Consider the following 144,179-nt stretch of genomic DNA (forward strand, 5'->3'; position numbering starts at 1 on the left):
CTATCTAAGTGGGAGTTCTTAAGTAATATGATTAATTGAACTTTAATTTATCATGAACTTAGTCCTGATAGTATTTTGCAAATAATGTTATAGATCAATAGCTCGCGTTGTTGCTTCCCTATGTTTTATATATGTTCCTAGAGAAAACTAAGTTGAAAGATGATAGTAGCAATGATGCGGACTGGGTCCGTGATCTAAGGTTTATCCTCATTGCTGCACAGAAGAATTATGTCCTTGATGCACCGCTAGGTGATAGAACTATTGCAGGAGCAGATGCAGACGTTTTGAACATTTTGACAAAAGCTCGGTATGATAACTACTTGATAGTTTAGTGCACCATGCTTTACGGCTTAAAACCGGGACTTCAAAAATGTTTTGAACGCCACGGAGCATATAAGATGTTCCAAGAGTTGAAATTGGTATTTCATACTCATGCCCATGTCGAGAGGTATGAGACCCCTGACAGTACTTTGCCTACAAGATGGAGGAGAATAGCTCAACCAGTGAGCATGTGCTCAGATTGTCTGGGCACTACTGGAATCAGCTAATTTGCCATCTGCTAGCTCTTTGCCGTCTGCTAGCTGACGGCAAAGAAGCTCTTTGCCATCAGCTACCCAAAAGGAGACGGCAAAGAAACGGCAGACGACAAAACAGGCCTTTGCCATCCGCCGGCTCTTTGCCGTCAGCGAGCTGACGGCAAAGAGAGAGGTGGCCCCCACCCCCCGCCCGTTTAGAAAAACTTAACGCCCCACCTCTTTGTCGTATGCTAGCAGACGGCAAAGAGAGATAAAGGCGGATGGCAAAGATTGGCAGACGGCAAAGAAGCTCTCTAACTAACGGCCCCCACCCCCCCCCCCCCCCCGCCCGTTACTCTCTCTTCTCTCCCTCTCTCCTCCCCGACGTGCCCCGCCACGAGATCCAACGTCCACCGCCGCCCGCCGCCCTCGCCCCGCACCCGCTTGGCACGTCGCCCCACCACCCCTCCGCCCCCACCCCACCCGCCGACGCCCCGTCGCCCCGCCGCCCGGCGCCCGGCGCCGCCCCCGGCACCGCCCCCGCCACCGCCTCCGACGCCCCGCCGCCCGGCGCCTCCCCCGCCGCCCAGCGGCGCCCCCACCGCCCCCGCCGACCGTCCCATTGCTCCGGTGAGGGACTACTTCTTTTTTTTCTGTTTTTTCATTTTTTCTGTTTAATTGTTAGTGCTAGATTGTGTTAGTGTTAGTGTTAGAAAAGAATGAGAAGAAGTAGAAGTACTAGAAGAAGTAGAAGAAGAAGAAAAGAGAAGAAGTAGAAAAAAGATGAAAAAAGAAAAAGAAGAAAAGAAGTAGAAGAAGAAGAATGGAAGAAAAGAAAAGAAGTACAAAAAAGATGTAAAAAGAAGAAGAAGAAAAGAAGTAGAAGAAGTAGAAGAAGAAGAAAGGAAGAAACGAAAAGAAGTAAAAAAGTAGAAAAAAGATGAAAGAAGAAGAAGAAAGGAAAGAAGAAGAAGAAGAAGAAGAAGAAGAAGAAGAAGAAGAAGAAGAAGAAGAGAAAGAAAGAAGAAGAAGGATAGAAGGAAACACCCCGACCCCTTGACCCCGACACCCTGACCCCGACACCCCGACCCCGACACCACACGACGACCCCGACAAGACACCCCGACCCCCTGACCCCTGACCCCGACACCTCGACTCCGACACCACACCCCGACACCCCGACCCCGACACGACACCCCGACACCCGACCCCCCGACCCCCTGACCCCCTGACCCCGACACCCCGACTCTGACACCACACCCCGACACCCCGACCCCGACACGACACCCCGACACTCGACCCCCTGACCCTCTGACCCCCCAACCCCGACACCACACCCCGACACCCGACCCCGACTCCACCCCGACACCCGACCCCCTAACCCCCTGACCCCGACACGACACCCCGACCCCCCGACCCCGAAACAGCACCCCGACCCCGACACGGCACCCCGACACCGACACGACACCCCGACCCCGACACGGCACCCCGACACCGACACGACACCCCGACCCCCGACACCTCCCGAAAAGGTGTTCTTTGGCCTTGCAGAGGCCGATGGGGTCATATATTTGTGAATTATTAGTTAGGTCATATGTTTTTCAATTTTTTTATGAAAACATCATATATAATTGTGTTGATCGGGTAGATTTAAATGTGCAGTTGTTTCATCGCTGCGAGGTTTGGTGGTCGACGACCTCGCCGTGCGTTTGACGAGCTCTGCCCCTTTGTTCGTGGGTGAGCACAAATGACATGTCCTCCTCCCCCATTAATTATTTGCTCTGTTCCGGTGTTCATGCCAATGAAACTTGATAGCTAGCTATATATGTGTCTTGAATCATTAGTATGCGTAACCATGTGTGTCTCCCATTCGAAAGCGTCATAGTTATAAATATGCATGCATTTGCATATTTATAACCTTGATTCTTTCGAATTATCCAACGCTATCCATGGACAGCCCGAGTATGTTTAGATTGGGTTCGTTTTCCCATATGCTTTGCTCCGGATCTGACGCATAAGTTCGTCAGTGCCTCCCCTGTTGTTCTCCGGGTACACATCCTCTCTGTTTATTGCAGAGACGTGTATCAGGAGAACAGCGGGGAGGTGCTGCCGAAATTTTGCGTAGGATCCGGAGCATAGCATGGGAAAATGAACCCAATCTAAACATACTCGGGTGGGATTAGGACCTATCATTACCTATTAGAGTGTAGGTTGCATGGACGTAATAAAATTGACAAAGTAGATCAACTGATGAATATATACATGGTGAATTATATATATATATTTGTTGTGTGTCTAGTAGCTCTGAAAGTCAAGATGAGTGATCGTGCGTGGATGTACACCGGTCACACTGGTCAGAACAAATGGAGCACTGAATGGTTCACAAAAACCAAGGGGTTTGTGCAAGCCGCATTTGCAAATGGCCAGAGGAAAACCTGGTGCCCCTGTTTACGGTGCGGCAATTGGGAAAAGAGGACAGAGGCTGAAATGGGCAAACACCTGCAGAAGAGTGGTTTTACGCCCGATTATACGGTGTGGACATTTCATGGTGAGTCTGCCCAACGTGACCGAGCTGAGGTGGATCGTCGTCGCACCGACGAGCATGGTACCGGGATGGAAAACATGGTGCAAGACTTCGATGATGCTCGGGATTCGGACGAGGAGATGGAGGAATCTGCAAAGGCCTTCAATGAAATGTTGGAGTCTTCAAAACGTCCGCTCCATGAGCACACTGAGCTTTGTCAGTTGGATGCCATCTCACAAGTAATGGCTCTGAAGGCTCAGTTCAACTTGGGCAGAGAATGCTACGATGCAATGATGACAGTATTTGGACGCTTTCTACCCAAAGGCCATGTAATGCCTGCAAACCTGTACCAGTCGGACAAAATCCTCCGTGCACTGAAGATGCCCTATGAGAAGATACATGCCTGTGAGAAAGGATGTGTCTTGTTTAGGCTTGACTATGCGGACTTGAACTATTGTCCCATTTGCAAGTCTTCCAGGTATGTTGTGGTAGACAACGGTATGGGTGAGAAGACACAGACCAAAATCCCCGTTAGTGTTCTTCGGTATATGCCAATCGTACCAAGACTTCAACGTCTTTTCATGGTCGAAGAGACGGCCAGACAGATGACATGGCACAAAACGGGCAAAAGAACCGAACTAGATGCAGATGGGAATCTGATGATCGTACACACATCGGATGGTGTTGCGTGGAAAAAGTTTGATGAATTACATGCTGACAAAGCGGCAGATCCGAGGCATCCTCGAGTCGGCATCAGCACGGATGGGTTCAGTGTGTTTGGTATGACGGCAGCCCAATACAGTTGTTGGCCCGTATTTGTCTTTCCACTCAATCTCCCCCCCGGACAGATTATGCAAAGAAAGAACATTTTCCTGACGTTGATAATTCCAGGGCCCAACTATCCGGGGAAAAATATGAATGTGTACATGCAGCCGCTTAAGGACGAATTGCAAGAAGCCTGGGATAATGGGTTCAAGACATACGACGCCTATAGCAAACGGAACTTCATAATGCGTGTCTGGTACATGTACTCGACGCATGACTTGCCGGCGTATGCGCTATTCGTTGGCTGGTGTGTGCATGGAAGGTTCCCGTGCCCCACATGCAAGGGAGCTCTTGAGTTTCGTTGGCTTCAGGCCGGTCGCAAGTTTTCTTGCTTCGACATGCATAGACAGTTCCTGAATCCTCGCCATAAGTTCAGGAAAGACAAGAAGAACTTCATCAGAGGTAGAGTTGTCAAAAACTCTGCACCACCTGCATTGACAGGCCAACAGACCCTGGATCAGTTAAACGCTCTCGAGCCAGATCCAGAGCGTCCAGGGTACTTCAAGGGGTATAATTCTAAGCACGCCTGGACTCACAAAACATGCTTATGGGATCTGCCTTACTTCAAAGACCTCCTTTGCCCACACAACATCGACGTGATGCACACTGAGAAGAATATCGCCGAGGCACTTTTTGGTACATTGTTCGGCATAGATGGGAAGTCAAAGGATAATACTAAGGCTAGAGTCGATCTGGAGGCGCTATGTGATAGGCCGTTACAAAACATGAAAGAACCGAAAGGAAAGCAGAACTGGACGAAGCCAAAGGCATGGTTCAATCTTGGAAGGCCAGCTATGAGGGAAATTATCTTGTGGGTGAAAATGCAGTTGATGTTCCCCGATGGGTATGTAGCGAATCTAAAGAGGGGAGCCAGTCTTGATAAATTGAAGATATTTGGTCTCAAGAGTCATGATTGGCACATATGGATTGAGCGGGTAATGCCGGTGATGTTGCGTGGCTTCATCCCTGAGGATGAATGGCTAGTACTGGCAGAACTCAGCTATTTCTTCCGTGTTCTTTGTGCGAAAGAACTATCGCCTGGCGTGCTAGAAGAAATGGAAGAGTTGGCGCCGGAGTTGATCTGCAAGTTAGAGAAGATCTTTCCACCGGGCTTCTTTAATCCAATGCAGCATTTGATTTTGCATCTCCCGACCGAGGCAAGATTGGGGGGGGGCCCGTGCAAAATCGTTCGTGCTACCCAACTGAGAGGATGCAGAAGACGCTTCGACAAAAATGTAAAAATAAACGTAGAATTGAAGCATCGATGGCTGAGGCATTCATCACTGAGGAGGCGGCAAACTTCGTGACAGCACACTACGAAGCCAAAAATCGTCATTTGCATAATCCGAAGCCTCGGTACAATGCTGACGACCCTAAAAAGGGTGGATCCAACCTCAGCCTATTCAAAGGGAATCTCGCACCAGCCAGTGTTTCAAATCCAGTATCTTTGGATAACGAAGAATGGCGGACCATTTCGTTGTATATCTTCAACAACCTGATAGAAGTGCGGCCGTACATCGAGTAAGTTCTCGGTACATTGTTTCGCAACTTCTATTTCCTTTGAACTGCTCTTATTCCTGGATATTTCATACAGTCGATACGTCGCCTTATTCTCGTATGGAGCGGTGATCCAAAAGGATTCTTCGAAGAGTATGAGCTTCTCGCAAAGCAAGGAGGCGGCTATCCCGGTTTCATCTCTTGGTTCAAACAAACGGTAATTTCTATTAGACAATTTCATTTCATTCGCTAATTTGTGCGTAATGCAACAATCCTTTCATATTAAACTTGTAGGCTAATTCAGAGTCTATGGACGCCGAATTGAGACAAGTCGCTAATGGTTTTGACTATAAGGTCCGTTCATTTGACAAATACGACATCAACGGGTATCGCTTTCGTACCTATGGCAAAGAGCTATCTATGGCCGACCGAAAGTCTACAAATTGTTGTGTATCTGCTATCGGCGAAGGAGGTACCGAGTATTATGGGAGAGTTGAAGCAATTTATGAACTTCTATTCTATGGTGAAAACCCACCGAATGTCGTAGTCTTCAAATGTTATTGGTTTCAGCCGAAGGAGACTAGAAGGACTCATGAACATATAGGGCTAGTTGAAATCAACCAAAGCACCCATTTAGATGTTCCTGATGTCTATATTACGGCTCAACAGGCGACCCAAGTATTCTATCTACCGTGGGCCTGCCAAACTAATCCAAATCTGAAAGGTTGGGATGTCGTTTATGAAGTGTCGCCACGTGCTAGACTATCTCCCCCAAAGGAAGAGGATTATGAACCTCACATTAACCCAGACACATATGAAGGAGAATTCTTCCAAGAGACACGTCTTTCCAAAAAGCGTTTCAAGAACTGCTATACTTCACCCCAAAACATTGAAGTAGACAGCGACGGTGAATCCGACATCACCCCAGAGGAGGAACAAGAAGAGCCGGAACAAGAAGAGGTTACTGCTGCGGATGACCTGTCATTGCTTGACCGGTTACGTCAAGGTGGCCTTCCACATGTTGATGCCACTGAACCCTATGAGACCGTCATTGATTATAGTGATGATGATGATTATGCATTTATTGGTGATACTGATCGAGATTATTAGTAGTGTTAGGTATTAAAGTTTTTTATGTTGTACTTGATGATGATACACTTAAGTGATACACATATTATTATTCATGTCGGTCTTTTTTTTATGTTGTACTAATTTCGTTTACTGTTTGTCACGCCAAGGCCCCTTCTTCGTCGGCGCGTGGTATGAGGTCTTCCATTCCACACGCACCTCTCCGCCGAGCGTTGCTGGACAGTATGGCGACACCGCCGGGCCCTTCTTCATCGACCGCGGTGCCCAGCAGGGGACGAGGTAGGAAGAGAGGAGGTGGGGCACGTGGTCGCGGGAGAGGAGGTAGGGTGACTACTACGGCGCCTTCCTCGCCGCCACCCCCAGCTGTTTCACCCGAGCACGTGACTGCTAGGGTGGACTCGTCCGAGGAGGAGGCTACACGGACTCCGGTCCACGAGCCTCCGGTCCACGGGTCTTGGGCCCACGAGCCTCGGGTCGACGGGCCTTCGGCCCACGAGAGTTCGCCCACGGACCCGGAGGAGCACACGTCTGGATGGGGTACCTGGCCGGATCAGCCCGAGGAGCCGAGTGGCCATGCTGATGATGGCGGGGAGCCGACTGATATTGAGGAGGAGGGGGGCACCGTCTACCAGCGTGGTGCTACACGGCTCCCGTCCGTGCCGGCGACCCGCGAGCAGAGGTGGTTGATTTTCCCTGATGGGGAGAGGTAAGTGCATTTAATATTTTTGTACCTTCTGCATTCACGTTTCTTCAAATAACTAATGCGTTGGCCTTGTCATGCTGCAGGGGTTGGGACCACCATCATAGTGTCCGCCGGCCCAACTCCGTCCTTGGAGTTCTTTGCGGCAAAACTTCCCGGGGTTTGTCACGTTGCCTGGTGAGGGTCGGCTTCCAGAGCTTGGATTGAGCTGGGAGCACTACTTGGCTGCCCCGGCCCCGCCGGATGAGATTATCGACGGTGTCTTGTGCGACACGAGGGCAGACGTGGTGATCAGAAAGTTCTGGGTAATTTCTCCTTTACACATTTAAAAATCTTCAACTAGCTAGTTATTAATTGTACTAATCAATATTGTCTCATTTGATTGCAGACATTCTACAGGTGTGAGGAGGGATACGAGGAGGACGCGGCACATGTTATCGAGAACGTCTGCAAGCGCCTACTACAGAACTTACGGCACGAGGCTCGGGTGCAGGCTGTTCGAGACTACTACGCCTTGCGTGGTATCAAGAAGACCAAGCCGGCGTGCCGCGATAAGTTCCTGAGTAAGGAGCAGTACATGAAGGTAATTCTTAAGGCCTTCTACTTAAGTTCCTTCATTTAGTAATTCTTAGCCGTAGCGCTCAAGTTTCTATTTGCTAACTTAGGCGGATCGGATGGATTGTTGGGAGGTGTTGGTCAATGAGTGGTGCTCAAAAGAATGGCTAGCCCTCCACAACGAGGCCAAGGACAAACGTGCCCAAATGGAAGGTGTGCCACACCATCAAGGCAGCTCCAACTTATATCAGTTCGGGCGGAACTGGGTATGTGGTTTGCTTCATGATTCATGCAATTCATTCATCATGCTAGCTTGAGCCCTTTAATTACTAATTTACATTGTTTCTATCTTTCAGGCACGCTACAATAAGGTGGATAAGGTGCCAGAGGTGTACGACCTGTATGCCATGGCCCACACTGCCTCTTTCAAGAAAGTCAAGGCATTCTCTCCGTCTGACCTCGATGATGCAAACAACTTCACCAACATCTCCTCCCACAACAAGCTCGTGAGATATAGAGATGAGGGGAAGGCGAGGAAAGGGGAGGACTTTAACCCGAGCCAGGGTCCCATTGATCCAGAGCTGGTGATGATATCTGGTGGCGGGAGGTCCCATGGCTCCATAGCCATTGGAGATGGACTTATCCGTTGTCCTAGCACTCTCCCGGAGATCAAGGCGCGCCAGTCGAGCTCCGCTCCTGAGATAAGGCCTCGTGAACGGCCAGTCCAACTCGCCATCAAGGTTAGTGATACGTACTCAGCTATCTTTCTCCATTACATTGTGTGCGCTTCCATCAATGATTACAAATGGTCATGTGAGTGGTGTTGCAGGCTGCTATACAGAGTGAGAGAGATAGAACGGAGAAACTTCTGGCGGAGGCGGCGGAGAGGCAGCGGGAGTTGGAGGAGAGGACGACAAAGATGTTGGAGGAGGAGAGGGCACGGAATGACATGCAGGCAAGGGCCATGTACGAGCTCCTTGTGGTAAGTTTCTTCTGCAGATTAGCCAAAACATTCATGTAGTGTTTGTCTCATTACTAACTAGTATGACTGAGTCGTCAAAACCAAATGTGCAGTCTGTGTGCGAGAAGACCGGTCAGACCGCTCCGCCGATGCCAGTGATTGCTCCTGGGACCACGGTGAGTTTAATTTGAATGGACATTACTTGCTAGTCTTAACATTTGAGTGTCATCATGCTAACAAGACATTGGAAATGATCTTTGGTGCAGCGTAACTCCAGACAAGCATCGCACGATCCTTCTCCAGCTACCGACACGAGCCAGCCCGCTCCTACACCTCCTGGATCATGGTAAGTTTATCTAGTGTTTTGCTTAACACATGCATAAAGACCTAGACTTAGCTTTATTTCGTCCAATGCTTACCATAATGACCTAGACTTAGCTTCTTCTCCTCCAAAATGACTTAATAAGCTTACTGACCTCCAAAACCATCCATTTTACCTAAGTTAGCTCTAAAACGATCTGTACTTAGCTTACTTATGTCAAAAATTGCATAATTAGCTTAGTTAGCTCATAAACGATCCATTTTACCTAAGTTAGCTCTAAAATGACCCATTTTACCTTGGTTAGCTTATAAATGATCCAGTTCATCCAAGTTAGCTCAAAAATGATCCATTTTACCTAGATTAGCTCCTAAATGATCCATTTTACCTACGTTAGCTTTAAAATGACCCATTTCACCTAGGTTAGCTCCAAAATAACCCATCTTACCTAGGTTATCTCATAAACGATCCATTTCAACTAATTTAGCTCATAAACCCATTTCACAAAGTTAGCTCAAAAACGATCCATTTCACCTAAATTAGCTCTTAAATGATCCATTTCACCTAAGTTAGCTCAAAAAGATCCATTTCAACTAAATTAGCTCATAAATGATCCATTTCACCTAAGTTAGCTCAAAAACGATCCATTTCAACTAAGTTAGCTCATAAATGATCCATTTCGCCTAAGTTAGCTAAAAAACGATCCATTTCACCTTAATTACCTAAAAACGATCCATTTGACCTTAGTTAGCTCATAAACGACCCATTTCAACTAAGTTAGCTCATAAATGATCCATTTCACCTTAGCTAGCTCATAAACGACCCATTTCAACTTAGTTAGCTCATATATGATCCATTTCACGTAAGTTAGCTCATAAATGACATATACTTCTTGTTCTAGTCTTCTTCTTGTTCTACTCTTCTTGTTCTAGTCTTCTTATTCTAGTCACCTATTTCTAACTTTCTTATTTTGCCATTTTGCAGATTTCATTATGTGCTGGATGGAGTGCTTGTTCTACTCTTCTTGTTCTAGTCTTCTTATTCTAGTCACCTTAGCTATGGAGTGCTTGTTTATGTATGGATGGAACTTGCTTATGTATGAATGGATGGATGGAACTTGCTTATGTAATATGTATGGATGGAACTTGCTTATGTATGAATGGATGGAACTTGCTTATGTATGAATGGATGGAACTTATGTGCTGGATATATGTGATATGTTTGCTGTTAAATAGGCCTGTGAAATATATCTATATATGTCATATATATTTGCTGTGAAAATTGTTGGATTTAATAAAAAACAGAAAAAAGAGCCAATATGCAGGCTCTTTGCCGTCTGCCACCGACGGCAACGGGCTCTTTGCCGTCAGCCGCAGACGGCAAAGAAGCCACGTGGCAGCCAACTGTGCTTCCTGGGAGCTGACCCATTTGGTCAGTTTGCCTACAGTGGCAGACGGCAAAGACACTAGAAAGTTTGCCTACAGTGGCAGACGGCAAAGACACTAGAAAGTTTGCCATCAGTGGCAGACGGCAAAGACTTGCTGTCAGCGGCGGACAGCAAAGGCCTGCCGTTAGCCACTTAACGGACTGACAGCGCAATTATTGCCGTCTACTCTCTTTGTCGTCCGCTGCAGATGGCAAAGGCCCTTTGCCGTCAGCCGCCCGGAAGCAGACGGCAAAGTAGCTCTTTGCCGGACCTTACTTTGCCGGAGCCTTTTGCCGTCCGCGGCTGACAGCAAAGGCCTTTGCCGTCCGCCGTTCATGCCTTTGCCGTCCGCCGTGGCAGACGGCAAAATAGCTGATTCCTGTAGTGGGGTACTACAATTGCTTGAATCAAGTGGGAGTTAATCTTCCAGATAAGATAGTAATTGACAAAGTTCTCTAGTCACTATCACCAAGTTACTAGAACTTCGTGATGAACTATAATATGCAAGGGATGACAAAAACAATTCCCAAGCTCTTCGCGATGCTAAAATCGGTGAAGGTAGAAATCAAGAAAAACATCAAGTGTTGATGGTTGACAAGAACACTAGTTTCAAGAAAAAGGGCAAAGGGAAGAAGGGGAACTTCAAGAAGAACGGCAAGCAAGTTGATGCTCAAGTGAATAAGCCCAAGTCTGGATCTAAGCCTGAGACTAAGTGCTTCTACTGCAAAGGGACTGGTCACTGGAAGCGGAACTACCCCAAGTATTTGGCGGATAAGAAGGATGGCAAAGTGAACAATGCTATATTTGATATACATGTTATTGATGTGTACTTTACTAGTGTTTATAGCAACCCCTCGGTATTTGATATTGGTTCAGTTGCTAAGAGTAGTAACTCGAAACGGGAGTTGCAGAATGAACAGAGACTAGTTAAGGGTGAAGTGACGATGTGTGTTGGAAGTGGTTCCAAGATTGATATGATCATCATCGCACACTCCCTATACTTTCGGGATTAGTGTTAAACCTAAATAAATGTTATTTGGTGTTTTCCTTGAACATGAATATGATTTGATCATGTTTATTGCAATACGGTTATTCATTTAAGTTAGAGAATAATTGTTGTTCTGTTTACATGAATAAAACCTTCTATGGTCATACACCCAATGAAAATGGTTCGTTGGATCTCGATTGTAGTAATACACATATTCATAATATTGAAGCCAAAAGATGCAAAGTTAATAATGATAGTGCAACTTATTTGTGGCACTGCCGTTTAGGTCATATTGGTGTAAAGCGCATGAAGAAACTCCATGCTGATGGGCTTTTGGAATCACTTGATTATGAATCATTTTGATGCTTGCGAACCATGCCTCATGGGCAAGATGACTAATACTTCGTTCTCCGTAACAATGGAGCGAGCCACTGACTTATTGGAAATAATACATATCGATGTATGCGGTCCAATGAGTGTTGAGACTCACGGCAGGTATTATTGTTTTCTGACCTTCACAGATGATTTGAGCAGATATGTGTATATCTACTTGATGAAACACAAGTCTGAAACAATTGAAAAGTGCAAAGAATTTCAGAGTGAAGTAGAGAATCATCGTAACAAGAAAATAAAGTTTCTACGATCTGATCATAGAATCAAATATTTGAGTTACGAGTTTGGCCTTCAATTAAAACAATGTGGAATAGTTTCACAAACTCATGCCACCTGGAACACCACAACATAATGGTGTGTCCGAACGTCATAACCGTACTTTATTGGATATAGTGCAATCTATGATGTCTCTTACCGATTTACCACTATCGTTTTGGGGTTCTGCATTAGAGACAGCTGCATTCACGTTAAAAAGGGCACCATCTAAATCTATTGAGACGACACCGTATGAACTGTGGTTTGGCAAGAACCCAAAGTTGTCGTTTCTTAAAATTTGGGGTTGCGATGCTTATGTGAAAAAGTTTCATCCTGATAAGCTCAAACCCAAATCGGAGAAATGTGTCTTCATAGGATACCCAAAGGAGACAGTTGGGTACACCTTCTATCACAGATCCAAAGGCAAGACATTCGTTGCTAAGAATGGATCCTTTCTAGAGAAGGAGTTTCTCTTGAAAGAAGTGAGTGGGAGGAAAGTAGAACTTGATGAGGTAACTGTACATGCTCCCTTATTGGAAAGTAGTTCATCACAGAAATCTGTTCCTGTGACTCCTACACCAATTAGTGAGGAAGCTAATGATGATGATCATGTAATTTCAGATCAACTTACTACCGAACCTCGTAGGTCTACCAGAGTGAGATCCGCACCAGAGTGGTACGGTAATCCTGTTCTGGAGGTCATGTTACTTGACCATGACGAACCTACGAACTATGAGAAGCGATGATGAGCCCAGATTCCGTGAAATGGCTTGAGGCCATGAAATCTGAGATGGGATCCATGTATGAGAACAAAGTGTGGACTTTGGTTGACTTGCCCGATGATCGGCAAGCCATAGAAAATAAATGGATCTTCAAGAGGAAGACGGACGCCGATAGTAGTGTTACTATCTACAAAGCTAGACTTGTCGAAAAAGGTTTTGACAAAGTTCAAGGTGTTGACTACGATGAGATTTTCTCACTCATAGCGATGCTTAAGTCTGTCCGAATCATGTTAGCAAATTGCCACATTTTATGAAATCTGACAAATGGATGTCAAAACTACATTCCTTAATGGATTTCTTAAAGAAGAGTTGTATATGATGCAACCAGAAGGTTTTGTCGATCCTAAAAGTGCTAACAAAATGTGCAAGCTCCAGCGATCCATCTATGGACTGGTGCAAGCATCTCGGAGTTGGAATGTACACTTTGATGCGTTGATCAAAGCATATAGTTTTATACAGACTTGCGGTGAAGCCTGTATTTACAAGAAAGTGAGTGGGAGCACTACAGCATTTCTGATAAGTATATATGAATGACATATTGTTGATCGAAAATAATGTAGAATTTTCTGGAAAGCATAAAGGAGTATTTGAAAGGAGTTTTTCAAATAAAGACCTCGGTGAAGCTGCTTACATATTGAGCATCAAGATCTATAGAGATAGATCAAGATGTTTGATAAGTTTTTTCAATGAGTACATACCTTGACAAGATTTTGAAGTAGTTCAAAATGGAACAGTCAAAGAAAGAGTTCTTACCTGTGTTACAAGGTGTGAAATTGGGTAAGACTCAAAGCCCAACCACGGTAGAAGATAGAAAGAGAATGAAAGTCATTCCCTATGCCTCAGCCATAGTTTCTATAAAGTATGCCATGCTGTGTACCAGATCTATTGTATACCCTACACTGAATTTAGCAAGGGAGTACAATAGTGATCTAGGAGTAGATCATTGGACAGCGGTCAAAATTATCCTTAGTGGAATAAGGATATGTTTCTCGATTATGGAGGTGACAAAAGGTTCGTCGTAAAGGGTTACGTCGATGCAAATTTTGACACTGATCCAGATGACTCTAAGTCTCAATCTGGATACATATTGAAAGTGGGAGCAATTAGCTAGAGTAGCTCCGTGAAGAGCATTGTTGACATAGAAATTTGCAAAATACATACGGATCTGAATGTGGCAGACCCGTAGACTAAACTTCTCTCACAAGCAAAACATGATCACACCTTAGTACTCTTTGGGTGTTAATCACATAGCGATGTGAACTAGATTATTGAATCTAGTAAAGCCTTTGGGTGTTGGTCACATGACGATGTGAACTATGGGTGTTAATCACATGGTGATGTGAACTATTGGTGTTAAATCACATGGCGATGTGAACTAGATTATTGACTCTAGTGCAAGTGGGAGACTGAAGGAAATATGCCCTAGAGGCAATAATAAAGTTATTATTTATTTCCTTATTTCATGATAAATGTTTATTATTCATGCTAGAAATTGTATTAACCGGAAACATAATACATGTGTGAATACATAGACAAACATAGTGTCACTAGTATGCCTCTACTTGACCTCATTAATCAAAGAGGGTTAAGTTTCCTAACCATAGACATGAGTTGTCATTTGATTAACGGGATCACATCATTAGGAGAATGATGTGATTGACTTGACCCATTCCGTTAGCTTAGCACTTGATCGTTTAGTATGTTGCTATTGCTTTCTTCATGACTTATACATGTTCCTATGACTATGAGATTATGCAACTCCCGTTTACCGGAGGAACACTTTGTGTGCTACCAAACGTCACAACGTAACTGGGTGATTATAAAGGTGCTCTACATGTGTGTCCGAAGGTACTTATTGAGTTGGCGTATTTCAAGATTATGATTTGTCACTCCGATCGTCGGAGAGGTATCTCTGGGCCCACTCAGTAATACACAGCACTATAAGCCTTGCAAGCATTGTAACTAATGAGTTAGTTGCGGGATGATGTATTACGGAACGAGTAAAGAGACTTGCCGGTAACGAGATTGAACTAGCTATTGAGATACCGACGGTCGAATCTCGGGCAAATAACATACCGATAACAAAGGGAACAACATATGTTGTTATGCGGTTTGACCGATAAAGATCTTCGTAGAATATGTAGGAGCCAATATGAGCATCCAGGTTCCGCTATTGGTTATTGACCAGAGACATGTCTCGGTCATGTCTACATAGTTCTCGAACCCGTAGGGTCCGCACGCTTAACGTTTGGTGACGATTTGTATTATGAGTTTATGTGTTTTGATGTACCGAAGGTAGTATGGAGTCCCAGATGAGATCGGGGACATGACGAGGAGTCTCGAAATGGTCGAGACATAAAGATCGATATATTGGACGACTATATTCGGACATCGGAAATGTTCTGAGTGATTCGGGTATGTTTCGGAGTACCGGAGAGTTACGGGAATTCGCCACGGAGTATATGGGCCTTATTGGGCTTTAGGGAAAAGAGGGAGGGGAGGCTGTGCGCCCCCCCAATGCTTAGTCCGAATTGGACTAGGGGAGGGGCGGCGCCCCCTCCTTCCTTCTCTTCTCTTTTTCCTTTTCCTTCTCTCCTACTCCTACTACTTGGAAGGGCTCCTAGTTCTACTAGGAAAGGGGGGATCCTACTCCCGATGGGAGTAGGACTCCCCTAGGGCGCGCCATAGAGAGGGCCGGCCCTCCCCCTCCTCCACTCCTTTATATACGGGGAGGGGGCACCCCTTGGAGACACAACAATTAATCATTGGTCTCTTAGCCGTGGGCGGTGCCCCCCTCCACCATATTCCACCTCGGTCATATCTAGTGGTGCTTAGGAGAAGCCCAGCGTCGGTAGCAACATCATCACCGTCATCACGCCGTCGTGCTGACGGAACTCTAACGTGAAGCTCTGATGGATCGGAGTTCGCGGGACGTCATCGAGCTGAACATGTGCTGAACTCGGAGGTGCTGTACGTTCGGTACTTGGATCAGTCGGATCGTGAAGACGTACGACTACATCAACCGCGTTGTGCTAACGCTTCCGCTTTCGGTCTAGGAGGGTACGTGGACACACTCTCCCCTCTCTTTGCTATGCATCACCATGATCCTGTGTGTGCGTAGGAAATTTTTTGAAATTACTACGTTCCCCAACAATATCATGCATATGGTGCCTTGCATTGCTTACTGTATACATCAAAGATGTCATCTGCTTAGTTTAGACATGCTTTGTGTCAATGCCATCTGTTTAGTTTCTTTATCGTATATGTGAATCATGTAATGCCATTTGTTTAGCCAGGCATCATATATGTGAATTTTGCAACGCCACTCTGGTTAGCCAGTCATCTTATATGTGAATTATATCATGAAATCATTTTTTATAACGTGTTAAATTTGTCAACAATTTTACTACATTCAATTACTCTTCCTGTGCATCAGCCATACGGCACGGTCATGGAAAAATCTGGAGTGGAAACAAGGTCTTCAGAGCAGACAATGCTATCTGACGAAGCGCATGTCTTGCTGGTTACAGACAGCTCCTCAGAGGAGGATTCAGAGACAGATGACCATTCCTATTCCCCCCCCCCCTCCCGAGGTGCATGCTCTAACTTGGCAGGGTTGTGTTGCTCATATCGTGTGTATGGTATCTTGCATTGCTATGTCATTTGCTTAGTTTAGACTTGATTTGTGTGAATGCCACCTGTTTAGTGTCTAATTACCATATATGTGAATTATGCAATGCCATCTTTTTGCAAGACATTATATATGTGAATTATGCAATGCTATCTTGTTGCGAGGCATTATATATGTGAATTATGCAATGCCATGCTGTTTAGCCAAGCGTCATCGATGTCTACTACGCAACCTTCTTCTTGTAGATGTTGTTGGGCCTCCAAGTGCAGAGGTTTGTAGGACAGTAGCAAATTTCCCTCAAGTGGAGGACCTAAGGTTTATCAATCTGTGGGAGGTGTAGGATGAAGATGGTCTCTCTCAAACAACCCTTCAACCAAATAACAAAGAGTCTCTTGTGTCCCCAACACACCCAATACAATGGTAAATTGTATAGGTGCACTAGTTCGGCGAAGAGATGGTGATACAAGTGCAATATGGATGGTAGATATAGGTTTTTGTAATCTGAAAATATAAAAATAGCAAGGTAACTAATGATAAAAGTGAGCACAAACGGTATTGCAATGCTAGGAAACAAGGCCTAGGGTTCATACTTTCACTAGTGCAAGTTCTCTCAACAATAATAACATAATTGGATCATATAACTATCCCTCAACATGCAACAAAGAGTCACTCCAAAGTCACTAATAGCGGAGAACAAACGAAGAGATTATTGTAGGGTACGAAACCACCTCAAAGTTATTCTTTCGGATCGATCTATTCAAGAGCCCGTAGTAAAATAACACGAAGCTATTCTTTCTGTTCAATCTATCATAGAGTTCATACTAGAATAACACCTTAAGACACATATCAACCAAAACCCTAATGTCACCTAGATACTCCAATGTCACCTCAAGTATCCGTGGGTATGATTATACGATATGCATCACACAATCTCAGATTCATCTATTCAAACCAACACAAAGTACTTCAAAGAGTGCCTCAAAGTTTCTACCGGAGAGTCAAGACAAAAATGTGTGCCAACCCCTATGCATAGGTTCATGGGCGGAACCCGCAAGTTGATCACCAAAACATACATCAAGTGGATCACGTGATATCCCATTGTCACCACAGATAAGCACGGCAAGACATACATCAAGTGTTCTCAAATCCTTAAAGACTCAATCCGATAAGATAACTTCAAAGGGAAAACTCAATCCATTACAAGAGAGTAGAGGGGGAGAAACATCATAAGATCCAACTATAATAGCAAAGCTCGCGATACATCAAGATCGTATCACCTCAAGAACACGAGAGAGAGAGAGAGATCAAACACATAGCTACTGGTACATACCCTCAGCCCCGAGGGTGAACTACTCCCTCCTCGTCATGGAGAGCGTCGGGATGATGAAGATGGCTACCAGTGAGGGAGCCCCCCTCCGGCAGGGTGCCGGAACAGGGTCCCGATTGGTTTTTGGTGGCTACAGAGGCTTGCAGCGGCGGAACTCCCGATCTATTCTGTTCCCCGATGGTTTTAGGGTATATTGGTATATATAGGAGGAAGAAATACGTCGGGGGAGCCACGAGGGGCCCACGAGGGTGGAGGGTGCGCCCAGGGGGGTGGGCGCACCCCCCTGCCTCGTGCCTTCCTCGTTGCTTCCCTTACGTACACCCCAAGTCTTCTGGATTTCTTCCGTTCCAAAAGTAACTCTCCCGAAGGTTTCATTCCGTTTGGACTCCGTTTGATATTCCTTTTCTGCGAAACACTGAAACAAGGGAAAAACAGAAAGTGGCATTGGGCTCTGGGTTAATAGGTTAGTCCCAAAAATAATATAAAAGTGTAAAATAAAGCCCATAAACATCCAAAACAGATAATATAATAGCATGGAACAATCAAAAATTATAGATACGTTGGAGACGTATCAGCATCCCCAAGCTTAATTCCTGCTCGTCCTCGAGTAGGTAAATGATCAAAACAGAATTTTTGATGTGGAATGCTACCTAACATATTCTTCAATGTATTTCTCTTTATTGTGGCATGAATGTTCAGATCCAAAAGATTCAAGATAAAAGTTTAATATTGACATGAAAATAATAATACTTCAAGCATACTAACAAAGCAATCATGTCTTCTCAAAATAACATGACCAAAGAAAGTTATCCCTACAAAATCATATAGTCTAGCTATGCTCTATCTTCATCACACAAAATATTTAAATCATGCACAACCCCGATGACAAGCCAAGCAATTGTTTCATACTTTTAATGTTCTCAAACTTTTTCAATCTTCACGCAATACATGAGCGTGAGCCATGGACATAGCACTATATGTGGAATAGAATGTTGGTTGTGGAGAAGACAAAAAAGGAGAAGATAGTCTCACATCAACTAGGCGTATCAATGGGCTATGGATATGCCCATCAATAGATATCAATATGAGTGAGTAGGGATTGCCATGCAACGGATGCACTAGAGCTATAAGTGTATGAAAGCTCAAAAAGAAACTAAGTGGGTGTGCATCCAACTCGCTTGCTCACGAAGACCTAGGGCATTTTGAGGAAGCCCATCATTGGAATATACAAGCCAAGTTCTATAATGAAAGATTCCCACTAGTATATGAAAGTGACAACATAGGAGATTCTCTATCATGAAGTGGTGTTACTTTGAAGCAGAAGTGTGGTAAAAGGATAGTAGCATTGCCCCTTCTCTCTTTTTCTCTCATTTTTAATTCTTTTTTATTTGGGCCTTTTCTCTTTTTTTTAATGGCCTCTTTTTTTCTTTCTTTTCTTTTTTATTTTTTGTCCGGAGTCTCATCCCGACTTGTGGGGGAATCATAGTCTCCATCATCCTTTCCTCACTGGGACAATGATCAAATAATGATGATCATCACACTTTTATTTACTTACAACTCACGAATTACAACTTGATACTTAGAACAAAATATGACTCTATATGAATGCCTCCGACGGTGTACCGGGATGTGCAATGACTCATGAGTGACATGTATGAAAGAATTATGAACGGTGGCATTGCCACAAATACGATGTCAACTACATGATCATGCAAAGCAATATGACAATGATGGAGCGTGTCATAATAAACGGAACGGTGGAAAGTTCATGGCAATATATCTCAGAATGGCTATGGAAATGCCATGATAGGTAGGTATGGTGGCTTTTTTGAGGAAGGTATATGGTGGGTGTATGATACCGGCGAAAGGTGCGCGGTATTAGAGAGGCTAGCAATGCTGGAAGGGTGAGAGTGCGTATAATCCATGGACTCAACATTAGTCATAAAGAACTCACATACTTATTGCAAAAATTTATTAGTTATCGAAACAAAGTACTACGCACATGCTCCTAGGGGGATAGATTGGTAGGAAAAGACCATCGCTCATCCCCAACCGCCACTCATAAGGAAGACAATCAATAAATAAATCATGCTCCGACTTCATCACATAACGGTTCACCATACGTGCATGCTACGGGAATCACAAACTTTAGAACAAGTATTTCTCAAATTCACAACTACTCAACTAGCATGACTCTAATATCACCATCTTCATATCTCAAAACAATTATCAAGTATCAAACTTCTCTTAGTATTCAATGCACTTTATATGAAAGTTTTTATTATACCCATCTTGGATGCCCATCATATTAGGACTAAATTCATAACCAAAGCAAATTACCATGCTGTTCTAAAGACTCTCAAAATAATATAAGTGAAGCATGAGAGTTCATCTATTTCTACAAAATAAAACCACCATCGTGCTCTAAAAGATATAAGTGAAGCACTAGAGCAACCGACAAACTACTCCGAAAGATATAAGTGAAGATCAATGAGTAGTCGAATAATTATGTAACTATGTGAAGACTCTCTCCCATTTTAAAAATTTCAGATCTTGATACTTTATTCAAACAGCAAGCAAAACAAAATAAAATGACATGACGCTCCAAGCAAAACACATATCATGTGGTGAATAAAAATATAGCTCCAAGTAAAGTTACCGATGAACGAAGACGAAAGAGGGGGTGCCTTCCGGGGCATCACCAAGATTAGGCTCTTGGCCATCCTTGAATATTACCTTGGTGTGCATTGGGCGTCCCCAAGCTTAGTCTCTTGCCACTCCTTATTCCATAGTCCATCGAATCTTTACCCAAAACTTGAAAACTTCACAACACAAAACTCAACAGAAAACTCGTAAGCTCCGTTAGTATAAGAAAATAAATCACCACTTAGGTACTGTTGTGAACTCATTCTAAATTCATATTGGTGTAATATCTACTGTGTTCCAACTTCTCTATGGTTCATACCCTCCGATACTACTCATAGATTCATCAAAATAAGCAAACATCACATAGAAAACAGAATCTGTCAAAAACAGAACAGTCTGTAGTAATCTGTATCAAACGTATACTTATGGAACTCCAAAAATTCTAAAATAAATTGGTGGACCTGAAGAATTTGTCTAGTAATCATCTGCAAAAAGAATCAACTAAATATCACTCTCCAGTAAAAAGTTTTAGCTAATCTCGTGAGCGCTAAAGTTTCTGTTTTTTACAGCATGATCATAAAGACTTCACCCAAGTCTTCCCAAAGGTTCTACTTGGCACAAACACTAATTAAAACACAAAACCACATATAAACAGAATCTAGATGGATTATTTATTCCTAAACAGAACCAAAAAGCAAGAAACTAAAATAAAATTGGGTTGCCTCCCAACAAGCGCTAACGTTTAACGCCCCTAGCTTGGCATGATGATTTCAATGATGCTCACATAAAAGGTAAGAATTGAAACATAAAGAGAGCATCATAAAGAATATGACTAGCACATTTAAGTCTAACCCACTTCCTATGCATAGGGATTTTGTGAGCAAACAACTTATGGGAACAATAATCAACTAGCATAGGAAGGCAAAACAAGCATAACTTCAAAACTTTAAGCACATAGAGAGGAAACTTGATATTATTGCAATTCCTACAAGCATATGTTCCTCCCTCATAATAATTTTCAGTAGCATCATGAATGAATTCAAAAATATAACCAGCACCTAAAGCATTCTTTTCATGATCCACAAGCATAGAAATTTTATTACTCTCCACATAAGCAAAATTCTTCTCATTCGGAATAGTGGGAGTATCATAAGAAACTCGAATACTATAAATTGTTTCCACATTAAAGGAGTAATGTTCAGAAAAAGGGTAATCATAATCATGACAAGTTTTATAAATATAATCATCACTACTTTTTATAGCATAAGTTTCATCACAATAATCATCATAAATAGGAGGCATGCTATCATCATAATAAATTTGCTCGTCAAAACTTGGGGGACTAAAAATATCATCTCCATTAAACGTAGCATCCCCAAGCTTGGGACAAACATTAATTTCAGCGAATATATTCTCAAATGTGTAATCCTCATCAAACATAGCATCCCCAAGCTTGGGCCTTTTCATATCATAGGCATAATCACTCTCATTATTAATAGGATGGATAGCACCAATAGTATAGCAATTATCATCATCACAATGAGTAGTAGGAGCAACATCATTTGGGAGGAATACCTTTTTACCTTTGCTTCTTTATTTTTTCTTTTTCTTCTTCACATCATGTGCGGGTTTATCCCTCTTTTTTGAGCTCCTTATTGATGAGATTGGTTGAATAGAAAGCTCCTCCTCGTTACCTGATTCATCATAAGAAATAATAGGAGGATATTGGGAAGTCTCTCCCCTTTCATTAGTATTCTCTTCATCTTCTATTTGCTTTCTTTGCTTTATGTAATTGGCAATATAAGGATTTCCAATGCAATTCACCGCACAATACATATAAATTTCCTCTAGATCAAAATCAAGAAGTTTATCACGGGCAAATACTGGAAGATAGTTAGTTATACGTTTCATTTCTTCATAACCCATAAGCAAACTAAGTTCATTATGATGTGCAAGGGAAATCAAGTCATCACAATTTTTGGAAACGATTAGATCATGAAACAATTTGCATCGGATAGTTAAATGACCATGTTCATTGCAAAGTTCACAAGTACGGTTAAGAAAATTTAAATTTTCAGCACAAACATCTAGCCTTTCTTGCAACCATTTAGTTTCCAAATACTTATGCCTCTTGCAAAATCTATCTTCTCTATTTGGTATGTACTTGCAAACACTATGCACTCCACAAAAATCGACATGCTTATAAGAGATATTTTCATCATGACTAGTGCAATCATCATTAGTACTATGGATATTCAAGGAGTTCATACTAACAACATTGCAATCATGCTCATCATTCAAAGATTTAGTGCCAAACATTTTATAGACTTCTTCTTCTAGCACTTGAGCACATTTTTCCTTCCCATCATTCTCACGAAAGATATTAAAAAGATGAAGCGTATGAGACAAACTCAATTCCATCTTTTTGTAGTTTTCTTTTATAGACTAAACTAGTGATAAAACAAGAAATTAAAAGATTCGATTGCAAGATCTAAAGATATACCTTCAAGCACTCACCTCCCCGGCGACGGCGCCAGAAAAGAGCTTGATGTCTACTACGCAACCTTCTTCTTGTAGACGTTGTTGGGCCTCCAAGTGCAGAGGTTTGTAGGACAGTAGCAAATTTCCCTCAAGTGGATGACCTAAGGTTTATCAATCCGTGGGAGGCGTAGGATGAAGATGGTCTCTCTCAAACAACCCTGCAACCAAATAACAAAGAGTCTCTTGTGTCCCCAACACACCCAATACAATGGTAAATTGTATAGGTGCACTAGTTCGGCGAAGAGATGGTGATACAAGTGCAATATGGATGGTAGATATAGGTTTTTGTAATCTGAAAATATAAAAATAGCAAGGTAACTAATGATAAAAGTGAGCACAAACGGTATTGCAATGCTAGGAAACAAGGCCTAGGGTTCATACTTTCACTAGTGCAAGTTCTCTCAACAATAATAACATAATTGGATCATATAACTATCCCTCAACATGCAACAAAGAGTCACTCCAAAGTCACTAATAGCGGAGAACAAACGAAGAGATTATTGTAGGGTATGAAACCACCTCAAAGTTATTCTTTCGGATCGATCTATTCAAGAGTCCCTAGTAAAATAACACGAAGCTATTCTTTCCGTTCAATCTATCATAGAGTTCGTACTAGAATAACACCTTAAGACACATATCAACCAAAACCCTAATGTCACCTAGATACTCCAATGTCACCTCAAGTATCCGTGGGTATGATTATACGATATGCATCACACAATCTCAGATTCATCTATTCAAACCAACACAAAGTACTTCAAAGAGTGCCCCAAAGTTTCTACCGGAGAGTCAAGACGAAAACGTGGGCCAACCCCTATGCATAGGTTCATGGGAGGAACCCGCAAGTTGATCACCAAAACATACATCAAGTGATCACGTGATTTCCCATTGTCACCACAGATAAGCACGGCAAGACATACATCAAGTGTTCTCAAATCCTTAAAGACTCAATCCGATAAGATAACTTCAAAGGGAAAACTCAATCCATTACAAGAGAGTAGAGGGGGAGAAACATCATAAGATCCAACTATAATAGCAAAGCTCGCGATACATCAAGATCGTATCACCTCAAGAACACGAGAGAGAGAGAGAGAGAGAGAGATCAAACACATAGCTACCGGTACATACCCTCAGCCCCGAGGGTGAACTACTCCCTCCTCGTCATGGAGAGCGCCGGGATGATGAAGATGGCTACCGGTGAGGGAGCCCCCCTCCGGCAGGGTGCCGGAACAGGGTCCCGATTGGTTTTTGGTGGCTACAGAGGCTTGCGGCGGCGGAACTCCCGATCTATTCTGTTCCCCGATGGTTTTAGGGTATATTGGTATATATAGGAGGAAGAAATACGTCAGGGGAGCCACGAGGGGCCCACGAGGGTGGAGGGCGCACCCAGGGGGTGGGCGCGCCCCTTGCCTCGTGCCTTCCTCGTTGCTTCCCTTACGTACACCCCAAGTCTTCTGGATTGCTTCCGTTCCAAAAATAACTCTCCCGAAGGTTTCATTCTGTTTGGACTCCGTTTGATATTTCTTTTCTGCGAAACACTGAAACAAGGGAAAAACAGAAACTGACACTGGGCTCTGGGTTAATAGGTTAGTCCCAAAAATAATATAAAAGTGTAAAATAAAGCCCATAAACATCCAAAACAGATAATATAATAGCATGGAACAATCAAAAATTATAGATACGTTGGAGACGTATCAGTCATATATGTGAATTATATCATGCCGTCCTTTTTTTGTATTTCTCATTGCTTTTGTCGACAATGTTTGTATATTCAACTGCTCTTCCTGTGCATCAGCCATTTGAATTGGTGATGGAGAAATCTGGAGCGAAAACAAGGTCTTCAGAGCAGACAATGCTACCTGGTGAAGCAGATATGTTGCTGGTTACAGATAGCTCTTCAGAGGAGGATTCAGAGGCAGATGATCAGTCCTATTATCCCCCTGAGGTGTATGCTCAAACTTGGCAGGGTTATATTACTCATATCATGCATATGTTGTATTACAATGCTTAGTTTTTACATCATATACACGATATTGAATGCCATCTCCTTATTTGACACATCATATATGCGATTGCCCTCTGCTCACTTCCTTAGTATATAAATCATATATTTGAATTATATCATGCCATGATGTTTACATAGACAGCATGTATCTGAATTATGGCATGCCAACCCATTTTCTAAAGACATAATATAGTTATATCATCTCATCCTGTTCACATAGTCATCATATTTTGAATTATGTCATCTATCCGTGAATTATATCATGCCATCATGTTTCCATCGACGGCGTGTTTGTGATTTATGGCATGCCAACCACTTTAATAGACACATCGTATAGTTATATCATGTCATCCTGTTTACATAGTCGTCATATTTTGAAGTATGTCATTCTATCCTGTTTAGTTAGTCATCATACATGTGAAATTGTGTCATGCTATCCTGTTTAATTAGCCATCATATATTTGAAATTATGTCTTGCTATTCTGTTTGGTTAGACAACATAAATGTGAATTATTTCATGCCCTGTTTTCTTCCCTACTATCCATTGCACCTGTCTATCTTACAATGTCTGTACATTCAATTACTTTTCTTGTTTATTAGCCATTTCAATTGGAGGGGGTGATGGCAGTATCTGTGGGAGTAAAAACACGGTCTTCAGAAAAGATCGTGCTACCTGTCGATGGAGATAGAACCACGGTTGTACTTGCCCAAGAACCAGCCCCACCACACATAACCCAGACTCACGCAGATTTTACCCCTACCCAGTTGGACAGAGAACCAGCTACACCCCTTCTAACCCCAACCCCAGCAGATAGTAACCCAGTTCCCGTTGACACAACACCGTCTCCACCACAGAGCACCCAAACACGAGCAGTTAGTAAGGCAACTGCAGTGCCCAAAGCACGAGGACCACCACTCCGAACCCCAAGTCAACGCTTAAAGCAGAAGAAGAATTGTTCTTAGCTCAGGTTCCATAGCTATGGTTCATACTACTTTGCTCTTGCATCACTGTATTTACTCATACCAACTAATTTCAAATTTGAAGGATGCAATTGATGTTGGGTAACGTAGCAATAATTCAAAATTTTCCTACGTGTCACCAAGATCACTCTAGGAGATGCTAGCAACGAGAGAGAGGGAGTGCATCTTCATACCATTGAAGATCGCTAAGCGGAAGCGTTACAAGAACGCGGTTGATGGAGTCATACTCGCGGCGATTCAAATCGCGGAAGATCTGATCTAGCGCCGAACGGACGGCGCCTCCGCGTTCAACACACGTACAGCCCGGGGAAGTCTCCTCCTTCTTGATCCAGCAAGGGGAGAGGAGAAGTTGAAGGAGAACTCCAGCAGCATGACGGTGTGGTGGCGATGGAGCTCGTGGTTCTCCGGCAGAGCTTCGCTAAGCACTACGGAGGAGGAGGAGGAGTTGGAGGAGGAGAGGGTTGCGCCAGGGCAGGGGTGCGGCTGCCCTCTCTCTCCCTCACTATATATAGGGGGAAGGGGTGGAGGAGGCGCCCTAGGGTTCCCTAGGGGAGGGGTGGCGGCCACAGGGGAAACCCTAGATGGGTTTGGGCGCCCCCACCCCTGGGAAACTTGCCCCCCAAGCCGGGAGGGGTGGCTGCCCTAGGGGAGGCGCCCCCACCTCTCCACGTTACGTGAGAGGGGTTGGTAGGGGCGCACAGCCCCTTAGTGGGCTGGTGTGCCCCCTCCCCTTGGCCCACAAGGCCCCCCAACGCTTGCCGGGGCCTCCGAAACACCTTTCGGTCACGCTGGTCGTCACCCGGTACTCCCAGAACAATTCCGGACTACAATACCCTTCGTCCAATATATCAATATTCACCTCCAGACCACTCCGGAGTTCCTCGTCACGTCCGAGATCTCATCCGGGACTCCGAACAACCTTCGGTAACCACATACTATTTCCCATAACAACTCTAGCGTCACCGAACCTTAAGTGTGTAGACCCTACGGGTTCGGGAACCATGCAGACATGACCGAGACACCTCTCCAGCCAATAACCAATAGCGGGATCTGGATACCCATATTGGCTCCCACATGTTCCACGATGATCTCATCGGATGAACCACGATGTCGGGGATTCAATCAATCCCGTATACAATTCCCTTTGTCTATCGGTATGTTACTTGCCCGAGATTCGATCGTCGGTATCCCAATACCTCGTTCAATCAAGTTACCGGCAAGTCTCTTTAATCATTCCGTAACGCATGATCCCATGGCTAACTCATTAGTCACATTGAGCTCATTATGATGATGCATTACCGAGTGGGCCCAGAGATACCTCTTCGTCATACGGAGTGACAAATCCGAGTCTCGATTCGTGCCAACCCAACAGACACTTTCGGAGATACCTGTAGTGCACCTTTATAGCCACCCAGTTACGTTGTGACGTTTGGTACACCTAAAGCATTCCTACGGTATCTGGGAGTTGCACAATCTCATGGTCTAAGGAAACGATACTTGACATTAGAAAAGCTCTTAGCAAACGAACTACACGATCTTGTGCTATGCTTAGGATTGGGTCTTGTCCATCACATCATTCTCCTAATGATGTGATCCCGTTATCAATGACATCCAATGTCCATGGTCAGGAAACCATAACCATCTATTGATCAACGAGCTAGTCAACTAGAGGCTTACTAGGGACATGTTGTGGTCCATGTATTCACACATGTATTACGGTTTCCAGTTAATACAATTATAGCATGAACAATAGACAATTATCATGAACAAGGAAATACAATAATAACCATTTTATTATTGCCTCTAGGGCATATTTCCAACAGTCTCCCACTTGCACTAGAGTCAATAATCTAGTTCACATCACTATGTGATTGTAATGAATCCAACACCCATGGGGTTTGTTCATATCTCGCATGTGAGAGAGGTTTTAGTCAACAGGTCTGAACCTTCTAGATCCGTGTGTGCTTTACAAATCTCTATGTCATCTTGTAGATGCAGCTACCACGCGCTACTTGGAGCTATTCCAAATATCTGCTCTACTATACGAATACAGTTTACTACTCAGAGTCATCTGGATTAGTGTCAAAGTTTGCATCGACGTAACCCTTTACGACGAACTCTTTTCCACCTCCATAATCGAGAAAATTCCTTAGTCCACTAGATACTAAGGATAAGTTCGACCGTTGTCATGTGATCCATTCCTGGATCACTCTTGTACCCCTTGACTGACTCATGGCAAGGCACACTTCAGGTGCGGTACACAGCATAGCATACTGTAGAGCCTACGTCTAAAGCATAGGGGACAACCTTCGTCCTTTCTCTCTCTTCTGCCGTGGTCATGTTTTGAGTCTTACTCAATACTCACACCTTGTAACACACCCAAGAACTCCTTCTTAGCTGGTCTATTTTGAACTCCTTCAAAATCTTGTCACGTTATGTATTCATTTGAAAGTACTATTAAGCGTTTTTGATCTATCCTTATAGATCTTGATGCTCAATGTTCAAGTAGCTTAATCCAGGTTTTCCATTGAAAAACACTTTTCAAATAACCCTGTATGCTTTCCAGAAATTCTACATCATTTCTGATCAACAATATGTTAACGACATATACTCATCAAAAATTCTATAGTGCTCCCACTCACTTCTTTGGAATTACAAGTTTCTCATAAACTTTGTATAAACCCAAAATCTTTGATCATCTCATCAAAGCGTACATCCCAACTCCGAGATGCTTACTCCAGTCCTTAGAAGGATTGCTGGAGCTTTGCATACTTGTTAGCATCTTTCAGGATTGACAAAACCTTCTGGTTGTATCACATACAACCTTTCCTCAAGAAAATCGTCGAGGAAATAATATTTTGACATCCTATCTGCAAGATTTCATAAATAATTCAGTACCTGCTAATATAATTCCAACAGACTCTTAGCATCGCTACGAGTGAGAAAGTCTCATCGTAGTCAACTCCTTGAACTTGTCGGAAATCATCTTAACGACAAGTCGAGCTTTCTTAATGGTGACACTTACCATCATTGTCCGTCTTCCTTTTAAAATCCATCTGCACCCAACAGCCTTACGACCATCAAGTAGTTCTTCCAAAGTCTATAGTTTGTTTTTATACATGGATCCCCTCTCGGATTTTATGGCCTCGAGCCATTCGTCGGAATCTGGGCCCACCATCGCTTCTCCATAGCTCGTAGGTTCATTGTTGTCTAGCAATATGACTTCCAAGACAGGATTACGTACAACTCTGAAGTAGTACGCATCCTTGTCGACCTACGAGGTTTGGTAGTGACTTGATCCGAAGTTTCATGATCACTATCATAAGCTTCCACTTCAATTGGTGTAGGTGCCACAGGAACAACTTCCTGTGCCCTGCTACACACTAGTTGAAGTGACGGTTCAATAACCTCATCAAGTCTCCACCATCCTCCCACTCAATTCTTTTGAGAGAAACTTTTCCTCGAGAAAGGACCCGTTTCTAGAAACAATCACTTTTGCTTCCGGATCTGAAATAGGAGGTATACCCAACTGTTTTGGGTATTCTATGAAGATGCATTTATCAGCTTTGGGTTCGAGCTTATCAACCTGAAACTTTTTCACATAAGCGTCGCAGCCCCAAACTTTTAAGAAACGACAGCTTAGGTTTCTCTAAACCATAGTTCATACGGTGTCGTCTCAATGGAATTGCGTGGTGCCTATTTAAAGTGGTTTCCAGGAGGTATTAGTTGTGAAACAATTTCCACAATGTCTTAATTGTGTGCCAAACTCGTAACTCAGATATTCATCTCTATGATCATATTGTAGACATTTTATCCTCTTGTCACGACGATCTTTAACTTCACTCTGAAATTACTTAAACCTTTCAATAATTTAGACTTGTGTTTCATCAAGTAAATATACTTAGCATCTACTCAAATCATCTGTGAAGTAAGAACATAACGATATCCACTGCGTGCCTCAACACTCATTGGACTGCACACATTAAAATGTATTACTTCCAACAAGTTGCTTTCTTGTTCCATCTTACTGAAAACGAGGCCTTTCAGTCATCTTGCCCATGTGGTATGATTTGCATGTCTCAAGTGATTCAAAATCAAGTGAGTCCAAACGATCCATTTGTATGGAGTTTCTTCATGCATATATACCAATAGACATGGTTCGCATGTCTCAATCTTTTCAAAAACGAGTGAGTCCAAAGATCCATCAACATGGAGCTTCTTCATGCGTTTTATACCAATATGACTCAAATGGCAGTGCCACAAGTATGTGGTACTATCATTACTATTTTATATCTTTTGGCATGAACATGTGTATCACTACGATCGAGATTCAATAAACCATTCATTTTAGGTGCAAGACCATTGAAGGTATTATTCAAATAAACAGAGTAACCATTATTCTCCTTAAATGAATAACCGTATTGCGATAAACATAATCCAATCATGTCTATGCTCAACGCAAACACCAAATAACAATTATTTAGGTTTAATAACAATCCCGATGGTAGAGGGAGCGTACGATGTTTGATTACATCAACCTTGGAAACACTTCCAACACATATCGTCATCTCACCTTTAGCTAGTCTCCGTTTATTCTGTAGCCTTTTATTTTGAGTTACCAACACTTAGCAACCGAACCGCTATCTAATACCCTGGTGCTACTAGGAGTACTAGTAAAGTACACATTAATATAATATATATCCAATATACTTCTGTCGACCTTGACTGCCTTCTCATCTACCAAGTATCTAGGGTAGTTCTGCTTCAATGACCGTTCCCCTCATTACAGAAGCACTTAGTCTCGGGTTTGGGTTCAACCTTGGGTTTCTTCACTAGAGCAGCAACTGATTTGCCATGTCATGAAGTATCCCTTCTTTCCCTTGCCCTTCTTGAAACTAGTGGTTTTACTAACCATCAACAATTGATGCTTCTACTTGATTTCTACTTTCGCGGTGTCAAACATCGCGAGTTGCTCAAGGATCATCATGTCTATCCCTGATATGTTATAGTTCATCACGAAGCTCTAATAGCTTGGTGGCAGTGACTATGGAGAACCATCACTATCTCATCTGGAAGATTAACTCCCACTCGATTCAAGCGATTGTAGTACTCAGACAATCTGAGCACATGCTCAACGATTGAGCTTTTCTCCCTTAGTTTGCAGGCTTAAGAAACTTGTCAGAGGTCTCATACCTCTTGACGTGGGCACTAGTCTGAAATCCCAATTTCAGTCTTTGGAACATCTCATATGTTCTGCGACGTTTCAAAAACGTCTTTGGTGCCACAATTTTAAACCGTTAGCATTACGCACTGAACTATCACGTAGTCATCAAAACGTATATGTCAGATGTTTCGCAACATCTACAGACGACGCTCGAGGTTCAGCACACCGAGCGGTGCATTAAGGACATAAGCCTTCTGCGCAGCAATGAGGATAATCCTCAGTTTACGGACTCAGTCCGCATAATTTCTACTATCAACTTTCAACTAAATTTTCTCTAGGAACATATCTTAAACAGTAGAACTAAAGCGTAAGCTACAACATAATTTGCAAAGACCTTTTGACTATGTTCATGATAATTAAGTTCATCTGATTATTTAATGAACTCCCACTTAGATAGACATCCCTCTAGTCATCTAAGTGATACATGACCCGAATCGACTAGACCGTGTCCGATCATCACGTGAGACGGACTAGTCATCAACGGTGAACATCTCCATGTTGATCATATCTACTATACGACTCATGTTCGACCTTTCGGTCTCTTGTGTTCCGAGGCCATGTCTGTACATGCTAGGCTCGTCAAGTCAACCTAAGTGTTTCGCATGTGTAAATCTGGCTTACACCCTTGTATGCGAACGTTAGAATCTATCACACCCGATCATCACGTGGTGCTTCGAAACAACGAACCTTCGCAATGGTGCACAGTTAGGGGGAACACATCTCTTGAAATTTTAGTGAGGGATCATCTTATTTATGCTACCGTCGTTCTAAGCAAATAAGATGTAAACATGACAAACATCACATGCAAATCATAAAGTGACATGATATGGCCAATATCATCTTGCGCCTTTGATCTCCATCTTCGAGGCGCGGCATGTTCACCTTCGTCACCGGCATGACACCATGATCTCCATCATCATGATCTCCATCATCGTGTCTTCATGAAGTTGTCTCACCAACTATTACTTCTACTACTATGGCTAACAGTTAGCAATAAAGTAAAGTAATTACATGGCGTTTTTCATTGACACGCAGGTCATACAATAAATTAAGACAACTCCTATGGCTCCTGCCGGTTTTCATACTCATCGACATGCAAGTCGTGATTCCTATTACAAGAACATGATCAATCTCATACATCACATATATATAATTCATCACATCCTTTTGGCCATATCACATCACATAGCATACCCTGCAAAACCAAGTTAGACGTCCTCTAATTGTTGTTGCATGTTTTACGTGGCTGCTATGGGTTTCTAGCAAGAACGTTTCTTACCTACGCAAAAGCCACAACGGTGATATGCCAATTGCTATTTACCCTTCATAAGGACCCTCTTCATCGAATCCGATTCAACTAAAGTGGGACAGACAGACACCCGCTAGCCACCTTATGCATCAAGTGCATGTCAGTCGATGGAACCTGTCTCACGTAAGTGTACGTGTAAGGTCGGTCCGGGCCGCTTCATCCCACAATGCCGCCGAATCAAGATAAGACTAGTAACGGCAAGCAAATTGAACAAATCATCGCCCACAACTACTTTGTGTTCTACTCGTGCATAGAATTTATGCATAGACCTAGCTCATGATGCCACTGTTGGCTAACGTAGCAATAATTCAAAATTTTCCTACGTGTCACCAAGATCAATCTAGGAGATGCTAGCAACGAGAGAGAGGGAGTGCATCTTCATACCCTTGAAGATCGCTAAGCGGAAGCGTTACAAGAACGCGGTTGATGGAGTCGTACTCGCGGCGATTCAAATCGCGGAAGATCCGATCTAGCGCCGAACGGACGGCGCCTCCGCGTTCAACACACGTACAGCCCAGGGAAGTCTCCTCCTTCTTGATCCAGCAAGGGGAGAGGAGAAGTTGAGGGAGAACTCCAGCAGCACGACGGCGTGGTGGCGATGGAGCTCGTGGTTCTCCGGCACAGCTTCGCTAAGCACTACGGAGGAGGAGGAGGAGTTGGAGGAGGAGAGGGCTGCGCCAGGGCAGGGGTGCGGCTGCCCTCTCTCTCCCTCACTATATATAGCGGGAAGGGGGTGGAGGAGGCGCCCTAGGGTTCCCTAGGGGAGGGGCGGCGGCCACAGGGGAAACCCTAGATGGGTTTGGGCGTCCCCACCCCTGGGAAACTTGCCCCCCAAGCCGGGAGGGGTGGCTGCCCTAGGGGAGGCGCCCCCACCTCTCCACGTTACGTGAGAGGGGTTGGGAGGGGCGCACAGCCCCTTAGTGGGCTGGTGTGCTCCCTCCCCTTGGCCCATAAGGCCCCCCAACGCTTGCCGGGGCCTCCGAAACACCTTTCGGTCACGCTGGTCATCACCCGGTACTCCCAGAACAATTCCGGACTCCAATACCGTTCGTCCAATATATCGATCTTCACCTCCGGACCACTCCGGAGTTCCTCGTCACGTCCGGGATCTGATCTGGGACTCCGAACAACCTTCGGTAACCACATACTATTTCCCATAACAACTCTAGCGTCACCGAACCTTAAGTGTGTAGACCCTACGGGTTCGGGAACCATGCAGACATGACCGAGACACCTCTCTGGCCAATAACCAATAGCGGGATCTGGATACCCATATTGGCTCCCACATGTTCCACGATGATCTCATCGGATGAACCACGATGTCAGGGATTCAATCAATCCCGTATACAATTCCCTTTGTCTATCGGTATGTTACTTGCCCGAGATTCGATCGTCGGTATCCCAATACCTTGTTCAATCTCGTTACCGGCAAGTCTCTTTAATCGTTCCGTAACGCATGATCCCGTGGCTAACTCATTAGTCACATTGAGCTCATTATGATGATGCATTACCGAGTGGGCCCAGAGATACCTCTCCGTCATACGGAGTGACAAATCCCAGTCTCGATTCATGCCAACCCAACAGACACTTTAGGAGATACCTGTACTGCACCTTTATAGCCACCCTGTTACGTTGTGACGTTTGGTACACCTAAAGCATTCCTACGGTATCCGGGAGTTGCACAATCTCATGGTCTAAGGAAATGATACTTGACATTAGAAAAGCTCTTAGCAAACGAACTACACGATCTTGTGCTATGCTTAGGATTGGGTCTTGTCCATCACATCATTCTCCTAATGATGTGATCCCGTTATCAATGACATCCAATGTCCATGGTCAGGAAACCATAACCATCTATTGATCAACGAGCTAGTCAACTAGAGGCTTACTAGGGGCATGTTGTGGTCTATGTATTCACACATGTATTATGGTTTCCAGTTAATACAATTATAGCATGAACAATAGACAATTATCATGAACAAGGAAATACAATAATAACCATTTTATTATTGCATCAGGGCATATTTCCAACAATTGAAACTCCAATGGTGCAACAGGTTTGTTTTAAACCTGTTTCTTTAACGTGTTTGCTGTTGTAACTTGCTCTATGTTGATTTCAGTTTCAATTGAATAAACAGTTATGTTCTCATGCCATGCACATTACAAGTGTTGTTATTGCTGTGTAGTTTCCAACACTTACATTCTGTCTATGCTGCTTTGTCTTAAATAGATATGATTCGAACTATATCTATCTTGATTTGGCAACATAAACTAGAATGATATAGACCATAGAGTGACCATACTACATAGATATATGTTTGTTTCATGCTGTTATCCTGTCCACCTTACTACTGAACCGGTTTACCAAAATGAGTTTCATATACTACATTGTAAACCTATGACGTGTTTGTTTGTTTCTCCTTTAGAACGCGGATAAAATATTGGAGAAGAGTACCCCGTTATGCAATGGTAAAGGAAGTAATGCAGATCAGGTTCAAGATAGTGAGACATCCCTGTTGTTCTCCAAGAAAGCTAATAAAAACTATATTGAAGACACTGAGACAACCCCAAAGTCCTATCTTGATGTAGTGTTCGAGTTACTGGCTACTACTGTTGGCACCAGCTCTTCGAACTCGCTGCCTGAATCAGTTCGGCTTCTTGAGTCTCAACTTCAAGTTGAAAGACATCGATCAGATGTTATGCGACAGGAAGCCGAAGGACTAAGGAAGTCCCTGCAGAATTCAGATGCATACTTTCTAGTGCAAGAACAAGTGCTGGAGGATTTAAGCGCCAAACAAGAGAAAGTTAATAAGCTTGCTAAGCATCTTGCCAGCATTATGGGTACCCAGGATATTGTTTCTTGAGCTCTTCTGAAGTGGTTTCAGTTCTGGACTTGTTTTGTTGTGGCGTTTATATGCTGCTTTGTTCCCTATATTTGCACTTGTGGCGAACTTTGATGCCCAGTGGATGTAATATGTGTAATAGCCGTGATAGCCTAGCGTAAGTTGCTTGCTTATTTATTTCCGTTGTCATTTTATTTGTTTTCTTGTAGTCAGTGCAGTTCTTTTTCCGCGGTTTGCTAGTGGCCGCAATAACCTATTTTTTAAAACTGGGCCACATTAACAATGGGCTACATATTTACTGTAGTTAACATGGGCCTCCTACGAGCCGTAGAAACAATGGGCCTTCTAAGGGCCGTAGAAACAATGGGCCTTCTACGGGGCATAGACATAATGGGCCTTCTACGGGTCGTATCATCAATGGGCCTTCTACGGGCCGTATGATCGGTTGGCCAAACATGGGCCAATAACAGACCACATTATGGCCGTAAATGGGCTAGAGTTGAAATCGTCCGTTTCATGGGCCAACCATAACGGGCCGTCGTTAATAGTCCGTATTTGATGACGCTATGAAAACGGCCCAACGTATTAACGGGCCACAAATGGGCCGACTGTAACCATGGGCTGTATTTGGCCGACAAGCAAAAAATGACAGTAACGGGCCGAAAGTAATAAATGGGCCCTGAGAAGGCTGAAAGATAACATGGGCTGGAAATGGCCCAACGGAATAATGGGCCGTTAATGGGTATAAAGTGATACACTGTTCATTACGGGCCAGTTTTACCACGGGCCGTTAATGGGCCGTGGGTTACTAAGGGCCTCATATGGGCCAAAAGACGTCATGGGCCATACGTGGGTCGGAAGTTAAAACGGGCTGGAATTATATTAGACGGCCCAGATGACGCTACTGGGCCTAATTCGGATAGGTCGTAAATGGGCCCTGGGTTAGCGGGCTGTAAATGGGCTATATGCGAACAGGCCGTTAACAGGCTTGCCGTGGGCCGGCCCGCCACCTTTTGACCAAGTCAAACGGGCCGGCCTTTTCACAGGAATGGGCCTCTGTTGGGTCGTGCCACGTGTCGACGTATCATAGGCGCTTTGGGTCCAATGAGTGGATGATATCTGTCCCAACGATGAGCCGACACGTGTTTCCTCCAGCCAATGATGATTTTACACGTGGAAAATCCCCATTGGTCGGGGTTGTTAATGGGTTATCGGATCCAAAACCAGACCCGATAGCTTAACGGCGTTCCGTTACGGTGGATGCCATGTGTCGGTCACCCTTGACGAAAGCACTTCTGTGACGCACGATTTATCGTCATGGAAGTGGACACTTCCATGATGATAATTTTGGTAATGTCATGGAACACTTCTACGACAGCACAGGTATGACTATCTTGATTCTGTCATAAATTTTTCATGGATGTACAAGCATGACAAAAAACGTGACCTACTGTGACAAACACGTATCATCACGGAAGTGTATTTTTTTTGTAGTGCGTATAACTCTTGTGCATCCATTGCATGGCAATCCCTACTCACTCACATTGATATCTAGTGTGAAGGAAATATGCCCTAGAGGCAATAATAAAGTTGTTATTTATATTTCCTTATATCATGATAAATTTTTATTATTCGTGCTAGAATTGTATTAACCGGAAACTTAGTACATGTGTGAATACATAGACAAACAGAGTGTCCCTAGTATGCCTCTACTAGACTAGCTCATTAATCAAAGATGGTTAAGTTTCCTGACCATAGACATGTGTTGTCATTCGATGAATGGGATCACATCATTAGAGAATGATGTGATGGACAAGACCCATCCGTTAGAATAGCACTATGATCGTTTAGTTTGTTGCTATTGCTTTCTTCATGACTTATACATGTTCCTATGACTATGAGATTATGCAACTCCCGAATACCGGAGGAACACTTAGTGTGCTATCAAACGTCACAACGTAACTGGGTGATTATAAAGATGCTCTACATGTGTCTCCGATGGTGTTTGTTGAGTTGACATAGATCGAGATTAGGATTTGTCACTCCGATTGTCGGAGAGGTATCTCTGGGCCCTCTCGGTAATGCACAACACTATAAGCCTTGCAAGCAATGTGACTAATGAGTTAGTTGCAGGATGATGTATTACGGAATGAGTAAAGAGACTTGCCGGTAACGAGATTGAACTAGGTATAGTGATACCGACGATCGAATCTCGGGCAAGTAACATATCGATCACAAAGGGAACAACGTATGTTGTTATGCGGTTTGTCCGATAAAGATCTTCGTAGAATGTGTGGGAGCCAATATGAGCATCCAGGTTCCGCTATTGGTTATTGACCGGAGATGAGTCTCGGTCATGTCTACATAGTTCTCGAACCCGTAGGGTCCGCACGCTTAATGTTCGATGACGATCGGTATTATGAGTTTATGTGTTTTGATGTACTGAAGGTAGTTCGGAGTCCCAGATGAGATCACAGACATGACGAGGAGTCTCGAAATGGTCGAGACATGAAGATTGATATATTAGAAGGTTATATTCGGACACCAGAATATTTCCGAGGTGTATCGGGTATTTCCGGAGTACCGGGGGGTTACCGGAACCCCCCGGGGGGTTATTGGGCCTCATGGGCCTAGTAGTGGAAGAGAGGAGGCAGCAGCCAGGGAGGCGCCCACCCCCAAGCCCAAAGCGAATTGGACTAGGGGTTGGGGGCGGCCCCCCCTTTCCTTTCTCTCCTCCTCCTCTTTCCCCCTTCTCCTAGTAGGAATAGGAAAGGGGGGCGAATCCTACTTGGAGTAGGACTCCCCCACCTTGGGTGCGCCTCCTCCCTCCCTCCTTTATATACGTGGGAGGGGGGCACCCCAAAGGCACACCAAAGTTTCTCTTAGCCATGTGCGGTCCCCCGCTCCACAGAAACACACCTCGGTCATATCGTCATAGTGCTTAGGCGAAGCCCTGCGCCGGTAACTTCATCATCACCGTCACCACGCCGTCGTGCTAATGAAACTCTCCCTCGGCCTCAGCTGGATCAAGAGTTCGAGGGACGTCGCCGAGCTATACGTGTGCAGATCGCGGAGGTGCCGTGCGTTCGGTACTTGATCGGTTGGATCGCGAAGACGTTCGACTACATCAACCGCGTTGCTAAACGCTTCCACTTTCGGTCTACAAGGGTACGTGGGCACACTCTCCCCACTCGTTGCTATGCTTCTCCTAGATAGATCTTGTGTGATCATAGGCGTTTTTTTGAAATACTACGTTCCCCAACAGTGGTATCTGAGCCAGGTCTATGCGTAGATGTTATATGCACGAGTAGAACACAAAGAGTTGTGGGCAATAATAGTCATACTGCTTAACATCATGTCATACTTTGATTCGGCGGTATTGTTGGATGAAGCGGCCCAGACCGACATTACATGACCGCGTTCATGAGACTGGTTCTACCGCCGTGCTTCGCACACAGGTGGCTAGTGGGTGTCTGTTTCTCCAACTTTAGTTGAATCGAGTGTGACTACGCCCGGTCCTTGTTGAAGGTTAAAACATCACACTTGACGAAAAATCATTGTGGTTTTGATGTGTAGGTAAGAACGGTTCTTGCTAAGCCCGTAGCAGCCACGTAAAACTTGCAACAATAAAGTAGAGGACGTCTAACTTGTTTTTGCAGGGCTTGCTATGATGTGATATGGTCAAGACGTGATGATATATAAATTGTTGTATGAGATGATTATGTTTTGTAAAAGTTATCGGCAACTGGCACGAGCCTTATGGTTGTCGCTTTATTGTATGAAATGCAATCGCCATGTAATTGCTTTACTTTATCACTAAGCGGTAGCGATAGTCGTAGAAGCAATAGTTGGCGAGACGACAACGATGCTTCGATGGAGATCAAGGTGTCAAGCCGGTGACGATGGTGATCATGACGGTGCTTTGGAGATGAAGATCAAAGGCACAAGATGATAATGACCATATCATATCACTTATATTCATTGCATGTGATGTTTATCCTTTATGCATCTTATTTTGCTTAGTACGGTGGTAGCATTATAAGATGATCTCTCACTAAACTTCAAGGTATAAGTGTTCTCCCTGAGTATGCACCGTTGCGACAGTTCGTCGTGCCGAGACACCACGTGATGATCGGATGTGATAAGCTCTACTTTCACATACAACGGGTGCAAGCCAGTTTTGCACATGCAGAATACTCGGGTTAAACTTGACGAGCCTAGCATATGCAGATATGGCCTCGGAACACTAAGACCGAAAGGTCGAACGTGAATCATATAGTAGATATGATCAACATAGTGATGTTCACCATTGAAAACTACTCCATCTTACGTGATGATCGGACATGGTTTAGTTGATATGGATCACGTGATCACTTAGATGATTAGAGGGATGTCTATCTAAGTGGGAGTTCTTAAGTAATATGATTAATTGAACTTTAATTTATCATGAACTTAGTCCTGGTAGTATTAGTATACCTATGTTGTAGATCAATAGCTCGTGACGTAGCTCCCCGTTTATTTTTTATATGTTCCTAGAGAAATATAAGTTGAAAGATGATAGTAGCAATGATGCGGACTTGGTCTGTGATCTCAGGATTTTCCTCATTGCCACACAGAAGAATTATGTCCTTGATGCACCGCTAGGTGACAGACCGATTGCAGGAGCAGATGCAGACGTTATGAACGTTTGGCAAAGCTCGGTATGATGACTACTTGGTAGTTTAGTGCACCATGCTTTACGGCTTAGAATCTGGGATGCAAAGACGTTTTGAACGCCACGGAGCATATGAGATGTTCCAAGAGTTAAAATTGGTATTTCATACTCATGCCCGTGTCGAGAGGTATGAGACCTCTGACAGTACTTTGCCTACAAGATGGAGGAGAATAGCTAACCAGTGAGCATGTGCTCAGATTGTCTGAGTACTACAATTACTTGAATCAGGTGGGAGTTAATCTTCCATATAAGATAGTAATTTACAAAGTTCTCTAGTCACTATCACCAAGTTACTAGAACTTCGTGATGAACTATAATATGAAGGGATGACGAAAGTAATTCCCGAGCTCTTCGCGATGCTGAAATTGGCGAAGGTAGAAATAAAAAAGGAGCATCAAGTGTTGATGGTTAACAAAACCACTAGTTTCAAGTAAAGGGCAAAGGGATAGAAAGGGAAATTCAATAAGAATGACAAGCAAGTTGTCACTCCCGTGAAGAAACCCAAAGCTAGACTTAAGCCTGAAACTGAGTGCTTCTACTGCAAGGGATTAATCACTGGAAGCGGAACTGCCCCAAATAATTGGCGGATAAGAAGGATGGCAAAGTGAACAAAAGGTATATTTGATATACATGATATTGATGTGTACTTTACTAGTGTTTATAGCAACCCCTTAGTATTTCATACTGGTTCAGTTGCTAAGAGTGGTAACTCGAAACATGAGTTGCAAAATAAACAGAAACTAGTTAAGGGCGAGGTGACGATGTGTGTTGGAAATGATTCCAAGGTTGATAAGATCATCATCGCACACTCCATATACCTTCGGGATTGGTGTTGGTGTTGGAAATATGCCCTAGAGGCAATAATAAATGGTTATTATTATATTTCTTTGTTCATGATAATTGTCTATTGTTCATGCTATAATTGTGTTATCCGGAAATCGTAATGCATGTGTGAATACATAGACCACAACGTGTCCCTAGTAAGCCTCTAGTTGACTAGCTCGTTGATCAACAGATAGTCATGGTTTCCTGACTATGGACATTGGATGTTATTGATAACGGGATCACATCATTAGGAGAATGATGTGATGGACAAGACCCAATCCTAAGCATAGCATAAAAGATCGTGTAGTTTCGTTTGCTAGAGCTTTTCCAATGTCAGGTATCTATTCCTTAGACCATGAGATCGTGCAACTCCCGGATACTGTAGGAGTGCTTTGGGTGTGCCAAACGTCACAACATAACTGGGTGACTATAAAGGTACACTGCGGGTATCTCCGAAAGTGTCTGTTGGGTTGGCACGGATCGAGACTGGGATTTGTCACTCCGTGTGACGGAGAGGTATCTCTGGGCCCACTCGGTAATGCATCATCATAATGAGCTCAATGTGACTAAGGCGTTAGTCACGGGATCATGCATTACGGTACGAGTAAAGAGACTTGCCGGTAACGAGATTGAACAAGGTATTGGGATACCGACGATCGAATCTCGGGCAAGTAACATACCGATTGACAAAGGGAATTGTATACGGGATTGATTGAATCCTCGACATCGTGGTTCATCCAATGAGATCATCGTGGAACATGTGGGAGCCAACATGGGTATCCAGATCCCGCTGTTGGTTATTGACCGGAGAGGCGTCTCGGTCATGTCTGCATGTCTCCCGAACCCGTAGGGTCTACACACTTAAGGTTCGGTGACGCTAGGGTTGTAGAGATATGAGTATGCGAAAACCCGAAAGTTGTTTGGAGTCCCGGATGAGATCCTGGACATCACGAGGAGTTCCGGAATGGTCCGGAGGTGAAGAATTATATATAGGAAGTCAAGTTTCGGCCACCGGGAAAGTTTCGGGGGTCACCGGTATTGTACCGGGACCACCGGAAGGGTCCCGGGGGTCCACCGGGTGGGGCCACCTATCCCGGAGGGCCCCATGGGCTGAAGTGGGAGGGCAACCAGCCCTTAGTGGGCTGGTTCGCCCCCCATGGGCCTCCCCCCTGCGCCTAGGGTTGGAAACCCTAGGGTGGGGGGGCGCCCCACTTGCCTTGGGGGCAAGTCTCCCCCCCTTGGCCGGCGCCCCCCCCCCCCAGGGGGCCTATATAAAGGGGGGGAGGGAGGGCAGTAACATAACAGCCTTGGGCGCCTCCCTCCTCCCCTGCTACACCTCTCCCTCTCGCAGAAGCTCGGCGAAGCCCTGCCGAGACCCGCTATGTCCACCACCACGCCGTCGTGCTGCTGGATCTCCATCAACCTCTCCTTCCCCTTGCTAGATCAAGAAGGAGGAGACGTCGCTGCACCGTACGTGTGTTGAACGTGGAGGTGCCGTCCGTTCTGCACTCGGTCATCGGTCATTTGAATCACGGCGAGTACGACTCCGTCATCCACGTTCATTGGAACGCTTCCGCTCGCGATCTACAAGGGTATGTAGATGCACTCCTTTCCCCTCGTTGCTAGTATACTCCATAGATGGATCTTGGTGAGCGTAGGAAAATTTTAAAATTATGCTACGATCCCCAACAGTGGCATCATGAGCCAGGCCTATATGTAGTTACTATGCACGAGTAGAACACAAAGCAGTTGTGGGCGTTGATGTTGCCAATTCTTCTTGCCACTACTAGTCGTATCTTGTTTCGGCGGTATTGTAGGATGAAGCGGCCCGGACCGACCTTACACGTACGCTTACGTGAGACAGGTTCCACCGACTGACATGCACTAGTTGCATAAGGTGGCTAGCGGGTGTCTGTCTCTCCTACTTTAGTCGGAACGGATTCGATGAAAAGGGTCCTTATGAAGGGTAAATAGAAATTGGCAAATCACGTTGTGGTCATACGTAGGTAAGAAACGTTCTTGCTAGAAACCTACAAGCCACGTAAAAACTTGCAACAACAATTAGAGGACGTCTAACTTGTTTTTGCAGCATGTGCTATGTGATGTGATATGGCCAGAAGATGTGATGAATGATATATGTGATGTATGAGATTGATCATATTCTTGTAATAGGAATCACGACTTGCATGTCGATGAGTATGACAACCGGCAGGAGCCATAGGAGTTGTCTTTATTATTTTGTATGACCTGCGTGTCATTGAATAACGCCATGTAAATTACTTTACTTTGTTGCTAAACGCGTTAGCCATAGAAGTAGAAGTAATCGTTGGCGTGACGACTTCATGAAGACACAATGATGGAGATCATGATGATGGAGATCATGGTGTCATGCCGGTGACGAAGATGATCATGGTGCCCCGAAGATGGAGATCAAAGGAGCATAATGATATTGGCCATATCATGTCACTATTTGATTGCATGTGATGTTTATCATGTTTTGCATCTTATTTGCTTAGAACGACGGTAGTAAGTAAGATGATCCCTTATGATAATTTCAAGAAAAGTGTTCCCCCTAACTGTGCACCGTTGCGAAGGTTCGTTGTTTCGAAGCACCACGTGATGATCGGGTGTGATAGATTCTAACGTTCGAATACAACGGGTGTTGACGAGCCTAGCATGTACAGACATGGCCTCGGAACACACGCAATACACTTAGGTTAACTTGATGAGCCTAGCATGTACAGACATGGCCTCGGAACACGGAGGACCGAAAGGTCGAGCATGAGTCGTATAGAAGATACGATCAACATGGAGATGTTCACCGATCTTGACTAGTCCGTCTCACGTGATGATCGGACACGGCCTAGTTAACTCGGATCATGTTTCACTTAGATGACTAGAGGGATGTCTATCTGAGTGGGAGTTCATTGAATAATTTGATTACATGAACTTAATTATCATGAACTTAGTCTAAAATCTTTACACTATGTCCTGTAGATCAAATGGCCCACGTTGTCCTCAATTTCAACGCGTTCCTAGAGAAAACCAAGCTGAAAGATGATGGCAGCAACTATACGGACTGGGTCCGGAACCTGAGGATCATCCTCATAGCAGCCAAGAAAGATTATGTCTTAGAAGCACCGCTAGGTGAAGCACCAATCCCAGAGAACCAAGATGTTATGAACGCTTGGCAGCAGCGTGCTGATGATTACTCCCTCGTTCAGTGCGGCATGCTTTACAGCTTAGAACCGGGTCTCCAAAAGCGTTTTGAGAAACATGGAGCATACGAGATGTTCGAGGAGCTGAAAATGGTTTTCCAAGCTCATGCCCGGGTCAAGAGATATGAAGTATCTGACAAGTTCTTCAGCTGTAAAATGGAGGAGAATAGTTCTGTTAGTGAGCACATACTCAGAATGTCTGGGTTGCACAACCGCTTGTCTCAGCTGGGAGTTAATCTCCCGGATGACGCGGTCATTGACAGAATCCTTCAGTCGCTTCCACCAAGCTACAAGAGCTTTGTGATGAACTTCAATATGCAAGGGATGGAAAAGACCATTCCTGAGGTATATTCGATGCTGAAATCAGCGGAGGTGGAGATCAGAAAAGAACATCAAGTGTTGATGGTGAATAAAACCACTAAGTTCAAGAAGGGCAAGGGTAAGAAGAACTTCAAGAAGGACGGCAAGGGAGTTGCCGCGCCCGGTAAGCCAGTTACTGGGAAGAAGTCGAAGAATGGACCCAAGCCTGAGACTGAGTGCTTTTATTGCAAGGGAAGTGGTCACTGGAAGCGGAACTGCCCCAAATACTTAGCGGACAAGAAGGCCGGCAACACCAAAGGTATATGTGATATACATGTAATTGATGTGTACCTTACCAGTACTCGTAGTAGCTCCTGGGTATTTGATACCGGTGCGGTTGCTCATATTTGTAACTCAAAACAGGAACTACGGAATAAACGGAGACTGGCGAAGGACGAGGTGACGATGCGCGTCGGGAATGGTTCCAAGGTCGATGTGATCGCCGTCGGCACGCTACCTCTGCATCTACCTACGGGATTAGTTTTAAACCTCAATAATTGTTATTTAGTGCCAGCTTTGAGCATGAACATTGTATCTGGATCTCGTTTAATTCGAGATGGCTACTCATTTAAATCCGAGAATAATGGTTGTTCTATTTATATGAGAGATATGTTTTATGGTCATGCCCCGCTGGTTAATGGTTTATTCTTGATGAATCTCGAACGTGATGTTACACATATTCATAGTGTGAATACCAAAAGATGTAAAGTTGATAACGATAGTCCCACATACTTGTGGCACTGCCGCCTTGGTCACATTGGTGTCAAGCGCATGAAGAAGCTCCATGCAGATGGACTTTTGGAGTCTCTTGATTACGAATCATTTGACACGTGCGAACCATGCCTCATGGGTAAGATGACCAAGACTCCGTTCTCCGGAACAATGGAGCGAGCAACCAACTTATTGGAAATCATACATACCGATGTGTGCGGTCCAATGAGTGTTGAGGCTCGCGGAGGATATCGTTATGTTCTCACTCTCACTGATGATTTAAGTAGATATGGGTATGTCTACCTAATGAAACACAAGTCTGAAACCTTTGAAAAGTTCAAGGAATTTCAGAGTGAGGTTGAGAATCAACGTGACAGAAAAATAAAATTCTTACGATCAGATCGTGGTGGAGAATATTTAAGTCACGAATTTGGTGCACACTTAAGGAAATGTGGAATCGTTTCACAACTCACGCCGCCTGGAACACCTCAGCGAAACGGTGTGTCCGAACGTCGTAATCGCACTCTATTGGATATGGTGCGATCTATGATGTCTCTTACCGATTTACCGCTCTCATTTTGGGGCTATGCTTTAGAGACTGCCGCATTCACTTTAAATAGGGCTCCGTCGAAATCCGTTGAGACGACACCGTATGAATTATGGTTTGGGAAGAAACCTAAGCTGTCGTTTCTAAAAGTTTGGGGATGCGATGCTTATGTCAAGAAACTTCAACCTGAAAAGCTCGAACCCAAGTCGGAAAAATGCGTCTTCATAGGATACCCTAAGGAAACTATTGGGTATACCTTCTACCTCAGATCCGAAGGCAAGATCTTCGTTGCCAAGAACGGGTCCTTTCTGGAGAAGGAGTTTCTCTCGAAAGAATTGAGTGGGAGGAAAGTGGAACTTGATGAGGTGATAGTCACCCCTTCCGTACCGGAAAGTAGCGCAGCGCGGGAAGATGTTCCTGTGGTGCCTACACCGACTGGGGAGGAAGTTAATGATGATGATCATGAAGCTTCGGATCAAGTTACTGCTGAACTTCGTAGGTCCACAAGGACACGTTCCGCACCAGAGTGGTACGGCAACCCTGTCCTGGAAATCATGTTGTTAGACAACGGTGAACCTTCGAACTATGAAGAAGCGATGGCGGGCCCGGATTCCGACAAATGGCTAGAAGCCATGAAATCCGAGATAGGATCCATGTATGAAAACGAAGTATGGACTTTGACTGACTTGCCCGATGATCGGCGAGCCATAGAAAATAAATGGATCTTTAAGAAGAAGACAGACGCGGATGGTAATGTGACCATCTATAAGGCTCGACTTGTCGCTAAGGGTTATCGACAAGTTCAAGGGGTTGACTACGATGAGACTTTCTCACCCGTAGCGAAGCTGAAGTCCGTCCGAATCATGTTAGCAATTGCCGCATACTATGATTATGAGATATGGCAGATGGACGTCAAAACGGCATTCCTTAACGGCTTCCTTAAGGAAGAGTTGTATATGATGCAGCCGGAAGGTTTTGTCGATCCTAAGAATGCTAACAAAGTATGCAAGCTCCAGCGCTCAATCTATGGGCTGGTGCAAGCATCTCGGAGTTGGAACATTCGCTTTGATGAGATGATCAAAGCGTTTGGGTTTACACAGACTTATGGAGAAGCCTGTGTTTACAAGAAAGTGAGTGGGAGCTCTGTAGCATTTCTCTTATTATATGTGGATGACATATTATTGATGGGAAATGATATAGAATTCTTGGAAAGTATAAAGGCCTATTTGAATAAGTGTTTTTCAATGAAGGACCTTGGAGAAGCTGCTTATATATTAGGCATCAAGATCTATAGAGATAGATCAAGACGCCTCATTGGTCTTTCACAGAGTACATACCTTGACAAGATATTGAAGAAGTTCAATATGGATCAGTCCAAGAAGGGGTTCTTGCCTGTATTGCAAGGTGTGCAATTGAGCACGGCTCAATGCCCGACCACGGCAGAAGATAGAGAAAAGATGAGTGTCATCCCCTATGCCTCGGCCATAGGGTCTATTATGTATGCCATGCTGTGTACCAGACCTGATGTAAACCTTGCCGTAAGTTTGGTAGGAAGGTACCAAAGTAATCCCGGCATGGAACACTGGACAGCGGTCAAGAATATCCTGAAGTACCTGAAGAGGACTAAGGATATGTTTCTCGTTTATGGAGGTGACGAAGAGCTCGTCGTAAAGGGTTACGTCGACGCTAGCTTCGACACAGATCTGGATGACTCGAAGTCACAAACCGGATACGTGTATATTTTGAATGGAGGAGCAGTAAGCTGGTGCAGTTGCAAGCAAAGCGTCGTGGCGGGATCTACATGTGAAGCGGAGTACATGGCAGCCTCGGAGGCAGCACAGGAAGCAGTCTGGATGAAGGAGTTCATTACCGACCTAGGGGTGATTCCCAATGCGTCGGGCCCGATGACTCTCTTCTGTGACAACACTGGAGCTATTGCCCTTGCGAAGGAGCCCAGGTTTCACAGGAAGACCAGGCATATCAAGCGTCGCTTCAACTCCATTCGTGAAAGTGTTCAAAATGGAGACATAGATATTTGTAAAGTACATACGGACCTGAATGTAGCAGATCCGTTGACTAAACCTCTCCCTAGGGCAAAACATGATCAACACCAGGACGCAATGGGTGTTCGATTCATCACAATGTAACTAGATTATTGACTCTAGTGCAAGTGGGAGACTGTTGGAAATATGCCCTAGAGGCAATAATAAATGGTTATTATTATATTTCTTTGTTCATGATAATTGTCTATTGTTCATGCTATAATTGTGTTATCCGGAAATCGTAATACATGTGTGAATACATAGACCACAACGTGTCCCTAGTAAGCCTCTAGTTGACTAGCTCGTTGATCAACAGATAGTCATGGTTTCCTGACTATGGACATTGGATGTCATTGATAACGGGATCACATCATTAGGAGAATGATGTGATGGACAAGACCCAATCCTAAGCATAGCATAAAAGATCGTGTAGTTTCGTTTGCTAGAGCTTTTCCAATGTCAAGTATCTTTCCTTAGACCATGAGATCGTGCAACTCCCGGATACCGTAGGAGTGCTTTGGGTGTGCCAAACGTCACAACGTAACTGGGTGACTATAAAGGTACACTACGGGTATCTCCGAAAGTGTCTGTTGGGTTGGCACGGATCGAGACTGGGATTTGTCACTCCGTGTGACGGAGAGGTATCTCTGGGCCCACTCGGTAATGCATCATCATAATGAGCTCAATGTGACTAAGGCGTTAGTCACGGGATCATGCATTACGGTACGAGTAAAGAGACTTGCCGGTAACGAGATTGAACAAGGTATTGGGATACCGACGATCGAATCTCGGGCAAGTAACATACCGATTGACAAAGGGAATTGTATACGGGATTGATTGAATCCTCGACATCGTGGTTCATCCGATGAGATCATCGTGGAACATGTGGGAGCCAACATGGGTATCCAGATCCCGCTGTTGGTTATTGACCGGAGAGGCGTCTCGGTCATGTCTGCATGTCTCCCGAACCCGTAGGGTCTACACACTTAAGGTTCGGTGACGCTAGGGTTGTAGAGATATGAGTATGCGGAAACCCGAAAGTTGTTCGGAGTCCCGGATGAGATCCCGGACGTCACGAGGAGTTCCGGAATGGTCCGGAGGTGAAGAATTATATATAGGAAGTCAAGTTTCGGCCACCGGGAAAGTTTCGGGGGTCACCGGTATTGTACCGGGACCACCGGAAGGGTCCCGGGGGTCCACCGGGTGGGGCCACCTATCCCGGAGGGCCCCATGGGCTGAAGTGGGAGGGCAACCAGCCCTTAGTGGGCTGGGTCGCCCCCCATGGGCCTCCCCCCTGCGCCTAGGGTTGGAAACCCTAGGGTGGGGGGGGCGCCCCACTTGCCTTGGGGGGCAAGTCTCCCCCCTTGGCCGCCGCCCCTCCCTTGATGGGATCTTGGCCGGCGCCCCCCCCCCTCCCAGGGGGCCTATATAAAGGGGGGGAGGGAGGGCAGTAACATAACAGCCTTGGGCGCCTCCCTCCTCCCCTGCTACACCTCTCCCTCTCGCAGAAGCTCGGCGAAGCCCTGCCGAGACCCGCTACGTCCACCACCACGCCGTCGTGCTGCTGGATCTCCATCAACCTCTCCTTCCCCTTGCTGGATCAAGAAGGAGGAGACGTCGCTGCACCGTACGTGTGTTGAACGCGGAGGTGCCGTCCGTTCTGCACTCGGTCATCGGTGATTTGAATCACGGCGAGTACGACTCCGTCATCCACGTTCATTGGAACGCTTCCGCTCGCGATCTACAAGGGTATGTAGATGCACTCCTTTCCCTCGTTGCTAGTATAATCCATAGATGGATCTTGGTGAGCGTAGGAAAATTTTAAAATTATGCTACGATCCCCAACAGTTGGACCTAAATAAATGTTATTTGGTGTTTGCGTAAGCATGAATATGATTTGATCATGTTTATTGCGATACGGTTATTCATTTAAAGCAAAGAATAATTGTTGTTCTGTTTACATGAATAAAACCTTCTATGGTCATACACTTAATGTAAATGGTTCATTGAATCTCGATCGTGGTGATACACATATTCATAATATTGATGCCAAAAGACGCAAAGTTGATAATGATAGTGCAACATACTTGTGGCACTGCCGTTTAGGTCATATTGGTGTAAAGCGCATGAAGAAACTCCATGCGGATGGACTTTTGGAATCACTTGATTATGAATCATTTGATGCTTGCAAACCATGCCTCATGGGCAAGATGACTAAGACTCCATTCTCCGGAACAATGGAGCGAGCAACTGACTTATTGGAAATAATACATACTGATGTATGCGATCCGATGAGTGTTGAGGCTCGCGCCGGGTATCATTATTTTCTGACCTTCACAGATGATTTGAGCAGATATGGGTATATCTACTTGATGAAACATAAGTCTGAAACATTTGAAAAGTTTAAAGAATTTCAGAATGAAGTGGAAAATCATAGTAACAAGAAAATAAAGTTTCTACGATCTGATCCCGGAGACGAATATTTGAGCTACGAGTTTGGCCTTCATTTGAAACAATGTGGAATAGTTTCGCAACTCACGCCACCTGGAACACCACAACGTAATGGTGTGTCCGAACGTCGTAACCGCACTTTATTGGATATGGTGCGATCTATGATGTCTCTTACCAATTTACCATTATCGTTTTGGGGTTATGCATTAGAGACAGTTGCATTCACGTTAAATAGGGCATCATCTAAATCCGTTGAGACGACACCATATGAACTGTGGTTTAGCAAGAAACCTAAGCTGTCGTTTCTTAAAGTTTGGGGCTGCGATGCTTATGTGAAAAAGCTTCAACCTGATAAGCTCGACCCAAATCGGAGAAATGTGTCTTCATAGGATACCCAAAGGAAACTGTTGGGTACACCTTCTATCACAGATCCGAAGGCAAGATATTCGTTGCTAAGAATGGATCCTTTCTAGAGAAGGAGTTTCTCTCAAAAGAAGTGAGTGGGAGGAAAGTAGAACTTGATGAGGTAATTGTACCTGCTCCCTCATTAGAAAGTAGTTCATCACAGAAATCAGTTCCAGTGATTCCTACACCAATTAGTGAGGAAGTTAATGATGATGATCATGAAACTTCAGATCAAGTTACTACCAAACCTCGTAGGTCAACCAGAGTATGTTCCGCACCAGAGTGGTACGGTAATCCTGTTCTGTGAATCATGGTACTAGACCATGACGAACCTACGAACTATGAGGAAGCGATGATGAGCCCAGATTCTCCGAAATGGTTTGAGGCCATGAAATCTGAGATGGGATCCATGTATGAGAACAAAGTATGGACTTTGATTGACTTGCCCAATGATCGGTGAGCCATTGAGAATAAATGGATCTTCAAGAGGAAGATGGACGCTGATAGTAGTGTTACTATCTACAAAGCTCGAATTGTCGCAAAAGGTTTTCGACAAGTTCAAGGTGTTGTCTACGATGAGATTTTCTCACTCGTATTGACGCTTCGAGTCTGTCCGAATCATGTTAGCAATTGCCGCATTTAATGAAATTTGGCAAATGGATGTCAAAACTGCATTCCTTAATGGATATCTCGAAGAAGAGTTGTATATGATGCAACCAGAAGGTTTTGTCGATCCTAAAGGTGCTAACAAAGTGTGCAAGCTCCAGCGATCCATTTATGGACTGGTGCAAGCCTCTCGGAGTTGGAATATACGCTTTGATAGTGTGATCAAAGCATATGGTTTTATACAGACTTGTAATGAAGCCTGTATTTATAAGAAAGTGAGTGGGAGCACTACAGCCTTTTTGATAAGTATATGTGAATGACATATTGTTGATCGGAAATAATGTAGAATTTTCTAGAAAGCATAAAGGAGTGTTTGAAAGGAGTTTTTCAAAGAAAGACCTCGGTGAAGCTGCTTACATATTGAGCATCAAGATCTATAGAGATAGATCAAGACGCTTGATAAATTTTTTCAATGAATACATACCTTGATAAGATTTTGAAGTAGTTCAAAATGGAAGAGTTAAAGAAGGAGTTCTTGCCTGTGTTGCAAGGTGTGAAGTTGAGTAAGACTCAAAGCCCGACCACGGTAGAAGATAGAGAGAGAATGAAAGTCATTCCCTATGCCTCGGCCATAGGTTCTATAAAGTATGCCATGCTATGTACCAGACCTATTACATACCCTGCCCTGAGTTTGGCAAGGGAGTACAATAGTGATCTAGGAGTAGATCACTGGACATTGGTCAAAAATTATCCTTAGGGGACTAAGGAAATATTTCTCAGTTATGGAGGTGATAAAGAGTTCGTCGTAAAGAGTTACGTCGATGCAAACTTTTACACCGATCTGGATGACTCTGAGTCTCAATCTGGATACATATTGAAAGTGGGAGCAATTATCTAGAGTAGCTCCATGCAGAGCATTGTAGACATAGAAAATTTGCAAAATACATACGGCTCTGAATGTGGCAGACCCGTCGACTAAATTTCTCTCACAAGCAAAACATGATCACACCTTATTACTCTTGGGTGTTAATCACATAGCGATGTGAACTAGATTATTGACTCTAGTAAACTCTTTGAGTGTTGGTCACATGGCGATGTGAACTATGGGTATTAATCACATAAAGATGTGAACAATTGGTGTTAAATCACATGGCGATGTGAACTAGATTATTGACTCTAGTGCAAGTGGGAGACTGAAGGAAATATGCCCTGGAGGCAATAATAAAGTTGTTATTTATATTTCCTTATATCATGATAAATCTTTATTATTCATGCTAGAATTGTATTAACCGGAAACTTGATACATGTGTGGATACATAGACAAAACACAGTGTCCCTAGTAAGCCTCTACTAGACTAGCTCGTTAATCAAAGATGGTTAAGTTTCCTAACCATAGACATGTGTTGTCATTTGATGAACGGGATCACATCATTAGAGAATGATGTGATGGACAAGACCCATCCGTTAGCTTGGCACTATGATCGTTTAGTTTGTTGCTATTGCTTTCTTCATGAGTTATACATATTCCTATGACTATGAGATTATGCAACTCCCGAAAACCGGAGGAACATTTAGTGTGTTATCAAACATCACAACATAACTGGGTGATTATAAAGATGCTCTACAGGTGTCTCCGATGGTGTTTGTTGAGTTGGCATAGATCGAGATTAGGATTTGTCACTCCGATTGTCGGAGAGGTATCTCTGGGCCCTCTCGGTAATGCACCTCACTATAAGCCTTGCAAGAAATGTGACTAATGAGTTAGTTGCGGGATGATGCATTACGGAACGAGTAAAGAGACTTGCCGGTAACGAGATTGAACTAGGTATAGTGATACCGACGATCGAATCTCGGGCAAGTAACATACCGATGACAAAGGGAACAACATATGTTGTTATGCGGTTTGACCAATAAAGATCTTCGTAGAATATGTGGGAGCCAATATGAGCATCCAGGTTCCGCTATTGGTTATTGACCGGAGATGAATCTCTTTCATGTCTACATAGTCCTCGAACCCGTAGGGTCCGCACGGTTGATGTTCGATGACGATCGGTATTATGAGTTTATGTGTTTTGATGTACCGAAGGTAGTTCGGAGTCCCGGATGAGATCACGGACATGACGAGGAGTCTCTAAATGGTCGAGACATGAAGATTGATATATTGGAAGGTTATATTCAGACACCGGAATAGTTCCGAGGTGTATCGGGTATTTTTCGGAGTACCGAGGGGTTACCGGAACCCCTCGGGGGGTTATTGGGCCTCATGGGCCTAGTAGTGGAAGAGAGGAGGCAGCAGCCAGGGAGGCCCCCCCCCCAAGCCCAAACCAAATTGGACTAGGCGTTGGGGGGTGCCCCCCTTTCCTTTCTCTCCTCCTCCTCTTTCCCCCTTCTCCTAGTAGGAATAGGAAGGGGGGCGAATCATACTTGGAGTAGGACCCCCCTTGGGCGCGCCTCCTCCTGGCCGGCCTCCTCCTCCCTCCCTCCTTTATATACGTGGGAGGGGGGCACCCCAAAGGCACACCAAAGTTTCTCTTAGCCGTGTGCGGTGCCCCCTCCACAGAAACACACCTAGGTCATATCGTCATAGTGCTTAGGCGAAGCCCTGCGCCGGTAACTTCATCATCACCGTCACCACGCCGTCATGCTGACGAAACTCTCCCTTGGCCTCAGCTGGATCAAGCGTTCGAGGGACGTCACCGAGCTGTATGTGTGCAGATCGCGGAGGTGCCGTGCGTTCGGTACTTGATCGGTTGGATCGCGAAGGCGTTCGACTACATCAACCGCGTTGCTAAACGCTTCCGCTTTCGGTCTACGAGGGTACGTGGACACACTCTCCCCGCTCATTGCTATGCTTCTCCTACATAGATCTTGCGTGATCGTAGGCAATTTTTTTTGAAATACTATGTTCCCCAACATATTGATGGGCATCTCCATAGCCCGTTGATACGCCTAGTTGATGTGAGACTATCTCCTTCTTTTTGTCTTCTCCACAACCACCATATTCTATTCCACCTATAGTGCTATGTCCATGGCTCACACTCATGTATTGCGTGAAAGTTGAAAAGGTTTGAGAACATCAAAAGTATGAAACAATTGCTTGGCTTGTCATCGGGGTTGTGCATAATTTGAATATTTTGTGTGATGAAGATGGAGCATAGCCAGACTATATGATTTTGTAGGGATAAGCTTTCTTTGGCCATGTTATTTTGAGAAGACATAATTGCCTTGTTAGTATGCTTGAAGTATTATTGTTTTTATGTCAATATTAAACTTTTGTTTTGAATCTTATGGATCTAAACATTCATGCCACAACAAAGAAAAATTACATGGATGAATATGTTAGGTAGCATTCCACATCAATTTTTTTGTTTTTATCATTTACCTACTCGAGGATGAGCAGGAATTAAGCTTGGGATGCTTGATACGTCTCCAACATATCTATAATTTTTTATTGTTCCATGCAATTATATTATCTATCTTGGATGTTTTATATGCATTTATATGCTATTTTATTGAATTTTGGGACTAACCTATTAACCTAGAGCCCAGTGCCAGTTTCTGTTTTTCCTTGTTTTTGAGTTTTATAGAAAAGGAATACCAAATGGAGTTCGAACGAGCTGAAACTTTACGATGATTTTTATGGACCAAAAGAAGCCCACGGAGTATCGGAGATGGACCAGAGGCATCCACAAGGATGGAGGGCGCGCGCCCCCCTAGGGTGTGGCCCCTGCCTTGTCATCGCCTCGTGGACCCCCTGACTTGTTCCCCACGCCAAAAATTCCTATAAATATAGAAACCCCCAGAAATAGACCTAGATCGGGAGTTCCGCCGCCGCAAGCCTCTGTAGCCATGAAAAACCAATCAGGATCCCGTTCCGACACTCTGTCGGAGGGGGAAACCATCACCGGTGGCCATCTTCATCATCCCGGCACTCTCCATGACGAGGAGGGAGTAGTTCACACTCGAGGCCGAGGGTATGTACCAGTAGCTATGTGTTTGATCTCTCTCTCTCTCTCTTGATTTGGCACGATCTTGATGTATCGCGAGCTTTGTTACTATAGTTGAATCATATGGTGTTTCTCCCCCTCTACCTTCTTGTGATGAATTGAGTTTTACCTTTGAGGTTTCACTATTATCGGAATGAATACTTTTATGGATTTGAGAACACTTGATGTATGTCTTGCGTGGGATACCCGTGGTGACAATGGGGTGTTCTATTGATTCACTTGATGTATGTTTTGGCGCTCAACTCACGGATTCCCGAGGTGACATTGGGGTAATCTATGCATAGGGGTTGATGCACGTTTTCTTCCTTGTTTCTCTGGTAGGAATCTTGGGGCACTCTTTGAGGTTCTTTGTTGGATTTAATATTATGAATCTAAAGTTGTTTGATGCATATCGTATAATTGACCCACGGATACATGTGGTGACATTGGAGTATCTAAGTGACATTAGGGTTGATTGATGTGTATCATATGGTGTTATTTTACTACGAACTCTAGGGCTGTTTGTGACACTTATAGGAATATCTCAATGGATTAATCGGAAAGAATAACTTTGATGTGGTTTCGTACCCTACAAGCAATTTCATCTTATGTTCTCCGCGATAGGAACTTTGGAGTGACTTTTGTCGCACGTTGAGGGATTGTTATATGATTCAATTATGTTATCCTTGTTGAGAGAACTTGCACTAGTGAAAGTATGAGCCCTAGGCCTTGTTTTCAAGCATTGCAATACCGTTTTCGCTCACTTTTGTTACTAGTTACCTTGCCGTTTTTATATTTTCAGATTACAAAACCCATATCTACCATTCATATTACACTTGTATCACCATCTCTTCGCCGAACTAGTGCACCTATACAATTTACCATTGTATTGGGTGTGTTGAGGACACAAGAGACTCTTTGTTATTTGGTTGCGGGGTTGTTTGAGAGAGACCATCTTCATCCTACGCCTCCCACGGATTGACAAACCTTAGGTCATCCACTTATGGGAAATTTGCTACTGTACTACAAAACTCTGCGCTTGGAGGCCCAACATGAGTCTACAAGAAGAAGACTGCGTAGTAGACATCTGGTGAAAAAGATGGTGAAGAGATAAAGGACAAGGACAATGATGACATGGAGCATTTTGATGAATATGATAGCTACACGTGGAGAACGCCAAGACGAATGGGTAGGGGCATGTGGCCGAGGGAGAATCAGGTTTTTAGGATCGGTGCAGGGAAAATTGGGGTACTTTCTTCACACCACGCACCCCGAAAACACACACTCCTGGCGCCCTTTTCTCGTTGAATTGCATGAAACAGTTCACGCCTTCTTTTCCAAAGAGAGGAATACCTTCGAGATAGTTGTTGAACAAGTCAATAAAAATAAACCATCTCTTTGAGGTTAGGTTGGTAAAATGAAACCATCCAGGACTAGTCCCATGGAGGCATTCTTTAATAGTAGGTTGTGCACCCGCGCTCCCAACCAATAGAGTGATGCTTTGTTTTCTTGAGGCCAAGTTGTTACCCACGAAGATATTTTTTCCCGAATTTCTAGCGTCAAGATCAAGGCCTCCTTTTGTTCAAAGAAAAAGTAGAGGAAAAACATAGGAATAGAAAAATCTCCTATAGTGAAACCATTCAAACCTTTGGTTCAAAGGAATGTAGTAAAGGAAAACACAAAGACATTTTTCTTTTGGTGCCAGTTTTAACAAAAAAATGCAGGAAATTACAATCTACTTGGAACTCCTTTTCAAATTCCTACACACGAAGAACGAACTAAGATTCTCAGTGGCATAATAACATGCTAATTATACATTTTCATGTGGTCTGACTTTGATTTGACTCTATTTATTAGGATTCCTGTAATTTTCTATGCATGTGAACCAAACACGAGTACAAAATTTCTTTTTTTAGAAAGTATGCTTGCATTCAAATAATGAAATAATACAAAGTTCTTACCCGTACAAATACACCCTAATGCACACACAAATAACCAAAATAATAAAGAGCACCCTAAAACAACCAGTAAAACACGATGATCTTCGGAGCTCTGTGTCATCATTCCTGAACCTTGCGAGAAAAGACCCACACAATACAAGAATATGCATTCAGACCCAACCCAAGCAGGTCATTATCTTCAACCACCACATAATCGCCGCCACGTTGCTCCCCTTTTTTCGCCCTGATGCCGAAAAGACAAGGACACACTGTGCATCCAAGACGCCTACACGAGCCTTCGCCATATGTGGCTTTGAGTATCAATATATGTGCCTCTTCAAAATGGAAGAGAACTAGGATCCGGTTCTGGCGCCGCGGCCAGGCCAACCACCCGGGAAAAACAAGATACTCCCTTTGTTCCTTTATGTAAGGTGTATTTTTTTGGGCGCGGTGACCAAGGTACATATTTGAGGAGAGTTTTGGACAAAAATGCCCTTAGCTAATTAGGTAGTTAGCATGTCAATTAGCGATAATTAAATAACTAGCGGTCTAACAAAAGGCAACTAAATCTCGCTGGATGGGGGAGAGAGAAATGTGAGTGCATGCAATCAAGGAGATATATTCTTGTTTTACTACCTTCCTGGGAATACATAATACTTTTTATCTAAGGCATGTAATGGATAAAGGAAGGGCACTCACGGAAAACTGCAAGGAAAAGAGAAATACACCTTACATTGTGATTTTTTTTGGGAAAAACTAATACACCTTATATAAAGGAACGGAGAGAGTATCTCTCTAACAGCAACACAAATAAAGAGGAAGAGCACCATCAGGAATCATACCAATGAGGAGGAAGAAGAATCTCGGTCTCTGCACAACCACCACCAATCTCAGGACCAAACCGGCCAGTGCCGGTCGACCTCCAAACACCATAGCCCGTGACCTCAACGAGATCCGGGGATCCCCACCCCGCTAGCTCCTAGACGAAGGCAAGAGCCCCGCCTCACCGTGATGAAGCTCGAGTAAACTTATTCAGACGCGATACCGCCGCAACGGCCTTGGCAACATCTCATTTCAATCCTTGAGAACCTACCCGGCGCACGATTCGAGGTTCCCCCTCCCTCTTGCCGCCGGAGCGGTCGGCGAAGGGAGAGGGGACCAACGGCTGCGCATTCCTATATTTCCTGATTCTCTATTTTACACGCGATTTCCTATCTAATTCCCGTGTCTTTTTCCCTTCCTTTTCTGCGTTTTTAGAATCGTGCAGTAAAAAATACTTTTTTTTGAGGGTACGCAAATTGCGTACCATAGCTTTATAGAAGGAGAGAAAATTAGTACATAACCTCTACCACTCGCTGCGAACAACGAGCGTAGCACCACACCACATCCGACTATCTTAGGACAGCTACACACGACAACACAACAAGAACACGGAAAAACCTGCCCAAAAACCGAAACACCTCGCCGCGTCTTGATCGACACCGAACACCTCCGAAGAACAGCAACTCCAGCTTCCTTTGGATTCATCCGCGACGACCATACATAGCACCGGAGGAGAGCGGTCAGGGCCACGACGAGCACCGGAGTAGCGACCACAGGAAACTCAGTCTCCTCGCACGATGCTCCCAACAGAGAAACGACGTCGCAGACGCCGCCATCATGCCGCTCCAGAGGACCAAGGCTTTCGCCCGGAGACAACTGCCAACACCAAGCACGAGGGAGATGGCGACACACTCGACGTCGCCTCCAGAGAGGGGAATGACACCCGTGGGTGCCATCGACGCCGGCCGGCCAAAACCGGACAGGATTTTCATCCGTAATGTGCACACCTCCACTCCGACGAGGTACCGGCAGCACCGTTCCTGAAGCCTCGCACCGCCGTCACCGCAGCAAATCCGCCGAAGCCGCGCAGCCGTGGTCCAACACCACCCGCACTGCCGAGAGAGCGCGAACCAGACCTCCACCAACATCACCGTCAAGAAGCAACCACCTCCTCCAAGCGGAGCAAAAGCCAGACCCGCTCCATCGGCCTTCATCGACACCGAGAGACTGCCGCCAGATTGGATCTGGCCCGCCCCTCCAACCTCACTCCGGCGCCATCTCCACCGGGGCATCGCCGCGATCCCTTTCACACGGAGGCGGCCGGACGCTCGCTACGCGCCAGGACACCTTCTGGCAGGGCCATCTCGGCACCGCCGCCCCCATGGCTGATCCAACGCCGCCGCCACCGCCGTTGCTAGCGCTCCACCTGTCGCCACCTACCAGCGGCGCTCCTCGCCAGGATCCGGCGAACGCCCTCGTCGTGCCCTCCGCTGTGCCTCCAACCACACTGCGAGTCCCCGCGCCGTCCGCGAGAAGAAAGCCGTGGTCTTTCCACTGCCGCGCGACGGAACCAACCCCACAGGCCCAGATCGAAACGGATCTGGACCTGACCGCATCTCCATCCACTACTCCGGCGCCAGCGCTTCCGGGGGCATCACCTCACGCCCACCGCATGGAGACGGCCGACCGCCTGCTGCCCGCCAGGATCTCCTTCCTGGCAGGGCCTCTCAGCGCCGCCACCTCCATGGCAGAGCGCTCGCGCCGCTGCCGCCCACCAGCGCCAGTGCACCGCCTTCTTCCTCCTCCTCCGCGCAACAGCCTCCTGACCCGGTTCCTTTGCACCACCGCGCTCTCCGCCGTGCTCCGGCGACCAGCAACAAGATCACGCCACTGGCCACCCCACCTCCAAGGCTGGCCCCGGGGAAGACCCGCTCCGCGCGAAGGGGCCTGTCGTGGGGGCATCGCCAGCACCCTCCGCCTTTGGCGACCGGGCGCGGCCGCCACCGCCGGCGGCGGCAGCGGCCAGGGGAGGAGATCCGGCGGCTTCTGGTTTAGGGATTTGGAGGCCTCCGGAGCCGCACGCGCGTGCGACCCGGGAGGCAGTCTCCGCGTGAGATGGTGTCCTGGCTTTTCTGCAGTAAAAATTACAAACAGGGCTCAGTCAACTCCGCGAGTGTATGCGCATCGTGGTGGTGTATATGGGCCCATCTGCAGTTTTATGGGGGTAATAAAACAAATTTAATGCCCTCGCCCATCTGGAGATGTGCCTGGCTAACCTCGGTAGCCACTTTGCATTTGGAATTGCGCTTTACTAAATTCCAATTCTAATCCCCGTTTACACTCGTGCTGTGTTCTTCCCATAAACCTTCTCTCCTTCCTCCCCACCGTCTACCCCAGATTTGCCTCCCCAGATTCCGGCCCGCTTCGCCCCGCCGGCCGCCGCCGCCGCCCGCGCGCAGCCCTCCCACCGGGGCACGCCCGCCGGCTTCCAATTGGAGGAATTCGGATCTCCTCCTCCTCTGCTGGGCTTGCTTGGAGCGGAGATCCGCCGGGACCTCAGTTCTCTGTAAGGAAACCCTGCCCTCCTCGCATTGCTAGTCGTCTTCTTAGTCTTCCCTTCGCTCCGAGCAAGGCCGAAGGTCCTGAAACCTTGGTGAGACGACGCGCTGACGACCGGCAGGCCGTCACTCCTGTCGAGTCGACGGAACCCAAAAATGGTGAACTATGGCGGAGGCTAGATTAAAACTGTGGCGGAGGCTGAAAGCGATGCCAACGCGCAAATCGTTTGTCTGGCATGGGTATATGGCGGAAGCCTAGTTGAACCCTGTATGCATCTTTAGATTCCGTAGAGCTGCTACTACTAAGCAGCAAGTTCCATTTCGAGTAACGTTTGTTGTGGAATGTGATGCTCTGGTTGGGACTAACTTCTCAGTGTCCCCAATTGATCCCTTGTATGAGGATGTCATCCTTCTTATTTGTCAGGACACTATTGCGTCACTGTAAGATCATTGCCAAAGCTATAGCACCGTTAAGATGCCGTTTCCGCTGGCTGCCCTGCAACACCGTCGTTTGACTGTTGTATACGACGTCACCGAGCCTGGGACTGCTGAACACCTTTTCACGATACGCTCACGGTCTCGACTTGGCATCTCTGGCTTGTCGTGTTGCGCTGGGCCTGGCATGGGTGCCCTGAACTGCTGTCTGCTTCCTTTTTTTTATAGCTAGCTTGCGCCAAGTGTACTAAATGTATGTCTCAGTAATAGGTGTATGACTAATAACTGAGCATGTTGCATACAGACAGTGTGAAAGGGGAAAATGTCTATTTATTCTTAACACTGTATGGACAGAGCATTTCCTTATTGTTACTACCAAATATGTTAAATAGTTTCAGCAAATACTCATCATGATGTCCCATTCTTCTTTCCAATTAACATATTCTTTTATGGTAAAGGACTCGGTTGGATGTGATACTCCAGTTCTGACAATGAATAATTCAGACAAGAAGTCGGCATGCTCCATTCCTAGAAGATCATCAGAACGGAGGAAACAGTCCTCTTCTGAGTTGGTTTCTTCAGCAAAAAAGCCAACTCGCCACAATACCTCCAGCAGTTATAAGCCAGATCATTGTTCTCCTCCCAAGAGAACAGTAAGAACAGTCAGGAATGTTAATCTGGCAAAATATATAAAGAACAAGTATTATCGTAGTCCTCTGAGCAAGCGGCAGGCTTCAAATGCTGCTACTGGAAAAACTGCGACAGGACCAGTCAGGAGGAGGAACCGGAAACGGAGAAGGCACAATACTGATTGTGATGAGGCAACTCGCATGGAAAGAAGGGCGAGATATTTGCTGGTCAAAATAAAATCGGAGCAGAATTTAATAGATGCATACTCTGGAGATGGCTGGAATGGGCACAGGTGGGCACCACTCTCTCTCTCTCTCTCTCTCTCTCTCTCTCTCTCTCTCTCCTGTCTATTGCTGGTAAAGGAAAATCTTAAATCCATATAATTTTACATGCAATAAAAAAGAAAAGGGGTACCTGTAAATATCTTCAATTCTAGCATGAACAAATGTAAAGTATGACACAGTTTTAGGCTACTCCAGTTTATTTAGAACAATTATGCGCATGAATTTATATATGAGGTTTGTAACTATTTTACGCTTTTAAATCATATGAAAACTCATGTAGTTGTAACCACTTGCTGTTTGTTTCTTATATAGGAGGATCACAATCCGTCCTAAGTTCATTGGTAGTGGCCATTGATGACTGATCTATTGAAAGTAATTATTTGTGGGAAGTACCCATTGGACTTGATTAGTTGGACAACATGATGTCCATGTCCATTTCTTGAGATAATAGAAGTATAGTCGAGTAGCTTTCGTCACTAAGTAGTGTAAGCTAAGTCTGATTTGCCTTTCAATTGTCATGATAGAATCATGCAAACAGTTCATATTATTGTTCGTTAATCTATGTTGCACACTTTACTCGTGCTGCATATGATCCCCCTTACTCTTTTTGCTCTTCTGCTTTGAAGTTTCTTACAGTAAAATAAGAGTGCTAGTTATATTAATTGAAGGTGTGCTTTTCTAAACAGCCGAGAGAAATTAAAGCCAGAGAAGGAGCTACAGCGTGCTAAGAAACAGATCATTAAATGCAAAATTGCTATCCGTGATATTATCCATCAACTTGATTTGTATAGTTCTAGTGGGAGCATGGAAGATTCCGTGATGCCTCCAGATGAGTCTATTAACCCTGATAATGTATGTATATCATCAAATCAGTCATACTCCCTACTTCCACATGATTATGTAACTGATGGATTATCAATATTCTCTTTGCTAGACCATATGTTCAAGATGCAAGTCTCCTGAATCAGTTCCCAACAATAAATTTATCTTCTGTGAAGGGGCCTGCAAAATGGCATACCATGAGAAATGTTCAGAACCTCCTCTAGACAAAAGTGGGTTATTTTTTCTCGGTTTTGTTTTCAAACTACTCCCTCTGTCCGGAAATACTTGTCCTAGAAATGGGTCCATTTCTAGGACAAGTATTTCCGGACGGAGGGAGTACTAGGTTGCACATATTTCTGTAACATGCTTATTTGCATCCTTGATTGGTGTAAAGCTTCGCAATTTCATCTTGATCACCTAAACAACACTTCTTCTGTTTCTGATTTTGTCTCTGTGTTTCTTGTGCAAATACAGTAGCAAATGGAATTAAAAGATATCTGTAGTTCTGCACTGATGCAAATTACGAAACTATGTTTTCCAGTACTAAATGATCTCAATTTCATCTTTATTAAATAAGTTTCCAGATTTAGTTGTGGTTGTTTTATTTAAAAAAAATTCTCTCCTAGTTTCTTACTCCCTAGCATATCATCATTGCCTACATTATTAACAATTTTCATGTCATGTTGGTGTCCATAGTTTTATCCATTCAATCCTTTCCTTGTGTGTTGTATCCATTGGACTGATGTAACCATTGGGGAACATCAAATAACTCTGGAAGGTGAGCTCAAATGCTGGAAAACAAATGAACTGTGGAGTCATGCAATACGCAAAAGCTGTTCAATGCTTTTGCATGCGGAAATTGTTTAAGAATAATAATCTTAATATTACCCACCTTTAAATGAAATCAAGGGATGAAATCTGGTAATACTTACCAGGTTAATCTAGTTTGCAATAACACACACTCATGCTGTACCTTCCATTCTGACAATTATATATACATTCTTGTTGCCTGTTTACTCCATATTGAGATGGATTTTTATATTTGTTAATATGGCTTTGTAGATGTTGTAGTCCTAATTAGTTTATGGTTTATAATGTACCTTTCTCTGTATTGTGCAATCTCTCAGGTCTTCCTACTGGTGGTCCTGGATGGCTTTGTAAATTCTGTTTGTGCAAGATGAACATTTTAGAAGCTGTAAATGCACATTTGGGAACAAGCCTTACAGTGATGTGTCCCTCTAAAGTAAGCCCCCCCCCCCCCCCCTCATTTTTTTATGCATCCACTTCTTTTATCGTTTTTACATTGAAGGATGTTATCTATTCAGACAATGTTGACACTAGCTTTCTATAGGATATTTTTAAGGAAGCAACTAAACAGATGGACTCTGAGGATGGACTAGGAGAGGATTGGTTATCTGAGTATTCAGGTGATGAGGACTATGACCCTGAAGAAAATGACTTCACAAGCAGCAGCCTGGATAGTGGTGAAGAAAGTATATCTGATCAGTCCAATTGTTCAGGAAGTCCGCTTTATTCTCCAAACGATGATATTCCAGGCTTTATATCAGCAGATTTCACTGATGCGGAAGGATTCTACCACACCAATTCAAATTTAGGAATTGATTCTGATGATGATGATGTTGCCGAGATGCTTACCTACCAAAGGCCAAAGAGAGAGGTTGATTATAAAAGACTTAATGAGGTGTATTTTGCTAAGCAGAATATTTTTCTTATACTTGCAATTCAAGGAACTGCATTTTGAATTAGCCATGTATTGTGTGTTAGTTGCACCTTGAGTAAGTTACTCATCAGCATTACGTTGCTTCAACAGGTTGGGGCTTTAACTGCTTTTCACCCTTCACAGGAAATGTTTGGAAAGCTGACTGAGAATGAAAAGCAGAGTGAAGATGAAGATTGGGGTACTAATAATAGGAGAAAGAAAAGAAGAGTGGATTCAGCTGGTGTTGGAGTTAAGTCTGCCGAGGGTTCCTTAGATGTAAAATCGAATGAGAAAGCCCAACCGCAGAGGAGAAAACTCTTCAGAATTCCACCTGAGGCAGTTCAGGTAAACCCCCCCCCCCCCCCCCCCCCCCCCGCGTGATAAATGGCTGGAGCTCTGCCTTTTAATTAAGATACGAACACCTCAAATTTGGGGCAAAAACGGTAAAAAGAACCCGTGCATGGTGTGGACTACTCCCAAAAGGAGAAACAACAGACAACAACAACCACCACATTCTGATCAAGACATCATTGGCCGTCGTATAGGCGAAACTTCTCCCTCCACATGGCGACACACAGTTAGCACACTGTCTAATTGCCCACATGCGTGCGCCCAAGTTCCTATCCATTGCCCTTGCTGTGGAGGGACGGGATGGAGTGCAGCCTCATCTTCAGGAGATGGGCTTGAGGGAGGTGGTTCCGCTGCCTCGAGCGCATCCACAATGTGAGCTCGTGTCGCACAAGGGCACAAAGTGGGGTCCAATCTGTTACCAGTTGCCTCTGCAATCTCGTGCACCTCCCTCGAGCCCACCTCTTGTGCTGCGCTCCCTTTCGTCCCTCCGCAGCAGGGGGGTTAGACTGCTCCGCTATGGGGGGGGGGGGGGGGATGCTTGGCTATATGATCACTGATGGTGTCCTGATCAGATGCGCCCAAGTGGTTGTTATTAAACTTTTTGGGTGTAGTCTGCATGCCATGTAAGGGTTTTTACTGGTCTGCCCAAAAACTGGTATTTTTATCGAATTGTTTTATTCTTAATTTAATAATTAATAGTCAGAAAAAAAATCCGAAGAAAAAACATTGGTACAGGCCGCCGAAATTGTGAAGAAATTAGAATGCAGTTCATGCTATAGCATGTAAAGCTTTTCATTCAAAACTTTGACCAACTCTAGCCTACACAAAAATTAGTCGAGTTAACAGTCTTGCAGTTTAAAGTATATTTTGTTCTGCTGGCCATAGGTGGTCTCAATTTTTGGTTGAAGTTTTCCATGTCCACATGTATAGCATGAACTAAATCCATCGGAATAAAAATCATAAATCTCGAAAACTTTGGGGTGCCTCTACCGACGTGTGCACACACACATTTTCATATAATCTGCACTCTTACTGATGACTATAACGAGATTCCTCATTGGGTTTATTGCACTTGTAACTGTGGATATGTGTTCTTCACATCAGGTTCAGTCTTGCTTACCACATTCTAATATCCTCTTCATGTTGCTAAACTAGGTACTACGCAAATCTTTTGCTGAAAGTGAGCTTCCAACCCGGGAGGTGAAAGAGAATCTCTCAACAGAATTGGGTATTTCTTTTGAAAAGGTGAGTAATGTTGGATTAAACAAATTTTACAGCTGTGTATTACTGATTACAGCTTACTGGCACATGCTTATTGACATGTGTATATCATTCTGCTAGTCAATTACCCTTTGACACTGACTGGGCCATACATCACATCTTCTTTAAAAAAGAAATATAGTATATTATAATCACTACTCATATCAGTAAGGTCAGATTCATAGTATAGTTGGTCACTCTTTCGTCTCTTATAAAATATCATAAACGTAGCATATTTGAAGTAGAGAAGTATAACCTGAAAAAAGAGTCACTAACCAATGTCTGATCCATTTGCAGATTGACAAGTGGTTCAAAAATACAAGGTGTGCTGCTCTAAGAGATCGGAAGGCATGCATTTCTATCTCATAATTATTCATACTCGTATTTTTGTTGAGTCTTTAGCATGTGTTTGCATTCTCACTTGGTCTCCCGTGTTCAATTCTGGATATTGCTTACTTTTCTTATTTCCGTTTGCTACACTGCAAACATTCAGCTGTCACCTAAATGGTAAGTACTAAACAGAGATTTTATTTTTCAATTTTCGACCCTGAACTATGGCAAAAGTTCAGGGTTGGGAAGGTCCTTTTTTTCAACCTTGGACTGTATAACTGTCTGAAATGCAACCAAACAGTCCACTCTTCCTTCTCAAGTAATTTTGACTTTGACTGACGACCTCAATGCCATGTTGCTGCCACGCCATCAGATACCATTCTTTTTCTTTGTTTCAGCCAATTTTTTCTGTGAAAATTTTCTATTGAGATGATAGTTTTTTTAGATTGTTTTCTGGGTGTTTTTTATTGTTCATGGCAGCAACATGACAGTGACATCCATGTCATCCACAACTCCTTGTGAAACCAGCCGAAGTCGAAAAGTGGACTATTTCAGTAGTTTAAGGTTACAATTCAAACGGTTTTAGAGTTCAAGGTGGAAAAGTGAACTTCCAAGGGTGTTAGGGTTAAAAAGTGAACTTTTTGAAGGTTTCATTCCATACTTGAATCTTTGGTTTCTATAACTGCACAAATGACAAATTATCACTTTGGATGGATTTAGCTACAGAAGTACATATGGTATAGACTGAACTATCTTCAAGTACTGCGCTCCTTCGTCACAGCATATGTTTCAATTCCATTCCATGTGTAGAACTTTAAGAATAAACTACACCAGTTTCAGTTTTTTTCTTTAGGTATACGTCGTGGTCAAATATTTTCAACACACAGTTTGCATAACACTAGTGCTGTCTGCAGGCTGAAGGAAATAGTCGTGTTGCTGGTCCCAGCAAAAGATCGAGACAGAGTGCAGGGAAATCTGGAAGTTCAGGCAAGATTGATCCAGTGGACAATTCATATCTTCTTCCTGTGCCTGAAATCATCAGTGTACCTACACATCCACAAGGGATTCCTGAGAGGAAGCCCGAATCAACTAGTAGAACTGCAAGGAGGCGGGTACACGATAAAGGAGCTCCCTTGTGTCCGCCCGCGCCCACCGAAGTCAAGGTACAAAGACAAAAGTTTGCTTGTTTATCTTGGGTAATTTGCAGATCTAATATGAACTAATAATGACCTCCACCTGGAATAATCTACTCTGATTAGATTCGTTCTAACTGAATGTACTCCTAACGTGTTTGCAGGAGAGTACATCACCTACAACCAAGCCTGGCTTGAATCCTAGCCATGTAGCAGATCGCATCATCAACACCGAGCATAGAGCTGCTTCTCGGGAGGATCCAGTGGCCTTCTCGGACGACCCATTCTTTGATGCGATCCTATCATATCCCACCATCAACACCAACGACAGAGCTGTTTCTCGGGAGGATCCGGTGGCCTTCTCAGACGATCCTTTCCTGGATGTGATGCTAGCAAACCGTGACATCTATACCGAGGAGAGAGCCGCTTCTCACGAGGACCTGAGGCGGCCTTCCAGCGACCAGCCTTTCTTGGATGTGATCCAGAACGTGTGCGGACTCGAGCATAGGCTGCAGAGACTCAAGGGGGACATGCTATCATCAGCAGCAGCACCAGGCGGCGCTGGAACCGCGGAGCGTGACTTGCAGAACCAACTGGTGGTTCTCGTGCCGACTGCCGAGCTGAAGGACAAATCACAGCCTAGCATCTGAAATTCCGAGTGCAGATGCAATACTCCATTTGCGCGTTGTCGATAGGAGTTATTAAAACATATAGAATAGTGTAGAGAAGGAGAAGAAAAGAAAAGTAGTGGCTCTAGTCTAGGGTTCTAGCGGACAAGGGGCCTCAACAGTGGTCGTTACTGTGTCACATTAAAGTGCGTCTTCGGTGTTACTAGTATACAAGGGCAGATATTACTGGTCTTAATGGGTTGGAGTTATATACCGTTTGGGGTTCAAAATGTTTTGGATTAGAACCATGTCGATGTGCAAACTTTTGGTAACCTCAATTCTCATTTTTTTTCCATTTCAGTTTTTCCCCCTAGGTTTAATTATCGTTATTGCTACTGAGAGATAATATTGCTAGGCAATTCATCTCTACACTCTATCGTGCAGCTTGAGCAGCAGCCACGCATAACGCACATCTTATAGTGCAGTGGGTTTCTTAATAGTGCTTGAGGGTTCACTTCTTTTTTAGGGCCATTTTTTGTTCATGGGAAGTAACGAGGTGATCACATTAGCAGTTTGATCGGGAAACGGTGAGCTCAAAGACAGTTCCAGCTGCCAGCTCCCAGCCTTCGGACGTATGCTGCAATTTCACTGCACTCTGAAACCCCGTTGGAACAGTCCTTGCTGCTGACAGTGTCGCTGCAAACGGTGCCGACCCTTGAACAAATTTTGGCCACCATCACTCAAAGCCACAATGACTGAGGTGCCGTCCCTCTCCGTGCTGCCCCGAGGGCGAACCCCTTCCGCAAGGACTGTCAATCCACCACCTCAGGCCTTGTTCGGTTACGCCCTTTGATAAGAGGATTGGAGGGGATTTTGACTTGCAGAGGATTAAATCAACCTCAATCCCTGCCAAAACCGTTGCACAACCCTGTCAGCCGAACACAGCCTCAGGCTAGTCATAGTGGGGTAACTTAGATAGTAACTTAACACATCCCAAGATAATTTTGCTTGTGTGGCAACTATTTAATGAGGAAAGAGGTGCTTGTGGTAACATAATATGTTACTGTAATATAGCACTTCTGTCAGGATCTAGATCACTAGAAGAGATAGAACTAGGGATTTTGTGTAGGAAAATTGGGGAAAAGTCACCCAGATCTGATTTGTATTGTATTGGTATGAGTTTACTTGGCCATAAGGCAATGCGCAAAGATTCTAGATAGTGACGGCTAGCCACAGCCCGGCTGCTTTATAGGCGAGCTCTCCCGGCAACGGGGTGAAACGGAACAGTAACTAAAATAGAGTAACGTTACAATCGAATCTAACGGCTAGCGACGAACGGTAACTGTGAGGCGCCATCCCAGCCGTTCATTTGACTGAAGCATTTTCTTCTTGATCTGCTACAGTTAACTCAAGATTGTCGATGCAGGTTCAGTCCTGACATTGCTCCCCCCTAGAGAGCCGACGTGTCCTCACAGCGCTGCTGCCGCTTCTCTCCACGATCGCGTAGTTGTGCTGAAGAACTCCGGAAACGTGTACTTGATGAAATCCGCATCCTCCCAAGTCGCATCGTCAGCGGGCAAGTTGATCCACTTGATTAACCACTGAACGACTGGTGCATTCTGTCGAGGAACTTGGCGAACCTGCAGGACTTCTTCTGGCCCGGTTTTGACCGTCCCATCGGAGTTCACCATGGGTAGATTAGGACCAGGGATTGACTTGTCCCCCACATGCCGTTTGAGCTGACTAACATGAAAAAGGGGTGCATTTGCACATTACTTGGCAGCTGTAATTTGTAAGCAGAATTTCCCACTTTCTGAATTACCATGAATGGTCCATAGAACTTATTCTGTAGCTTCAAAGCTCCTCTGAACCCGAATGCTGCCAGCCTATAAGGGGCCATCTTGAGATAAACTGGATCTCCTACTTGAAACGTTCTTTCCACTCTCTTAGTGTCTACATATTTCTTCATTCTGTTTTGAGCTAGTAACAGGTTTTCCTTCAGTTGGTGCAACATTTGCTGTTTAGCTGACAGAAAATCCTGTGCCTCTGGATCATCAGGTCCAGGAATGGCAAGTTCTGAGATCAGTGGTGGAGGAAAACCATATAAAGCTTGGAATGGGGACATTTTGATTGATGTGTGGTAAGTAGAGTTGTACCAGAATTCAGCCAAAGATAACCAGGAAAACCATTTCTGAGGTGCAGAAGTAGTCATACATCTTAAGTAGGTTTCCAAACACTGATTCACTCTTTCAGTCTGGCCATCAGTTTGTGGATGGTAGGCAGTGTTGTACCTTAATTCCACTTTGAGTGCAGAAAAGATGTCTCTCCACAGTTGACTAGTAAATATTCTGTCTCTGTCAGATATGATCATTTTGGGAGGTCCATGCAACTTGATTATGTTGTCCACAAAGGCTTGAGCCACAGTGAGCACACTATAAGGATGTGATAAGGGAATGAAATGGGCATATTTGGTAAACCTGTCCACTATGACCATGATAACATCTTTTCCTTGAGATTTAGGTAAGCCTTCAATGAAATCCATTGATATGTGTTGCCAGGCCATATCCACTACAGGTAATGGTTCTAACAGACCTGGCTGCAAACAGGTTTCATGCTTGGCTCTTTGGCAAATGGGGCAAGTAGCAATGAAACTCTCCACTGATGATTTCAGCCCAGGCCAGTAAAATATGCTTTTCACTCTGTGGTATGTTGCCCTTCTGCCAGAGTGACCCCCTACTGGTGAGCTATGCAGAGCTGTGATCAGTTTGTTTCTTAGTTCAGGCATGTTGCCCACTAATATTTTTCCCTTATATCTTATTATTCCAGCTGTTAAGGACTAGTCTGACTCTGTGTGATTTTTCTGAAGGAGCATTTTCTCCAGTAACTGCAAACTGACAGGGTCTTTGTTGTAACTGTCTACTAATTCCTCTGCCCACATAGGAGTAGCAGCTGAGATGGCCATGCATTGAGGAAGCAATCTTGATAATGCATCAGCCACTTTGTTGTGAATTCCCTTCTTATACTGTATTGTGAAGTTGAACTCTAGCAGTTTCATCATCAACTTATGCTGCACTCCTTCAGTGATTTTCTGGTCAGTCATGAATTTCAAGGACTGTTGGTCTGTTTTGATAATCAGTTCTTTTCCCAATAGATAATGCCTCCATCTCTTTAGGGCCTCCAAGATAGCCAGAGCTTCCTTTTCATATGTAGATAGAGCAGCATTTCTAGGGCATAATGCAGAGCTATAGTAAGAGATAGGTCTTCCTTGTTGCATTAAAACAGCTCCAATCCCTTTGCCACAAGCATCTGTTTCCAACACAAATGGTTGTGTGAAATCAGGTAGAGCCAGCACAGGGGCAGAAGTCAGAGCTTGTTTTAAGTGTTGAAAAGCTCTGCTATGTTCAGGCTGCCAGGAGAAATTTCCTTTTTTTAATAAATCATGTAAATGTCTGCAAATGACACCATATCCTTTAATGAACCTTCTGTAATAGCCAACCAGTCCCAAGAAACTTCTTAGTTTGGTTATATTATCAGGAATTGGCCATTCTGCAATAGCAGCAATTTTCTGTGGGTCTGTTGCCACACCTCTTTCAGAAATGACATGGCCCAAGTATTCCTCTTGCTGGACTGCAAAAACACATTTAGACATCTTTGCATAGAGCTGGTGCTCTCTGAGTAAGTCCATTACTAATTTGATATGTTCCAGGTGTTCCTTGAAGTTTTTGCTGAATATTAATATATCATCAAGGAAGACCAGTACAAATTTTCTCAGATATGGTGCAAAGATGGTGTTCATTAATTCTTGGAAAGTACCAGGAGCATTTGAGAGGCCAAAGGGCATTATCAAATATTCAAAATGCCCTAAAAATGTTCTGAATGCAATTTTTGGTATATCTTCAGGAGACATTCTGATTTGATGATATGCAGACCTTAAATCCAATTTGGTGAAGAACTTAGCTCCATGTAGCTCATCCAGCAAGTCTTCTATAACTGGTATAGGGAACTTGTTCTTAATTGTGAGAGCATTTAATTTTCTATAGTCAGTACATAATCTCATAGATCCATCGTTTTTCTTGACAAGTAAAACTGGTGCTGTGAAAGGACTTTGACTGTGTTTTATCAAATGTGCAGCCAACAATTTTTTTATCTGTTCTTCCATTTCTTTCTTTTGGTGCCGAGGAACTCTGTAAGGCCTGACTTGGTGGTGTAGCACCAGCCACTAAAGGGATAGTATGATCCAAAGCTCTCTGAGGTGGTAGTACTTTAGGTTCTTCAAACAGGTCTGCATATTGCAAAAGTAGCTGCTGTTTTTGTGGAGGAGTTTTGAAATCCTCAGGGGCATCCATAAGGATGTTATGGATTTGACAGAGAAATACTTCAGGTCCCTTTTCTAGAAGCTTGTCCACTTTTTTAGGGGGTACTTCCTTTAGGTTAGCAGCTGTAGAGAACATTGCTGTAGATACAGTTTGTTTCCCTTCATGTGTAAACCCAAATTGCTGTGCAGGAATATCAAATGAGACAGGACTAACAGCAGTGAACCAGTCATAACCCAAGATCACATCATGACTTGGTAGGGATAATACTCTGAAGTTGTGAGATAGTGTCAATTTTGCCATTTGAAATTCACACTTGGGAATTACTGCATCAGATACTAATAGTCCTCCCCCAGCCACTGAAATGCTTCTAGGTTTTACAGGCAACATGTTGCAATTGGCTTTTACTGCAAAGTCCTGATTGATAAAAGAGGTAGTGCTGCCAGAGTCTAATAAGGCCACTGCTCTTTTTCCATTTATGTGAATTATTACAGTTGGAGTGGGTACTGCCAGTTGCTGTCCCATGGCAAAAGCAGAAATGAACATGGCCTGATCTCCCTCAGAGATTGGTTCCATTTGTTCCTCAAGCTGTTGCTCTTCCGCATCATAAGTTACTTGCTCTTCCATTTCTTGCTGCATTGCATGTATAGTTGGTACTAATTTGCACTTATGACCATGCACCCACTTATCTCCACATCTCCAACATTCTCCCACTTTTCTGATTTTCTGTGTACTGTTAGCAGGAGTTTCAGCTTGTCTGATTGGAATTTGCTGTTGAACAGAGGTAGTGATGTTTTGCTTAGGAGGGAAAGTTCCAGAGGATTTCTGATAATAGTTGTTATAAGGCACAGTGTTTCTCTTGGGAACTGTTGATGCTGGGGGGTGACAAGGCTCTACATCTCTGGCCAGCCAATAAGCATCAGTGAGTGTCTGTGGTCTTAGTGGTCTGATCTGAAATTTTATGCCCTCTCTTAATCCATTTACATAGCATCTGACAAACCAGGATTCCCCTAGCTCTGGATTTTCCTCTTGCACATCAGCCATAAGATCTTCAAACAGTTTTGTATATCCGGACACTGTACTGTTTGATTGCTTAACTGAATTGAATTTCTCAGTTAAGTCATAGGAGCCCTGTGCAGAAAACCTCTTAGTAATTTCTGTGCAAAATTCCTTCCATGACACCTTTTTCTTTAACAAGCCTGATCTTCTTAACCACACATCTGCTTCTCCAATGATATAAAGTTGGGCCAATGACACTTTATATTCTTCTGGTGCTCCAGACATCTAGAAGTATTTGTTGCACTGCCTGATCCAACCTACTGGGTCTTCTCCTTCAAATCTTGGGAAATCCATTTTTGGCCCTTTTGTCAGAGATTTCATGAACTGACATTGCATGTCTTGTTCATATGTGTTTGCATAACCCTGCCACAAATGTCTATCTCAGTTCTGTTGATAGTGCTGCTGGAATGCAGGTGTGTAAGCATTGTGCCTAGCTGTTAATGGTGTTCCCAATGGACTTGCTTGCTCTGTTCTGCCATGTTGATTGAATCCAGGTGGAACTGTCGGCCTGCTTGTTCTGATAGGAGGTAAATTCTGTGCTTGTATCTCTTCTAACTGTCTTGTTTTCTCTTTCTCCGCTTCAAGTTGTTTCCTGAGTTGCTCTGTTCGGAGTGTTTGGTTTTGCAATTGCTCTTGGGATATTGTTGGTGATTTGGGCACTTGCTGTGAACTGGAAGATGGATCAGAGGCCTCTCGCTAGACAGGAGCCTTAATTAAGGTCTGCAGCACTGCATTTATAGTTGATAGTTGCTTGCCCAAGTCCAGAACTACTTGCTCAACATTCCCCATCTGCACTGAAATCTCTCCCTATTTTGAACTGACCGAATGAACATCATCATGCAATTTCGCCATATCTGCTTGCATTTGAGCTTGATCCTTCTGTAAAATTCCAAAATCGTCACGCAGAGACAACATCTCTTGTAGATCTGACTCATCAATAGTCTTCGCACGCCCCATCGCCTTGATCTGAAGTGGAGCTGAGGAATTTTACCACTGGTAAACCAGCAACCCTGACTCGCCTTCAGATCCTGCCGTCGCCCCGATCCACGCCTCCAAGGTACATGGATCAGCGCTCAGACGTGGGATTTTATCGACCCGGCAAGGCGCCTGATCAACCACTCCGGCTCGACCGATCTGTACCCGAACGAATCGCCGCCACCAGCGCCTCCAAACACTGCCGCCAGCACTACAACCCCGACACCAACGCCTCGCGAAGCTCCGCCGCCGATCAGAGGAAAAGGGTGGGAATTCCGCTAGGGGAAAAATTTCGCCCACGAAAACTCCTCTCCGCCAAGGAACGCATGCTCATGATACCAATTTTGTCAGGATCTAGATCACTAGAAGAGATAGAACTAGGGATTTTGTGTAGGAAAATTGAGGAAAAGTCACCCAGATCTGATTTGTATTGTATTGGTATGAGTTTACTTGGCCATAAGGCAACGCGCAAAGATTCTAGATAGTGACGGCTAGCCACAGCCCGGCTGCTTTATAGGCGAGCTCTCCCGGCAACGGGGTGAAACGGAACAGTAACTGAAACAGAGTAACGTTACAATCGAATCTAACGGCTAGCGACGAACGGTAACTGTGAGGCGCCATCCCAGCCGTTCATTTGACCGAAGCGTTTTCTTCTTGATCTGCTACAGGTAACTGAAGATTGTCGATGCAGGTTCAGTCCTGACAGCTTCCCGAGACAAAATGAGTCTATGAGCTAATAAATAAAGCAATCTATGACACTACTACTATGTTATTTTGCACTATGGAGATAGTAACTTAGACTAGTGTCATATGCATGACACTAGTATAAGTTACTCCCCACTATGACCAGCCTCAGGAAGATCGATCTCCAGTCTCTGGTGGATAAGGCCACGGGGAAGCTCACCAAATTTGTATGCCTCTGATTAGTTAGTAGGATTTGTCATGTATGGCACGACATATATATGTTCCTCGTTACCTCGTATCTCGAGTCCTCGTCTTCTTTGGTGAAGCGTTCTCTGTCAGGACTTCTCCTCTTTGTGAAACTCAAAAAAACAAATTATGAAAAGCACCAGTAGTATTCTCATGTGCATCGACTTCGTGGAGACTTCAGTTCAAATGACATGAAGTTCAGAGGGTCGGGAAGACCGCCCTCTGACACCTGCTACTTCCATTGGAAATCAATAACAACATTCAACCAGCATCCATGGTGTTTCATACACTCATCCAAAATATAGAAAAGAGAAGCTGAACCAACAAACGTTGGATGCAGCCACTTACAGCCTCGGTAGAGTTTCAGAACAAATGAAATAATAAAATCCAGCAAGCAGATGAACTACTTCGGTTGGTCACGAGCTAAGATGCAGCAGCCTGGTGAAGAAGAGCATAATTAGCAGACCACTTCCTTGGACGGCGACGACGACGATCGGCGATCACCGCCAGCTTTTCGTCATCCAAACCATGTGTCCTGTCTCCACACTGAGGCAGCCTCGGCTCCAGCGTCTGCCAGCCACAATATGTACATTCTTCTCAGCTTATTACAGATAGTGCATAGCTCTTTTGCAGAAGTGAAGGAGGCTTACCGTGCTTGCGAAGGTTTCCGACAGCCGGTTGATTTCTTCAGGGATATCTGAATCTGTGTTCTTGCCTGCCAAGTGTGTTTTAGCATTGAAGCAATCGACCTTTGGCTTAGCATGGGCACCCCTACATGATGTAAACTCAAGTTTAGTGATAATCCACTTGATGGCTGCTAACAAAAGAATGACAAAATGCGGTCGGATGGAGGCAGCAGCACTGACCTGCCCGGAGCATCGTTCTCACTCAGCATCGGCAAGATTTCTGTTTCTGAAAATAGGAGGCTGTGATGGCTCACACCTGCTATTCCTTGCTTCTCCAGAAACTGGATGTGCTCCCGCAACGACTCGTCCCTGGATATATAGTACAGGCAAACAGATTAACTTTGCAGCAAAGAACCTAGAGTTGTCACCGACTATTGCTATCAGGGATCAAGAAGCTCCCTGTCCAGCCGATTCATGTGAAAACTAGCTGTTAATTAGTTCTCCTTTTTTGCAAATATCTTATTATCCATTTCCTTTGGGCACCCCAAATTGTCCTATCAAGAAGAACTAAAGCCTTCTGTACCCCAAAATGTCTCCATAACACCTCAACATTTTTGTGTGTGTTTTCTGACTGATTTGTACCAAGTAATAATTAAAGCCAGTTCCATTTCATATTTATGCTAAAGTATATGGAGCCTCGAATATTCCAGTGCTGATATCATCAGAATTAATGAACAAAAGAAAATGTCTTACATATCAAGCTGCTCTCCATGCTCTTCTTGCAATTGTTTCTGGGTAAGGGAAACATCAAAACCTTGTTTCGGCAGACTAAAAAGCTCTTGAATTTCCTAAAGATACGCAAAAGAATTAGCCATAGTATCCAGTAGAACATCCAGCAAGTAGTGACAAGTAACGGTATCATGATAAGTACACTCTGGCTGAAGTAACGTCTCTGTTCTTTCTTCTCCGTGGCTGCCCTAAACAAAGCGCCCTTGAGGACCTGGAAAAAGGTAACATACGATTCAAGGATGCGAAAGTATGGAACTTAAAGATAGAGCCTAGAGATGTCATTATGAAAAACACTGGAGTAAGAAAATTCTAGATCATATTTGAACCTGCGATTTATACATCTTTTCTTCGACAGTTGCAGAGGTCATTAAGCGGTACACAAGCACTTCTTTGGTCTGTCCAATTCGATCAACCCGATCAACGCTCTGATTATCCGTACTGTAAAATGGAAGATCGTGTCATGGAATTAAAAAACTTGCAGTGACAAGCATCCATAAAAGCAAAAGGAATACACTTGTTAAGGATGTGCCAATATTCGGATACCTTGGATTCCAAGCAGGATCGACTAGTATGACACGAGCTGCCTTGGTGAGTGTAAGTCCAAGACCACCGACTTTTGTGGTCAGTAAAAAATATTTGACCTCCATAGCCCTCTTGAAAATCCTGGATATGCAAATGCATAATACGTAAGCAACATAGCATATATAATTGAGTCCATTGCCTAACATAACATAGAAAAAGGGAAGTGAGAATAGGAACCTTCACAATCCTTTCCCTCTCGGAAATATCAGTGATGCCACCATCCATGCGAGAAAAGTCGTAGCCCTCTAATATTATAGCTTCCTTTTGCAATAATTGAATGTGTTACAACAGATGAGAATCCACGTCTCAAAACTACTTTTTATGATATACTGTAGTACATACTCAACGAAAATGGGAATGTATATTCTGATGCCAGCACTAGATCAGACATGCCAAAAGCCACCAGTCATGCTAAGACAATATTTTATCTCAAGTATACTTGTCTATTGAACGGAACTTGAATGTGATATGCCTCTTCTGTTGCACACAAGTGTCTAAGACTCACGTAACAGTAAGACGTGCACAGATTTTAACATCAGTATATTTTGTAAGCAGAAATTACCCATTTACTCTACTAACAGAGTTTATCATGTACTACCTCTGTAAACAAATACAAGACGTTTTAGAGACTTAACACAAGTCTTCAAAACGTCTTATATTTGTTTACAGAGGGAGTACGTGAATATACAAAAACAACAATGTATACAAAATAGTACTACCTCCGTCCCAAAAAGCTTGTCTTAGATTATCTAGATATGGATCTATCTAGATACATCCGTATCTAGACAAATCTAAGACAAGCTTTTTGGGACCGAGGGAGTAGATCTTTTTTTTTAGAAATGGAGGTATACCCCCGGCCTCTGCATCATAATGATGCATGCAGCCCTTTTATTAAAAATTCAAAAAGTATCACCACAAAGGTTTTACAGCTCGCAAACGGAGCAAAGCACAAGGCATAAGAACTGAAAAGTACAAGCGGACAAAGACAACCGGTACGGTAATAATGAGGACAATCTCTCTAGACTCCTATCCTGTTATGCGACCGCCATCCGAACCGGTTGAATATAGCCCGAGCCACCATCTCCCATTGGTTGCACCCAGTAACCAAAGGCTCCCTGGAGTCCATAGGAGTGAGTAAGGACCACGTACGGATCCAGGCTGTAGCTCTGAAGATAACCTGCAAAAAAGTTAAGTTGTGTTGTCTGGTGAATATCATATCGTTTCTGCAGTTCCATATAGCCCATAATAACGCACATATTCCAATCCGAATACGAGCTGCCGTGAACTGTTCAACCCCAGCTAACCACGTCCCAAACAAAGACACAATATCTTCGGGGGGGGGGGGTGATATTAAAAGCTATATGAATCGTTCTCCAAAGTAACTTGGCAAGTGGGCATGCAATAAATAAATGTTGTATTGTCTCGTCTTGAGCACAAAAACAACACCGCGAGTTACCTACCCATCGCCTCTTAAGTAGGTTGTCCTTTGTGAGTATTACTTGCTTGTGAACAAACCACATGAAAATTTTAATCCGCAAAGGAACCTTAATCTTCCATATATAAAGTGACCTTGAGATGGGGCCAGAATTAATCAGATCCGTATAAAATGATTTCACCGTAAATATCCCATTTTTAGTTAACGTCCAGTGTGTGGAGTCTGGCACGTTGGAGAGTCGAACTTCAATCAATCTCCGAACCAGGTGCATCCAGGCCGTCCATCTCTCACCCACTAACGTACGTCGGAACTGGATGTTCAAGGGAATATTTTGAAAGACAATACCTACGTAATCTTCCTTACGTTGCACAATATTGTAAAGGGTAGGATATTGTAAGGCCAGAGGTGTCTCTCCTAGCTACGTGTCCTCCCAAAATCTTGTTGACATCCCGTTGCCAATCACGAATTTGATCCTACGAAAGAACAAATCCTTCGTTCTCATAAGTCCCTTCCAGAACGGTGAATCATTCGGTCTGATAGTAACCTGGGCTAGCGTTTTCGAGTGCAAATACTTATTGCGCAAGATTTGAGACCACATGCCCTCCGGCTCTGTCTCTAACCTATACAACCATTTGCTCATAAGGCATTTATTCTTAATTTCCAAGTTCTCAATACCGAGCCCCCCTTGGTCTTTAGGTCGACAAAGGATATCCCATCGCGCGAGACGGTACTTCCTCTTGGACTCCTCAGATTGCCAAAAGAAACGAGATCTAAAGAAATCAAGCCGCTTTCTGACCCCTTTCGGAATTTCGAAGAACGAAAGTAAAAACATTGGCATGCTAGTCAATACGGAGTTAATCAAAACTAGTCGACCTCCATATGACATCAACTTGCCCTTCCAACAACTGAGTTTTTTTTCAATTCGTTCTTCAATACATTTCCATTCCTTATTGGATAGTTTACGGTGGTGAATCGGAATACCCAAGTAACTGAATGGTAAAGCACCTAATTCGCATCCAAACAATTGTCTGTAAGTATGTTCCTCTTCTTTGGCCTTCCCAAAGCAGAACACCTCGCTCTTATGAAAATTGATTTTTAATCCAGACAATTGTTCGAATAGACATAAGATAAGTTTCATGTTACGTGCCTTAGCCATGTCATGTTCCATGAAAAGGATAGTGTCATCAGCATATTGTAGAATGGACACTCCTCCATCAATCAGATGAGGAACTAGACCTTCTACATGGCCATGTTGCTTGGCCCTGCCAATAATGACGGCCAGCATATCTGCCACAATATTGAACAGAAGAGGTGACATGGAATCCCCTTGTCTCAACCCCTTATGCGTCTGGAAGTAGTGACCGATGTCATCGTTCACCTTAATTCCGACACTACCTTTCTGGACTTGAGTACCCACCTGGTGCCTCCAGGTTTCACTAAAACCCTTCATACGCATTGCCTGCTGAAGAAAAGGCCATTTTACTTTATCATAAGCCTTCTCGAAATCCACTTTTAAGATAACCCCGTCTAGTTTCTTTGAGTGAATCTCATGGAGTGTTTCATGTAAGACAACCACTCCTTCGAGTATGTGTCGTCCAGGCATGAAAGCTGTCTGACTAGGTTGAACCACTGAGTGAGCAATTTGTGTCAATCTATTGGTTCCTACCTTTGTGAAGATTTTAAAACTCACATTCAGCAGGAAAATGGGTCGGAATTGTTCTATTCGGACCGCCTCATTCTTCTTCGGTAATAATGTTATAATACCAAAGTTGAGGTGAAACAACTCCAAATGGCCATCGAAAAAATCGTGAAACATAGGCATAAGATCATCTTTAATGATATGCCAACATTTCTTATAGAATTCAGCTGGGAACCCATCTGGTCCCGGTGCTTTATTCGGCTTCATTTGAGTTATGGCCAGATGAACTTCTTTTTCAGTAAACGGTGCAGAGAGAACATCGTTCTCCGCTGCCTGTAATTGAGGTATATCATCAATCACCGACTCATCAAGAGACACCGTGGAAGTAATCGGGGGTCCAAAAAGGCTTTTATAATAGTTGGAAATATATGCTTTCAGATTTTCATGCCCCACGATTGTTCCTTCGTCCTGTTCAAGCTGTATGATCTTCTTCTTCCTATGTTTACCATTTGCAACCATATGGAAGAACTGTGTGTTGTTGTCCCCTTGGACAACCTTAAGCGTTTTCGCACGCAACGCCCACTTGAGTTCCTCCTCTCTCAAGAGAGCACGTAGGCCTTGCTCAGCCTCAGACTTGGTGCGATGCTCATTAATAGAAAGAAGAGTGGTTTCAGCCTTTACATCTAGTGCCTCAATGAGTTGAGTTAGACTTTCTTTTTTCTTCTTATAAATCCCACTCTCATTCCTGGCCCAACCTCTCAGAAATTATCAGAGGTGTCTAATCTTATTCTGCCATCTCTCGACATGTGTCCTACCCATAACTGGTTTATCCCATTCGCGTGCAATCATCTCCATAAATCCTTCTCGCTCAAACCAACTTTGCTTGAAGGAGAAGATGTTCTTGTTTGCAACATGGGTAGCCTCTCCCGAATCTAAAAAGAGTGGTGTATGGTCCGAGATCGCTCTTTGCATCGCATGAACCGACACCATGGGATATTTTTGTTCCCACTCCACACTAGCAAGTACCCTATCCAACTTCTCATAAGTCGGAGTAGGTAACGAGTTGGCCCATGTAAACTGTCTACCGAAGAGATCAATTTCTCTCAAATTGAGGCTCTCGATAATCATGTTAAACATCATTGACCAACGTCCATCGAAATTGTCATTATTCTTTTCTTCTCTTCTCCGAATGATATTAAAATCTCCCTCGACTAGTAATGGCAGATTTTCATCTCCACAAATCCGCACTAAATCGGCAAGAAAATCGGGTTTAAATTCAGGTTGCGCTGCCCCATATACTGCAACTAGCGACCATCAGAACCCATCCAATTTTGATCTCACCCTGAATTTAACCGAAAAATCTCCCTGCACCACATTAAGCACCTCTAACGTCTCACACCGTACTCCTAGTAAAATCCCGCCGGATCTTCCTCTAGGAGGTAAAATGTGCCAGTCAAAGTCGATACCACTGGAAAGTGTTTGGAGGAATTGGGATGTGAAATTATCTCGTCCGGTTTCTAAAAGTGCAATGAAATCTAAGTGATGCTCTAAAGTTGTCTCTGCTAAGAATCTTTGTTTAGCCAAGTCTGCTAGACCTCTGCTATTCCAAAAAAGTCCTTTCATAAATCATCATGGAATTTTTTCTTAAGTTTTACTCTAGCACTTCTACGTACTGCCGAAGTAGGATAAATTTTCCGCTTCCAGGGTCTTTTGGGCTTCTCCTCAACACCCTGTGGTACGAAGGAATCATCTATGACAGACAGGGCCTCCTCCATCAAGAGAGGCTCCACCGTATCTCTGTTCTCAACATCCTCCTCCTCTTCAGCCTCGGCACTCGGTAAGAGATTATTACAAATATTTGTAAGATCATTAATTCCTAAAGTGTTCATGTCATTTTCATTCAAAGGTTGGATAGAGGCAAGATTATGAATGATCTCAGAAGCCCTCTCCGCTTCCAAGTCTAAAAGATCATTAACGGATTTGACGTCCTCGGTTTCATTTGACCCCAAAGAAATACCTAAGTCGTTTGCCTTATCAACAATTTCATTCTCAGAGAAGTGTAAAATGGAACAACTTATATCAAAGGACGTACCTGCAGTGATCTCAGCATGACGAAGCATGGCGGCCCTCTTGGCACGCGCTAGCTGCAGGTCGTCCGCATCCGGCTGTCCCTGGATCCGGTTGCTGACACGCCTGCCAGCCGACACCGGATCCGCAATCCCGCCAAAGGCGATGAGCTCCTCCGTGGTCCTCCCGCAAAGGGTGCGGTCAGGACTCCCACGCCCCTCCCGTATCGTCGGTGAAGGAGGGTAGGGCGTGGTGGAGTGGACCTCCGCCGCGAGTGCCACGGGGGAAAAGGACCGTGGAGACGCCTGCTCACTGATCCCGTCCCCCTTGGCACCCGCAGAAACCGTCGTCCCTCGACCGCCCTGCTCGGTGCAACACAGTGGAGGGGTTGCGACGCGGGACTCCTTCCCGCATCTCACCCCGACACGCCACTGTGGAAGATATGATCCTGTGGGGGGGTTATAGCACGGGACTCCTTCCCGCACCTCACCCCCAACTCGACCGGAGACGTCAAAATAGGAAGAGCGCCACAGACCTCCTGTCCAGGCGCCCCTCCCGCGGCCAACCTCTTAGGATCGGCCCGCACCCCGGGTGTAGACTCCGCAATCGTCACATCGCCGACTAGATTCGGCACTGGTGGCAGCTCAAGCTCTGCCGGGTCGTCTGCCTCAACCCTGGTGGTCCATAACCGGCTAAAAGCCGACCCCGGTGCAAAAGAACCAAAGCGAAGCGTGTTCATCGGAGTAGTGGACGAGGGCGCCTGTTTGGTAGAACTGGCTACCTTATCTGGCGCAGGCCCCTTATCCGACTCCGGGAGTGTATCATCGGCCCCCTTCTCCTGGTTCCCGGGCGCGCCGCCACCCTCAGTCGTATCCATGTCATGTGGCCCATCCCCCTCCTTGGAGACTGCAGTATCCTCGATCTCGAGCTCTAAGATATAAGTGACTCCAGCATGTGTCCAGCTGACCACATCTGGTATATGCTCAACACTCACCACACTGACCAACAGCCTCGCAGCATTTTGTGCGCGAGTGAAAGGCATGTCAACCTTATCTGTCTTACCAATCAGACCACCCAAACTCCAAGCAATCAGAAAATGTTTTACATATCTAGGTGGCACCCCATAAAAACGAACCCATACCTTCTGTAGAGGTGTACCCTCAGGTTCCTCCTGCTTCCACTCGTCGAAAGCGATAACAATGTTTGTACTCGTAACTCTGCATAAACCCCACTTAAGAAAATGCATCTGATCCTCTTTAGTGGGACAATCAACCTTATAAGACTGACCATCTAACTGCTCCAGAAGCCACCGATAATTACCCGGCACTAACTCACGTAACTGTCTGACAATCTGAGCTTCGGTCAACTGCCCATTAGTAACTCTGATAGCTACCGGGAAAGAACTCTCAACCATCTGTGGTAGAGGATCGACCTCCGGTGTCTCAAAAAACATCAACTCCTTACAGCAGACCCCAAAAATGTTAATGGCAGGCTTGGGACCGGAGAGGAGAGGGCATTCCCCGGTCACGTGCTGGGAGCGGAGACAATACTCGCAAAGCTCATTCGTACACTCTGCCACGAAGTGACCCGGCTCACCACATCTATAACAAGGCAACTTCTTCTTCTTAATCGCCCACTTAGAGAGTTTCTCTCCCTCCGCTTTCTCCGACCCTTTGTCAGACGTGCCCTCCCGATGTTTGGTCCCTCCCGAAGTCACCGGAACCTGCACTGCTGCCAAAGCCCTAACCGCATCAACTGCCGCTGCGGGTAGCGTGGATGGGTCTCCCACCTTAGCTGCTCCGTGCTCGATCTCCTCGCCCGAAGCCATCTCTATAGCTGGCGGTGGCGGCGGTGGGTAGTGCCGTGGCGGTGGTGGCCGTTTCCCTCTCCCACCGCGACGATATCCACCTCGGAAACGATCCCTGGGTCCGGCAACACCTTCAACAAAATTACCGGGCGGACCTTGAAAATGTCCTGCGTCCTCATCAGAATATCGATTATATCCCCGGCCGCCACCGGACGAAGATCCACGGTGCATTCCCTCACCATATGCATCATATCCATCATCTCCCCACTGCCCGTAGCGGTTGAAATTCTGTCCATCTCTACTGTAACCACTATATCCACCACGCCCTTGCGCACCGCGACCCCTTCCTAGGGCCAGTGCGTTGGCTGCCGGTGGCTGAATTGGTTCCTCCGGCTGGCGCACGGTGGTCTGAGCAGCATGTGTCAACGCCTGAGACCTGGCAGGATCGACCACCGAAATCTGCCGCGGGACGGTCGGAGCACCCCGGCCGGCTCCGGCTGTAGGCTGCATCCCCGCAGCCGATGGCCTCTGAGGAGGCAGGCCGCCGCGTCCGACACTGCCTTTCGCACCGGCCGGCAGGGCGCCGCGGCCGGCGCCACCAGCGCCAGCGGTCAGCGGAGCGTTACGACCGACGCCGCCCGCATCGGCTGCACCAAGGACCGGCGGAGCACCACGACCAGAACCACCCGAAGGAGAGGCGCCAGCAGCGGACGGCGGCCCTCGTCCTGTCATGGCGCATGCGCGAGAAACTTTCCTCGCCCGTCCCGAGCCTAGCGATGGAAACCCCGAAGCCAAAACCCTAGACGCGATCGATGGTTTCGCTGGCAGCGTCGATACATGCACGTCCGCATGATGTGGATGCAAAGAGGCTTGGGCCTCTGGCTGGGCCTCGCCCAAACCTAGAGAACCCACGACCGTCCCTGTCGTGGAATTGTCACGGCAGATGTCCTTGGGCTAGGACTTAGTCGTGGAGCCATCGCAACTAGGAAGCTTGAAGGGGTTATTCGGGACAAGGAACACGAGGGTTTATACTGGTTCGGCCCCTTACGGTGAAGGTAAAAGCCTACGTCCAGTTCGAGGTGTTATTGATTAGGGTTACGATCGCCAGGGAACTAAACACTTATCCCGGCTCTCGGAGAGATTGTTGTCGTCCCCAAACCGCTGCCGGGTCGTCCCTTTATATAGGGAGGCTGACGCCCAGTAGCCCTTAGAGTCCCGAGCCGGCTCATAAGAGTGTCCGGCTCGGGCTCTAAAACAATACTTGCCTTACACTACAAGTCTACTATAACAATGATTGTAACTACGGGCTTTAAGCCATATCCGGGTCTCAGCCCATCTCTGGCCCATTATCCTGAAACTTAGCTCCGGGCTTCTGGTAATGATCCTTGGAGTAACCCGGCCCTCCTGGCGGGTGACCCCCAGGTCCATATCCTCAACATTAGGCCCCAGATTGACTTGAGCCGGCTCGTGTCAATCTTCAGCTCCGCAGTCAGAAAAAATCTCCGGCTTATCATTCATGTGAAGGTCATAACCCGGAGTGACGTCATCCTCTGGACTCCGGGTAATCCGCCGTGACGTCATCCTCCACTAAATCCGTTTTTTACTCCGCCAGATCCGCAACGGATCTTTGCTTTTACTGACCTTCCGAGAATCGAGGCGCCGTGAGGGGGGAGATAACCACGCCGTGGCCTCCTCAAATCCCGCGCCCGCTTATGACTCGGCCTTATAAATAGGCCGGCCCGGCACTCTCTTCTTCACATTCTCCTTCTTCTTCCTCGCACTGCCGTTCCTCTGCCCGAGCTTCTGCCGCCGCCGCCGTCGCACCACTGGTCTTCCTCAACCCGGCCGCTGCATCAACCTGACTCGGACCAGATAACGTCGGCGGCCCCCGCTCTTCTCCAGCTCCGGTGAGTCCCCTCTGCCTTACTAGCATAGATCTAGGACAGAGTTCATCTGTGTTCTTCATGTTCATCACTGTTACCGCAAGTTTCGGTAACCCCTGTAGCCACTGCCCCCGTTGATCCTTAGGCTTGTGTAGAACCACCGCGGTAGATATCTGAGGTTCATTTCTTCTGCAAGAACACCTCTTTTTACTGCATAAGGACTGGGTTCCATCTCAAGAACCTCCCCTGCTTCTGTTTTTTAGGTCTAGAAAACTTTCTCTGCTCCGACTACTTTGATCCAAAAAAGTTACTGTAATATGTGAAATCTGTTTACCACACTTAGTAAAAACTGCAGTCCTTGAATCTTGGCGGCTTATATTTCCAACTTAGAGAAAACACGCGCCGTAGAACTTTCCGGTTTAAAGAGAATCATGCTCTGTAGTATCTTCCGACTTAACCGCAGTAAGCCGTAGACGACCAACTTATCCTGAAAACCCCGACGGCTTAGATAACCCACCGTATCAAGACATACCATTAGTCCCCTTCATAAGCCGTCATTGTAACTTGAATGATATACTCCGGCTTATAATTAACCCGGACACTTTTCTCTTCCTCGTAGACCACCAACCGTCACCATGCCTCCCAAGGCTCCCATCACTTGCAACTGGATGAAATCCAGCGTCACCGAAGAGACCCTGGCCAACTTCGTTAAATCCGGATATCTGCCTAAGAAGGAAGTGATGTCCTACCGTGCCCCTGACCCGTCCGAAGAAAGGCCACAGCCGAGAGACGGGGAGGTAGTGATCTTTGCCGACCATATGAGCCGGGGCTTCGCACCGCCCGGCTCAAAGTTCTTCCGGGACGTGCTCAACTTCTTTGATCTTCGGCCTCAGGATATAGGACCCAATTCCATATCCAACATCTGCAACTTCCAAGTTTTTTGTGAAGTATATCTTGGAGAAGAGCCGAGTCTGCTGCTCTTCAGAGAGCTGTTCTATTTGAACCGCCAAACCGAGTGCAAACGGTCCAAGTCTAGAGTTAGGCGGCATCTCCATCCAACGGCGCAGGGATTGTCTGTTCCCTTATGCAGATCCGCCAAGTCACCCCAAGGACTGGAACATGACTTGGTTCTACTGCCAAGACACGTCCCCGGCTGATGAGAGCCCGCTGCCCGGCTTTCGCCCAACGCGCCTGGAGCCAACTCATCCATTATCCGACAAACTGACTGCCGCAGAACGCCAGCCTCTGCTTCCAACGATCAACAAGATCAAAGCCCTGCTAGGCAATGGTCTGAACGGAATTGACCTGGTCCGGGTCTGGATCTCATGGCGGGTGATCCCATTGAGCCGCCGCCCCGGCTTAATGTGTGAGTACACCGGGCGAAAGGATGACCCGCAGAGGCACAGTCGCAATGATCTTCCAGAAGACGTTGCTGAAGAAGAGACCAAGGCTCTTTTAAACGAGAGCCTGTCAGACTGTGGAAGAATCGGGCTAGCCCCGTTCTGCAAGACCAATCCAGCCCCAGCGGTAAACCGCTGACTTTAACCTTTCCATTTTGTTTTACCTGTCATCTTACTAAGAGCTCATTACTGTATTTCTCAGGCTGATGATAAATTCTGGCGGGTCAAGTATGACCACGAGGCGGCCAAGAAGGCCAGGAAGGCGAAGAAAGCCGCCAAGAGAGCCGCCCCTCGCAAAAAGGGAAACAGACCCACTGCTTCGGAGCTGCTGCAATTAAGCGATAGCTCCGAATCAGAGGTAACCCTTAAATCTTTTAAATTCTTGCAGTATATGTTGTCTGATGCTGTCCGCCTTATCAACACTTGCTTATTGACAGGATGACACCGGCGCCAGTAACCCGGTGGTCGAAGAGGTAACATCACTTTCCTCCGGCTCGGAGCCTTTACCACAGCTGAAAGTCCGAAGGGTAACCCGGAAAGTAAGCTTTTCCCATCGATTAGCTCACCGAGACCCTCAATTTCTTTTGAAGCAGCAGGTTCACGAGAGCCGGCGTCACACCCGGGCCCGCAAGGACACCGACCTCTCCACTGGGTTACCCGACGCAACGAGGAAACGCCGCACTGAGGTTTTTTTTTCTCCTGTACCCTTTTCATCCGTTGGCGGGTGTCATCCGTCAGCCACTCAACTCTTCTGACTCCAATTACCAGGAGACCTCCCCCTCCTCGGGTGACTCCATGCAGTCAAGTCTGCCGGCCTTCAAGACTGCCCCCGGGTAATAACAATCTCCTTACATTATCTGTCTGTACTTACCCTTTGTATGCCTAACACTTCTGCCTTTTCAGTGCCCAGGCAAAGCTCACCAAAAGAGTAAAGAAGACCAGGTCAGCCGGAGTGCCCGACTTGCCTGAGCCGGAGACGACGGCTCAAGAGCCGCCAGTCGCCTCCACCCCTGAAGCCACCATTCCCATGGATACGGCGCCTGAAGCCCCACCAGCTAATGACCCGGACGTGGTAATTACCCGGACGGAGTTTGTTGAGCCGGGAAGGCCGACCGCGCTGGCCAAATGCTCCGCAAGGGGGGATCTCTCTAGCTACACCGACTTAAGTATTGGAGAACTCGTCTCAGGCTATATCAGCCAGGTTCACAAGAGCCGGGACGCCGAGATCGCCATGGTCAACCAGATCCAACACAAATCTGAGGTAACCTTCTGCTGTTCTCTTACTTTCCGCATAGTGATCCTTGCCATTCTAGCCCCCAAGTCTAGGACTTATACTTGAATATGTTGTAGACTTTAGATTCCGGCTTACTGAACTGAGCCGGCCGTACATAGATAGATACGTTCAATATGCATTAGCCCCCAAGTGCCAAGTGTCTTTGCTTGGAAAGCGCTTGGGACTTTATAGGATGACTGTTAATAACCCGGAAATATATGCAGGCTGTTGGCAAGAAATTAGAGTCAGACCTGGCGGATCTCAAGAGCCGGCTGAAGGCACAAGAGATGGAGACCCGGAAGGCAAATGCCAAGTTTGTCTCCAGCATCGCCGCTCAGGAAAAGTTGAAGACTGAATTCGACGCTGAGCGGAAGGCCTGGGCTGAGGAGAAAACTGCACTGGTGACCCGGGCAGAACAGGCGGAGAAGGCCCTTACTGAGAAGACCGCTGAGCTCTCCGGTCTAAAGCGCCAAGTGTCCCAAATGGTAGCTGCCATCTTCGGTAAGTCGCCTCACCGGCTTTCATTTACATTGGAATGTTTACATCTCTTAACTCATCCTTACCACCGGGTCATCTGATGTTGTTAAACAGGTTCCAGAAGCGCCAACTTGAACCAGAGCGTGGTCACCAAGTTAAAGGCCGTGTACACCCTGGTGGAACAGCTCTACACCGGGTCACAGCGGGCTTTAGCTGTGGTGGCCCTGTCGAATGAAGTGCCGACTCATCTGGCCGAAGTCCTGCGCCGGCTCGCAGTTCTGCCGCAGCGGATCCAGGAGCTACGACGAGCATCCGCGAGATCCGGAGCAATCGCCGCACTGAGCCGGGCCAAAGCCTTCTTGCCGGAGCTAGACCCGGCAGACATCGCCCTGGGTTATCCCAGCCTGAAAGAAGACGGCTCAGCGTTCGACCAGAAGGACTTCGCGGCTTGTGTGAAAGCTGTGCGCCCGGTGGCCACCATCATCGGGAACGACACCGATTTAACCAAGTATCAGCCGGGATACAACGCGGAGAATCAGAGGATTCCAACCCCTCGCTATGAAGCCATCAATCTGATTCCTCCGGCTCGCCAGCACACCTTTGCCCCGGAGATTAACCCGGACGGGTTAATTGATGAAGAAGCTCAGTTCGAAGCTCTCAGCGGCATCAACTGGAAGTCGTCGACCTTCGAAGCCTTGGGATCAGCCGAAGCAGAAGATGAGCCGGGGACTTCAACTCAGCAGGCGTCATAAACCGGCTAGCGGCTCACCAAACAACGCCCATCCTTGAAACTTTTGAAAGATTTTTGTAATAGAGTAGGTGCAACAATTTATCTCTGCCGTGCCATCATGCACGTAATGAATGCTGAAATCCTTTGAAGTCATTCTTTTGATGCTCCTCCGGGTCGGAATTATCCCTTTGTCCTTCTCAACCTTAAAAAGTGCCTTTAAATATCTGCATAGAAAGGCAAATTACAAGTCGCAAAGCGGCTTACCGCCCTGAGAATCAGGTGTTTGAGATGGATAACCCGGGATACGAACCAAAAAAGATCGGTCCTTAACTATACTCGAACATAGCTGTGATGACACACTTAACAGCCTGTAAGCATACTTCCGGGTTAAATAGCCCGGGTAGCACGGTTGGTACCTTAACTCGAATTTATTTGTCTTGATGACATCCATGATGCTCAACTAACAAGATAAACCAAAATTAAGCCGGCAAGTGAAACCCGGCAGTACATACTTTGACATGATCAAAGCAAGTTTGTGGTAAAATATAAAAACTTAAGGGCTTCCGGTTCGAATACGACCAGAAACTTGGTCCAAAGGGGTTAAGCTAAGATTCGGATACGATCATATAGCCCCCAGTGGGTTTGGCGATGCCAATCAAGAGGGTATCGACAGCTATGTTCTCTTTGGTTCGAATACGACCCATGTTTGAACAGGAAGCCCCCAAGTGATTCTGAAAATTTGTTTAACGACGCTGATTCGAATACGATCCACGTCGGTTCTCAGAGGGGTTACACTATGATTCAAATATGACCAGAGGCAACTTCCCAATGAGCTCGGCACTTTGCCAATCAAATGGGTATCGACAGCTATGTTCTCTTTGGTTCGAATACGACCCATGTGTGAACAGGAAGCCCCCAAGCGACTTTACTGCTTACAGCTAGATTCGAAGATGATCATAAGCCGGATCTTCTGTAAGTCAGCATGTAACAACACACATTTTTGGAAGAGAGCAAAGGACAGAGGTCCTGCTTTATTGCTTTATCATAATATATACATGGCTGAGATAAATATGTACATCACAAGAGTCGGAAGCTTAAGTGTAGTAAGGCCGAAGCTGAGCTATGTTCCACGGCCGACGGGTCTCCTCCTCAGATTTACGTGAGTCCTTATGCTCCCGGATATCAATGAGGTAATATGACCCGTTGTGCAAGTTCTTATTGACCACAAAAGGCCCTTCCCAAGGTGGGGATAACTTGTGTGCATCTGTTTGATCCTGGATGAGCCGGAGCACCAGGTCGCCCTCCTGGAAGACCCGGGATTTGACCCGGCGGCTATGATAACGGCGCAGGTCTTGTTGGTAAATCGCTGAACGGGCGGCTGCCACATCACGCTGTTCGTCCAGCAAGTCCAGAGCATCTCGGCGCGCCTGTTCATTATCCGTCTCAACATAAGCCGCCACACGAGGTGAATCATGACGGATGTCGCTGGGGAGAACTGCTTCTGCTCCATAAACCATGAAGAAAGGCGTGAAGCCTGTAGACCTGTTAGGAGTAGTGTTGATGCTCCATAAAACGGAGGGCAACTCCTCCACCCAACAACCTGGCGTCCGTTGCAAAGGGACCAAGAGCCGGGGTTTAATGCCCTTCAGAATCTCCTGGTTAGCTCTCTCAGCTTGACCATTGGATTGGGGGTGTGCCACTGAAGAGACATCAAGCCGGATATGCTCTCTTTGACAAAACTCCTCCATAGCGCCTTTGGACAGATTAGTGCCGTTGTCTGTTATGATGTTGTGTGGAAAGCCGAAGCGGAAGATCACCTTTTTCATAAATTGAACCGCCGTGGCTGCATCGCACTTGCTAACTGGCTCAGCTTCCACCCACTTCGTGAATTTGTCCACTGCCACCAAGAGGTGGGTCTTCTTATCCTTGGACCGTTTAAAAGGCCCGACCATATCAAGCCCCCAGACCGCAAAGGGCCAAGTGATCGGGATCATCCTCAATTCCTGAGCCGGCACATGAGCCCGTCGGGAGAACCTTTGGCAGCCATCACATTTACTGACCAAGTCCTCTGCATCAGCGTGAGCCGTCAGCCAATAAAAACCATGACGGAAAGCCTTGGCCACAAGAGATTTTGAACCGGCATGATGGCCACAATCCCCTTCATGGATCTCGCGCAAGATCTCTTGACCTTCCTCAGGGGAGATACAACGCTGGAATGCCCCTGAAACACTGCGATGATGCAACTCGCCATCGATAACAATCATTGACTTAGCCCGCCGGGTTATTTGCCTGGCCAGAATTTCATCCCCAGGCACCTCTCCCCGGGTTATATAAGCCAGATATGGCATTGTCCAGTCTGGTGTGATATGAAGAGCCGCCACCAGTCGTGCCTCCGGGTCAGGGATAGCCAAGTCCTCCTCTGTAGGCAACTTAACCGAAGGGTTATATAGGACATCCAGGAAAGTGTTAGGCGGCACCGGCTTTCGCTGAGAGCCGAGCCGGCTTAAAGCATCAGCCGCCTCATTCTTCCTGCGGTCAATGTGCTCCACTTGATATCCCTGAAAGTGCCCGGCAATGGCATCAACCTTGCGGCGATAAGCCGCCATTAGAGGATCCTTAGAATCCCAGGTGCCTGATACTTGTTGAGCCACCAAGTCTGAGTCACCAAAACACCTCAGCCGGCTTAAGCTCATCTCCTTAGCCACCCGAAGACCGTGGAGCAAAGCCTCGTACTCAGCCGCATTATTAGTGCAAGGAAACATCAACCGTAGCACATAATGGAACTTGTCACCTTTAGGGGAAGCCAAGACCACACCAGCCCCCGAGCCCTCCAGCTGCCTGGACCCATCAAAGTGAATAGTCCAAAAAGTGTTATCCGGCTTTTGCTCGGGTACTTGTGACTCTGTCCAATCATTGATGAAATCTATCAAGGCCTGAGACTTAACAGCAGTGCGTGGCACATATTTGAGGTCATGAGGTCCAAGTTCTATAGCCCACTTAGCAATTCTCCCTGTAGCCTCTCTGTTCTGGATAATATCACCGAGAGGGGCGGAACTGACCACAGTGATGGGATGACCTTGAAAGTAATGCTTAAGCTTCCGGCTCGCCATAAATACCCCATATACGAGCTTCTGCCAATGCGGATACCGCTGCTTGGACTCAATGAGCACCTCACTGACATAATAAACCGGCCGCTGAACCGGATGCTCCTTACCTGCCTCCTTGCGCTCCACCACAATAGCCACGCTGACAGCTCGTGCGTTTGCCGCTACATACAGTAGCAAGGGCTCCTTATCAACCGGAGCAGCAAGGACGGGGGGCTCTGCCAGTTGCTTTTTCAAATCCTCGAAGGCGGTATTAGCTGCATCATTCCAGACAAAGTTATCAGTTTTCTTCATCAATTGATACAAGGGCATAGCCTTCTCACCCAAACGGCTTATAAACCGGCTTAACGCAGCGATGCGACCCGCCAAACGCTGAACGTCATTTATACATGCCGGCTGAGCTAGAGAAGTGATAGCTTTGATCTTCTCTGGGTTAGCCTCAATGCCCCTGTCAGAAACCAAGAAGCCCAATAGTTTGCCTGCAGGAACACCAAAAACACATTTGGCCGGGTTAAGCATCATCTTATAGACCCGGAGATTGTCGAAGGTTTCCCTTAAGTCATCTATCAGGGTTTCCTCCTTGAAGGATTTAACCACAATGTCGTCCACGTAAGCGTGAACATTGCGCCCGATCTGCTTATGAAGGCAATTCTGCACACAACGCTGTTAAGTCGCCTGTGCACACTTGAGTCCAAAGGGCATAGACACATAGCAGAAGGCTCCAAAGGGAGTGATGAACGCCGTCTTCTCCTGGTCCTTAACTGCCATCTTAATCTGATGATACCCGGAATAAGCATCCAAGAAACTTAAGCGTGCACAACCTGCCGTGGCGTCAATGATTTGATCGATACGGGGGAGAGCAAAAGGATCAGCCGGACACGCCTTGTTCAAGTCCGTGTAGTTCACACACATCCGCCAGGTGCCGTTCTTTTTAAGTACGAGCACCGGGTTAGCCAACCACTCTGGGTGAAAAACCTCAACAATGAACCCGGCCGCCAAAAGCCGGGCCACTTCTTCACTAATAGCCTTCCGCCTCTCTTCGTTAAACCGTCGAAGGAACTGTCTGACCGGCTTAAATTTTGGATCCACATTGAGAGTGTGCTCAGCGAGTTCTCTAGGTACACCTGGCATGTCAGAAGGTTTCCATGCAAAGATGTCCCTATTCTCACGGATGAACTCGATGAGCGCGCCTTCCTATTTCGGGTCCAGATTTGCACTGATGCTGAACTGCTGAGACGAGTCACTTGGAACAAAATCAACAAGTTTAGTCTCATCGGCTGATTTAAACTTCATTGCTGGTTCATTCTCCGTGGTTGGCTTTTTCAGAGAGGTCATATCTGTTGGGTCAACATTGTCTTTATAAAATTTCAACTCTTCTGTGGCACAAACAGACTCTGCATAAGCCGCGTCACCTTCCTCACACTCCAGAGCCACCTTCCGGCTGCCGTGAACTGTAATGGTCCCATTGTGACCCGGCATCTTGAGCTGTAAGTACACATAACACGGCCGTGCCATGAATTTGGCGTAAGCCGGCCGTCCGAATATAGCATGGTATGGACTTCTTATCTTGACCACCTCAAAGGTCAACTTCTCCACCCTGTAGTTGTTTTCATCACCAAAAGCCACTTCCAATTCGATCTTGCCGACTGGATAAGCCGACTTACCGGGTACCACACCATGGAAGATAGTATTTGACTGGCTGAGGTTCTTATCAACTAGCCCCATACGACGGAAAGTCTCATAATAGAGGATGTTGATACTGCTGCCTCCATCCATGAGTACCTTTGTGAACTTATAGCCTCCCACCTGAGGAGCCACTACTAAGGCCAGGTGGCCCGGGTTATCCACCCGGGGAGGGTGATCCTCCCTACTCCACACTATGGGCTGCTCCGACCACCGTAAGTAGCGTGGAACCGCCGGCTCAACAGAATTAACAGCCCTCTTGTGAAGCTTCTCGTCTCGTTTGCACAAACTAGTGGTGAACACGTGATACTGTCCACCGCTAAGTTGCTTCGGGTTGGTCTGATAACCCCCTGTTGCTGTTGATGACCCTGACCAGACTGTTGATTGAAGCCCCCTTGACCGTTCTGAGGACCGGAATTTGACCCGCCACCTGGGCCATGAGAGCCGCCAGCGCCGGAGCCGCCTGCGCCTGGGCCGCTGCCCGGGCCATTGTAGTTTTTAAAGGCCTTCATGATAGCACAATCCTTCCACAGATGAGTCGCTGGCTTCTCTCTAGAGCCGTGTCTCGGACAAGGTTCATTCAACAGCTGCTCCAGAGAAGGTCCTGACCCGCCGCCTCGGGGAGGGGGCCTCCCCTTGCGTCGCTGGTTGTTGCCTTGGGTGTTGGCTACGAACTCCAGGCTGCCATCGGCCTTGCGCTTGCCTCCTCCTTGATTCCCCGGGTTAAACTGAGGGCTCTTTCCATTGCCGTTCTTCTTTCCCTTCCCTGTCCTTTCATCATCTGAAGGGGGATCCTTGGTACCATCGGAATCAGCGTATTTGACAAGAGCCGCCATTAGTGTACCCATATCCGTGCAGTCACGTTTAAGCCGCCCAAGCTTCATCTTTAGGGGCACAAAACGACAGTTATGTTCTAACATCAAGACTGCAGAGCCGGCGTCCATCTTATCTGATGAATGTATGATCTCCTTGACCCGGCGAACCCAATGGGTCGTGGACTCGCCCTCCTGCTGCTTAGAGTTAGTCAAATCCACAATTGACATAGACTGCCTACAGGTATCCTTGAAGTTTTGAATGAACCGGGCCTTCAGCTCAGTCCAAGACCCAATGGAGTTCGGTGGCAGCCCTTTTAACCACGTGCGGGCAGTTCCATCTAACATCATGGTGAAATATTTGGCCATGGCCGCCTCGCTGACCTCTAGCAGTTCCATGGCCATCTCATAACTCTCAATCCAGGCCGCAGGCTGTAAGTCAGCTGTATAGTTAGGCACCTTCCTAGGGCCCTTGAAATCCTTAGGTAAACGTTCATTACGGATGGCCGGCACCAAACAAGGGACACCCCCGGTCCTGGTAGAAATACCCACATCAACGGATGCCGTTGGATAACCCGGGGGGGTCTGATAAGCCGTCAATTGCGGCACCTGCTCCACCTCTTGCCGTGCTTGGTCTGCGGCGTAGAAGGTTCCAACATGAGCCGGGCCATGGCGTCGGACATTACTTGAGCCGGTCGCCGAGACCATGTGCCGGCTGTAGCTCGGGCTCTGGCCTGGGCGAGGAGTTGAGTGGATCCTGTCCCGGCTGTAGGAGTACGCCTCTTGCTGCGCTAGGGCCGTCTGCAGGAGTTCCCTGACCCGGCGGGTTTCCACGGCTGCCGGAGAATTGCCGTCAACGGGAAGAGCCGCCAGTCGTGCTGCCGCTGCTACCATGTTCTCCAGCGGGTTATCGTAATGACCCGGGGGTATTGGCACATACTGAGGCGGGGCAGGGGGCGCCTGGGGAGGCCCCATTACTAGTGGCTGAATAAGGGGTCCCGACCCGGGCGCAATGACACCTGGTGGGTTACTGGATCCCGCACCCGGTGTGTTGAATAGATTGCGCGGATCGTAAACCGGCGGGAGTCGAGACTGGGCCTTCTGATGCCTCCTTCTCATGACCTCGTTGGCCGCGTTCTGATCCATCGTGAGTTGGAAGGACTGCGCCTGAATCAACTGAGCCCGGGCGTCGAGAGCCGCCCGCTCCGCCGCCAGCCTGATCCCTTCTGCTGCAAGATCCTCTTTTGCTTTCATCAGATCCAATTTTAACTGTGCCACCTCCGCGTCATGCTGGGCTTGATCTGCCGGGTCAACCGTGGCAGTTAACAGGGCCGTCATCTTATCTGTGAGATCCATCAGCACCTGAGCCGGGGAAGGCTCCGGATTTTCTGATCCGGTAGCGGGGTTTTGAACAGGCTGCGCACCAGCCATAAAAACTCCGACCTGACTTGGCGGCTCAAAAAGGTCCGGGATACTGTTGCCATCGGAATAACTCATGAGCCTGCCATCTTGAAGTTGGTACAACGAGTTTGACTCATCAGCGGCCGACTCGCCGTCAGAGCCGGCGGCCGCCTCATCCCCAGACCCAGATGGATCGGAGGGCCTTCCATGGATGCATCCCACAAAAGCGCGTTTTAAGGCAGGCCGGGCCCGGGCGGATCGGGCGCGCTGAGCCGTTTCGATGAGATCGGCGCAGAGACCCGGCTCGGGGCCCGGCTCACCAATCTTGCCAATGAAGACATGAATTCCGCCAAAGGGGACCCGGTACCCGTACTCCACTGAGCCGGCGTCGGGGCCCCAGTCCGCGTCGTCGATGTAGAGCCTGCCGCGACGACTCTTGGTCATCCGGCCCACAGCGTATCCCTTGAGCCCTTCGAAGCTGCCCTTCAAGAACTCAAATCCACCGTGCGCTCGCCCCACGGTGGGCGCCAACTGTCGTGGAATTGTCACGGCAGATGTCCTTGGGCTAGGACTTAGTCGTGGAGCCATCGCAACTAGGAAGCTTGAAGGGGTTATTCGGGACAAGGAACACGAGGGTTTATACTGGTTCGGCCCCTTACGGTGAAGGTAAAAGCCTACGTCCAGTTCGAGGTGTTATTGATTAGGGTTACGATCGCCAGGGAACTAAACACTTATCCCGGCTCTCGGAGAGATTGTTGTCGTCCCCAAACCGCTGCCGGGTCGTCCCTTTATATAGGGAGGCTGACGCCCAGCAGCCCTTAGAGTCCCGAGCCGGCTCATAAGAGTGTCCGGCTCGGGCTCTAAAACAATACTTGCCTTACACTACAAGTCTACTATAACAATGATTGTAACTACGGGCTTTAAGCCATATCCGGGTCTCAGCCCATCTCTGGCCCATTATCCTGAAACTTAGCTCCGGGCTTCTGGTAATGATCCTTGGAGTAACCCGGCCCTCCTGGCGGGTGACCCCCAGGTCCATATCCTCAACAGTCCCTGCATCCCTCGCTGCATCCACCCCAGGCCCAAAGCCCAATAACGTATACAAACGAGCCCGTCTGGCCGCTCGAATATCGCTCGCCGATCTCGCCACCGGCGATCCTGGCTGCGGTGGTGGCCGGACAATCTTTCCTTTCTTCTTCTTCCTCGTGACCATAGTCCAATTTTCCGGCAAAAATTCTGACAAAGTTACAGGTTCACGGATTACCTTAGGAATGGGTCCGATCCATGGTTTCATCGACGGTTTGGAGATGGGAACTTTTGATCGACGTCGAAACATTGTGGCGTTGGGCTCCGGCAACGGACTCGCAACCTGCGAGGTCAAAGGCGTTCTTGTGGGAACACGAACCTCCACCTGTTCTTCGTCCTCGCTCTCCAAAAGTACCCAAAATCGTCCGCCCGGTCGTGCAGGGGCCGTCGGTGCCGTCAAATCGACCACCTCCGGCGCCTTAGGACGCAAATCGATCTGCACGCATTCGCCAACAACCACTTCATACGCATCAAATTTGAATTGAAATCCTACCTCGATTATGCCGTTGTTCGGAAAATATTCGCCGGCGAGGACGTCGTTCTCCAAATCGAGAAGTGCCAGCCAATTTGAGTGCGGAGTGAATCGAAGACGTCCTTCGGTCCAGATGCCCGGATCTGTCCCGGCAGAAAACATAGCCCGCCATTGAGTCCATCTGCTCTCCTCCCGTCCGATCTTCTTCTGCGTTGAGGCGCTACGATCCCCGCCCGATCCCGTCGGTCCCTCCTTTCCTCCCGGTGGCGCCGCCGCGAGGACACTGGGAGAACGCGGTCGGATCTGCGGTGACCCCCCTACGCAGCCACCCGACGAGGACCGAGTTTCCGGCGAAGGGAAGCCGGTCGCCTCCGGCGGCCTCGTTTCCGCCTCGGCTCCGGCGGCCTCGGCCTCCCTCATCCTGGGTTTCCTAATTTCCTATCCCCTGTCTTGAGACCCCGAGGGAGTAGATCTAATTTGAATGTTATAGTATATCACAAAAACACGGCATGCACTCCAAGAATTGACAACAGACCTGAATAAGGTTTAGCATTTTACGAGTCTGAGAAAATATCAGAACATGGTGGCCCTCTTCAAGAAGATTCGGCTGCAACACAACATTAACCATTTGAGTTTGCATAAAGAAATAGTTGGAGTACATTACTAACAACTAATATGCTTCAAATAATGCTTACCAACAAAGACAGGATAAAAGATAACTTGCATGAGACTTCCTGACTGAATTGTACTGCATCATCATCATGAGCCATATCTGCGAGGTTCATGGCCATTTTTTCAACCATCACTATATCCTGAGTACTAAAATCTCCATCCATGCCTTCCAAGATGTCCTCAGCAGCTCCCTGAGTTAATATCAGTGGGTGATCACATATTTTTTTCAATACTGTTGAGGAAAAGGAAAAACATGAAACAGACATAATTGCACAAAAGAATGTGCACAGAAAAACAAATGACAAATTAAGGCCATACAATTAGCAAATGCTGCCTCCCATACAACCTCCATTTTACTTTATAAGTGTATTTTTGGTTTAGCTCAGAGGTACGGAAAGGATTAATAGTAAGAGAAAACTATTGTCTTAGAATAGTTAGTTAATATGCAAGTTTAACAATAAATGATAAATAGAGTGAGAGGTAAATGAGGGCAAGAGATAGAAAAAGTCATCATTTCTACAACCATGCCTTATATTTTGATATAATATTGCAAACTCTTTTGAATCAGAGCAAGTATATGATGAGCATACATAAGCAGAGCTAAAGGAGTAGATGACAGCAACAAGAGAACAAATAAAGTTAGACAAGATGGATGCAAAGAGAAGGCTTTGGAGCTTATGCTTACATTAAGAGCAGCCAAGGGATTTCCTTCCGATTCAAATTGAACTAGCTCACTGTTCAGAAAAGCTTCATATAGACGTCTCTGCACCCAAAAGACAGACAAATTGCAAAATTGTCATTCGCCCAATTACTTGACCAGTTTTGCATTAGCGACACCAAAATTTATAGTACCTGGCAATCTGTTAATTTCAGCCAGATAATTAGCCCATCCTTCTTTGGAAGCTTTTTATCATCTGTCAACCCAGTCTCAAGGGACACTTTAATTTTCATGCGTCGCAAGAAATATGGCTTTATCCGTTCTCTTAATTCCTGTGAAACAAAGTTAATTATGAAAGAAGAATTATAATAGGTGTAAGTTCAGACGACTACAAGTAATTATCCAGATTCAGATGGCTTAATCTAAATGGCTTGCCCTCTCATGGTTCAACTAGAAGTCAACATTAGATAATGTGGAATTGAAACGCAGTTCAGTTAGAGAATTGCTTTCACATGTCAAACCAGAGACGAAAGTACTACTTAGCTGTATATGAATACATTATGCACATCTTAGAGATCAGCATGTTCAGCTTGTAATTTCTTAACAAATCACAATGACAAGAAGTAATGGCATTGCACATGGTGGAATATATCAAACATGATCACCATTTATACAGTACCAAAATGCGGACATACCAAAAAGTAAGAAACAACGCTGACACACTAAAAAGTCTATCTGTCAATTGGACTCAAACACACAAGGATGACAGGTACCTTTCTTGCATTTGACCCTATGTGCTTCTCTCGAATGCTAGCGTTCTTGTCATTTCCTCGACTGATAGACCGTTGATACCTTGTTCTGAACCTGTCATAATACAGAAATAAATAACACTAGATGGTGTCAAGTAAAACAGCATCACTAATGCAGGAAAACAAGGGAGCAAGTAAATTACTCTTCCTTATCACCCAAGGCTTCCGGGCAACAAAAATTGAAAATCGCCCACATTTCCTACAAGAGTATCCATGCTTATTTGCATCAGTAACAGGAGGACAAAGTACATAGGAGCATGTAAAGTACGAGGTTTTTAGAAATGTCAGCTAGGTGGTACCATCAAGTTATTTTGAATAGGTGTTCCACTAATGGCAATCCGATGGACACAAGGTATTTCAACTAAGCTTTGGGCTCTTTGTGTATTGGGGTTCTTGATATAATGTGCCTCATCAAGAACAACATAATTCCAAAAGTCCTCCTCCTCGTCGCCGGTGTCATTATAGAAGTCACCTCTTATTGGATGGTAATTGATCCGGACAATATCATATGTTGTCAATAAGATACCTCCCTCCTGTAATAAGACGATAAATAGCTGATGTGACTCACTAAAATGTATAGAAAGAACTAGCTATGCAATTTTTTTAGATGGCACTTATGTGGAAATGATTTTCTGCTCCATTTGACAGTTCGGATAAAAACTAAGGAAATGAATGACCAACTGAAGTCAATTTATCTTAGGAAACCAAACAAAACAAACCTTGAAGGCATGTTGAAGCTCATTGTCACGAATATTCATGTTGGAACCATAGTACCTGTGAAAAGGAAGAGGAATCAATTAGCAGAAATCAACAGGGCTTGATCTGTATCAATTAGGGAGGCGGGGGGGGGGGGGGGGGTTGAAATATTGTGAAATAGGAGATCCTACTCGCAGATCATGTGGCTGAGGCCGACAACCGAAAGCTCCTTAATCCAATGAGTGAGAACTGTCTTAGGGGCGACAACTAGCGCCCTCCTGATCAAACCGGAATGGAACAACCCTGCCAAGAAGGAAACCTGCACCGACATAAAAGTAAGGATAAACTCTCTCAATCAGGATATTGCATCACCAACTTGATATTGAGAGTATATATATTCTGGCTGAAGGAAACGAGTGCTTGTGTAGTAGTACACAGATTACTAGCTTGGAAACAAGTGTAATTAAGCACGCGATACAATAGCAACGAAATAAAATTCTATTCTCTTGTGTCGGGTCAGATGATAAATATAATCGGTTTCAGTCCCTTACTATGCAGGATGTAGTTTTCAGAATAATATCTGCAGGCTAGTAGTAGCAATTAGCATTCATCCACAACAACCTTCCTTGTGTCAGTGACTTAGTCGCTGAGGATTGTAACTCTGTCATTTTGGAATAATAAACCCTATGATTCTTCGCAAAAAAAAGTACTACCTCTGTTTCTAAATATATATATGACGTTTTGGCAGTTTAAATTGAACTACTAAAATGTCTTATATTTAGGAACAAAGGGCGTACAATTAAGGGAGAAACCGAGCCGATGATGGTGAGATCGACACAAATTAACAGGTCTTGTTATGATTGATCAATTTAATGAGGAGAACAACCAAATGAATGCCAATGGGTTAGATGAAGGGAAGAAATAGGAATTGAACCTGCATGATCTTGCCGAGTCCCATCTCGTCCCCTAGGATCCCGCCGGTTCCCATGCAGTGCAGCGACCAGAGCCAGCCGAGTCCCTCGCGCTGGTGGGCGTACAACATCTTGTATACCCTCGCTGGGAGCCTGTACGGCGGCCTGCCGCTTCCCGCGGCGGCCCCCATCTCAAAGTCCTCCTCCTCCTCCTCGTCGCCGTCGGTGTCATGGTGGTTTTCCTCCTCCTGGTCGGCATCGTCTTCATCATCAATGCAGTCCAGAAGTATGTCAGCCGGCTCCTTCTCCTCCTCCTCCTCGTCACCGTCGGTGTCATGGTGGTTTTCCTCCTCCTGGTTGGCATCGTCTTCATCATCTATGCAGTCCAGAAGTATGTCAGCGGGCTCCACCTCCACCTGCTCCTCGTCGCCGTCGGTGTCATGGTGGTTTTCCACCTGGTCTGCCTCGTCTTCATCATCTATGCAGTCCAGAAATATGTCGGGTGGCTCCTCCTCCTCGTCGCCGTCTGTGTCATGGTGGTTTTCCACCTCCTGATCTGCCTCGTCTTCATCATCTATGCAGTCCAGAAATATGTCCGGCTCCTCCGCCTCCCAGCTGCAGGCGACATCGAGCTCGTCGTCGGAAGATGTGTTGCTGGCAAGCTTGAATAGGCGGCGGCGGCGGCCTGGCAGCTTCACCTTCCCCGTGCCAACGTGGTGAGGAGGCTCTGCGTATGCGTGCACGGGAGGGGGGCGATTGAGGATGGATCGATTGACGATTAATTTGAAGAAATTAGCGTAGTTAGATGAGGAGGACGATGATGATACCGGCTGCTGCCGGGTGGTGGGGTTCGCCGGAAGGAGGGTGGTCGAGGGCGTCGGAGAAGTCGGACAAGTCCAGCCGCGAGGACGGAGACGCCGTCGCCATGGATGGGGTCGGAGCCTGCGCCGCCGTGCCGTGCCTTGGAGGCGTCGAAGGGGGGAAGGGAGAGGAGGAAGGCATCAGTGAGCGAGCGGTGAAGTGACAGGAGGGGCGGCGGGAGGGAAGGGGTTAATGGCTGGGGATCGAGGAGAGGCGGCGGCTTTGAAATTTCAAAATTCGTATCCCTCCTCTCTGGCTCTCTGCCGTCTCCTCCTTACGCAAGCGCCGAGCTGCATGCGCTGAACCACCAATTATTACTCCTCCCGTTCCGTCTCGTCTTTCACCAGCGCTGCCAGTGGGTGGGGGAGTAGTTTTCAACGGATAAGTTAACCTTTTCACACTTCCAAGGTTCCAACCGGTTCCATCATCATATACTACTACTATAGGAAAATATAGCAAAACGCGATAATAAAAGCTTGGTCTTTAAATCAAGTTTTAAATATTCACACTTCATGTATATACACGTAATTGAATATTTGTGCACCAACTGTCACGCATGTGGATGTAAGACACGTGCATTCTAATATGCTCACAATGGATCGTTGTTGGACTTGATTTTCTTTAGAGAAAAGGCATACACCCGACTTTATAAATAAAGCCACACGACAGAGTAACAACCATTCAGCATCGAACAAACAGTTTACCCAAAACACTGAGGCCAACCAGCACACAGAACAAAAACCAAAGTTCAGCGGCACGCAAGCCCAAATGACATATACGAAGGCACGCAGGCCAACCACCTACTGCTAAGGAAAAGACCAACAAACTACGGAGACGGTACGACGGAAGGAGATGATAATAGATTGGCAGACGCCCGAACTTTGTTGATCAGCATCTCCACCCCATCCCGGTCCACATGCTTAGTCAATAATTTCTACTGCTGCAAGAGAATAGACATTTTAAACAGGACATCAACAGGTTTATTAGGGAACACACCCTCAATGGTGAATTCGTTTCTGGTAGTCCATAACGACTAGCAAAGAGCACTCAGCCTGACCCAAAATACCCTCTTAGAGCGCCCCTGAAGGTTAGAGGTTAATACGCGCACATCCGAAAAAGAGGTGGGGGCCCAAGAGGTTTGCAGCCCGATCGAACACAACCCCACATCAACTTGGCCAGAGTACAACCAAAGAAGATATGGTTAGTATCCTCCTGCGCAGAGCATAAAGCACACAATGCTGAGCCAGGGCCATTCCTCTTCCGAATCTGATCAGCAGAAGGCAACCGGCCCCTTGAGGCCTGCCAGAGAAAAATCTTAACCTTGGGAAGCCCAAAAGGGTTTGAACTTGGAAGTAGGAGTACCAGAGATAATTCTAGTATAAAGAGACTTAACGGAAAATTTCCCAGACGCAACATGGGGCCAGGTAACCAAGTCCTCCTCCTCCGAGAGGATTGGGAACACAGCAGCAAGACGGTGCTAATCCCCCAACTCTTCGGGAGAAAGGGACCTACGGAAGCCCAGGTCCCAGTTATTACGGGAGAGCTTGGAGATTGAGATCTTAGGATTAGAACAATAAGAAAACAAAGTAGGAAAAGAAGAAGCAAGAGTGGAGTCACCTGTCCACTAGTCCAACCAAAAACGAGTGGACACACCATTATTGACCACAAACTTGACATGCTCCCGAAAAACGTCCCTCACCCTAACAAGGTCGTTCCAGAACTGTGATCCGCGAGTCGCCAAGGCAAACATGGGACTGCCATCAGGGAAGTACTTGGCTTTAAGGAGATCAAACCAGAGGGTGCCGAGGGTAGCAGTCATAATCTTCCACCACCATTTAGTAATAAGACAAGTGTTCATAACCGAGGTGTTCAAAATCCCTGGCCCCCAAGGCTTTAGGTCTGCATATGATATCCCACTTGATAAATCTATATTTTCGCTTGTTGTCCGCAGAGTTCCAATAAAAAGCACCTCTATGCTTACCAAAACCCTCATGAGTGCCCTTAGACAGTTTATAGAAGCCCATGGTGAACATAGGAAGAGAAGAAAGGCAAACATTAATAAGACAAACTTTCCCAGCAGAGGTGTTGTATCTTCCACGCCAAGGCATAACTCTATTACCACCTTAGAAACCAGAGGTTTAAATTCCTTAACATAAAGGTGGAAAGGGGAGATAGGAAGCCTCAGGTATTTAAAAGAAAAAAACCAAGAGAACAGTTAAGAAGCCGAGACACCCGCAATGCCTCATTATCCTCAACCCCATTGACAATGACCTCACTCTTTGAAAAGTTAATTTTTAACCCCGACAAGGCTTCAAAACAAAGGAGGATGAACTTAAGATTGGTAAGGCAAGATTGATTCAGTTCCACTAGAATGATCTTATCATCAGCATATTGGAGGTGAGTGATGCCGTGTGGAAGTAGATGGGAGATGACAGGGGTGATATGCCCAGCCAAGGCCGCTCGATCCAACAGACAAGACAAAGCATCGGCCACGAAATTAAAAAGGATAGGAGATATGGAGTCGCCTTGCCGTAGGCCCCTGCCATTGACAAAGTATTTGTTGATCGAACCGTTAACTGCCACAGCCGTGTGCCCCCCAGACACAAGCTGCATCAGTCTGTGCACGAAACCAGCCTCAAACCCCTTGGCATGCAACACTTGACAAAGAAAATCCCAACTCACCGAATCGTAAGCCTTTTCAAAATCCAGTTTTAGAATAATAGCTCGGGAGTCTCGCATTCTAAGATCATGAAGAATTTCCTGCAAGCAAGGAACACCCTCCAGAATATGTCACCCTTTAATGAAGTTCGGCTGAGTTGGACTGATGGTACGATGAGCAACAGGTGTCGACCTCGTTGCCTGTCCTTTAGCATGGAATTTAGCAAAGTTGTTAATCAGAGCAATGGGGCGAAGTTAGAAATAGAGTCAGCACCCTTGACCTTGGGAATAAGGGAAATAATAGCATAGTTAAGGCGAGAAATGTCCACAGTGCCTAAGCAGAGGCCTTGGATAATAGCACAGACCAAAGGGCGCAAGACATGCCAGAATCGTCTAAAGAAAGGGATAGAGAAACTATCTGGGCCTGACGCCGAGTTCTGGTTGGCAGAGTTAATGGCCATCTCAATCTCCTCCACAGAGAGGGGAATCGAAAGGGCCACATTCCCCACATCTGAAACCCTCCAATCTTGGAGCCAGAAGTTGGGAGAGATAATAAACCAGAAGCCGGCCTAGCAGCCAATAGGCCAGAAAATAAATTAAACACATGCTCCATAATGATGTGAGGGTTAACCACCCTAACACCATCAATAACCAGACTGTCAATCAAACATCTACGACGACTATTGGCAATAGCAAAAAAATAAGCAGATAGAGAATCACCCTTCAGGGTCCAGTTAATCGTGTCGCGTTGTCTCTAGTAGACCTCGGTATGTTGGTGCAATTGCATAAGGAGAGCTTCAAGATCATAACGCTTTTGCCAACCGGCAGCCGAGAGCCCAACCTGGTCTACCTCAGCATCAAGCAATGAGACCTGCCCCAACAGCTCACGCTTACACTTGAGGGCCTCGGCCGCACGATTGCGTCCCCAACCCTTAAGGAATATCTAAAGTTCATTCGAACAAAAATGCTAGTCATCCATAGGACCAAAAGAACGAACTATGGAATTAAGAAGAGAGGATATTTTAGCCGAAACCAGGTCAAAAAAGCCATCCACAAAAAACCAAGAGGCATCAAATTGGGATCTAGAGACAGACACCGTATAATTTATGCCCAAATCCAGAATGAGAGGGGAGTGATCCGAGCCAACGTGAGCCAGCGCAAATAGGGAAGCACGGGGAAACAACAGGTCCCAAGGTGAGGTCACCAACACACGATTGAGCACTGAACGGATCGGGTGGGCCTGATGGTTAGACCAGGTGAAGCACGACCCATTCCTAGGTGATTCGTGAAGAGCACAGTCCGCAATGAAATCATTAAACGCATCAGCCAAAGGCCAAGAGAAGTTTGAGTTACTCTTCTCAGAAGGAAACCTGAGAAGATTAAAGTCCTAGAGGCAATAATTAAAGTTATTATTTATTTCCTAATTTTATGATAAATTTTTATTATTCATGCTAGAATTGTTTTAACCGGAAACTTAGTACATGTGTGAATACATAGACAAAACAAAGTGTCCCTAGTATGCCTCTACTTGACTAGCTCGTTTATCAAAGATGGTTATGTTTCCTAAACTATAGACATTGTTGTCATTTGATGAAAGGGATCACATCATTAGGAGAATGATGTGATGGACAAGACCCATTCCGTTAGCTTAGAAATTAATCGTTTAGTATGTTGCTATTGCTTTCTTCATGACTTATACATGTTCCTATGACTATGAGATTACGCAACTCCCGAATACCGGAGGAACACCTTGTGTGCTATCAAATGTCACAACGTAACTGGGTGATTATAAAGATGCTCTACAGGTGTCTCCGATGGTGTTTGTTGAGTTGACATAGATCGAGATTAGGATTTGTCACTCCGATTGTCGGAGAGGTATCTCTGGGCCCTCTCGGTAATGCACATCACTATAAGCCTTGCAAGCATTGTGACTAATGAGTTAGTTGCGGGATGATGCATTACGGAACGAGTAAAGAGACTTGCTGATAATGAGATTGAACTAGGTATGAGGATACCGACGATCGAATCTCGGGCAAGTAACATACCGATGACAAAGGGAACAACGTATGTTGTTATGCGGTTTGACCGATAAAGATCTTCGTAGAATATTTAGGAACCAATATGAGCATCCAGGTTCCGCTATTGGTTATTGACCGGAGATGAGTCTCGGTCATGTCTACATAGTTCTCGAACCCGTAGGGTCCGCACGCTTAACGTTCTGTGACGATTTGTATTATGAGTTATGTGATTTGATGATCGAAGTTTGTTCGGAGTCCCAGATGAGATCGGGGACATGACGAGGAGTCTCAAAATGGTCGAGACGTAAAGATCGATATATTGGAAGGCTATATTCGGACATCGTAAAGGTTCCGAATGATTCGGGTATTTTTTGGAGTACCGGAGAGTTACGGGAATTCGTATTAGGCCTTAATGGGCCATACGGGAAAGGAGAGAAAGGCCTCAAGGGTGGACGCGCCCCTTCCCCATGGACTGGTCCGAATTGGACTAGGGAAAGGGGGCGCCCCCTTCCTTCGTTCTCCTTCTCCCTTCCCTTTTTCCTACTCCATGTGGGAGGTGGAATCCTACTAGGACTAGGGAGTCCTAGTAGGACTCCACACTTTGTGCGCGCCCTATGAGGGCTGGCCTCCTCCTCCCTCCATCCTTTATATACGTGGCCAGGGGACACCCCATAGATGCACAAGTTGATCATTGATCTTTTAGCCGTGTGCGGTGCCCCCCTCCACCATAATCCACCTCGGTCATATCGTCATAGTGCTTAGGCGAAGCCCTGCGCCGGTAGCTTCATCATCACCGTCATCACGCCGTCGTGCTGACGAAGCTCTCCCTGACACTCTGCTGGATCGTGAGTTCGTGGGACGTCACCGAGCCGAACGTGCGTAGATCGCGGAGGTGCCGTACCTTCGGTGCTAGGATCAGTTGATCGTGAAGACGTACGACTACATCAACCGCGTTGTCATAACGCTTCCGCTTACGGTCTACGAGGGTACGTGGACAACATTCTTCCCTCTCGTTGCTATGCATCACCATGATCTTGCGTGTGCGTAGGAATTTTTTGAAATTACTACGTTCCCCAACAGTGGCATCCGAGCCAGGTCTATGCGTAGATGTTATATGCACGAGTAGAACACAAAGAGTTGTGGGCAATAATAGTCATACTGCTTACCAGCATGTCATACTTTGATTCGGCGGTATTGTTGGATGAAGCGGCCCGGACCGACATTACGCACACGCTTACGCGAGACTGGTTCTACCGACGTGCTTCGCACACAGGTGGCTGGCGGGTGTCAGTTTCTCCAACTTTAGTTGAATCGAGTGTGACTACATCCGGTCCTTGTTGAAGGTTAAAACAACACATACTTGACGAAAAATCGTTGTGGTTTTGATGCGTAGGTAAGAACGGTTCTTGCTCAGCCCGTAGCAGCCACGTAAAACTTGCAACAACAAAGTAGAGGACGTCTAACTTGTTTTTGCAGGACTTGTTGTGATGTGATATGGTTAGGACGTGATGAGATATACGTTGTTGTATGAGATGATCATGTTTTGTTGAAGTTATCGGCAACTAGCAGAAGACTTATGGTTGTCTCTTTATTGCATAAGATGCAAGCGCCAAATAATTGCCTTACTTTATCGCTATGAGATAGCAATAGTTGCAAGAGCAATAGTTGGTGAGACGACCATGTGACGACACGTTGATAGAGATCAAGATGATGGAGATCATGGTGTCATGCCGGTGATGATAGAGATCATGACGGTACTTTGGAGATGGAGATCAAAGGCGCAAGATGATCATGGCCATATCATGTCACATATTTTGATTGCATGTGATGTTTATCCTTTATGCATCTTATTTTGCTTAGTTCTGTGGTAGCATTATAAGATGATCTCTCACTAAATTTCAAGGTATAAGTGTTCTCCCTAAGTATGCACCATTGCGACAGTTCTTCATGCTGAGACACCACGTGATGATCGGGTGTGATAAGCTCTACGTTCACATACAACGGGTGCAAGCCAGTTTTGCACATGCAGAATACTCGGGTTAAACTTGACGAGCCTAGCATATGCAGATATGGCCTCGGAACACTGGAGACCGAAAGGTCGAACGTGAATCATATAGTAGATATGATCAACATAGTGATGTTCACCATTGAAAACTACTCCATCTCACGTGATGATCGGACATGGTTTAGTTGATATGGATCACGTGATCACTTAGATGATTAGAGGGATGTCTATCTAAGTGGGAGTTCTTAAGTAATACGATTAATTGAACTTCAAATTTATCATGAACTTAGTCCTGGTAGTATTAGCATATCTATGTTGTATATCAATAGCTCGCGTTTAGCTCCCCTATTTTATTTTTGATATGTTCCTAGAGAAAACTAAGTTGAAAGATGTTAGTAGCAATGATGCGGATTGGATCCGTGATCTGAGGATTATCCTCATTGCTGCACAGAAGAATTATGTCCTTGATGCACCACTAGGTGACAGACCGATTGCAGGAGCAGATGCAGACGTTATGAACGTTTGGCAAGCTCGATATGATGACTACTTGATAGTTTAGTGCACCATGCTTTACGGCTTAGAATCGGGGTTTCAAAGATGTTTTGAACGCCACGGAGCATATGAGATGTTCCAAGAGTTGAAATTAGTATTTCAGAATCATGCCCATGTCGAAAGGTATGAGACCTTTGACAAGCACTTTGCCTACAAGATGGAGGAGAATAGCTCAGCTAGTGAGCATGTGCTCAGAATGTCTGAGTACTACAATCACTTGAATCAAGTGGGAGTTAATCTTCCCGATAAGATAGTGATTGATAGAGTTCTCTAGTCACTATCACCAAGTTACTAGAACTTCGTGATGAACTATAATATGCAAGGGATAACGGAAATGATTCCCAAAGCTGTTCGCGATGCTGAAATCGGCGAAGGTAGAAATCAAGAAAAAGCATCAAGTGTTGATGGTTGACAAGACCACTAGTTTCAAGAAAAGGGCAAAGAGAAGAAGGGGAACTTCAAGAAGAATGGCAAGCAAGTTGCTGCTCAAGTGAAGAAGCCCAAGTCTGGACCTAAGCCTGAGACTAAGTGCCTCTAATGCAAAGGGACTGGTCACTGGAAGCAGAATTGCCCCAAGTATTTGGTGGATAAGAAGGATGGCAAAGTAAACAAAGGTATATTTGATATACATGTTATTGATGTGTACTTTACTAGTGTTTATAGCAACCCCTCGGTATTTGATACTGGTTCAGTTACTAAAGAGTAGTAACTCGAAATGGGAGTTGCAAAATGAACAGAAACTAGTTGAGGGCGAAGTGACGATGTGTGTTGGAAGTGATTCCAAGGTTGATAAGATCATCATCGCACACTCCCTATACCTTCGGGATTGGTGTTGGACCTAAATAAATGTTATTTGGTGTTTTGCGTTGAGCATGAATATGATTTGATCATGTTTATTGCGATACGGTAATTCATTTAAGTCGGAGAATAATTGTTGTTCTGTTTACATGAATAAAACCTTCTATGTGGTCATACATCCAATGTAAATGATTTACTGAATCTCGATCGTAAGAATACACATATTCGTAATAGTGATGCCAAAAGATGCAAAGTTAATAATGATAGTGCAACATATTTGTGGCACTGCCGTTTAGGTCATATTGGTGTAAAGCGCATGAAGAAACTCCATGCTGATGGGCTTTTGGAATCACTTGATGCTTGCGAACCATGCCTCATGGGCAAGATGACTAAGACTCCGTTCTCTGGAACAATGGAGCGAGCAACAGACTTGTTGGAAATAATACATACTGATGTATGCGGTCCGATGAGTGTTGAGGCTCGCGGCGGGTGTTGTTATTTTCTGACCTTAACAGATGGTTTGAGCAGATATGGGTATATCTACTTGATGAAACATACGTCTGAAACATTTGAAAAGTTCAAAGATTTTCAGAGTGAAGTAGAGAATCATCGTAACAAGAAAATAAAGTTTCTACGATCTGATCGTAGAGGCAAATATTTGAGTTACGAGTTTGGCCTTCAATTAAAACAATGTGGAATAGTTTCACAAACTCATGCCACCTGGAACACCACAGCATAATGGTGTGTCCGAACGTCATAACCGTACTTTATTGGATATAGTGCAATCTATGATGTCTCTTACCGATTTACCACTATTGTTTTAGGGTTATGCACTAGAGACAGCTGCATTCACGTTAAATAGGGCACCATCTAAATCCGTTGAGACGACACCTTATGAACTGTGGTTTGGCAAGAAACCCAAGTTGTCGTTTCTTAAAGTTTGAGGCTGCGATGCTTATGTGAAAAATCTTCAACCTGATAAGCTCGAACCCAAATCGGAGAAATGTGTCTTCATAGGATACCCAAAAGATACTGTTGGGTACACCTTCTTTCACAGATCCGAAAGCAAGATCTTTGTTGCTAAGAATGGATCCTTTCTGGAGAAGGAGTTTCTCTCAAAAGAAGTGAGTGGGAGGAAGGTAGAACTTGATGAGGTAATTGTACCTTCTCCTGAATTGGAAAGTATTTCTTCACTGAAATCAGTTCAAGTGATGCTTACACCAATTAGTGAGGAAGTTAATGATGATGATCATGAAGCTTCGGATCAAGTTACTACCGAACCTCGTAGGTCAACCAGAGTGAGATCCGCACCAGAGTGGTACGGTAATCCTGTTCTGGAGGTCATGTTACTTGACCATGATGAACCTACGAACTATGGGGAAGCGATGATGAGCCCAGATTCCGCGAAATGGCTTGAGGCCATGAAATCTGAATGGGATCCATGCATGAGAAGAAAGTGTGGACTTTGGTTGACTTGCCCGATGATAGGCAAGCCATATAAAATAAATGGATCTTCAAGAGGAAGACGGACGCTGATAGTAGTGTTACTATCTACAAAGCTAGACTTGTCGAAAAAGGTTTTGGACAAAGTTCAAGGTGTTGACTACGATGAGATTTTCTCACTCGTAGCGATGCTTAAGTCTGTCCGAATCATGTTAGCAAATTTCCACATTTTATGAAATCTGGCAAATGGATGTCAAAACTACATTCCTTAATGGATTTCTTAAAGAAGAGTTGTATATGATGCAACCAGAAGGTTTTGTCGATCCTAAAGGTGCTAACAAAATGTGCAAGCTCCAGCGACCCATCCATGGACTGGTGCAAAGCATCTCAGAGTTGGAATATACGCTTTGATGAGTTGATCAAAGCATATAGTTTTATACAAACTTGCGATGAAGCCTGTATTTACAAGAAAGTGAGTGGGAGGACTACATCATTTCTGATAAGTATATGTGAATGACATATTGTTGATCGAAAATAATGTAGAATTTTCTGGAAAGCATAAAGGAGTGTTTGAAAGGAGTTTTTGAAAGAAAGACCTCGGTGAAGCTGCTTACATATTGAGCATCAAGATCTATAGAGATAGATCAAGACGCTTGATGAGTTTTTTTTTCAATGAGTACATACCTTGACAAGTTTTTGAACTAGTTCAAAATGGAAGAGTTAAAGAAGGAGTTCTTGCCTGTGTTGCAAGGTGTGAAGTTGAGTAAGACTCAAAGCACGACCACGGCAGAAGATAGAGAGAGAATGAAAGTCATTCCCTATGCCTCAGCCATAGGTTCTATAAAGTATGCCATGCTGTGTACCAGACCTATTGTATACCCTGCCCTGAGTTTGGCAAGGGAGTACAATTTTGATCTAGGAGTAGATCACTGGACAGCGCTCAAAATTATCCTTAGAGACCTACGGAAATATTTCTCGGTTATGGAGGTGATAAAGAGTTCATCGTAAAGAGTTACGTCGATGCAAGCTTTGACACCGATCTGGATGACTCTAAGTCACAGTCCGGATACATATTAAAAGTGGGAGCAATTAGCTAAAGTAGCTCCGTGCAGAGCATTGTAGACATAGAAATTTGCAAAATACATATGGATCTGAATTTGGCAGACCCGTTGACTAAACTTCTCTCACAAGCAAAACATGATCACACCTTAGTACTCTTTGGGTGTTAATCACATGGCGATGTGAACTAGATTACTGACTCTAGTAAATCCTTTGAGTGTTGGTCACATGACGATGTGAACTATGTGTGTTAATCACATGGTGATGTGAACTATTGGTGTTAAATCACATGGCGATGTGAACTAGATTATTGACTCTAGTGCAATTGGGAGACTGAAAGAAATATTCCCTTGAAGCAATAGTAAAGTTATTATTTATTTCCTTATTTCATGGTAAATGTTTATTATTCCTGCTAGAATTGTATTAACCAGAAACTTAGTACATGTGTGAATACATAGAGAAAACAAAGTGTCCCTAGTATGCCTCTACTTGACTAGCTTGTTTATCAAAGATGGTTATGTTTCCTAAACCATAGACATGTGTTGTCATTTGATGAAAGGGATCACATCATTAGGAGAATGATGTGATGGACAAGACCCATTTCGTTAGCTTAGCACTTGATTGTTTAGTATGTTGCTATTGCTTTCTTCATGACTTATACATGTTCCTATGACTATGAGATTATGCAACTCCCGAATACTGGAGGAACACCTTGTGTGCTATCAAACGTCACAACGTAACTGGGTGATTATAAAGAGGCTTTACAGGTGTCTCCGATGGTGTTTGTTGAGTTGGCATAGAACGAGATTAGGATTTGTCACTCCGATTGTCGGAGAGGTATCTCTGGGCCCTCTCGGTAATGCACATCACTATAAGCCTTGAAAGCATTGTGACTAATGAGTTAGTTGCGGGATGATGCATTATGGAACGAGTAAAGAGACTTGCCGGTAACGAGATTGAACTAGGTATGAGGATACCGATGATCGAATCTCGGGTAAGTAATATACCGATGACAAAGGGAACAACGTATGTTGTTATGCGGTTTGACCGATAAAGATCTTCGTACAATATTTAGGAACCAATATGAGCATCCAGGTTCCGCTATTGGTTATTGACCGGAGATGAGTCTCGGTCATGTCTACATAGTTCTCGAACCCGTAGGGTCCGCACGCTGAACGTTCTGTGACGATTTGTATTATGAGTTATGTGATTTGATGACCGAAGTTTGTTTGGAGTCCCAGATGAGATCGGGGACATGATGAGGAGTCTCAAAATGGTCGAGACGTAAAGATCGATATATTGGAAGGCTATATTCGGACATCGGAAAGGTTCCGAGTGATTCGGGTATTTTTCAGAGTACCGGAGAGTTACGGGAATTCGTATTGGGCCTTAATGGGCCATACGGGAAAGGAGAGAAAGGCTTCAAGGGTGGACGCGCCCCTTCCCCGTGGACTGGTCCGAATTGGACTAGGGAAAGGGGGCGCCCCCTTCCTTCCTTCTCCTTCTCCCTTCCCTTTTTCCTATTCCATGTGGGAGGTGGAATCCTACTAGGACTAGGGAGTCCTAGTAGGACTCGACACTTTGGGCGCGCCCTATGAGGGCCGACCTCCTCCTCCCTCCATCCTTTATATACGTGGCCAGGGGGCACCCCATAGACACACAAGTTGATCATTGATCTTTTAGCCGTGTGCGGTGCCCCCTCCACCATAATCCACCTCGGTCATATCGTCGTAGTGCTTAGGCGAAGCCCTGCGCCTGTAGCTTCATCATCACCGTCATCACGCCGTCGTGCTGACGAAGCTCTCCCCAACACTCTGCTGGATCTTGAGTTCGTGGGACGTCACCAAGCCGAACGTGTGCAGATCGCGGAGGTGCCGTACCTTCGGTTCTAGGATCGGTCGATCGTGAAGACGTACGACTACATCAACCGCGTTGTCATAACGCTTCCGCTTACGGTCTACGAGGGTACGTGGACAACACTCTCCCCTCTTGTTGCTATGCATCACCATGATCTTGCGTGTGCGTAGGATTTTTTTTTGAAATTACTACGTTCCCCAACAGCCACCAATGACCAAAGGAATGTTACAAGATTCAATCTTAGCAGTAAGTTCATCCAAGAAGAGTAAGGAGAGCGAATGATCAGCTGGGCCATACACCACCAAAATTTCCCAAAGAACATTGAGGCTCTTGTAATAAACCACCACGCTAGCCCAAAAAATCCCATGATCAAAAGCAACAAAATCAAAAAATCAACCCTAGCACCAATAAGAATTCCACCCGAATGCCCAGATGCCGGAAGGCAGCGCCAGACAAATAGGTCAGCACCAGCGATCGAAGAAATCTCAGGGGTAGAAAATGAAGCTTTAAAGGTTTCAACTGAACACGCCAAGTCAGCATTAGCATCACGAACCAAGTCACGAATTTGGACTTGATCCTTGGTGCGCATATTTTTTTTAGTAAATTCTTGATGCGTGTATGAGAAGGAAAAGAAAAGGTTAGTTCCACGATGAATGAAAAATTCAAGGTGAGGGAGTCCTGGATTAGGGGGTCCTCGGACAGCCGGACTATATCCTTTGGCCGGACTGTTGGACTATGAAGATACAAGATTCAAGACTTCGACCCGTGTCCGGATGGGACTCTCCTTGGCGTGGAAGGCAAGCTTGGCAATATGGATATGTAGATCTCCTCCCTTGTAACCGACTCTGTGTAACCCTAGCCCCCTCCGGTGTCTATATAAACCGGAGGGTTTAGTCCGTAGGGCAACAACAATCATAATCATAGGCTAGTTTCTAGGGTTTAGCCTCTACCATATCGTGGTAGATCAACTCTTGTAATACTCATATCATCAAGATCAATCAAGCAGGAAGTAGGGTATTACCTCCATCGAGAGGGCCCGAACCTGGGTAAATATTGTGTCCCCCGCCTCCTGTTACCATCCGCCTTAGACGCACAGTTCGGGACCCCCTACCCGAGATCCGCCGGTTTTGACACCGACATTGGTGCTTTCATTGAGAGTTCCACTATGCCATCACCGTAAGGCTAGATGGCCCCTTCGATCATCGGCAACGATGCGATCCAAGGTGAGGTTTTCCTCCCCGGACAGATCTTCGTATTCGGCGGCTTCGTACTGCGGGCCAATTCGCTTGGCCATCTGGAGCAGATCGAGAGCTATGCCCCTGGCCATCAGGTCAGGTTTGAAAACTTGAACTATACTGCGATATCCGCGGAGAATTGATCTTCGACGGATTCGGGCCCATGTCGGGTGCGCCGCACAATCACGACGATCATGACTTAGCTCTGCCGTCGGACAGTGTTCGGGAGATCACACCTGCAACTACTCCAGCCCTCAATCCGGAACAAATTGCGCCATCTGAGGACGGGTGGATGGACCCTGCCACGGAGGCCGCACACTCAGTGGCGATAGAGCCGAATACTGACTTCACCTCCCACGAGACCCGTGTTGCCGAACCGTTGGATTCGTCCCTGGCCATGGGATCCGAGCCGCCCGCGTCCGTGCCTATCGAATCCGATTGGGCACCGACCATGGAGTTTACCTCCGCGGATATCTTTCAGCACTCGCCCTTTGGCGACGTGTTAAACTCGTTGAGGTCTCTCTCCTTGTCAGGAGACTCTTGGACGAACTATGTCCGGCTAGAATGGGATGCGAACGACGAAGAAATTCGCTCCCCGCCCACCACCCACGTAGTAGCCACTGTCGACGATTTAACCGACATGCTCGACTTCGGCTCCAAAGACATTGACGGCATGGACGACGATGCAGGAGACGAACAAGAACCACTGCCCACAGGGCGCTGGGCTGCCACCTCATCGTATGACATATACATGATGGACACCCCTAAAGAAGGGGATGTCGATAAGACAACGGAGGATAACCCCTCCAAGAAGCAATCCAAGCACCGACGTCAGCGGTGCCGCTCTAAGTCCCGCCATAGCAAAAGTAGCGATACCCGCACAAGAGATAATAATGCTCCGGATAGTGCCGAAGACGATGATAATCCCCTCCAGCCAGACCTCGAGCGGGAGGATGAACAAGCTAGCCCTCTGGAACAGGCAGCAGACGGAGAATCAGAGGATGATAATTACATGCCTCTCTCCGAAGACGAGGTGAGCCTCGGCGACGAAGAATTTATCATGCCTGAGGATCCCGTCGAACAGGAGCGCTTCAAGCGCTGTCTTATAGCCACAACAAATAGCCTGAAGAAAAAGCAACATCAGCTTCGAGCTGATCAGGATCTGCTAGCGGACAGATGGACTGAAGTCCTTGCGGCCGAGGAATTCGAACTCGAACGCCCAACCAAGAGTTACCCAAAGCGCAGGTTGCTACCCCAACTTGAGGAGGAAGCATTGAAACCTACATCACCAGCGTATGATGCGGCTGATCGGCCACCTCGTGGCCGAGACAGAGAGGCATATCAGCCCGAAGTCTAGCCCGCACCCCGCCGCCGTTCAAACAAAAAAACCAAGGCACGGGGCAACACGCGGGACCTGCGAGACGTATTGGAAAACAAAGCAAAACATGCAAGATCGATCTACGGATCACGGGGGCGCGCCCCAACACGGGACGATGACCGTCACGCTGGATACACTAAAAGCAAATCCGGCCGGGCCGAATACAGCAGACAAGACTCGTATGAACTGCGTCGTGATATAGCCCGGCACAGAGGCGCCACACACCCCCTATGCTTCACTGATGAAGTAATGGATCACGAATTCCCAGAGGGTTTTAAACCCGTAAACATTGAATCATACGATGGTACAACAGATCCCGCGGTATGGATCGAGGATTTCCTCCTCCACATCCACATGGCTCGCGGTGATGATCTACATGCCATCAAATACCTCCCACTAAAACTCAAAGGACCAGCTCGGCATTGGCTGAATAGCTTGCCAGCAGACTCCATTGGCAGTTGGGAGGATTTGGAAGATGCATTTCTTGACAACTTCCAGGGCAATTATGTGCGGCCACCGGATGCTGATGACTTGAGCCATATAACTCAGCAACCAGGGGAATCGGCCAGGAAATTATGGACCAGGTTCCTGATACGTCTCCAACGTATCTATAATTTATGAAGTATTCATGCTATTATATTATTCATCTTGGATGTTTTATGGGCTTTACTATGCACTTTTATATTATTTTTGGGACTAACCTATTGACCCAGAGCCCAGTGCCAGTTCCTGTTTTTCCCTTGTTTCAGTGTTTCGAAGAAAAGGAACATCAAACGGAGTCGAAACGGAATGAAACCTTCTGGAGAAGTTATTTTTGGAAGGAAAGCTACCCGATAGACTTGGAGTGCATGTCAGGAAAGAAACAAGGGAGCCACGAGGTAGGGGGGCACGCCCACCCCCCTAGGGCGCGCCCTCCACCCTCGTGGGCCCCTCGTGGCTCCCCTGACGTACTTCTTCCTCCTATATATATACCCATATACCCTAAAAACTTCGGGGAACAGAATAGATCGGGAGTTCCGTCGCCGCAAGCCTCTGTAGCCACCAAAATATTTTTATTCTTGTTCTAGCTAGGTAAAGCGAACGTTAAGCGTGCGTAGAGTTGTATTGGTTGTCGCTAAAACTTGAAGGGAATATTAATTCTACCTTTTACTGCTGCAGGATGTTGCTAACGCGACACTACAATCAGAGACCCTTCGATGAAACTGTGTGTGATGCATTAATCACAAACGGTGGTGTAAGAAAACCGTCAAAAATGATACAAAACATTTGCGACAGCAGAGACATCAAACACGTTTTAGATTATAGTTGCGTGTGCAATGCACACAGTTCACTTGTGTGAACTGTTTGCAATGAGCATAACAATAGAAACGGTCAACCAGATGAAGGTGTGTGCGGTATACGACATACAGTTCACTCGGATGAACTGTTTGTGATCAGGCAACACAACAGAAACGGTCAGCCAGATCAAGGTGTGTGTGATATACGACATACAGTTCACTCGAATGAACTATTTTCGATGAGCCAGCACAAGAGAAAATGTTTGACTTAAAAGATGTGTGTGATATGCGGGAAACAGTTCAGTAATCATAAATGTGTGGGAAGACCGATAACAACACAGACGATTCCTGTTAAGAAGCCGTGTGTGTTGTTAGTAAACGATTGCTGGTATGCAATTGTGAGCGATTGATGAAATCATCACCGATGGTTCCATTGTTTAGTTCGTGTGCGATGTGATTTGGTCTGTCCGCACAACATCTACGCTCTGTCTACAGAACATCAACATATATACTTATAAGAACAACATTGCATAACCAAATTAATCATACAATTACATACTCCCTCCATTTTTATTTAGTTCGCATATTAGCTTTGGTCATAGTCAAGCTTTGTAAAGTTTGACAAAGTTTCTAAACAAAAATATTAACATATATAATAACAAATCAATACCATTAGATTCATTATTAATTGTACTTTCACATCATATAGATTTGGTATGGTAAATGTTTATATCGTTTTCTATAAACTTGGTCAAACTTTGCGAAGTTTGACTTCAGTCAAATCTAATACGCGAACTAAATAAAAACGAAGGGAGTAAGTGACTACACACATAACATTTATACACACCAAACTAAGTAATTACATGCATACTAAACTAGGAGAAACGAGCATCTAATCATCTACTTCTTGTTGTGACGATGCTTGCCATTGCTCTGCTTCCGGCTGGATCCCTGGCCGTTTTGGGGAAGGAGGCACTTCCTCATGTCAACGATCCGCATGTACATCTCGTAGCTCGTGTACGCCTCCTTGGCCGTGTACACGACGTGAGCTTTGTCGAGTTTCTCCATCCAGGCCGAGTGCTAGGCACGCTTGTCCTTGTTGCAGGAATCCTTCATGTTTCTGTAGTAGGAGTCGATGATGGCCTCGGCAAGGTGAACCAGTGAGTCCTTCTCATGCTACTTGCTGCCCCAGATCTTGTATTGGCCCTGGATGTCGACAAGATTCTGGCAGGCAATGCCCGAATTCTTGAGCACCTTTACATCATTGGTGATGTCCACCATAGCGAACATGTAGTGGGGTCTGTTGACAAACCTGGCAAAACTCTCGCAAGGCCTTGTGGCCAGGCAGTAGTGGTAGACTAGGACGTTATTGTGAATGCACATATGGGTGACGGCGACCTTGGGCCGAGACCCGGCACGAGCGCAGGTGTACTCGAGGTTGAACCCGACCACCCTGTACTTCTCCTCAGCAAGCAACAACTCCATGATGTGGATGGAGTGCTCCACCCAGATCGGGTTGTTGGTGTACACCACCGAGAGCTCCATGAACCTTCTGTGGTTGTCCACCACGGCATGCATGGTGAACTGCTGCTCAGCGGCGGCGGCCGCTCGGAGCGCCATTGGATCCGCCAGGATACCCTCTAAGAATTTGTCGTGGTGGGTGTGCTTCTTGCAATACTAGGGCGCGATCGAAAGGTTGAAGAGACACAAGGATTAAATGGCCGCTGTAATAAATGAGGTCGACCGGCCTGTAATCGTCACATCTTTTCATCACGTTCATAGCGGAGGATTCCAGTGCATGCTTGAGTACACCACACATGTTTCTTTTGACCACGCGTGTGCTTGAAGAGGCGCCAAATGTATCGTTGGTGAGCCTGTTCCCGCAACCGCACAGTTTACCGCACGGAACCGCACAAGCTTCCCGCCCGGCTAGTTTGGCCACGCGTCAGCTAGAAGAGGGGCAAATCGTGGGCGTTTATTGGCAAAAAGCTTTGCAAAAATGAAGTGTGTGGAATGACTTCGACCATAAGTTTACCCTGGGCGATGAGGTCAAAGTTACACAGAAGGGTGATGATGAACACTCAGTGCGATAATTAATTCTGCACTCTACAAGGCACATAGTTGAAGAAACCAACTGTGTGCAATAATGTCGAAGATCGGAGTCGAGTAAGCTATACAAATTAGTTGCGATGAGATCGACTGGGGAAACACATTCGAGAATGGTTAATGAAATCTAAGTCCATTGCATATTAAGGTCAGAATGGTACTACCAATATACGAGTCTCATACGGTGCGAGTTCAACGATTGTACCACAAAGCCCAAAATATTACAAGGTTCAAATTCCATAGTTATATGGCTCGAATTTGAAGATTACAAGGTTCAAACTGATAATAGAAATGAAATTCAGCTCATGTAGCTGCAAACGCCCATGTTGATCATCTCAACAAGGATATAAGAGAGGTTCAAACTAATATTACCACTTGTAAGGCTTGTTTCAAAACCTCATCATTTCTGCAAAGGGATCAGCCACTGACAAGTCATGTATGGGCTTGACATAATGAATTTCGATTACTCTGTCATCTGCAGTTCCTAAATGAAATTCAGCTTGTTCGGAGCCTTTTCCATTCTGCCGCAGCCGCCAGCTCTGATCAACAAACCATTCATTTTTGTGAAATAAATGTAGGGCAAACCTCATTACCTTCAGCACCCTTGATCTGACAACAAAGTACCTGGCGAATATAATCTCTGGTAAGATCTCTCGGTAGGAGTTCAAAGTAATTCTGACAGGTGCAAATCTAGGCATTAGATGTGATTGTTATATTGTATCACATTATCCACCACCAGGCCTAATCTTATCTGGAAAAGGGAACATATTAGTGCCTACATGCAGTTTTGAACACTACTACATGCCTATTTGGTTTGCAGGATTCGTAAAATGCACTAACGTGCCTTCTTCGATCCGACATGATTAACATCGGCATTTGATTACAATCTACAAAAATGTAGCCTTCTTCACAAGAGGAAGGAGTGGATGAAAAAATCCCTAAGAAAACTAGTACAGATGATTCCAAAGGAGAAATGCTTATGGATTGTAACCATATGAATCATGCAATCAATATGGGGGGAAATCATGTACGTACTGAAATCCTCCAATTTTCTTCAGTAGTACATTGTGATAACCCACAAGTATAGGGGATCGTTTGTAGCCTTCTTCGATAAATAAGAGTGTCGAACCCAACGAGGAGCTAAAGGCAGAACAAATATTCCCTCAAGTTTATCGACCACCGATACAACTCTACGCACACTTGACGTTTGCTTTACCTAGAACATGTATGAAACTATTTTGCAAGAATAAAACTACGAGTACTTTGTGAGAATAAACTACGAATAAATTGCAAGGTAATAAAAGTGGATAGCTTTTGTCAACAAGAAAGTCATTTGTCCCTAGGCAATCGATAACAAGTACCGGTAATAATTCTTGTAATTTTATATGAGGGAGAGGCATGAGCTTACACACTTTCTCTACTTGGATCATATGCACTTATGATTGGACCCCTAGCAAGAATCCGCAACTACTAAAGATCATTAAGGCCGTGAAACCCAACCATAGCATTAAGTATCAAGTCCTCTTTACTCCCATACGCCATAACCCACTTATCCGTGTTTAGGCTACTGTCACCCCTGCAACACCGACAATAAGCAAACTATGAACATATTGCAACACCCTACAGTGGGGCCCCTCCGTTTGCGCAACACCAAGGGCACCGTAGGACAACACCGTAAATAAAATATACAATCATACCAACCAAGATCACGATTAACCCATAGGACAAAATGGATCTACTCAAACATCGTATGATAGCCAAATATCATTTGGAAATAGTATATGGAGTTGAGCACCATGTTGAAGTAGAGATTATAGCGGGGATAAGAGGTGTTACACCGCTGCATAGAGGGGGGAGAGTTCGTGTTGACGGTAGCAAGATTGTTGATGTAGATCGCCGTCATGATCTAGCCCCGGCGGCACTCCGGCGCCGCCGGGAGAGAGGGGAAGAGAGCCCCCTCCTTCTTCTTCCTTGGCCTCCCCATAGATGGGAGGAGAGTTCCCCCTCTGGTCAATGGCTTCCATGGCGGCGGAGGGGCGGGAGCCCTTCCGAGATTGGATCTCCCTCTTTGTTCTCTTCTGTTTCGCGTTCCCCAGATCTGGCCCTTCACCGTTTCTTAAATTCCTGGAGATCCGTAACTCCGATTGCGCTGAAATTTTCACACAATTTTTTCCATAAATTATCCTTCTTGCGCTAGAAGAAGGGCCCCAACCGACGTTCGAGGAGGGCACAAGATACCTGGGCGGGCCAGGGGGTGCCCGGCATGCCCTGGTGGGTTGTGGTCACTGTGGGCCCCCGTTTGCGTTGATTCCACCTCCCAAAAATCATAAATATTCCAAAATAATTCTCCGTAAATTTTTATCGCGTTTGAACTTCGTTTGATATGGATTTTCTGCGAAACAAAAACATGCAACAAACAAGAACATCACTGGGCACCGGATCAATAGGTTAGTCCAATAAATCATATGAAATGTTGCCAAAAATATGTGAAAGTTGTATAATATTGGCATGAAACAATAAAAAATTATAGATATGACGGAGACGTATCACATTGTCATTGTAAACTTGGGAAAAGGTGCCAAAAATTGAACTCCCTTATGGTTAACATTTAATAGGAAAAGAACATCACCTCTGTCGTGGGAAACCATGACCACCTATGGGGCCATGATCCCCTTGTGGTTCGTCGAGGGGGATGAGCACGTTGCACAAAGAGCGGAGAACCGTAGCGCAGCACAACAGAGATCACACGGGTAGTTTTACCCAGGTTCGGGCCGCTGCGAGGCGTAAAACCCTACTCCTACTTTGGTGGATTGATGGTGGATTGTGGTGGGAAACGCAGTGCTCTTGCCCGGCAGGGTTGCCTCGGGACGAGAGCAGCTACGCGCGTACGAGTGTACAAGGATCTGAATCCTTTCTGCATGACACGTCGCTGGGCGGGTGTCACTTGGAGGTGATTTCCACGGGAAGTGGCTGTTATGTGGCAAAGAACAGCCACTTAGTCACTTGGGGCTTGACACCGCACTGATTGATGACTTGCGTCGCTGTGAGGTGGTGCGGTGGAGCCTTGGCAGGGTAGTTTGCTTCTGTAGGCCCTGGCAGGCCTGCCGGGGCGGTATTGAAGCTCGCTTCCGGGGCAACCTTGACCTTGCCAGACTCGCCTGCCCGGCAAGGGAGGTTTTCCCTTCATGGTATCTTGCTCCTTTGGCTTGACTTGGCCTTCCTGATCCGCACTATGATTCCTCAAAGAGCTGATCTTTGGTGCTTGGTTTGGTCTTGAATGTGGTAACCTTGACATCGGGCATGTGCACGGTCTGGGCAACAGACCCAGGGTTCACCGACAGGAGCCCCCGGGCCTGGCCTAAACATGCTACCAGGCATCGTCGGGGTAGGCCCTAATTAGTGCACAGGCGAGAGGGAAATAGTTGTTTGCCCTTTGAGATCTTCTTTGCTTCTTCATTAACCCGAGCTCAGGTAAGTTTCCTGTTTTCTTACGTGTCGCGTAACGCCAATCATGGTGGGGCCACTTTTGGGCCACGATTTGTGGAGTACCCGCGTCCCACACTCATGGGAGGTAACTGCCACCCCACTATTCTCCCCACTCCAAGTGCTCCTGCCACGTGTATTGCATGCATTGCGCAAGGTTGGTGGCGGATGCGGAGGGCGTGGGGACGAGTGCCATGGCAGAAAGCCAGGCGCCATGGGTTGGCGCAGAGGGTCGGCCTTGATTCTTCGAGCCGTTAGTCGCGAGGAGGAGCCGGACTGGCCGAATGGGGCGGCCACCTCCATGAAGGAAATCCGCCCCCCGCCACGCCTACCTATAAAGAGGGGCGTGGTGCAAGAGATTCCTCCACACTTCCTTCCTTCTCCATTTCCACAGTAGTCCACGCCTGTCAAGGTGAGAGGCCGGGGGCATGGTGCCGCCCCAGTGGTGGCGACGAGAACTTCTGCTCGACAGTGCCTCCCTCCTCCCTCTGAAGATGCGGGGGCTGAGCCCGCCTATAAAGGAGGTGGGAGGGGGCGAGGTCGTGGTCGACGCGGCGCCCGTGGCGGAGGAGGATGGGTCGACGCTCTGATTGCGCCCCCGCAGGCCGCTCCTCCCCTGATGGAAGGCCACCTTGGAGACCAGCCTCCGGAGTACGTCATTGGGCTGTACAAGCCCCCGCGCGGCCGCCTCCGTCTCCCCACCCCATTCGCAAGGGCTATGGAGCTCGAACAGCCGCGTGCGTTGAGACTACACATGAGGGGCTGCGGGAATGTCAGCATACGGGTGGACGTAGATTTCCCCGCCCCTCATGTCATGTAGTTCCGCCATGGCTGGAAGACCTTTGTCCGTGCTCATAGCCTGGCGGAGGGGCAAGTCCTCCATTTTAAATTAATGGAGGCCGATTTCCTTTCGGTCAAGGTTTTTGGGAGCTCGGGTACTCACTTAGGGTGCTGCACGGAGAGCTCGACCGACAACGAAAGCTCCTCTTCGAGCAATAGCGACGAGGAGGAGGACGGTGACGGCGATAACGGCGGCGTCGGCTGGGAGGGCAACGACTCCGACTCCGGCTGAGCTTTGGCCATACTGTCACCGTCAGGCGCCGGCACCATGATCTGCACGTGCATCTCCTCTCCGGCAAGGTGATTTGCCGGGGAGTTAGGTGCAGGGGTGGAGATGGCGCCCCCACCCCTGGCTTCTCCAGCATTCCTCCAGCTGGATCCCGGTAGGCTTCCTCTCGGGCTGCAGCGCCGTTCGACCTATCGTGTCCTGCTGGCCATAGTGGTGGCGGTGCGGAGCTCGTCTCCGCCAATCTCTTCACCATCACCTTCGCCCGCGCCTCCCTGGTCTCGTGGGGCTACCTTTCTTGGAGCCCGATAGGGTCATGCTGGGCTTCTACCTAGGCGCTCCTTTTGTCCTCTTCGCCTTCCACCGCAGTGCCTAGGAGGAGAAAGACAAGGGAGGGCTCACGGGGCACTTATCTTTTTTCAATCTAAAATCTGTAGGCAATTGCCAAACTTTAGTTCAAATTATGTAATCTCTTTTACCCATGTTTGTGTTCTGTAAGATCCGTACTTGTTTGATCGACATATTAATGAAAAAGATAATCATTGCCGTGTACTTGTGCATGTACAACGTCCATGCAGAGGCAGGATGCCTCTATACTTTCAAGTAAACAAGTTTCCCCCAGTAGGTTATCCTGCCGGTACCCCCAGTCTGTTGCCACGAAGCTAAGCTTGCCGCGCCCAAACCGTACAGAGGGACCAGCCCCCCGCCAATCCTTATTGCCAAAGGCCACTACAACCACCCTGACCGAAGCAAGGTTCAAGTCAAGGGATGGGAGCACCTGTGTTTCGAAAGCGGTGAGGTTTTCTTATGCACAAGTCTTTACTTATAGAACACGTATGGATAAGAGATATAACTTATCTGTTTGGCTTGCCGGGGATCGCAATGTGGGCTTTTCTTCTCTTATCCTCTTTGGGATCAAGTCCTCGGCAGCAGCCTGCAGTTTGATGCAGATGAAAATGATGCCTCATTGATACGTCTCCATCGTATCTACTTTTCCAAACACTTTTGCCCTTGTTTTGGACTCTAACTTGCATGATTTGAAGGGAACTAACCCGGACTGACGCTGTTTTTAGCAGAATTGCCATGGTGTTATCTTTGTGCAGAAACAAAAGGTCTCGGAATGACCTGAAACTTCACAGAGATTATTTCTGGAAATAATAAAAAATACTGGCGAAAGAATCAAGGCCAGGGGGCCCACACGCTTTCCACGAGGGTGGGGGCGCGCCTGCCCCCCTGGGCGCGCCCCTGCCTCGTGGGCCCCCTGGAGCTCCACCGACCTCAACTCGAACTCCATATATTCGTGTTCGGGGAGAAAAAAATCAGAGAGAAAGATTCATCGCGTTTTACGATACGGAGCTGCCGCCAAGCCCTAAACTCTCTCGGGAGGGCTGATCTGGAGTCCGTTCGGGGCTCCGGAGAGGGGAATCCGTCGCCGTCGTCATCATCAACCATCCTCCATCACCAATTTCATGATGCTCACCGCCGTGGTGAGTAATTCCATCGTAGGCTTGCTGGACGGTGATGGGTTGGATGAGATTTATCATGTAATCGAGTTAGTTTTGTTAGGGTTTGATCCCTAGTATCCACTATGTTCTGAGATTGATGTTGCTATGACTTTGCTATGCTTAATGCTTGTCACTAGGGCCCGAGTGCCATGATTTCAGATCTGAACCTATTATGTTTTCATGAATATATGTGAGTTCTTGATCCTATCTTGCAAGTCTATAGTCACCTACTATGTGTTATGACCCGGCAACCCCGAAGTGACAATAATCGGGACCACTCCCGGTGATGACCATAGTTTGAGGAGTTCATGTATTCATTATGTGTTAATGCTTTGGTCCGGTACTCTATTAAAAGGAGGCCTTAATATCCCTTAGTTTCCGCTAGGACCCCGCTGCCACAGGAGGGTAGGACAAAAGATGTCATGCAAGTTCTTTTCCATAAGCACGTATGACTATATTCGGAATACATGCCTACATTACATTGATGAATTGGAGCTAGTGCTTTGTCACCCTATGTTATGATTGTTACATGACGAACCACATCCGGCATAATTCTCCATCACCGATCCAATGCCTATGAGCTTTTCACATATTGTTCTTCGCTTATTTACTTTTTTGTTGCTACTGTTACAATCACTACAAAACCCAAAATTATTACTTTTGCTATCGTTACCGTTACTTCCATACTACTTTGCTACTAAATACTTTGCTGCAGATGTTAAGTTATCCAGGTGTGGTTGAATTGACAACTCAACTCCTAATACTTGAGAATATTCTTTGGCTCCCCTTGTGTCGAATCAATAAATTTGAGTTGAATACTCTACCCTTGAAAACTGTTGCGATCCCCTATACTTGTGGGTTATCAAGACTATTTTCTGGTGCCGTTGCTGGGGAGCATAGCTCTATTCTTTTAGTCACTTGGGATTTATATCTACTGGTCACTATGAGGAACTTGAAAGACGAGAAAACAAAAATTTATCCCTCAACTACGAGGGGAGGTAAGGAACTGCCATCTAGCTCTGCACTTGATTCACCTTCTGTTTTGAGTAAGCTTGCGACACCTAAATCTGCCTCTACTATTAATTCTGATATGTCGCATGTTATTGATGATGCCACTTCTGCTATGCATGATACTTATGATGAAACTACTTCTATGCTTGATACTACTGTGCCACTTGGTGAATTTCTTGATGAACAACTTGCTAGGGCTAGAGAGAATGAAATTATTGAAACTGATAATATTGATGGAAGTGAGGATGAAGGCTCTCCTAATAAATGTGAATTGCCTGTTGTGCCTGAGGGCTATGTTATGGATGAAGAAACTGGTAGAGACTTTCTTGCTTGCAATGATAGAAGTGATCTTAAGAAATTATTAGCTAAGCTTAAACAAAAAACTCTGAATGCTAGAATGAAATATGATCCTGCTTATGCTACTTCACCCATCTTTGTTACTGATAAGGATTATGAATTCACTATTGATCCTGATATAATTACTTTGGTTGAATCTGATCCTTTCTATGGCTATGAATCTGAAACTGTTGTGGCACATCTTACTAAATTAAATGATATAGCCACCCTGTTCACTAATGATGAGAGAACTCGCTACTTTTATATCCTTAAAATATTTCCATTCTCATTAAAGGGTGATGCTAAGATATGGTTTAATTCTCTTGATCCTGGCTGTGTGCGTAGTCCCCAGGATATGATTTATTACTTCTCTGCGAAATATTTCCCTGCTCATAAGAAACAAGCTGCTTTAAGGGAAATATATAATTTCGTGCAAATTGAAGAAGAGAGTCTCCCACAAGCTTGGGGGAGGCTTCTCCAATTACTTAATGCTTTGCCTTATCATCCTCTTAAGAAAAATGAAATACTTGATATCTTTTATAATGGACTAACCGATGCTTCCAGAGATCACCTCGATAGTTGTGCTGGTTGTGTTTTCAGGGAAAGAACACCACATGAAGCTGAAATTCTATTGAATAATATGTTGACCAATGAAAATAATTGGACACTTCCTGAGCCAACTCCTGAGCCTATTCCTAAACCAACTCCGAAAAAGGGGTGTTCTATTTCTCAGTCCTGAAGATATGCAAGAGGTAAAGAAATCTATGAAAGAAAAGGGTATTAAAGCTGAAGATGTTAAGAATTTACCTCCTATTGAAGAAATTCATGGTCTTAATTTACTGCCTGTTGAAGAAATATATGATCTTAATTCATCACCTATTGAAGAAACACATGGTCTTGATAACCCAACACAGGTAGTAAAGGTAAATTCTCTCTATAGATATGATAAAGCTGAAATCCCTCCTACTAAGTTTGCTAGCCAATGCTTGGATGAGTTTGATAACTTTATGGTTAAGCAAGAAGATTTTAATGCTTATTTTGGTAGACAATTAAAACAAAATGCTTATATGATTGAACACTTGGGTGATTATATGTCTAGAGTTAAAGGTGAACTTAAACTCATTAGTAAACATGCTTCTATGGTTACCACTCAAGTAGAACAAGTACTTAAGGCTCAAAATGATTTGCTCAATGAATTAAATAGTAAGAATAATGACTATGTTGTTAGAGTGGCTACTAGAACTGGTAAAATGACTCAGGAACCTTTGTATCCTGAAGGCCATCCTAAGAGAATTGAGCTGGATTCTCAGAGAAATAATGTATATGCACCTAGTCCTTCTAAAAAGAAGAAAAAGAAAAACGATAGGACTTTGCATGCTTCTAGTGAACCTGTTGCTGACACACCTGAGAATCCCAATGATATTTCTATCTCTGATGTTGAAACACAATCCGGTAATGAACATGAACCTAGTGATAATGTTAATGATGATGTTCATGATGATGCTCAACCTAGCAATGATAATGATGTAGAAATTGAACCTGCTGTTGATCTTGATAACCCACAATCAAAGAATCAACGTTATGATAAGAGAGACTTTGTTGCTAGGAAGCACTGTAAACAAAGAGAACCTTGGATTCAGAAACCCATGCCTTTTCCTCCCAAACCATCCAAGAAAAAGGATGATGAGGATTTTGAGCGCTTTGCTGAAATGATTAGACCTATCTTCTTGCGTATGTGTTTAACTAATATGCTCAAAATGAATCCTTATGCTAAGTATATGAAAGAAATTGTTACTAATAAAAGAAAGATACCGGAAGCTGAAATTTCTAGCATGCTTGCTAATTATAGTTTTAAGGGTGGAATACCAAAGAAGTTAGGAGATCTAGGAGTACCAACTATACCATGCTCCATTAAAAGAAACTATGTTAAAACTGCTTTATGTGATCTTGGAGCCGGTGTTAGTGTTATGCCTCTCTCTTTATATCGTAGACCTGACTTGAATAAGTTGACACCTACTGAAATATCTTTGCAAATGGCTGATAAATCAACTGCTATACCTGTCGGTATATTTGTGAGGATGTGCCTGTTGTGGTTGCAAACGTTACTATTTTAACGGACTTTGTTATTCTTGATATTACCGAGGACGATAGTATGTCTATTATTCTTGGAAAACCCTTTTTGAATACTGCAGGGGCTTTTATTGATTGCACCAAAGGCAATGTCACTTTTCATGTTAATGGTAATGAGCATATGGTACACTTTCTGAGGAAACAACCTCAAGTCCACAGTATCAATTCTACTGGAAAAATTCCATCGATTATTTTTGGAGGTTTTGAATTTCCTCTTCCTACTGTCAAGAAGAAATATGATATTCTTATTATTGGGGATGTGCATATCCCCGTTGAGGTAACATAGTGTTATTCGAAATTTCTCCGGTTTCATGTTACTCGAAATGAGTTTGTTAACAAGACTTGATCAACCTTGTTAGTGGATTCCTTTTGATGAGCATGAGATGGATGAAGTAAGAAGGCACAACCTTCTGTACCCTCTTTTTACTTTCTGTTATTTAGTCGAAATAAAGTAAAATTAGTATTTTCTGTCTGTTTTCTGAATTACCCGTGCAATATAAAAATACCCCGAAAATAAAAGTTCTCCAAATGCCCTGCCAATTTAATATGATTTTTCTGAAATATTTGAGAATATTTGGCACTAAGAACACAGCAGGGGGAGTTGGCATCTGGCCACAAGGGTCCAGGGCGCCCCCGCCCCCTGGGCGCACCCCCTGCCTCGTGGGCCCATGGTAGCTCCCCTCCACTTATTCCTCCACCCACACACTTCTTCTTCCTCCCAAAAAAATTACCATCCAGCTCAAGCACGAGTTCTAGCTCATTTTGCTGCGATTTTTGATCTCCTTGCTCAAAGCACCTCTCACAAAACTGCTTTGGGGGATTGTTCCTTGGTATGTGACTCCTCCATTGGTCCAATTAGTCTTTGTTCTAGTGCTTTATTCATTGCAAATTTGTGCTGCCTAGGTGACCATGTTCTTGAGCTTGCATGTCAAATTTATATGGTTCCAAGTAGTTCTAATGCATGATATAGGCTCTAGGCACTTGTAGGAGTAGTTGCTATCAATTTGGTTGAGCTTGGTTCACTTTTATTTGAAGTTACTAAAAATTTCAGAAATTTTCAGAAAATAATGAAGAGATTTTTGAGGGGCTCATCGAGCCGAAGCTCGAAGGAAAAGCAAAGTGAAGAAGCAGAGAGGCCCAAATATAATCTGCCTCGCACCACGGAGGTTCGGCTGTGTGAATGGCCTTCCGTTGATTTCTTGAGAGCAGCCGGGATTTATGATGATTTTTATGAGTTGGCTGAGAATGCAGGCCTCACCGACTTCCTCCGCGACCAACAAGAACACTATCTCTTACTCACCAATACTTTTGTGCAAAACTTCTACTATTATCCTAAGGAATCACCTCCTTCAGTATAGTTTCATTTATATGATGTGGTTAAGAAGATTTCACTATGAATTTTGCAGGGTTTGCAAAATACCTTTCGAGGGTAGCTTAGAGGAACCACATCGTAGAGATGTGGACGGGTTTATTGATACTATTACTATAAGGGAAACTAGGAAGGTTTCCGATGCAAGAATCACTAGCATACATTTCCTGTTTTACGCTACTTTGCAATATTTGCTAGTCGTTGCTTAATTGGTCGCGGAAACTGTGGAAACCTTAGTGTTCCTGATATTATTATTTTGTTCCATGCTTTATTCCGTGATGACTCTGTTAGTATGGGCTCTATTATTGCCAAACGGTTAAGTCTCAACCATACAAAGGGCCCCATCTTTGGAGGTGTCTATGCTTCACGCCTTGCTGCATACTATAACATACCTATTAGGCACTATGAAAAACAAGAAAAATTGCTGCCTGCTGTTTATTTAGATTATAAGAGTATGGTAGCGCATGATTTTATTGTTAAGAATAGGGAAAGGGCGCTTAAATACAAATTGTTCTTTGATAAACATCACCATGATACTATTACCTTGACTGCTTCTTCCTTGTTTGATTTATCTGCAGGCCAGTATGTCGTTCCGCTGGCGGCCATTCACGCCTACCGAAACCCTACATCAGCCATAGAGCCAGAGCCGGAACCACAATTTGATCCTCCACGACAGTCTAATTACCAGTGGGACCCGGAGGCAATTGCCAACCAGTGGCAATTCGAGGCTTCTTCTCAGTACGACCCCAGTTACAACTTCGGATATCCGCCAGGCCAGCCGTGGCAATAAACCAACTTAGGCCAAAAGCCTAAGCTTGGGGGAGTACGTATTTCTCACCGACATTACATTTATGTTCACACACTCATTGCTAGTTGTCGGTGCTCATACTCTTTCACCGTAATATCCATGCTAGTTTATTTTCCTTTTTCTTGCTTTCTTCTTGTGTGTTTGATAAACCTTAAGAAAAACAAAAAAAATTAGTTGTAGCTTTTAGCTAGTTTACTTTCTTGCTTGTAGTAGTAATAATTAAAAAGAGAACCCAAAAAGATTTCCCGTTCTTCTTTTTCTTGTTGGGAGCTTTCCCATGTAAATAGTTTTATTTCTTTTCTTTTCTTTGGGGGTTGATAGGAGAAGACCATGATGAAATTGTTAAAATGGCTCTTATATGCATTATTGTTGATTTAACTAAGAGTCCATATTGCCTTGTCTTCTCCTGTTTATTGAATGCTCGCAGATTCCAGCTTAGTCCAATGCACGTGCACTATTATTATTATTCACATCGTTCGGTCGTGCAAGTGAAAGGCAATTATGACGATATATGATGGACTGATTGAGATGAGAGAAGCTGGTATGAACTCGACCTCTCTTGTTTTTGTAAATATGATTAGTTCATCGTTCCTGATTCAGCCTATTATGAGTAAACATGTTTGCAATGACAATTAGAGATTATAGTTGCTTATGCCATGCTTAATTAGCTAGGAGTTTATAATGGTTTACTTTGCGTGCCAACATGCTATTAAAATGGTTGTGATGTGGTATGATGGGGTGGTATCCTCCTTTGAATGATTCAAGTGATTTGACTTGGCACATGTTCACACATGTAGTTGAAACAAATCAACATAGCCTTCACGATATTTATGTTCATGGTGGATTATATCCTACTCATGCTTGCACTCAATGTTCATTAATTTTAATGCATGTTCATGACTGTTGTCGCTCTCTAGTTGGTCGCTTCCCAGTCTTTTGCTAGCCTTCACTTGTACTAACCAGGAATATTGCTTGTGCATCCAATTCCTTAAACCCCAAAGTTATTCCATATGAGTCCACTATACCTTCCTATATGCGGTATCTACCTGCCGTTCCAAGTAAATTTGTATGTGCCAAACTCTAAACCTTCAAATGAAATTCTGTTTTGTATGCTCGAATAGCTCATGTATCAACTAGGGCTGTCCGTATCTTCCATGCTAGGCGGGTTATTCTCAAGAGGAGTGGACTCCGCTCCTCACTCACGAGAAAATGGCTGGTCACCGGGATGCCCAGTCCCATGCTTTATGCAAACCAAATCAAAATAATTGCAAACAAAACTCCCCCAGGACTGTTGTTAGTTGGAGGCACTCGTTGTTTTGAGCAAGCCATGGATTGATGCTTGTTGGTGGAGGGGGAGTATAAACTTTACCATTATGTTTGGGAACCACCTATAATGTGTGTAGCATGGAAGATATCACCATCTCTTGGTTGTTATGTTGACAATGAAAGTATGCCGCTCAAAATATTATTCATCTCTATTTCAAAATCGAGCTCTGGCACCTTACAAATCCCTGCTTCCGTCTGTGAAGGGCCTATCTATTTACTTTTATGTTGAGTCATCACCCCCTTATTAAAAAGCACTAGCTGGAGAGAGCTGCTGTCATTTGCATCCATTATTATTAATGTATATTGAGTATGACTATGACTGGATCTCTTTTACCATGAATTACAACGTTTAGTCAGTCCTTGATCTTTAAAGGTGCTCTGCATTTATGTATTGCGGTCTCAGAAAGGGCTAGCGAGATACCATCTTGTTATATCATATTATGATTGTTTTGAGAAAGTGTTGTCATTCGAGTTATTATTAATGCTCGCTAGTTGATTATGCCATTGACATGAGTAAACATGAGACCTAAGTGTTATTGTGAATATGGTTAGTTCATAATCTTTGCTGAAAACTTGAATGCTGGCTTTACATATTTACAACAACAAGAGCAAACAGAGTTGTAAAAGTTTTTCTTTATCACTTTCAGTTTATCAACTGAATTGCTTGAGGACAAGCAAAGGTTTAAGCTTGGGGGAGTTGATATGTCTTCGTCGTATCTACTTTTCCAAACACTTTTGCCCTTGTTTTGGACTCTAACTTGCATGATTTGAAGGGAACTAACCCGGACTGACGCTGTTTTCAGCAGAATTGCCATGGTGTTATCTTTGTGCAGAAACAAAAGTTCTCGGAATGACCTGAAACTTAACGAAGATTATTTTTGGAAATAATAAAAAATACTGGCGAAAGAATCAAGGCCAGGGGGCCCACACCCTTTCCACGAGGGTGGGGGGCGCGCCCCTGCCTCGTGGGCCCCCTGGAGCTCCACCGACCTCAACTCCAACTCCATATATTCGTTTTCGGTGAGAAAAAAATCAGAGAGAAAGATTCATCGCATTTTAAGATACGGAGCCGCCGCCAAGCCCTAAACTCTCGCGGGAGGGCTGATCTGGAGTCCGTTCAGGGCTTTGGAGAGGGGAATCCATCGCCGTCGTCATCATCAACCATCCTCCATCACCAATTTCATGATGCTCACCGCCGTGCGTGAGTAATTCCATCGTAGGCTTGCTGGACGGTGATGGGTTGGATGAGATTTATCATGTAATCGAGTTAGTTTTGTTAGGGTTTGATCCCTAGTATCCACTATGTTCTGAGATTGATGTTGCTATGACTTTGCTATGCTTAATGCTTGTCACTAGGGCCCGAGTGCCATGATTTCAGATCTGAACCTATTATGTTTTCATGAATATATGTGAGTTCTTGATCCTATCTTGCAAGTCTATAATCACCTACTATGTGTTATGATCCGGCAACCCCGAAGTGACAATAATCGGGACCACTCCCGGTGATGACCATAGTTTGAGGAGTTCATGTATACAATATGTGTTAATGCTTTGGTCCGGTACTCTATTAAAAGGAGGCCTTAATATCCCTTAGTTTCCGCTAGGACCCCGCTGCCACGGGAGGGTAGGACAAAAGATGTCATGCAAGGTCTTTTCCATAAGCACGTATGACTATATTCGGAATACATGCCTACATTACATTGATGAATTGGAGCTAGTTCTGTGTCACCCTATGTTATGACTGTTACATGATGAACCACATCCGGTATAATTCTCCATCACCGATCCAATGCCTACGAGCTTTTCACATATTGTTCTTCACTTATTTACTTTTTCGTTGCTACTGTTACAATCACTACAAAACCCAAAAATATTACTTTTGCTATCGTTACCATTACTTCCATACTACTTTGCTACTAAATACTTTGCTACAGATATTAAGTTATCCAGTTGTGGTTGAATTGACAACTCAACTGCTAATACTTGAGAATATTCTTTGGCTCCCCTTGTGTCGAATCAATAAATTTGGGTTGAATTCTCTACCCTCGAAAACTGTTGTGATCCCCTATACTTGTGTGTTATCACTCATGCGATCCTATCTATATGAACATGCCATGCTAATGATATGCTCATGCATATGCTTTCAATTTGGCGGCGGGGGGGGGGGGGGGGGGGCTCAGCGCTTCATTTATTTCGCTGTTGCTCAGGGTCTGCATCTGGCTTTGTACAACGGGTTACATGAAACAGAGGCAAGGCCTGTACAAAAGGGTAGAACTTGCGGAGATGCTCAATATTCCATGAGTTTTGCAATTGAATGCCATCTCCAGTCTGCAGACGGACTACGCCGGGTCTGCTGACTCATACTACCCGGTAAGGGCTTCCCACTTCAGCGTCAACTTGTTTGTACCCTTGGCAGACTGAACACGCCTAAGGACAAGGTCGCCTTCCGCAAAACTTCGGGCATGAACTCTGCGGCTGTGATAGCGACAAAGGGCTTGCTGGTAGCGTGCGACACGCGTAGCAGCCCGGAGACGATTCTCCTCGAGTAGCATAGCGTCGTCACGCCGGTGTTGTTCCTACGCTACTTCATAGTAGGCAAGCACTCGAGGTGACCCGTAAATGAGTTATGTGAGGATAACTGCTTCTGCCCCATAGACTAGGGAGAAGGGAGTCTGCCCGGTAGCTCGATTTGGTGTCGTTCTGAGGGACCAAAGAACCACCGGCAGCTCGTTGATTCATCGCCTGCCACACTTTTGTAGCTTATCAAATGTTCTGGTCTTGAGTCCTCGCAACACTTCAGCGTTCGCCCTCTCAGCTTGCCCGTTGCTCCTTGGGTGAGCAATAGAGGCGAATGTGATCTTGCTTCCGAGGGCATGAACGTATTGCATGAAGGCGTGGCTCGTGAATTGGGTGCCATTGTCGGTGATGATCCGAGCAGGGACTCCGAAACGGCACACCAATCCTTTCAAGAACTTGATAGCTGACTGAGCATTCACCTTTCTCACGGCTTCTACTTCCGGCCACTTTGTAAACTTGTCAATTTGAACGAAAAAGAATTCAAAGCCCCTGGTAGAACGGGGGAAAGGGCCCAAGATGTCGGGCCCCCAGACCGAAAACGGCCATGACAAAGGGATTGTCTGAAGAGCTTGGGCAGGCAGGTGTATATTCTTGGAATGGAACTGGCAGGCTTCACACTTGGTGACCAACTCAATTGCATCTTGGAGGGCTATGGGATAGTAAAATCCTTGCCGGAAGGCTTTTCCAACCAGAGCCCAGGATCCGATGTGTGAGCCGCACATGCCTTTGTGTATCTCGGCCAGCAGTTCCTTTCCTTCTTCCCGGCAAATGCACTTCAATATCACATCGTTGGGCCTTCTTCTGTATAGTGTGTCATCGACAAATTGATACATATTGTCCCTCCAGGCTACTCTTTCAGCTTCTTCTTGCTCTTCGGGAAGTTCTCCAGTTTGGAGGAAATGGACTATGTGCCGCGCCCAAGTTGGAGCCTGAGGCTCGGCAATGAGGACTAGAGGCACCTCCTCATTTGCGAGAGTGCATTCCTCAACCGCGAGGACTGGTGGTCCAGTGGGAGGATGCAGCTCAGCGCCTGAAAGGGAGTTGTTCCCGACAAGTTCTCTGCCGGGAGCCCTGGGAGGTTCTACCGGGAGAGGATTGCCGGAGTCCAATTTCCTCCTCTTCCGGGCCATTGTTTCCGGGGACACGGAGGGCTGAGTCAGATGGAGAAAAAAGGTTCCTGGTTCCACAGGGAGCTTTTGCGCAGTGCACGTTGACAGATGATCAGCGATGCTGTTTTCCGCACGGGGTACGTGCTCTGTTTGCAATCCGTCAAAGCGCTCCTCCAACCTTCTCACTTCCTCAACATATGGCTCCATCAATGGACTTTGGTAATCCTTGTTGACTTGTCTCACCACAAGTTGTGAGTCTCCTTGGATGATCAGCTTCTTGATCCCCAGTTCTGTTGCAATCCTGAGCCCGGCAAGGAGCCCTTGATATTTTGCAGTATTGTTGGTAGCCTGCTCCCGGGAGAAATGCATATGGACGACGTACCTCAAGTGTTCCCTGGTGGGAGCAACAAGAAGCACACCAGCCCCTGCACCTTGTAGGGAGAAGACACCATCGAAATACATGATCCATTCTTGGGGCGCTTCCTTGCCGAGAATAAATTTCTCCAATACTTCTTCATCGGGGGTTGGCGTCCATTCTGCAATAAACTCTGCTCTGAATAGTTGGCGTGCTCTCAAACTTGAAACCAAAGCTGGATAACTCCAAAGCCCACTCCACTATCCTGTCAGTAGCCTCAGGGTTTTGGAGTATCCGTTGTAAGGGTAAGCGGGTGACAACTGTGATCTTGTGGGCTTGGAAGTAATGGCGCAGTTTCCTTGAGGCTATGACGAGGCCAAAAAATCAACTTCTGCACGCCAGAGTACCTGGACCTAGCCCCCTGCAATAGGGAGCTAACGAAGTACACTTGGCGCTGCACCACCTTCTTCCTTGGCGTGACCTTGGTGCTGCCTCTGCTGTCTCACTCTTCTCTGTCTTGATTTGCATCTGACCTTGCCGGGGCGTGCTCACTTTCTTCTCCGGGAGGGATACCGGCTGTGGCTGCCGCTTCTTCTACTTCCCATTGCGTCACCAGCGCTGCACTAAACAATTGATTAGTTGCCGCTAAATATAGCAGCAACGACTCTTGTGGTTTGGGAGCAGCCAGAGTGGGCATAGAGGGAAGATAGGCCTTCAAATCTTGCAACATAGCATCTGCCTCTGGAGCCCACTCCATAAGTCCTGCGTTCTTCAAGATTTTGAAGAACGGCAAGGCACACTCGGCAGACTTGGAAATGAACCTGCTAAGCGCGACAACACATCTAGTCAAGCACCTCACGTCCTTGACTATCTTGGGTGCTTGAATCTGCTCGATAGCCTTAATTTTGTCTGGGTTGGCCTCTATCCCCTGGTGGGACACAAAGAAGCCAAGCATCTTGCCGGAAGGAACACCAAACACACACTTCTCCGGGTTCAACAATATCGGCCCTAGCATCTTCAAGGTGTTGTAGGCATAGTGGGATGCTGCCATGAACTTGGCCAGAGCTGGGCGACCAAGGATTCCATTGCACGGCAGGGGGAGATCGACCACATCAAACATGATCTTCTTAGTCCACTAATTCATTTCCACCCAAATGTTACCGGCAACGTGATCTTCCCCTTAGGACGACTCTTGCCACGGTTGACTCCTTGAAACGTACCAGTAACCTTGAGCTCTTCCTCTGCTATCTGAAGTTTGCTGATGACCTTTGTGGAAATCAGATTTAACCCGGCCCTGCCGTCAACCAACATCTTTTTAACTTTGAGGTTGCGGATTGTTGGAGAGACCAACAACGGCAAGCACCCTACCACAGTGGTGCGGTCAGGGTGGTCCTCTTCGTCAAAGATGATGGGTGTGCGGGACCACTTGAGCGGCCTCCAAGAATCTTCCGCTGGCTCCACGACATTGACTTCCCGCGCCCACCGTTTAAGTTGGCGGTGAGAGGAGTGCAAAGATGCACCGCCGTCAGTGCACAGGGTGTCAGTGGCTTTCTGGAATTCCCGCTCACTGGTTTCCTCCTCATCCCCTCCATCACTCTCATCATTGCAATCCTCCTTCCCATGGCCTCTGGCGGGTTTTCCTTGATTCTTAGGAGCCTTGCCGAGGCGGCTTGCTCGGCCGCCTCGGCCCTTCCGCGAGCGCCGTTCTGACGTTTTTCCTTTTCATGCTTCTCATACTCAGCCCTCTACTTCTTGACGAGCTGCTCAACGTGATGACACTCTTGGAGATCATGGCCCTTGCTCCGATGGATCTTACAGTATGGCCCATCACCTTTCCCAGCCTTCTCGGCAGCTGTGGCTTCCCAGCAGTCAGCACATGCGGCAACTTCCTTTCCGGGTACCTCAGTCTTTGCCTTCTTGCCGGTACTCGGTGTGCCCGATCCTTCGATGGTCATCACTGCCTTATCCTTGCGCCTTTTATTGTGCTTCTTGTTCTTCTTCTTCTGGCTAGTGGCCTCGTCATCATCCTCTGAGTCGAAGTCGATGCCATCTTTTTCTCCGGGGAGCCTCCTCCCCTCCTCTACTCGAGCACACTTATCCACCAGAGTATAAAGATCCTTCACAGTCTTGGCCAATCGAACGTTCATCTTGGAATGGATCCGTCGATTGCGCGCATTGGACTGGAACGCAGCTATCACAGCTGCCCGATGGATATATGGAATATTCCTGTGGACTCGGCTGAACCTCTGCATGTACTTCCGCAGAGTCTCTTCTTCCTTCCGCGGGAGAAGCTGCAAGTCGCTGGGCCGCCCTGGTTCTTGATGGCCGCCCGTGAAGGCGCCAACGAACTCATGGCACAGGTCAGCCCAAGTCGAAATGGAGTTCTCGTGTAGGTGCATTAGCCAAGACCTCACATTTGGCTTGAGTGCCAAAGGGAAGTAATTGGCGAATACCTTCTCATCTCTTCCCCCAGCAGCTTGAACAGCGATGGTGTAGATGCTCTGGAACTTTGCCGGGTTCAATCTCCCATCATACTTCTCTGGTATCTCTGGCTTGAACGTGCGAGCGGATGGCCAACGGACTTACCGCAGCTCGCGGGTTAAGGCAGCGCACCCAACCTCGAAAGGTAGGTACCCGCCTTCGGCGAGTGCGGGCTCGTCGGTGCCGGGGCCACGTACCTGTCGGGCTGGTGGTGGGTGTCTCGGCGTCGCTCGGTGGTGACATGTGCACCTTCCCTTTGCCTGTCCTCCAGGACTCGCCGTTGGCCTTGACGCGCTCGAGGGTCGTACGAAGCCATCGAGACATTGTCGGGTTCTTGGTTGCATGGCTCCCGTGCTGGCTGTCGTGGAGGGGACTGCACCGTAGGAGTGGCCCCTTCTGCATGGCCAGTAGCGCGGGCCGTTGTCGTTGCCTGGGGAGGCCGTGGCGGGCCAGCCTGCTGCGATCCTCCCACCTCGACGAAACTAATCAGGCTCTGAATGGTGGCTCTCCACTCATCCATCTGATCGGCTGCTGGCGGAAATCTCAATAGTAGTTGGGCCCGTGCCATGGCCTCCGAAGCGGTGCTTGGCATGGATGTCGATGAAGATCGCAACATCGCCCGGCTCCTGATGGTGCTGGTAGTAGTCGCGCCGTGCTCTCGTCGTCGCGAGCCAGTCGCCAAGATGGTGTGGTGACGAGGTGGAGGCGCCTGTGGACCAGCGGCTCCGTTAGGTGCATTGACCGGGTCAGCTTGCTCTGGGGGTGGTGCATGCCCTGCGGTCGCGCCCGCAGCGGGGGCAGCCGGAGGATGGCGATTCGCCCGAGAGCGAGCGCCACCGCTGTGGCTGTGCCCTTCGGCCGGGCGGAGAGGTGCGGATGGAATGATTTCCCCACCTGTACCTCCTAGGACGTAGCCGCTGGGTGTTGTTGGTGTTGTCCTCCTCCGGTGCCTCCTGCCCCCGGTTTGGCCGCGGGGGAGGTGGTGATGGCGCCTGCGTCGACCACATCCCTCGCAGCGTCCACATCCCTAGGCGTCCCCATAGCCCCCACGGTGTCAGCGGTCACGTGCAGCGGGGCCTTCAAGGTTGACGGGTGAGCTGCGGCGCCGGGCTTCTTCTTGGGCGCCATGGACGATGGAGCCGTCGATGAAGAAAATGGCAATGAAGATGACGTGCTACATATGCTTCTCGGGTTCGCGCAAGCACTGCCACCTACCTGGCGCGCCAAAGATGTCGTGGGAAACCATGGCCACCTATGGGGCCATGAGCCCCTTGTGGTTTGGCGGCAGGGGGGGAGCACGTTGCACAAAGAGCGGAGAACCGTAGCGCAGCACGGCAGAGATCACACGGGCAATTTTTACCCAGGTTCGGGCCGCTGCGAGGCGTAAAACCCTACTCCTGCTTTGGTGGATTGATGGTGGATTGTGGTGGGAAACACAGTGCCCTTGCCCGATAGGGTTGCCTTGGGACGAGAGCAGCTACACGCGTACGAGTTTACAAGGGTCCGAATCCTTTCTATGGTTGCCATGGGCCTCCTTTTATAGATAAATGGGTCACCACAGCAGCAAATTAGTCATTGTGTACTGATTAGATAGCAAACACTGATATCATACCTAACTCTGCAGACAGGGCAGAGCGCATTAAATGCGCCGCTTAATGTCACATCATGGTCTGCCCGGCAAGCCTTGCTGGGCTGCTTGGCCACCTTCTTTCCGGTCTACGTGACAAGTCGCTGGGCGGGTGTCACTTGGAGGTGATTTCCATAGGAAGTGGCTGCCATGTGGCAAAGAACACCCACTTAGTCACTTGGGGACTTGACACCGCGCTGATCGATGACTTGCGTCGCTGTGAGGTGGTGCAGTGGAGCCTTGGCGGGGTAGTTTGCTTCCGTAGGCCCCCGCAGGCTTGCCGGGGCGGTCTTGAAGCTCGCTTCTAGGGCAACCTTGACCTTACCAGGCTCGCCTGCCCGGCAAGGGAGGTTTTCCCTTCGTGGTATCTTGCTCCTTTGGCTTGACTTGGCCTTCCTGATCCGCACTCTGATTCCTCAAAGAGCTGATCTCTGGTGCTTTGTCTGGTCTTGAATGTAGTAACCTTGACCTCGGAGCCTGTGCATGGTCTGGGCAACAAACCCAGGGTTTGTTGCACCGACAACCTCGATATATAGCCTCTCAGGAAACTGACAACTTGGTCCAGGTTGGGGTCAATAGATTCTAGTGCCAAGACCTTCACTGCGTGCAGATTCAGGGTCAAGCTTGTCGGAATCATTTTCTGGATGATAGACGAACATACATCTTCAAAATTAGAAATAATGTTAATTTCAAGAAGGAGAGGTAGAAGGCGACTGTTGTACCTGAACGGGTGTGGTTCTCATAACAATTTCAGAGTATTTGACAGACGAGTAGCCCACCACTGTCAATTTCGGCGCAGAAATGACATAGATTCTTGCTGGACCTTGTTGATCAACTACAAGTAATCTATCAAGTGAAGGTGTGTCCTCAATGACCATACTGTGGTATACCTTTTGTGATCTCTTGTTGCAACACCAGCAACACACATAAATAGTCTGGAGAGTCATGGAGGTTGAAAGATTGTGGATGTCGCCTAGAGGGGGGTGAATAGGGTCTTTAAAATAATTACGGCTTAGGCTTGAACAACTGCGGAATAAACCTATCGGTTAATTTGTCAAGCACAAAACCTACAACAACTAGGCTCACCTATATGGACCAACAACTAATGCTAAGCAAGATAAACAACTAAGTGATAGCAAGACATATAACATGAAACATTATGGCTATCTCAAAGTAAAGTGCATAAGTGAAGGGTTCGGGTAAGAGATAACTGAGGCACGCGGAGACAACGATGTATTCCGTAGTTCACACCCCCTACGGATACTAATCTCCATTTGGAGCGGTGTAGAGGCACAATGCTCCCCAAGAAGCCACTAGGGTCACTGTAATCTCCTCACGCCCTCGCACAATGCAAGATGCCGTGATT

The 144,179-nt window shown here is 45.8% G+C and overlaps 1 protein-coding gene and 1 pseudogene across 4 annotated transcripts; one reads left to right on the forward strand and one right to left on the reverse strand.

The window, feature by feature from the left end:
* The first annotated feature begins 60,233 nt into the window (after nt 1–60,233).
* LOC123143794 (pathogenesis-related homeodomain protein) lies at nt 60,234–68,454 on the forward strand. 4 transcript variants are annotated; one of them, XM_044562781.1, is made up of 11 exons: nt 60,234–60,529; nt 61,415–61,878; nt 62,557–62,722; nt 62,805–62,922; nt 63,820–63,935; nt 64,044–64,394; nt 64,524–64,757; nt 65,919–66,008; nt 66,321–66,371; nt 67,268–67,516; nt 67,651–68,454. In XM_044562781.1, the coding sequence occupies exons 2-11, from the start codon at nt 61,448–61,450 to the stop codon at nt 68,134–68,136; spliced, it is 2,292 nt and encodes a 763-aa protein (XP_044418716.1). In that variant the 5' UTR covers nt 60,234–60,529; nt 61,415–61,447; the 3' UTR covers nt 68,137–68,454. The 4 variants fall into 4 exon arrangements, with proteins under 4 accessions (XP_044418716.1, XP_044418718.1, XP_044418717.1 ...); XM_044562783.1 differs by having other exon boundaries at nt 64,557–64,757; XM_044562782.1 differs by having other exon boundaries at nt 64,044–64,370.
* A 7,340-nt stretch (nt 68,455–75,794) lies between these two features.
* Nucleotides 75,795–103,310, reverse strand: LOC123142478 (SNF2 domain-containing protein ENL1-like; annotated as a pseudogene).
* Between the last annotated feature and the right edge of the window lie 40,869 nt (nt 103,311–144,179).

Source organism: Triticum aestivum, chromosome 6D, assembly GCF_018294505.1.
Source record: "Triticum aestivum cultivar Chinese Spring chromosome 6D, IWGSC CS RefSeq v2.1, whole genome shotgun sequence".
NCBI classification, from domain to species: domain Eukaryota; kingdom Viridiplantae; phylum Streptophyta; class Magnoliopsida; order Poales; family Poaceae; genus Triticum; species Triticum aestivum.

Excerpts from the sequence above, each read along its gene's own strand:
- LOC123143794 (XM_044562781.1), top strand. The coding sequence starts at position 61,448 with ATGAATAATTCAGACAAGAAGTCGGCATGCTCCATTCCTAGAAGATCA. Across the intron at positions 62,723-62,804 it reads AGTCTATTAACCCTGATAAT|ACCATATGTTCAAGATGCAA; the intron begins GTATGTATATCA and ends TCTCTTTGCTAG. Across the intron at positions 64,758-65,918 it reads TTCCACCTGAGGCAGTTCAG|GTACTACGCAAATCTTTTGC; the intron begins GTAAACCCCCCC and ends TTGCTAAACTAG.